Consider the following 132,069-nt stretch of genomic DNA (forward strand, 5'->3'; position numbering starts at 1 on the left):
CCCCTTTTACTAGTACAGGCGTGTTTGCATGTATTCCTGCGATCATGCAGTTAGAACAAAAGCAGACCAGCTTCCCCGACATCACCCTTTAGTCCTGGCACGTTCTTTTTCTGGTTTCCCTCGGAAGGCTCCGTGCACTGTGGGATCTCATTCCTCCTGTTCCCCATCATCTGCAACCCAGGGCTTTAAATGCTGCTCATCCCGGAAGTCACCTGGCCCTCCCTTTCCTGTGCCTGTAGGGGAGGCCCTGAGGGCCCCTCGGGCTCAGGGAAGCTTGGCCTCCGATTGGAAAGGCTGCTGGTGTGGCCCTCGCTTTCCTAGACGTGAGGGGACAGGGCGGGTCCCAGGGCAGCTTGTCTCCCCCTCGCTGGGCAGAGAAGCATGGAGTTAACACGATCTACACCAGTGGTTCCCAAACTTATTTGGGCCTACCGCCCCCTTTCCAGAAAAAATATTACTCAGCGCCCCCTGGAAATTAATTTTTTTTAAATTTTAATAGCAATTAAACAGAAAGATATATGTATTAATGTTTCTACCTTTTTCGTAAAATATAGTAAAGAAAGGTGTAAATTAGAAACATTGAAGTTTGAAATTATGAAACTATTTATTGAACTCAGAATAGAAAGGTAATACAAAAAAAGTTAAAACAAATGCACCTGTGGCCATCACCGCCCCCCCTGGATCGTTGCAGCGCCCACCAGGGGGCGGTAGTGCCCACTTCGGGGATCACTGATCTACACGAAGGAGCTGGGCATTTTGAACATACGAGAGGCAGGATCATCCCATGCTCACACAAACAGCGAGGGCGGGGATGCAGAGGGACCTTTTTCTCCCCCTGAGACCCATCTGTGGCCTCCTTCCTGTCACCTGGGGAAGAGCCTGGAGGGCAAGGGCGGGGCTGCTCCCCTCCTGAGAGCTCCGGGCTTCATTACTGTGGCTCCTTAACTCATGGAGAACCAGAGTGGCCTGGATGGGGAAGGGAACTGGGGTCCCAGGTGGTGTCCCCTGCTCTGCTGGCTCCTTCCTCCCTGGGCTCGGGCTCAGCAGGGCTCTCTGAGGGGGAGCTGGCAGAGCTTCCAAAGGTAACTCTGCCAGGAAATGATGCAACAAGACAATGCTGGTGACCTCACCTGTGCACAGGACAGTCACACCTCCCACCCTGAGTGGCCTGGTTGGAGGGCGGGGTGGCGCCATCAGAATCGGTGAGAAATGAAACTGCAGTGCGTGCGTGTGTCAACTCACTTGGATCCCACAGGGACGCGCTGCAGGCAGGGAAGCCGGGGGCTCAGGTGTCCCTGGGGGGTGTCCTGTTACAGGGATTCTCGCAAAGTGCTAGGCAAGCAGAAGGCATCCGTGTTTTTCTCTCTTAATCACCAGATCAGTTGTTTCCAGGCTCCGGTATTTTCCGATCCAGCAGAACTGTTCCCTCTGTCTCACTGGGCGAGCCAGGGCAGTAGATAATAATCCTTTGTAATGAGCACATTAATTATTTGCAGGAAGGTGGCTACTGCTGGGCTATTTTTAGAGCCCTTTCATTGTAGTTTCCTTCAGCTCTTCAAGAGGCTAAATATCCCTGCAGATATTTAGTTGATTCTATCCTAGTGCTCAGCAAGGCTTAAAAAAAAAAATGACACATAACACCAAGGACAATCTTAGGCCCAAACGTTACTCACTCGGAATGTGCCTGGCGGGGGCCCCACAGTGGGTGCTGAGCTGTGACCTTCCCTTCTGCTCACAGGGCTTGGCTGAGCCATCCATCAAGCCTGCGTTATTCTCAAGTCGGCACAGGAATGGCCAAACCCATGGCACTCAACAGGCACATCCTGCAGGACCTGAGAAGCCCGGAGCAGCGCCCCTGCCCCTCCGTGTGGCCCAGGGGTCCGGCCCCAGCAAGAGGGTCCCACAGCAGCCACCCTCAGTTGGAGCCGCTAATGCAGCCACAGCCAAGTCCCAACAAGGGGGGAAGGGGGGTGGAGGGGGGGGTGGCAACCTGTCTTCCGTGCCTTCATCTCTCTCCTCCTCAGCATGCTCTCCCGCCAGCCCCCTCCCCCAAACCCCCACCCCACCACCACCAAAGGAATCCCCACAACCTCGGCATCTACACGGCAGACACATCTGATTCCAACAGTGGGAGCTCGGGTATCAGTAGACGAGGGCAGGGCCAGCGCTCTTTATGTCGGGGAAAACATACAATTTAGGTGACTGCCTCCTTGAAGGAGCTTCTTCAGCATATAGAAAATACGAGGTTAAGTATTTTCATTCATCAGGCCGGTCTCAGCCTGGGGTGCAGGCAAAATTGCCAAACCACCTCGCTGTTGGGCAATCATTTGGGAGGCCTCAGTGAGCCACCTGGCGGGGAGGGAGGCTGCCATCTGGGTCACATTCCTCCTCCCGCCTGGCGTGGGCACTGAGTTGCAGGGGCCACACCATAGGGTGGCTCAGGGCAGGCTCTTGGCAGACGGGCTGGCCCGCAGCAGGCTGGCAGCCCTGCCTGTGACCCTGCCTGCACCACTCTGCAGCACAGCATGACTCAGGCTCCTCACGGTGAGATGTGAGGGCACCTGTTGGCTGTTCACTCTTTTTAAAATATGTATTTTTATTAATTTCAGAGTGGAAGGGAGAGAGAGAGAGAGAGAGAGAGAGAGAGAGAGAGAGAAACATCAATGATGAGAGAGAACTATTGTTCGGCTGCCTCTTGTACACCCCACACTGAGGATCGAGCCCACAACCCAGCCATGTGTCCTGACCAGGAATCGAACCATGACCTCCTGATTCATAGGTCGAAGCTCATCCACTGAGGCCTGCAGGTGGTTGTTCACTCTTAGGCTGGGATGAGCCTGGAGGGCCCTCCTTGGGGCACATGCAGGGTGGTCATCTGATCCCTCGGCCATCTCCAAGGCAGGCACTGGGGTGGGACTCATCTCTCTTACTCAGAAAAGGCTTGGGACTCAGCAAAAGTTCCACACAAGTCCCTGGAGTGAACCCTAGAGAACTTCCTTCCCCTCTGCTGTGAAAGACTTTGTGTCTCCTGGACTTGAGAACACAAAAGGCAATTCATCTTCTTAGACAGGTCTCTGCTCCAGGACAGGAGAAATGCGACCCCTTCATTTCCACCTTGTAACATGTTTGTCTTTTCAGTAGGATCTGTTTGCTTTACAAAACTCCATCCGGGTCAACGTTCCCCTGGGGTCAGGCTCTGTCTGCCACTTTCCCACTGTGTGGCCTTGGACAAGTGACTCAGCCTCTCTGAACTCAGCTTCCTCACCTTTAAATGCCATCCTCTGCGTGTAGCCATGACAACTGAGTGAGCCCATCAAGTCCAACTCTGTGTCTGTTACACACAGCCGTGACTTCTGTGCCCGACTGCCCACCTCTCGGGGTGCACCTGTGGGAACCCCCACCACAGGGACGTGCAGTGATGCTGCTGGGAAAAGGAACTTGCTGGATGGTGACTTCCGTCTCTATCCCAGGCCCTCTGCCAGGGTCAGCTGGCTTGTGGCCCAGCCTCAGGCTCGGGCTCTTGCTCTCGGCCCTTCTGATGCTGTGCTGGGGAGTCTGCGTTATGCAGATGGTAGCTTTTCTCCAAGGAACGCACCATGAACAAAGTCTCAGTAAGTCACACAAATGATCAGCAGGACCATTCCAGGCCCCCATGGAGCCTTCTGGCTCAGGGCCCGGCTCTGACCACAGGTTGCCGAAAACTATTTATTGTCTTCACTGGCTGAGCATAGAGCAGAGACCCCCAAAAGCTAGTAACCTTTGAAGCCCTAGCAAAGGTCGGGGCTGTGCACCACCCAGTTAATGTAGATAATGGTAGCTGAAGCATCCTCCCCACCTTAGTTCCTTTAATTCTTTAGATACTTGTGTAAATCCTTGTTGATTATTGTTGATTAGATATTCTTCGTATTTCTGGAAATTGTCTGCTGATGAGCTAATCCGTGTGTCATTGAAATCTCCTTACCTAAGGGCTACCCCAGATCAATAAAAGGTCGGAGCGGCCTGAGCATCAGTGGAAGTCCCTCTCCTTGAGTTGGACTTGCCCGCCTGGCCCCCCAACATTTCCAAATTTTCAATTGTCTCTTTTCTCTCTTATTTGTGTGCAGCTCCTCTTTTCAGATCCTGAACCCTAACCCACGCAGGACATGGAAGAAAACACACCTGACAACAGGTGACCTTTGACTGGGTTTCGGGCTCCTCCAGCCTACCGGAGGGCATGACAGGAAACTGACCCGAAGCACACCGAGCCTCCGGACTGTGGAAATGACTGAGCCCCTGCGATTGTAGCCAAGGAGATTGGGTCAAATGTCCACACGGGCCCACTGCTGAGGGCACGGAGCCAAATCTTAAAAGCATTTTGCTAACAGGAAATTCTCGGAATGTCTTCCCTCAGGGGCCACGGGAGGATGCAGGCCATTTGTACTTACAGGGCGTCTGTCCATCCCAGGTCATCCGTCAAAGCCCTGCCGGGGCCCAGGGCTCCGGGCCGTCCGGGCATCCGGCATAACTTGCTGGTTCAAGCTCTGACCACCACCACCCTCATCGTCACCCTCGTCATGCAAACTGCTGCAGAGCAAAGAAGCTCCTCCGCCCGGTTAGAGACGAACGGCAAACCCCCTGGACCCCTCCTTTCCTCTTCCAGAAATTTATAATAATTCATTGGAAATTCTTTTTAAATAAATTGATTGTGGTGACATTGGTCAACATGAACATGTAGGTTTCAGGTGTGGGTTTCTATGCTACAAGATGTTTATATTGCACCGCGTGCCCACCTCCCAAAGTCAAATCTTCTCCTTCACCATGTATTAGGACCCCTTCCTCCCCTCACCCGCTTCCCTCTGGCAACCACCAATTTCATTGTAAATTTAACAAAATTTTGAACAAGTATTTATGCATACATCCCAATTTTTGCTAAGTATTTTATAAATTCAGAAGAATATCTTATTCAATGGTAATGACTAATTTCGAGTATTAATAAGTATTACTTTGATTATGGATACGAAGCATGGATAACACTGGACACCTTTATAAATTTTTAAAAATGCAGCATCATCACAGCATCTCCTGGGCCGGGGTGGGGAAGACATTCAAATCCTTCCATTCTGGATGCATCAATGAGGCACCCAGAGATGGGTGACTGGGCGAAGCACCCTGCACGCAATACTTGTCCACACGAAGAGCATTTTAGAAACACTCAAAAGTGAAAATTAGAACAACGGAGCATTAACTCCTGCGGCCTGTGCTCCAGTCTCACAGCCAGTTACCGAAGAATATGCTGAAGAGGAATTTGGAAGCAGAGTTTCTGCTGTTTCCTCCCTGTCCCCCTGGAACCCACCTGGTCAGCGTGATGCCTTCTGGAATATTCCAGGAAGGTGGCTGCTTCTGGTGGGTCCTGTAGGTTGATGTGCAGATGAGTTCCTTGGGCCCCGGCGAGTTGGTTCCATCACCACCACCTCGGCCTAAGAGCCGGGATAGGGGGCAACGGCCAGCGCCCAGACGCCCTGGCACCCCCCAGCTGGTCCCAGACACCCAATGGGAGCGCATGGGAGGATTCGAAGCGCGGGTTTCTTCTGGGGGAGTCAACATCAGCCAACAACCTCTGCAGAGCAGAGCATGGAGGACCCGGCTCTGCGGAAGGAGTGGTGGGTGAGAACCAGCGTCGCCCCTGGGCTCCTTGGGTGGGAGGGATGCCGAGTGGAGGAGAGGCCAGTGTGCGAGGAACAGGCAATGTCATCACGTGAGGGGAAAATGCTGCCCTTAGAGAGCTGAGCCGACCAGGGCCCTCCACGCCCTGGGTGAATGGGACTGTGAGCCTGTGACGCCAGGCTGGGAGCAGAAGGGAGGACAGCCTGGTGTTTTTCATGGATGTATTCCTCGTGCATATTTTACTGCGCTTTTCCTGTAAGCCCAGGTCATCCCTTATTCTCTCTCTACTTGGTTCTGCACAGAAGTGATTCGATACCTGAATGTGTACATTCCTTTGTAAACATTCCAAACCGGAGGTGTTTGTTAGTTTACAGTTTGTTACAAGCCTCTCAATGAGCCAGGGGTTGGCATGCCTCAGAGACACGGGGTGAGGAAGGAGACTGGTTCCACCAGTCACCCAGGGCGGGCCCTCTCGTACCTGCCAACATGGCTAACAGCCGTGCACACGTGTGCACGTGGACTCATGCTGCAATAGGGAGACGGAGAGTCCGAGGTTTCCAGCATCCCTGGATTTTGGCAAGGGGGCCAGTGGGACTTGAATTATTCAACTGCATAGGTCTGGCTGCAGATCGAAAATAATTAGCTAACTTGCTTCAAATAAGAAGAGATTCCCAGCCTGGCCAGTGTGGCTCAATGGTTGAGCACCCACCTATGGACCAGGAGGTCACAGTTCAATTCCTGGTCGGGGCACATGCCTGGGTTGTAGGGGGCATGTAGGAGCCAGCTGATCAATGATTCTCTCTCATCATTGATGTTTCTAGCTCTCTCTCCCTCTTCCTTCCTCTCTGAAATCAATAAAAATATTTTTTAAAAGAAATTTATTAAGAAAAGGAGAGCCCATTCCCCCAACCCTTAAGGACCTGCGAGCTGAAGAGACAACTAAACTAGTGTTTAATGACCAGGTGACTTGTCAAAAGCTCATAGGATCATTTTAGTTCCACTTTCTAATATCAGACCCGCCTAGTGACGGCTGGTTCTCCCCTGCCCAGCTCACCTGGGCAACCCGATGATTTCAGCTCCCTGCCAGCTTCCTGTTCTGTTCCCCACAAGGGCTCTCAGTCCAGCTGCCTCCCAATTCCTTCCTTCTCAGAGAAGATCGGGGCTCTCAGATGTAGACTTCTTTTGCCCTCCACTGCTCTCGGCCCACAATTTCAAACTCAGTCTCATTTCCTGGCTCCCAGCCTCTAAGCGAGGGATACCCTCTCCTGTGAGGGCTCCGCCAAACCCTTCTGATGGACCCCGGGGTTACTCTCTAGCTAAGCTCACTTCCTCTCCACTTCCTTCCAACCCTGCCTCCTCTACCTGCTGCTTGGAGTGATATTTACAAAATGCAATTTTTTTTCAGTCTGTCCTTCAGATAGTGTGTTGCTTCTCCTTTTCAGTAGCTCAGTCTACTACCCATAGCTTACTTAGGTGCTCTAGTTGCAGCCCCCACCCCACCCCAACCCTCACTGCCTCCAGCCATCACACATCCCCTTGCACTCTCTGCCTCAGGGGTGCAAAGCTACATGCAGGCCTCAGGGCCTTTGCACACACACACACACACACACACACACACACACCAACCTCCCCCTTCCTAGGTGGCACTTCACTCCTCCTCTTTAATACTTGGTATCCAGGGCAGATTCATCATCATATCTGTGGTTCTCTTTGCTCTACTGTTCCAGGGATTTTGCATAATAGGTGACAATAAATGCCACTGGCCTAGGAACCAGATTTAGATCCTCATCTCTGATCTGCCAAACTGGCCAGCCTTCTTAGCAAACTCCCCCTGGGCCCGGTTCTAAGGCTTCTACTCTCTCTACTCAGCCCCGTGGCAGGAAGGGGCCCAGGAGGAACCAGTGAGGACCCGCTGCTGCAGTGGCAGAGCCAGAATCACCACTCGCTTACCCACCAGACTGGCCCATCAGCAGACCCTGGCTGGTAACAGAAGGCTGTGCTCATTCAGGTCTAGCCAAGCCAATTCAAGGTCAAATCCCCTTCATCCAGCTACAGAATACACCAGGGAGTCCTTATTGTATTACTTAGGCCCAGGAGAATCTTAGGCTAGGGTTTCGCAGCATTTCCTAATGATGGGGCTCACTGCAAGGTGAGAGGCGCACACGCTTCTTAACAAACAACACACCCACTTGAAGATGGCGAGCCTTCAGGCCCTCCTGGCTTTGGGGTGCGGAGTCACGGATTTCTAGGGACTTTCCAAGTATGTTAACAGCAGGCACCATCTTGCTGGTGGGCAGATGGTGACCCTAGAAATAACCTTTCCACACGCGAAGGCGCGCATGGGCGTGCGCACACACATGCACACGCACACATGCACACGCACACATGCACACGCACACACGCACACGCACACATGCACACGCGCGCGCGCGCGCGCGCGCACAGGGAAGGCGAGACAGCCGGCCCCAAAGTCTCCCTGGAATCCCGCTGACTAATTGGGAAATCCCGCGCCCCGCGCTGTCGCGTCGCCACGCCGGGAGCATGTCGGCGCTGGAGAGAGCCGCGCCGGGCGCGCCCAGCAGGGCCACCGCGCTGCCGCGGCCCGGGATCCGCAGGAAGTCGCGGGAAGGGGCTGGTGTTGCACGTGGCGGGGCGGGAGTCCCGGATCGCTGCAGGAGTGGTGTCCACCCGGGCCGGGGGCGCGGGGCCTTTAAGGGGGCGAGGACCGCCCGGGCGCCGGCGACCCTGGCCCCGCCCCCGAGGACCGGCCCCGCCCCCGGCCCCGCCCCCGGCCCCGCCCCCGGCCGCAGCCTCTCCGGCCACTGCTGGGCAGCGGGCGGGACGCCGGGGGCGGCGCGCGCAGGAGGAAGCGCGCTGGGCCGCGGCCCGGGATCTGCCCAGACGCCGAGTCGGGAACGCCGGCCGCCGCGTCCCCATTGCCAGGTGCGCGGGGTTGGGGGCTCAATCCCGGGCGGTGGCTGTCGCGCGCGGGCCGGCATTTCCTCCCGCTCCCCCGCCCGGCCTCCAGGCTCCCTGCTCCCGGCCCCGCGTCCCGGGCCGCGGGCCCTTTCCGCCCGCCGCCCAGATCAGCCCGCTACGCCCCTCCACGCCCCCCGGCCGGCCGCGCGCGGGCTGATGTCCTGAGCTCGCCGCCGGGGGCTCCGCGTCCCGCCCGGGCTGCCCTGGGAAGTTGGGCGAGGCGCGCCGGGTATGCGCCATCACCATGTCCCGCCTGGACGCGTGGCTCGGTGAAGTCCAGTGGCTGGTCTTGGTGTCGCTCTTCGTCGTGGCCTTGGGCACCGTGGGCCTGTACCTGGCGCAGTGGGCGCTGGCCAGGGCGCGAGCTCGGCCCCCGCGGCGGGCGGCGCAGCCGGGCGAGGACCTGCGCCCGGAGTCGGACGTGCTGCTCTCCTGGATTCTGAGGCTGAACAGCTGGAGGAGCCAGTGGCAGGCCGCCTGGGTGGCCGCCCTGAACCAGGAGGCCAGGCGGAAAGGGGTGAGTTTCTGGGAGGGCGTGGTGGTGCCGCGGGGCCGGGTGCGGCTGCCGGCGGGGTGCGGGCTGGCCGCGCAGAGCTCTTCTCTGGAGCCTCCCACAGCCCTTGGCTGATCCTGAGGGCGCCTTCCCTGTGGGAGGGGACCCTTGAAAGTTTGGAGAAAGACCCTGGAGTGCGGACCATCCTGGATGGGGAATCAAGACAAAGTGACTGGACCTTATTCGCCCCAGAGGAGGCGTGTCTGGCTGTTGGAGAGACTTGTCAGGGGGGCCCATTCCTCTTCTAGCTCATGGCAGCCCTTCCTGGGGTCCCAGGTGGATTCTGGTTCCCAGCTGGACACTTTCGGCCTTTGTACCTGATGTATGAATACCTGTGACCCAAACATACTTCCATCCAGAGAGCTGGATTTCACCAACGATGTACATCTAAGAGGTTTGCTCTCATTCCCTGACATATAAAATTCGTGACCACTGAGAGCCAGCCGCTTCCAGACATTGTACTGGGGGCTTTAGGTGCACATGTCATGTGAATGCTCACAACTCCTGGGTCTGTCATCACTTTATAGGTAGGAGCTGAGACCAGAGAGGTTAAGGAACCCACCCAAGGTCACACAGCCTGTGCTGGGCCGAGCTGGGATTGGACTCCAGCCACCTCCTGCCCCAAACAAAACGTAGGGGCTTGTGACCCAACTGCTGCCGCACACTCCGTGGTTTTGTTTCTTCCATGGTTAAGGACGTGGTGGCTTATTTTCACTTTTAAGACATCGTAGTTTAATGACAGATTCCTGGCATCTCCTATTGCTGGGCATCCCCGTAGTAGGAACTGGGGCCTGGTGGGATTGGGAGGTGCCTCCCAGCCTTGGCCCGTCCTCCTTGCTTTCAGGGTCCTGCACCTGCCTGTGCAGCTCAGTGGAGAAGCCTGGGGCCTTGCTTTGGACATAGGGAAGGCAGTGTGCCTGTTCCAGAGCCGCCTGGGCCTGGTCTTTGCACCAGGGTTTAAAAAACAAAAAGCTTTGCATATAAATGGCCGTCCATCCAACAACTTGAAAGACTGACCCTGTTCTGAACTATTGAAAACGGATTGTACCTTTTGGATAAAAAAAAAAAAAAAAAAAAAGGCTTCAAGGTCAGTTGACTGCCAGCTGTCATGGTGCCTAGAAAATGTGCCCCTGCCGTTCAGAGCTGGACGTCTCCTGGCCAGGGACACCACCCCAGTTCCTGTGGGAGCCCTAACGCCGTGTGGCCCCCCACCTGGGAGCACACCAGGTGCTGTCATTGACCCCTGATTGAGCTGGGGTCACAGGCCAGGTTCGGGGGCTGAGTGAGTCCACTTTGGCTGGTGGTGTGAGCAGGTGTGAGCCTTGTCCCTGCTCCCTTTAACATTCAGGGGAGCGCTGGGTGCGTGATCTGGCGGATCTGGAGGAGTTTCAGGCACGGAGGTGGGACCCTACCTCGGATGTGTGCATTGGGGTAGCCCTGCTTAACCCATTCTGCCTCGTTTCCTGGCATTTCTCAATTGGCTCCAGAAAATAGGATTGCCTTAGACACTGCTTCCAGATTGCTCCTGCCCCCCGGGGTGTTGCAAGTTCCTCCTGGAATGCCTGGTTGGTCAGGTAAGGCTGAGAACCTTGAAGGAACTGGAGGTTTTGAAAGAAAACCTTTCACCCAGTCCCCTGACTCTGTGGGAGCACTGTTCAGGGAGTGGAGACAGGCATCTGGCTGGTTTGCCTTCTCTCTGTTCTGTCTGCTGTTGACCATGCACTGCAGCGTCAGGACCTCCGTGTTTCCACGCTCCTGCCAGGAAGGCGCCGTGATGTACGGGGTTCGAGCTCAGAGCATGGCAGGGACCTCCCAGACAGTTTGGGTGGCTGTGGATTGCATCTGCTTGTGCTCCCTGTGCCTGAGTGTTGCTTGATTTGAATTCAATTGGAAGGTGTTGCAGGAAGATAGGATCTGGGGAACTCCCCACTACAGACTTGTCGCACACCCTCCCTGTCCTCCCCCACCCCTGTTGCAGCACTGATGACAATAAGGGTGAGCAGGCTGGTGTCTCTGGTGGCTGTCCTGACCCAGCAGCCACCCTGCAGTTCATTGCCCATTGCCCTCCCTCCGACTCGATTCCCACTAATCCCAGATTAGGGCTGACACTCCATGCCAGAGAGGCCCGGAGAGCCACAGCTAAATGGCCCCCTGCGGCCCAGCCTCTCTGCCCTGGCTGGGGAGGAGACCACTTCTCAGCCAGTCCCTGGGGGTTGGGGGCGCCCTGGAAGTCACGATCATATCCAGCGTCTTCGTGAAAGGTGGAATTCTCTATCGAATGGAGACGGTAACTCTTGAATTCTGTCTTACCCCAACTTTGCATTTTAAGACCAGAAGGAATCCCAAACTCTTCTAGCAAAGCCCCTTTCTTCTGCAGAGGGGAGACTGAGTTCCATGAGGTGGAGAGATATGCCAGGGTTCACCCAGATCCTGGTCCAGGTCCCCTGCGGGCAGGAAATTCGAAGTTGAGACCTATATGATCCTTTTCACGGAAGCCCAGCAAGAAAGGATAAAAGGGTTTGATTGCTTAATGAACCATCCCTAGCTGCGGGGCTCCTTTCTCCCAGGACCTGAGTCTGGAGCACTAACCCGTGGAGCCTCCTTTGACTCTGAGTGACCCATGGCCATGGCAGTGCAGGTCCCTCCTGTCGGACGGCCCTGTGGTTCTGACCCTTACTCTGAAACTATTTTTAAATTAGACAGGATGGTGAGTTGGAGAGACAGAGGAAACCATGGCTGCTCTGCCAGCTGGCCGGCCAGATGCCAGGTGTGTGGGGAGCACAGGTGACTTGCCTAGAGAGCTTTGAAAAAATGCACATGCCTTCCCCCTGCAGTTCGGACTTAGCAGGTTGGCAGGGTTGAGGGCACACACTGTATGTTTCACAATTTCCCCAAGCTGGCTTCTTCTCACAGTGAGAGGCTGCCAGATACACGCCAGTCCCTAGGCCAGCGGTTCTCAACCTGTGGGTCGTGACCCCTTTGGCGGTCGAACGATCCTTTCACAGGGGTCGCCTAAGACCATCCTGCATATCAGATATTTACAATACGATTCATAACAGTAGCAACGTTACAGTTATGAAGCAGCAATGAGAATAATTTTATGGTTGGGTCACAACAGGAGGAACTGTATTTAAAGGGCCAGAGGTTGAGAACCACTGCCCTAGGCCAACTATCCGTCATTCACCCCACAGCACCTCTCCACTCTGGCATCCCAGACACCCAGTTCCAATGGATCTGATCACAGTTCAGTCGTGAGAACAGACAGCCTAGAACTGCCTCAGTCACTGACTTGGAAGGAACACCTCTTATCCAAAAGCAACAGCTGCGGCTTTCCCTTTAGTTCCCCTGGTAACTGTGACATTTACACAATGGTTTGCCATGACAGTCAGTTACCCCAGCGATGGTCCACACCCCGGACACCCACCTGGGAAGCTCTGGGTTGCGCGCTCTGCCGGTGAGCTGGACGGCGCTTCCCTGCCTAGGCGGGTGCCCACACATTGTGAGTATTGGCCCCAGAGTGGGGGCCGCCTTTCGGACTTGTCCAGCCGTGGGCCACCCTGAAGCTGTTTGTTTCTCTGGTCCTTTGCCCCAGGGTTTTTTTTCAGAGGGATGTTCTAGGTGCAGATGACCAAAGTTGTGGGACAATCTGTGGTTTTCCGAAGAAAACAGGAAAGATGCTGTGTGAACCTAGAGCGTGTTCCGAGCAGCTCTCACTTGTAGATGAGCTTCAGCAATTTAAAAAGGAAACAAAGTGATAAGACTTCAGAGTTTTCCTGTTACGTAATGAGCTCCGAGTGGTGATCGCAAAAATCCAAACTCCTGGCCAGCGACAGAGGCCACGCTGTAAGAGGTCAGTTGGCAAAGATGTGAAGGCAGCGTTGGATAAGGGGCCCGAACGGGCCCCTGCCTGCACCCTCCACCCCAAACCGGCCTCCTTTCTGTTCCGTGAACATATTCCCTTTGTCTCAAATACTTACTTAACCTTTTTCTTCTTTAACTTCTATAAAGCTGTCAGAAGATCCCTATCCTCCCATTTGCCAGGTTGCTGCCCCACCCCCACCCCAGCAGCCTGTGCTTGTCCCAAATAGCATTGGCACCTGGTGCTCACCGGTGTCTCATGGAATTGTAAGCTAGTCCGGAGCCCTGTCTGCCCGGGCACAGCCCACCCGGCACCCAGCACAAGGCTGGCTCGCAGCAGTGGGTGTGGGGGGTGGGATGAAAGGCAGGGCCTGTGAGAAGCTTGTCGCTGGTGGGGAGAAACAGTGTCCGTGAGCATCACCCCATCTGGACACAGGCCTTCCCCGCTTGGGAGCCAGCCAAGCCTGGGCAACACAAGCTGTTTAATGTGCTTTGTTTTTCACTTCTGAAGAATCAACATTAAAGGAGGCTCGCGGATGACTTTGCAAATTGTCCGCATGAAACCCAGGAGTAGGCGCCAGTTCAGGTTGCTCCCTGCACTCACCCATTCTTGCAGCCTGACCAGAGCTCAGAGGAAGGAAGAGTGGGTGTCGTGTCAACTAAAATGCAGCCAAAGCTAACTTGCCTCCCATCGTGGGCTGCTGAGCTGGGAGGGGACTTCTTGAGCTGCTTGGAAGAACTGTGTTCACTGCTCAGGCTGAAAGCTCTGGGGCTGTGTGACCTGGGGCACGTCCTGGCCTCTCTGTGCCTCATTTGGAGAAGAGGGTAGGTTTGGGTTCAATCTGAAAAAAGAGAGTCCACTCTGGATGAGATGAGATCGTCGTGAGGCATTTAGTAAATAGCGTCAATAAAGGTGGGGTGCTTCTTGTAAAGTCTCTTTTAAAAAAACATGATTTTTAAAATTGCTCTTAGATTTACAGAAAAGCAGCAAAAATAATTCAGCCTAGTCGGCATGGCGTCGACCTATGAACCAGGAGGTCACGGTTCGATTCCTGGTCAGGGCATATGCCCGGCTTGCAGGCTTGATCCTCAGTGTAGGACGTGCAGGAGGCAGCCGATCGATGATTCTCTCTCATTATTGATGTTTCTATCTCTCTCTCTCCCTTCCTCTCTGAAATTAATAAAAATATTTAAAAAAATAATTCAGAGTTTCCATGTATTCCTCACTCAGCCTCACATAACCATAGCATAATGATCAGAACCAAGAAATTAACATTGGTACAATGTTACTGTAATTTATAGTAAAATGATATTAACATTGTAACAGGACAGAAAATTAACATTGGCACAATGTTACTATAACTCATGGTACAATGATGTTAACATTGTAACAGGACAAGAAATTAACATTGGCACCATGTTACTATAATTCATGGTACAATGATATTAACATTGTAAACAGAATAAAGACTTTAACATTGGCACAATGTTACTGTAATTCATGGTACAATGATATTAACGTAAACAGTATAAGACATTAACATTGGCACCATGTTACTATAACTCATGATACAATGATGTTAACATTGTAACAGGACAAGAAATTAACATTGGCACCATGTTACTATAATTCACGGTACAATGATATTACCGTTGTAAACAGTATAAGACATTAACATTGGCAATGGTCTGCAACCACTGAAGCCCTTATGTGAATTTCACAGCTTTTCCACCAGGATCCTCTCTTGTTCCAGGGTCCCATTCAGGTCCCACATGAAGTTGTTGCTTCTCCTTGGTCTCCTGCAGTCTTGAACAGTTTCGTATTCTTTCTTTGTTTTTCACAACCTTGATAAGTCTGAAGGATATTGATTATTCTTTTGCCAAAGGTCCCTCAAATCTGGTGTTTTTAGATGATTGGACTGAGGTTATACAAACTGCGGACGTGATGTTCCCCTTTCCCTATACTAAAGCACAGGGTTCGTGATGTCATTGTAACTTACTGCTGGGGACTTGGGCCTTGATCCCTTGGTAAAGGTGGTTTGTCTTCTATCTTATGGCCCCTCTTATCTCGTTCCCTCTGAGGTTAAACATCTTGTGGAGATGCTCTGAGACTGCACACATCCTGTTACCCCTCACACTTGGCTCGCGGACTCCGGCATCCATCTGTGTGACGGGTCTGCAACAGTTACTTCTGGGAGTTTGCTTAATGATGGTTTTTTTGTTTTCATCTCTCCTACATTTATTCATTGGACTTCCACCTCAAGAAAGGGCTGCCACTTCTCCTCCGTCCATATATTTAGTTGGTTATTTACATCAGGGTGGACTCACGGTTATTTGTTTTATTCTGTGCATTATAATCCAACACTGTCGCTGTTGGCTGTGTTGTTTCATTGACTGTTGTTTGGCCACGGGCAGCCCTGTTAGTAGTAGCCTTTGTGTTCTGCCATCAAGACAGAAAGATATGTGTGTGTGTATATATTTAGCACTTCCTTCCTTCATGGCTCCACAGATGTTTTTTTTCCTAGACTCATCTTGTGTTTTCCCTCTTCCGGCCCTGGATTCAGCCCCGATTCCTGCTTTTGGAGAAGTGTTTAGGAACCGAGATCCGGGGTCATTACTGCCGGGGTCTCATTGCTTCTAGACTTTTTTTAGTGGACAGAGCTAGGAAATGTATGTGTGTGCACCAACACACTCACACACATGTCTGCATTTCTCTTTCTGTCTGATTCTTCAAAACCATGACTTTATACGGATCCCTTGGCCTCCAGGTCAACAGCACAGAGTTCATTTTATCTTCCCCTTTCCGTGTTTTTAACTTCCTTCTCCAGGAGGGAGGCATCGGGTACTCGTTATCTGGAACATATTTATTTGCCTGGTCGGTTCTGGCATCCACCTAGAGTAGCTTCTGAATTGCCAACCTGTACCCCTGTGAGACACACATTTACTGCCGAGGTTATGGCATTTATCGGCGGTCAGGGCATTGTTTCCCAAAGTGTCTTAGGTTAGAGCCGTGTTTCCCCACCCTCCAGGGGTTCTGATATTCATTGGTAATGAAGGCAGTCAGGTCCATGTGCTAGTGTTGGGGTTCCATCGGGGGCGCCTCCCACATCCTGATTAAAGAGAGAGTCCGTCTTTACCCAGTGATCTGGGATACCACCCTTGTCCCCTGCTAAGTTTGCTCCTGTGTCTGGGGCTGTTTGGGACATCCTGTCCCCGTCCACTGGTGTTTGTGCAGCGGTTCACACAGCTTGAAATGTGCAGGGTCTGATGTTGGCAGGGCTAGGCCCCTCGTGACTTTCCTTTTTCAGTGTTTCCCCGGCGATTCCCAGGTGGACGTACAGTCTGGCTCTGGCCTGAGCGGGGGTAGCATCTGCACTGGGGCTGTCTGCTCACGGACAGTACGGGACGTGTGGGAGTTCGTGGTTGGGTGTCGTACACACGCCTGCCTTCCTGAAACTCGAGGATTAGGCGGTCGGAAAGGGAAAGGGAACCTGTGTCCTCGTTTTAACTTAATTCCTTTCCTTTGTGAGACCACCTTTGACATGAACTTTCCTGGTAGAATCTTTCCAGGATTTTAATCCATGAGGGGCCTGCCATAGGTAAGAGGCTATGGACGGCGCCCCCTGATGCCCAGGGCAGGAGCCTGCGTCCAGGCTGCTCACAGCCGGCCAGCAGCTGTGCTCTGCAGCCTGGGACAGAAGGTACATTGTTTCCCTTGAGCTGTCCGGCAGCTGTCACCACTCCTGCTGACGGGTGGCTTCCCTGCCTGGCACTGCGCTCTGTGCTGGAGGCTCTTCTCTCAGCCGGACGACCCCGTACTCGGACCCTTGTCATCCCCAGGCTCGTGGCTTACCCCTGGCCAGCCGGCCACACAAAAACAAGCACAGCCTGGAGGGCGTCCGCCGAGCAGCCCGAAACTGTGACTTCATCGCTCTTGGGGAGTAGGTTTCATTCTCCTCCCATGATTTTTGGGGGGTGAGATCGGTGTTGCTGAAACAGGGCGAGGTTAGAAGCATGGAATTGGAAGTGTTCTGTGCCTGTTAGCTTTCCTTTGCATCCTGGGGAATTCTTAAGAAGTAGCCCCCGATGATGACATGGCCTGCTGGTGTGGGCTGTGCCTGCCAGCAGAGCTTGGGCGTCTTTTGCAGAATTTTGTTTCCCCACCCCGATCGTGTCTTGTAGCTGGAACCAGCTCTCCACACAGAGAGTCTCTGAGGTAGATGGAAAGTGGAGGGAAGCTGTGGGGTGGAAGTTTCTCTTGCAGCCAATCAGAACTTCCTTGGCCACGATACACGTCAGGAAGCAGTTTAAGAAGAGTTTCATGCCAGATTGTGTTGTTGGCATAAGTGTTTGGCCTCTCGAGATAATTTATTTTATTTATTATTATTTTAAAATATTTATTGACTTTTTTTTTTTAGAGAGAGAGAGGAAGGAAGGGGAATAGAGAGAAGCATCAATAATGAGAGAGTATCATTGATGGGTTGCCTCCTACACACCCCACACTGGGAAGCAAGTCCACAACCCGGGCATGTACCCTGACCGGGAATCGAACCTGCGACCTTGGTTCATGGGTTGACACTCAGCCACTGAACCACACCGACTGGGCTTGAGAGAATTTATTTTAAAAAGGACAAGCCCTGGTTTGTTCTTTCATAAAACATCAGTCTTGTTGCCTTGGGGGTCATATTAATTGAATTGCACATCTCACACGGGCAGAGTTTTAATTGCAAGAACCTAAATGGACGTAGGCTGACAAGCCCCGGGGAGTTGACTGGAAGGGGGCAGAGGGTGCACAGAGCTGAAGGCTGGGTTCAGCCGGGACCCTGGGGGCAGGAGCTGGCAGCTCTGAGGTCTGCAAGGCACAGCCACCAGCCTGGCTCATTGCCAGCCAAGGAGTCCCAAATTCCAGGGAGAGGTGGCCAGCCCCAGGGGTTCCTGGCCGCCCACCCCTTGGGCGGTGGGAAAAGAGAAGGGGGCACCTTAGGTGCAATGCCAGGGACCAGGAAGAAGGAACTCTCTACAAACAGGGCTCTCACCAGAGGAAGGGAGGACACAGCCCTGGCACCCGCTGTGCATGGCCAGATGCTGTGCTAGAGCCGCAGACCCACAGGCCAGCGTGGGCCCCCACCCCCTACAGAGCCTGCGTTTCTTTGCACCGTGAGCCTGAGCATTCAGAACGCCCTTCGCCGTCTTCATCGTTAGATTTGCCCTTGTTCCTGGGAGTCTCTGCTTCCCATCCTTGTCCCATAACTGAACCTGCCCCTGAGCGGGAGCCAGCCTGAGCTGGCGCACAGGTGCATGCACAGGTGTGTGCGCTGGCGGATAATTGACCTTTGCTGCTGCCTAGAAGTCCAGGTTAACTAAAAGGCGCCCTGTTACGTTTTCTTAGATGTGCAGAGCTTTTCTAGCAGAAGCCTGACTTCCTCTAAAAAGCAGGCATCGCCGCTCTGCACGCGTCTCCTCACTGCGCTTCTCTCTTCCAGGGCCCGCTGTCCCTGTCCTTCGAGGAGGACCCGCAGCAGCCGCCCCTGGAGCTGGCGGTGCAGCAAGTCTCCAGTGCGGCCAGGTCGGCCCAGGAGAAGGTGAGCTGGGCGCGGTCCCCTGTGAAAGGGCCTCTAAGCTAAAGCTGATGAGGGTAGTTTATTCTGTCTGAGAATCATTTGAAAATGTAGACGCCTTACATGAAGAACATCTGCTCATCAGCTGGTGGATGGAGACATAAAAAGTGGTATAGCCATACAGTAGGATATTGTGCAGCCTTTGAAGGAATGAACCTCTGACATGCCACGACGCGTGAGCCTTGACGACATTATGCTCAGTGAAAGAAGCCAGACACAAAAGATCACTTATTGCAGGATTCCTTCTGTGTGAAGCGTCCAGGACAGAACAACCAGTAGAGACAGAAAGCAGACCAGTGGTCGCCAGGGCTGGGTGGGAAATGGTGGTGACGGCTGTGGGTTTCCTCTGGGGGTGATGAAAATGGAACATTTCATCGGTGATGGCAGGCATACCACGCTGGGAAGCGCACTTTAAAAACATTTAATTCTACAGTTTAAGTGGTGAATTACATGGTATGTGAACTTATATGTGTATGTGTACATATGTATATATTCTGCAATATGACATACAGATTTGAGCCATTGAGATAGTATGGAGAGTTCATTTTACAGTTGCTAACCCCCTCACAAGCTGAAGTGACTTATTAGACTCGTCAAATACCATAAATAATTTTATTGATTTTTTTAAAACGCAAAGTGACTGTAAAACATCCCGAAGAACCACATCCACTTAAAAGCGTACCACGCAGCAGCCGGGGGGAGGGACACCTTTTGTGACCCCAGGTCGATAGGCAGTGTTGCTGGCCCCGAACGCCCGCCCGCCCACCCGCGTGTACCCCCCCCCCCCCCCCCCCCCCCCCCCCCCCCGTCTCAGCTGGAGTGTTGTTCATGCATTTGTTAAGAACATTCACCGCCAGCTTTCCCTGTATGGGGCGCGGCAGCTCTGAGAGTCATCTGGGTGGACGTATGTAGCTCTGTTCACTGGCTTCAATACGGTCAGGGCTCTGGACGGCCCACAGCTTCCCCCTCCATCCTCTGCCGACGGGGCCTTAGGCGGTTCTCTCTTTGTCAAGTGCAGCAGCTGCATGAGCCTGACTGTGCGCAGGGTCCTAACCCTCAGCCAAGCATGGGACTGAGAGTTGGGTGGGGGGCGGTGGCCAAGCTGTGGGTACGCAGAGTTTTCCAGAACTGGTCCCCAAAGTGCTGTTCCAGCCGACTCTGCCCGCAGCACAGGAGAGCGCCTTCCCCTCCCCTGGCCAAGGCACTCACACAGCGGTACAATCCTGGAGCCAGTGTGGGGAGCCTCTGGAAGGTTTTGGGGTGACAGGAGGAAACCGGCGGCAACAACGCAGGATGCTGAGTCCGGCATGGCCCACAGCGCTGGGAGGGGCCGGGTGAGCAGGGGTCACAGGCGGGGTCTGAGGCGCAGACCCCTGCAGGCCTGGCCTCCCGGAGGCCCCGGTGTGGGCAATGCCTCCGGTGCACGAGCGCCCTCACTGTTACAGGCAGGTAGGGGCCGGTCCCTTTGTGGTGGGCAGTTCTGTTTGGTGTTCTCTGCCACTGTCCCAGCTGAGAGAGGAGCAGAGCGTCCGGGGCTGGCCCGCAGGTGCAGGGAGGAGCAGACCGGGAGCAGCCGTCGGGCATTGTCAAAGGTCTGGCTCTGGTGCCAGGGGAAGTCGATGGTGAAAGTACATTTGCTTTCATACAGCTGCAGAACGATGCGCGCTCGTGAGGAAGTGCACAGCCGCTCAGCAGTGCAGAAACTCCTGCTTTAAAGTCTGTGCCTCGGCTCCCTGGGCTGGGACCACTGACCGCTGTCCACAGGGGCCCTGGAGGCTGCCTACCGACCGCAGGCAGACGGAAGAGTGCGCACACGGTCCTGTTTTGTTTCACAATTATCTTCATAGTTCTTGACGATTATGTTCTTGGCCAGGCAGGGAAATGAGCCCTTGTCATTGCCTTGTGCTGCGGCTAGTGCTGCCCCCCTCGGACACGCTGGCCAGCGGTTGGGTGACAGGCGCCCGGGGCCCTGCACAGTGTGGGGAAGTGGGTCTGGTGGTGTCGTGTGTCGCAGTAATGCTTGGGAGCCCAGGTCCTGTGCACGCCCACCCGTGGGGACGCCCTGCGGGATCTGCCTGGCTCCTGGGAAGCTGCGCGTGGACTCGCCGGGTGCTTGGCTCCTGCACACGGCCTCTGCCACTCTTTGCCAGCTGGGTGCACAACAGTTCAGTTCCATTTCAGCACTGACTAGTGCCCCACAAGTCTGTGTCCACGTCAGACGCCAGTCCCAAATCAGGGCCCCCCAGACTCTGACCGATCGGCTGTAAAGTCAGGGGATCCCACTTCTCCTCAGGTCCAATCATTTGCTGGAACAGCTCACAGAACTCAGCTGTAATACAGGACGCGGCTCAGGAAGCGCCGAGGGCAGAGATGCTCGGGGCCAGGTGTGGGGAGGGGCGCAGGCTTCCATCTCTCTCTGCGTGCACCGCCCTCCCCGCACCCCCGACCCACAGCTCCCTGCGCCCCTTGTGGAGGGGCACTTATGGAGGTTCCATGGCGTGGGCAGGACTGATGACATCACTGGCCGTTGGGGATTGAATTCAACCTCCAGCCCCTCTCCCCTCCCGGAGGTTGGGAGGAGGCTGGTGGTATCAGCCCTGTCGTCCTGGTTCCGTCTTGCTGGTGACCAGCCCTCTCCTGAAGCTATGTAGGGGCCCCAGCCACCAGCACCAAAACACAGCTTGTCACTTGGGAGATTCCAGGGGTTTTAGGAGCAGGGTCCCAGGAACTGGGGTCAAAGACCAGCTGTTTGTTTACCACAGGCCGCAGCCCTGCAGAGCTTGTGGCCTTTCCCTAGGGAAGACTCCCTGCCGGGCCTGAGCTTGCCTGGCAGATGGGGCATCTTCTCACGCAGGCACACACTCCGCCTAGGCCTCCCAGGCCCGTGGAGAGGGACCCTCCCTGTGGGGCGCTGCTGGGAGCCGTCACCTGCACACGCCCTCCCCCCCCCCCCCCAGGACCCCCCCTCTGCCTCCTGCCCAGGCTGACAAGCACCAGGGACTCTTCTCTCTTCTCCCCAGCTGTGGTCACGCTCTTACCCAGAGCAGCACGCTTCCACCTACCTTCTCATTCCTCACGTCCTGGGAGAGGCTCGCTCTAGAATGCGTGACCCAGAAAAAGGCCTCCTCTATTGCGATATTGCCAGTGGCCTACGAGCCAGTGCTTCCTCCGCACGATGCGGCAACAGCCCTTCCCGGCCCAGCCCTGGGCTCCCAGGTCCCACGCGGCTCCGTGCGGGCGTGAGACCCACGAGCCCTCGGGGAGATGCCTGCACGGGGATCGGCGTCCGGGGGTTTGCGCTGTGACAGGCGCTTCGCTGAGACAGCCGTGCACTTACTTCTCTTGTGCCGGGGGCAGGCTACCTGTCTCTGAACGTAGCCGGTATTAGGAAAGCTGGCCAGTGAGCATGCGGGGAGCAACCTTTCGAGACCGGCAAGATTGTTGGCTTTCTTGGTGTGAGGCCAGGTGCCGTGTGAAAAGCATTACGTAGCTTTGATTTCCAGGCCGTTTGTAAACAAACAGAGGCTTCTAATGAATGAGCAGCTGTGGGTTAGAGTGTTAGATCCTGTCATCACCCACCCAGCATGGGGCGTGGCTGTGAGGCCGGGAGACACTGGTTGGACGGGGCTGGTTTTGGGTGTTTCCTTCTCTCCTCAGCCGCAGGTGCTGTCTGTACATAGGAACCCCTCCCTGCAGGAATGTGAGGGCGCCAGCCTGTGCACCCCCGGCACGACGCCTGCCCTGTCGTCACTCGTGATGCTGATGCTATCGGTGTGACCAGCCCTGGGCGATGGGCTCGTGCTCATTCATACTGCGCTCAACACCTCCGCCCGAGCAAGTGTCATGCCCACTGTTCAGAGGAGAAAAGCAAGGCAGAGAGAGTGAGTCACTTGGCCAAGGTCACCGAGACCTAATAAGGAGCAGAGGCTGGGTTTGAACCCCCGTCGGCCCCCAGAAATGAGCTCCGACCCCTGCACATCGCACACAGCACACCGGGACTGTTCTTTTCGCATTTTTTAGTGTTGTTTCCCTTAAGCCCTCACTCCCACTCTCACCAGAAAAGAGACAAGGAAGATAAGGAAAGGACTGAAAGGCACTAACCAGCCTTTGCTTCCATAAAGCCAGAGCGACACAGGATTGGGCCATGGCCTGGGGTTTCCCCCAGAACCGGTCCGCATTGAATGCTGGGGAACCCCACGGCCGGCACGGGGTGTGTGTCCTGTACTGTGAGCACATGGTGTTCTCACTGAGCCTTCCTGCTACACATTTACAGGCTGAAACATACTCTGCAGGCTTCTGGAGTCCTCTCTGCTCTTTCCAGGCCTCGTGGGTCCCTTGGTTTGCAAAGGTAGCCAGGTTCAACGTTGTTCATGTTTGTCTCTGTAGTTCAGGGGTGGGGGAACGTCTGGCCCGTGGGCCATAGAAGGCCCGCGAAATCATTTGGTCTGGCCCTGCGTAGGCATTAGGGGTGAGTGAATTAAACGTTTGACCAAATATAGCAGGCTGATTTTTAATAACAGTTGATAATTTCATATGGCCCTCGAGTGATGTTATAAATATCCACATGGCCCTTGGCAGGAGAAAGGTCCCCCACCTCTGCTCTAGTTGCAAAGAAGATGCTTGGTTGACCTTTTTTTGTTGTTGTTGCTGCTGCTTTGTATGACTTGAAGTTCCAGGTACCCCATTAGCCTGGCATTTATGCTAAAATGCTAAGGTTCTGAAATGTTGAACTGGGTCTTTCCAGGGGCAGGCAGAGATTACTCCTGGCAGGGCCATCTGTTTGGGTTACAGTGTTCAGAATCCTGAGCTCAGTAGCCGGATAGAGCCTGACCTCACCTGGAGAAGTCAGGGTGAGAGCACCACGGGCTGCTGAACACAGAGCTTGGGCGTGAGGGTGGGTGTGGCAGTGACCCGGCCCAGACCCAGCCGGAAAAAGACCCAAGTCCTTGCCCTTCATCTTAAAGGAAATGTCTCGCATGCGTCTCTTTATACAGAGTCGATGAAGGAGAACTTCATGTTCACGTATTTTGAAGCTGAAGAAAGTGCACAGTAAACTGTGTTATGTAGTGAGAATGCCTCCCGGAAGCATAGTGTTACGGAAAGCCTCCTTGTTCGTTGTAAAGTATCCCAACAAGAGAAGGGATGGAGACTCTGGCGGGGGGGCGGGGGGGGGGGGCAGGGTGTCAGAGCCCGGATTGTCCCAGGCACACCCCCGGAGCCTGTACCCAGCATCCCTTGGGCTTGGCTGCCCTCTTGTTTCCAGCATTTTCCGTCTCAGTCCACTGGGAGAGCTGCCTACAAAAGTCCACCTTCACCCGCATATTGTGAACGAGTGGGCAAGGGGGGTTGACTTCATAGATGTTCTGATAATGTTTGGCTCTAATGGGTTTTACTTTTAAAACTGAGTATGTTGTACCAGATCCGCCCTGTCCTCGGGAACCTCGGAGCCGAGATTGCAAAGTCGGGACGAGATCTGGTCGGGAATCAGGGTGATCACTGAAGGATCTTTCCTTCCGTGTTATCTTGGCGTCCTCTTCTCAGGATGCTACCAAGGATGATTCAAGTGAAAAATATTCAGTGACATAAACCTTTTTGGATACGGTTTTCTCTCTCGGCTGTGTTCCTAGTTCTTTTGGAGACAAAAGTAATTAAATGGTTTCCAGTTTTCCAGAGTGTTCCAGGCAAAGGAGCGGAGGCAGCTGGACCAGAGGCCCGAGTGAAAGGGAAAGTGGAGAGAGTGCAGGGGGTGTGAAGACATTAGGGGACTTTCTGGGTGGTGAGCAACAGCCCGACTTGGGAGTGGCAGGCCTGGGACTCTTTGGCCCTACTCTGAACAAAGGAACACTGTTTCCAGACAAGACCTATCTGTGTAGGTCTGTGAGTATTCAAGGGGTAAGACCTGTTTGTAGAGGTATGTGAGCAATTTAAGGAACAGGACCTATTGGTAGAGGCATGTGAGTCTTCAAGGGATAAGACCTATTTGTGTAGGTATGTGAGTATCTAAGGGACAAGTCCTGTTTGTAGAGGTACATGAGCATTTAAGGTCTTCGAGCTGGATTCTGTCCCGCAGGTCGTGATGAAATATGCTCACTTTCACATCCTGACGGAGCCTCTGTCAGCTGCCTTCTCTCTTGAACCTGGGGGTGGACCAGGAATGCCCTGACCTTCACTTGTCAGACCAGGTGCTTGTGGGACAAAAAAGAAAAAAGGTGCTACAGAAAGTAACCTCACAAGATGACCTGATTGCAAACTCCTCACTGGGCAGGTCGCGGTGGGTAGTCACACCCCTGGCATAGAGCTTCTTTCGTAAAAGGCTTACCTTTGCCCTAAGCCAGCCATGTCCATGGTTTCTGTGTACCTAGGTTAACACACCTTTGAAATGCCCCCTGTCAGGCCCCCGCTTCTAAAGCGTGACCACCCTCAAGAGAGCAACAGCCTTAACGCTCTGGTAATCCCATCCTGCCTTGCTTTTCCCACCTCCGAGGAATCCTCCTTACGTTCCTGATTCCAAAGGCATAAAAGAAGCCGCAACCCCCCTTCTAGGAAGCGTCTTCCCAGTCTGTTGAGATCTTGCTTCCAGGTATATCCTGTGTTTGGCTCACATACATTTTTATACAAATTCTCTGCAGGTTTGGATGTTTGTTTTTTACATTTTTTAATTGATTTTATAGAGAGAGGAAGGGAGGGGTTCGACTGAGAGAAACATCAAGGTAAGAGAGAAACATCAATGGGCTGCCTCCTGCACGGGCCCCCACCGGGGACCGAACCCGTAACCTGGGTATGTTCCCTGATCGGGAATTGAACCAGCGACCTTTGGGGCATGGGACGATGCCCACCCAACTGAGCCACACCTCGAGGGCTGCAGGTTTGGGTTTTTTATGTCAACATGCTCCTTGAGCTCAAGACTTGCACCTCCGGGCCCTCACCACGTGCCGGCCACCCTCCATTAAACGCTCTTGGCCGCGGGGCGGGGCGTGGGGGGGTGGGGGGGATTTGTCTGGAACACACAGCTCAGCCTCCGCTGCTTGTCTTTGAAATGGTTTATGTGATGGAGGAGTTCTTTGCTTGCTTTGGGAGAAAATACCTCGGGAAGGAAGCAGTGGGTTCGTGGCACTCCTTTCTGTGCCCTGGGCCCCGTGGAGTCCCGCTCTGGGCCCCGGTTCACTTCTGTTCTCAGAGAGCCCTCGGTCCCCGCAGGGCCCAGGAGTGTCTCCATGTCACTCTGAAGGTCCAGCATCGCTCTCAGACTGCTTCCGAGGGAACCCCAAGCACCACGGCTGTGTAACAGCTCCACGTCCTGTCCGTGGGGAACTAGCTGAGGAATCCCCACAGACATGGTGTATTTGTGGTGGGGAACCTCTGGGGTCGAGATCAGGGCCTCTACTGACGAATTTCAGAGGAAAGGTGGGGGCAGGAGGGTTAACGGGGGGACTTATAGGTTTATATGCATAGCCCATGGACAAAGACAATGGTGTGGTGAAGGCCTGGGAGGGGCGGGTGCGGGGTGGAGGGGGGTCAATGGGAAGAAAAAAAGGGGGACAGCTGCAATACTTTCAACAATAAAGATAAATAAATAAAGACCAGGGCCTCTGTCTGTTCATTGGTATATCGGTAGCTGTCAATCTTGGACATTCTGTCCCCTTAGGTGGGGTCTTGTACCAGGTGGTCCTGCTGTCTGGTATTCTAAGGGGGGGGGGGGCACCCTGGGGTGGCAAGGCCTTGCCGCTGTTCTCCTGGGTTGAGGGCATTTAATTTAATCCCCATTGTGGATAGCTCCTTAATGCACTGAAAGAAGATTACTTATTTTTAAAAGCTCCTTTCCATTTTGTTCTCATGCATTTGACAAATGGGCCATTATTATTCTCCGGGCGGCCGGGGCAGAGGCTGGCCTGGAAAGGGCGGGGCCCCAACCGGTGTCCCTCCAATCGGCCTCCTGGGAACAGTGGCAGCATTTTGTGTGGCCATCGTGACATGTGGAGGCAGGATCGGATGGTGGTTTTAATTAGTGTTTCCAGCTGAACGCTGAAGGGAGGCCAGGAAACCGCTGGTCTGTGGGGTTTGGTTTTATGTAGACTCGGAAGCCAGCAGGCTGGGAAGACCCTCAGAGGGTCTCTGTGGGGAGCCGTTCGGACCTGGAGGTGTCTCACTTTCAGTGACAGCCCTCACCTCCTTGCTGTGACTTAAGTGGTAGTTGTGGTCTTCTTACGTGCAGAAGTGTTAGCGCCTTTTAAACTCATCTGTTTCTGTTTTTGTGTGTGTGTTTATTTGGTTTTAATTGAGCGCCTGAGCTGTCTCTGCCTCAAGGAATGGGTGGGGCAGTAGGAAGCGCCTTTTAGAATCGGATCGAAGGAAACCATCTCTCCCTTGCTTGCGGCGGGCACAAATAAAGCGGTCCGTTTTCTTGGGAAAACTCCAGTTAGCTTTGCAGAGAAGATCCCAAAGAAATAACAGACATCAGCCAGTCAGTTGTCTTTTTTTTTTACGTTTCGCGGGAGCGAGGCCTGGGCTGCTGAGACAGAGGGCAGCGAACGCTCTGTGTCCTGTCATTTGTGTGTGTGAGGCCTCAGGCATCAAAATATGTTCCTCCAGCGAGGATTGTTTACAGAGCATTTATTTTTAAAACGAAAAGACGACATTTCTTATACAAACATTTTCCCGTTCCAGCCTCTTGTGAACCCGGGAGATGCCATCACGTGATGAAGATACTATAACTAATCCACATGAATTCGTCTTCTGAGAGTGACCTTACAAGGGAGGGTGAAGATAGATAGGACTGGGCAACTTTCTGCCGGTGTTGGGAATAGGCAAGATTTTCTTCTAGATCTGTGCCCTGGAGGTCTTTGTGAAACAGGCCCCAAGAAAGGAACTGTTTTGATAATCTTTCTACTTCCTAATAAACCCACCCGAGAATTAAAACATTCTCTCTTCCTTCCCAAGTGACTCCCTTCAATATGGGGTCAGCAGTTCCCTTGGGAAGGAGGGGGAGTCCATCTGTCCTGTCTCGCTCTCAGCCGCCGGATGACCCCGCTGTGGCCAGGCACCCTGGTCACCTACTAGCCTCCCTCCATCCTCCCAGGCGTGCACACCTGCCACCTGGCCTGGAAGTCATCCCACCCTGGGCTTGCCTGGCGTCCTGCCAGAAGGGTGACTGGCCCTCCTTCTAGATCTGCTTCCTCAGAGAGATTCTGGGGCAGAAACTGGATATTCCTCTATCACAGTCATCCCTCTAAAATGCTTTGTGATTTATGTCAGGAGTATGGCCTGGTTATTCCTGGTGGAATTATTTGTCTTCTTAAACGTGCTCATTTGGTAATTCTGTTTTTAAGTCTGTATAATTTCGTAACTGTTTAAAATTTCATATGTTCTTTGAATTATTCCCACATCTTTGAAAACCATGACAGGTTAACATTTATTTATATAGAAAAAATTTCTTGTGTTCTGGATATATTCTTTAAGTGTTTTACTTGTAGCATCTATAGCTTATTTTCTTTCAAAGGCTCGTTTTTTAGTGAGACGTGATGGCTAATGGCTCTCACTTGTATGGATGTGGTATTGTCTGGGGAATTTGAAATCAGCGGGTGTGGAGAAACAGAACAGAGCGATATTTAAAGAAAAACATCTTTATGTGTGGAGAGAACATAACTAGATTTGGGCAAGGAAGAGTTTAGCTCCTGAGAAATCCATCAGGAAGAAAAGATTTGAAATATTTTCTCCAGTTTTCAGACTATTACATAATAGAAAAGATGTGGATCTGGATATATTTCCAAGTTTGAAACTCTGAATTCTTGTCCTTGCTGATATCTCTCTCTCTCTCTCTCTCTCAAGTTACATTACAGTTGTCTTGTCCCTCCTCCAGGTGGTGTCTTGTCGCGTGGTGGGCAAGGCCATCCAGTTCCTGGTTAATTCGGGGCCAGCCTCGCCCGAGGACACGGGGCGCCAGGAGTACAGCGTGCGGCTCGCCCCGCTGCATTTACAGGTGAGGTTGGCTGGGCTGTGCGAGTCATGGGAAACAGTTCTCATAAGCCTGTAGGTCAGCGTGGGGAGTCACAGGGCGTGAATATCCATGTTTTTATTAGTTGTCCTTCATTTAATAATTTCCCAACAATAACCTTCCATATTGTGTCTGTAGGAAATAAAAAGTGTGTGTGATATGTAAGTTATATATGCACACTTACATATATACTTGCATGTGCTGTACATGTGTATATACACACACATATATACATATACACACATATATGTATATATATAATGAATTTAGAGGTTTCCCATCTATCAGAAATGGGAGGGATGGTATCTTCAAGGACTTGAACAGTCGGCGGTGCTGCCGACAGGTAGGATCAGGTAGATGGCAGGTGAGTGAGGCGAGTGGGTCTGTCTCAGATCAGTGTTGGACCTCCGAAGTCTACTGCAGCTTGGAAAACCGCTTAGGGCAGTGGTTCTCAACCTGTGGGTCGCGACCCCTTCACAGGGGTCGCCTAAGACCATCGGAAAACACATATATAATTACATACTGTTTTTGTGATTAATCACTATGCTTTAATTATGTTCAATTTGTAACAATGAAATTGGGGGTCACCACAACATAAGGAACTATATTAAAGGGTCACGGCATTAGGAAGGTTGAGAACCACTGGCTTAGGGGCTGGACTGGGACATTCCTCTTCTTCCTTTTGAAAAAGTCTGCTTCAAAAGACCCCCTTTAAACTAGAGGCCCAGTGCACGGATTCATGCACCGGTGGGGTCCCTCCGCCTGGCCTGCACTCTCATAATCTGGGACCCCTTGGGGGATGTCAGAGAGCTAGTTTCAGCCCGATCCCCACAGGCCAGGCCAAGGGAACCCACCAGTGCACGAATCCGTGCACCAGGCCTCTAGTATGCATATAAGATCTTTGGTTAATCTTTCCCCACCCTTCCCCCTACCCCCTTCCCTCTGAGATTCATCAGTCTGTTCCATGTTTCCATGCGGTTTCCGCTCCTGCATTGAGCGTCTGCCCCCTGGTAGTCAGTGCGCATCATAGCTACCGACTGGTCGCTTAGGTTTTTATATATATAGATGAGTATCACCATTATTTTTAAGGTAATAGACCTTATTATAATAATTATAATAGACATATATAACTGTTTTATGATTTATACATAATTATATATAACAATTATATAGAGAGACATATGTAATAATTATAATAGACTTGGTGACATGTCTGGATAGCTGAGCTGTTACATAGCTGCGTCTCTGGCATTCAGCAGAAGTTCACTGTTGTTCCTGTTAGCGGTGTATAGAAGTGATAAATTTCTGGGTCTATTTTAGGGGTCACTGCTGATTCAATCCTGTGTTTCCTCTCCTGTCCTGGTGGCTGATTGATAATTGGGGGGCGGGGGCTGAACCTAAGTCATACAGGATTCTCAACCACAAGGGAAGATGATGCTCCATAAACTTTTCATGCAAAGACATGGTTTTACGTCAGCAGGGAGAACAAGATTTTCTGGGCACTGAAATGGCTTTTTTCCTGAAATCTAGCCCCTCCTCCCCCACAATGACACCCCCCTTTTCGAGTTGGAGAGGTGAAGTGTTGGCCTCATGGACTTGTCAGATGTGACTGCCTCCTGCTCCCCCCCAGTTTTTTGGGCAACGTGCTAGAAAAGAACTTCAAAGCCTGGGACACGTTCACACGACATCTGACACACATTTCAGGACTGAGCCCAGCAAGGACCACAAACACGAATGGAGCAAATGTAGTTTCTAAGATGGGCTTTAGGTGTCATTTGAGCAGCAAGTGACACAATTGTATCTTTGATCTCTTAGCACAGTTTCAAAGCAGCCCATGGATTAGCTGCACGCAGAGGCAGCTGCTAGGGACGGTCAATTATTAATGCTCGGGCAGCAGGCCTCCCGCTCCTCCCTTATTCCTCAGATGAAAGGCGCATAAAGGACCAGCAGTTGGGCTTGCTGCTGGCCCCCACCCCGCCTGGTGGGGGTGACGCGGGGACCCACGTCAGTGAAATGAAAGTGCACTCGTTCTAGAGTTACAAGGGAGGGCATCATTTCTCCGACCCTTTTGCTCGCGTGAGGTGAGAGTCCTGAGTATTCAGAAATACGGGCTGAGGCCATCCTTTCTTTCCCGTCGGTAGGTGGTGGGGAGAAGGGTGGAGACGCGAAGAGCTGACATTTTTGTGTCTGGCTGAAAAATGAAGGCCGGTGTATTAGTTTGCTACGGCTGCAGAAACAAATGACCACCAGCTTAGCTTAAAACAGCACAAGTGTATCCTGTTACCATTCTGGGGGGCCTGACGTCCCACACAGGCTGAAATCTAGGTGATGGTGGGCTGCCTTCCTTTCTGCAAGTTCCTGGGGAGAATCTGTTTCCTGCTCACTCGGGCAGAATCCAGCTCCTATCGGTGGTAGGACTGAGGCCCGGCCCCTGCTGGCTGGCAGCCCAGGGCAGTGCCCAGCTTCTAGGGGCAGCCTCATCCCTGGGCTCCTGGCAGCACCCTCCACCCTCAAGTCACATCTCTGGGGTCCTCTCTGCTTTTCTCTTCCCTTGTTATGGTTCCTCTGGGCTCGCCACGATAACCTAGACTCACCTCCACACCTGCAGACTCTCACCCTAATCCAGTGGTCGGCAAACTGCAGCTCTCGAGCCACATGTGGCTCTTTGGCCCCTTGAGTGCGGCTCTTCCACAAAATACCGACTTCTGTGCATGGGCCACGAAGTTTCAATCGCACTGTACGTGCATGCCTGCACGTGGCATTTTGTGGAAGAGCCACACTCAAGGGGCCAAAGAGCCGCATGTGGCTCACCAGCTTTGCCGACCACTGCCCTAATCGCATCCGCAAAGTCCCGTTTGCCGTGTAAGGTCACGTATCCACAGGTGCCACGGCTTGGAGTGCAGGCATCTTTGGGGGTCATTTTTCTGCCACTGATGGGGAGGGTTGAATGGGACATTGTGGGAGACCAGGGTCCAGTTAGAGGTTCTGTGGTGGCCCAGGCAAGAGGCAGGTGACCGGAACCAGTGTGCTCTGTACACAGCCCTCAGCGGACGCGTGAGCGTGGGGCTGGCCAGGCATCCTGGTTCCTCACTTACACCGCCCTTACATCTCGGTGACACTCCCACGAGGGAAACGCAGAGCACAGAGAATTTAAAGTGGACTGCGGAGTTCCGGTGACGTCGGGCCCTCAGCCACCAGCCCCGGGGTCCCTTGCTGAGTGGCAGGTGGAGGCCCAGGACAGTGCTGGTGGGGGTGGGACAAGGTCCCTGTAGTGAAGGGGCCGGTCACAGGGAGTATGGGACCCTCTTCTCCATCTGTAAGTGCGCAGGGTGGCCCGGGAGGCTAAGCACTTACCTAAGGAAATCGGTGAACACGCACACACACACACACACACACACACACACACAGGTGTGGGTGGGGCCTCTGGTGGAGACGGCAGCTCTCCAATAACCATTGTCTTTTTCCTCCTAAAGCTGGAGCTCCGCATGAAGGAGGAGAGAGAGGACATTCCGATCCGGTGGTCCTTCCTCAGCCTGCCGGAGATGGCCATCACCATCCAGCCCCGAGCCCCGGGGGAGGTCAGTCCGTACGTCCCTATGATGCCTCCAGCGGTGTATTGGGAACGTGTGTGCCTTGTGATGGATCTGATGCCCCCTCTCACCCCGGGCTCCGGGCTGCCCCTGGAATCCCCTGGCAGCCGTCAAGAACCCGGAAGCCTGCCTGCCACCCCGTGTGGGTGTCATGGGGCGGGGGAGTCCCCGTGTGGGTGTCAGGGGGCTGGGGAGTTTTTAGGTGCGCATGCGAGTCTGCGGTTGCAAACTGTTGAAGGAATGACGTTCTATCACACCTGATGGTCAGATTCGCTCTCCTGTCTAGAAATGGCTTTACCTACAGCTCGGGCCGAGCCCAGCCGGCTCCGAGGTCATGACCTTCTTCCTCTCCACGGTTTTTGTAAAGACGCACCCCAAATCTGGAGGCAGCCTCCTCCTGCTCCCCGGGGTCTTGGCTGTTAGGAGAAGTGAATTCGGGCGTGGGAGTGGGCATGCTAGTCAGTTGGCGTCGCCGTGTCCAGTTGCTGAAACGATGATGCAAAATCATTTACACCAAAGGCTTAGGTTACTAGGGTCTTCCTTTGCGGCGGCTTTTGCAGGGTTTCCTTGTGATTTAACCCTATCTCTGACTCTTGTTCACCAGCTGACAGATGTGACTTTAATAGTTGGTCTATAAATAGTCACTGTCCCGGCCTTAATCTAGATATGGACAGTTGCTTTTTAAAAAATACTGGTAAGTGTGAATGGTAGTTCTTTCAGCTTGCATGCATCCGAAGTGTCATTTGTGCCGGCTGCTTAGTTCCAGGAGGGGCATGTGCGCAGTGTCTCCCTCGCCGCCAGCTCCGGGCCTCTTTCTCCTTCTTTCCATATGTGTGCTCCTTCCTCCCACACGACATCCTTTGTTCTGTGACCTGCTCCCCTGGCACCACTGCCAACCTCACACCTGCCGACCTCAGGGCGCCCGCCGGCCCTCGTCCCAGAGTGCATCCCACTGAGGGGGCCCGAGTTCACGGTCAACAATGACTTGATTTTTTTTTCCTCCGTGTGGTTATCATACCCATGTCATGTCTCGTGAGCTGCATTTGTGTCTGTTCGGATACAGTACTAGGGTTTGTCCCCCATCTTTGTTGATTTATTTATTTTTTAATGTGAAAAATATTAACATGATTTTAAAGCAGTGGTTCTCAACCTTCCTAATGCCGAGACCCTTTAATACAGTTCCTCATGTTGTGGTGACCCCCAACCATAAAATTATTTTCGTTGCTACTTCATAACTGTAATGTTGCTACTGTTATGAATCGTAATGTAAATATCTGATATGCAGGATGTATTTTCATTGTTACAAATTGAACATAATTAAAGCATAGTGATTAATCACAAAAACAATATGTAATTATATATGTGTTTTCCGATGGTCTTAGGCGACCCCTGTGAAAGGGTCGTTCGCCCCCCAAAGGGGTCGTGACCCACAGGTTGAGAACCGCTGTTTTAAAGTCAAAGCTACATGAAACGTTATACTCAGAAGTCTGTCCCCTCCCTCTCCCTTCTGCCACCATTCTTCTGCGCGAGGTAACACGTTTCTGTGTTTTTTATCTCTTCAGCCCTTCTTTTTGCAAAAATGATCTTATTCCTCCTTTCTTACCCAAATGGTGGGATTCTGTATGTGCTGTTTATACCCTGCCCACGCCCTGGACATTTCCCTGACCCTCACGTGCTGCTCATATCTGTGGGCAGTGTGGCTTCCCAGTGAGGCAGTTCTGTGGAGCAGCCAGCCCCCCGCCGCTGGGTCCTGCTGGGCCCCGAGGGAGGGGGTGGCATGTGGGCAGGGGGTGGCGTGCAAGGAAGGTCCCCGAGTCAGCTGCTCTGGGGGTCTAAGATGTAATGGACTCTGGCATGCGTGTACCCCAGACTCATCTTTCACCCTTGGTTTCCTCCTCTGTAAAGTGTGGAGAAATTGTGGGGGTTAAAAGGATAAAAGTAGACAGCCCTCGCCGGTTTGGCTCAGTGGATAGAGCATCGGGCCTGCGGACTGAAGGATCCTGGGTTCGATTTCGGTCAAGGGCACATGCCCAGGTTGTGGGCTCGATCCCCAGTAAGGGCGTGCAAGAGGCAGCTGATCACGGATTCTCTCTCACCTTTGATGTTTCTATCTTCTGTCCCTCTCCTTTTCTCTCTGAAATCAATAAAAATATATTTACTTAAGAAAAAAAGGTAAAAATAGACAAGAAAATGAGGTCCATCCATATAGTGGAATGTCACTCAGGCATAAACGAGAGTGAGGTTGCGATACCTGCTGGAACTGGCATGACCCTGAGCACGTCATGTTCAGTGAAAGAAACCAGACATACGAGGCCACTGCTGTGGGATTCCACGTTCCCCCCATCACCTCTCTATGCCGTGTCCAGAACAGGCAAGCCCATAGAGATGGGAAGCAGAGCAGCAGTTGGCAGGGCCTGTTGGGGGAGGGGGATGAGGGGGGACTGCCTGTGGGTGAGGGGTTTACTTCGGGGGGCGGGGATGAAAATATTTTGGAACAAGATAGAGGTGATGGTTGTCGAACACTTCGAATGCACTAAATGCCACTGAAATGCGTCCTGTGAAGCGGTTACTTTTATGTGACACAGAATCACACCGTGTGGGCTTTTCTGTGTGTGGCTCCTTCAACTCGACACGGTGTCTGTGAGGTTCATCCGTGTTGTGGTGGCTCTGTGGTGTTTGTGCTCATTGTCCCGTAGCACGCGCTGCGTGGCTGCCCCACAGTTTATGGGTCCATTTAGCCGTTGTTGGGCACTTAGGTACTTTCCAGTTTGGGGCTCTTATGAATAGGGGTGCTGTGAACATTCTAGAATGTATGGACGCAGTTCAGCTGGGTGTTAACTACTGTAGCTTTGTTCTCCTTCTAAAAGCTTGTCTGCGTTCTTCTCAGGCCTTTCCGTTTACTTGGATACTTTTTAATTTAAAAAATATATCCAATGTTGTGCAGGAAAGGAAAACCGCATATCTCTATGTTTGGGGAAAATGACTGACAGGATATACACAGGAATATTAACATTTCTATGGTGCACAATGGCTTTTTTTTTAAAAACCATTTTACCAATTTGGCTCAGGGATTGGAGCATTCGCCCGTGGACTGAAGGGTCATGGGTTTGATTCCTGGTCAAGGACATGTGCCTTGGTTGCTGAATGCAGCCCTGGTAGGGGAGCGTGTGGGAGACAATCTATGTGTCTCTCTCTTGTTGATGTTTCTTTCTCTCTCCCCCTCCTCCCTCCTTTCCACTCTCTCTGGAAATCAATAGAAAAAATACCCTCAGGTGAGGATTGAAATAAAATAAATAAAATAAAATAATAAAATAAAATGGTGACTTACTTCCGAGATCAGTAAAAAGGACCCTCTCCCAGGTCTCTCATGGGTCCTAATCTGACCTCCTGGATACAGGTTCGTCACCTGTCCTTTCGCACGCGGGCGTGGTTACGAAATGATTGGGTGACTCCCTCCTCTTTCGGCAGGACCGGGCCGTGGAGGTGGAGGCAATATGTGAAACTCTCAAGGACATTCTGAAGTACCTGGTTAGCTCCGCCTCCCCGTCGGTGGTTCTGAGCATCAGGCCCGTGGACGTGCGGGAAGTCCAGGTGAGCCTGCTCACGGTGTGGGGGCCTCGAGGCCCCGTAGGACCACGGTCCGCTGTCCGGAGCGCCTGTGTGTGTTTCCGATGTTCCTCCACCCCGCGCGGTAGAGCCCGATTGCGCCAGTGCTTGCTGGCCAGTAATGACCACGCTCTGGGGAAGCTTCCAGTTCAGGGCACGCGGTTCCAAAGCTCCAGGGGGACGAGGGGGGCGGATGGAAGAGGGCCACTCAGCATAGTCCCACCCTAACTAGGCTTGAACCCTCCGCCTTCTAGGAGCCCAAGCTTGACTTTTTACTGTCCACTCAGAGCCTGAGGTCTTGGACGGCATCCTTCGAGAATTGAGGTTCCTGGGAAAACCAGTTAGCACTGGACAGACCCACTGCCTAGCCCAGGCTGGGGGCAGCCGGGTGACCTGCAGCCTGGAGAAGGCGTCCACTGTCTCTCAGGCACCTGGCCTGGGTCAGGCATGGACCCGCACGGTGGCTCCAGTCTCCGCCCACAGTACGATTCGGGGAGCCCTCCCTGGCTGAATGCATTGCTGCTGTTAGGATTCAGAAGGCTCCCCAGCAGGGAAATGGCTCCGGCCGCTGGTACCCGACCTTCCCATCAGAGGGGAAACGGCCACAGCGCAGACCCCGGTTCAGGCTCCGCTGCCGCCTCTGTCCTCTGCCTCCCACGGTCACTGCTCCTTCTCTTCCTGCAGAATCTCCAGCGCACCTCACCTGCCCCGCAGGAGCCCTGCCCTCCCAAACCTCCAAGGGCCCATGACCTCAAGTTACTGGTGAAGAACATCCGGGCCTCGCTGCTAAACCATCCTGGTGCTTCAGGTGGGTGACGTGGTGCAGGGCTCGGGGTGTCAGTGGGCAGGTGCCTGGCCGCTGCAGAAGCCACGGTCCCACAGCACAAGCCGAGCGGAGGGGTGGCCTGGGGGTTCTCGGTGGCTCCCGCCAGGTGGGTCTGCAGTGTGATCCTGCCGTGAGCGAAGAAGATCCCCTGGAAACCGTAATAATCGAATACAACCTGGGTTTTCCATACGCGAAGGAAGGAAGGAACACAACTGTAGCTTTGCCCTTTCCCTTGAGTCTGGAAGGCACCATTTACTTTTCTTTTCCCCCCACTATTGAAGCTGAAAATGCATGCCAAGCATCCCTGACCAGTCTGCTTTCCTGGCGGGAGGGGCCACAGGGGCGGTTTATGCGCCTCAGAAGGGCTTTGGCCCAGCGGGGACCTTCGGTGCAGAGAGGCTGCTGTCTGGGTGGAGACAGGAGTCACCCCGGAAGGAATGACTTCCAGGTGGTTCTGAATTGCTGCTGACCCCAAGTGCGTAGTAGCTGGGACAGGACACGGCTCTCCCCTGCCATTCAGTTTTGCTGAGAATAGGAGTGACTTCTTTCTATGGTCGGAGGATGTTGGGGTTACTTCTCTTTGTCTGCGAGGAGTTTGTCTCAGTTCCAAGTGCAGACGGGCCACATTTCACAACCAGGACTCTGCACAGCTGGTTGTAGTGATGGCTTTGGTAAAGGCACCGCATGCTGCCCTCTGGGGCCCCAGGCTTAGCGACTAAGAGGGGACTTCTGGGCCCAGTCAGCCAGGGCTGGGGTCCCTTCGGGGTCTGAGTCTCCCCTGGGCGGTGATTGTGAAGATTGATTAGTAAGAGGCTGCGTGTGGAGCACCTGACAGCGCCAGGCACGTGGAGAAGGGCCGGTAGAGCCCAGCGATTGTTGATCACACGGTGTATTCAGACTCGATGCCGAGGGGCGAGCAGTGCCTCGGAGCAGAAACAGCTGTTGGGTAGTGGAGTCCCATTACCTGGAAAAACACCCAGAAAAGGTTTAAAGCAGTGGTTCTCCACCTTGGCTGCACCTTAGAATCACCTGGGAATCTTTTTAAAATCCTGATTTCTGGGCCTCATCCTCCGGAAATTCTGTTTCTTTGTTATGGGGTGGGGCCACAACATTAGTAACAAAGAAACAGAATTTCCGGAGGATGAGCCCAGAAATCAGGATTTTAAAAAGATTCCCAGGTGATTCTAATGTGCAGCCAAGGTTGAGAACCACTGGTTTAAAGGGAGCTGAGTCAGGTATAAACACCACACCCATGGTAAGTTGTCCCCAGATTTAGCCAAGTGGTGAGCCTTGTCCAGAAGTGGGGACCACCTCTCTGTTGTATTCAGGTTGTCCCCTACCGCGAGGCTGTGCCTGCAGCCAGAACTGAGGGGTGAGCAGGCACTTGGGGTCAGTCCGGGGCTCTGCATATGCAGTAGGAGTATAAAATCTTTAACCCCAAATGAAGTGGGGTGCTTTGAGAGTTTATAAATGACAAATGAAAGAAAGTGGGTGAGCCAAGACCTTGGGCATTTTACTTAGCCTTTCTCTGAATGCAGAAGAGTCTCAAAGCCGTTAAGAAGCAAAAGTAAAAGGCGGTGCCTGCCTTTGTGTGATTACAGGCCCCGCCAACCTCCGCTGCCAAGTTCAGCTGAACGACCCCGTTCAGAAGCTCTCCAGTGTCCTCCCGAGAAACACGACTGACCTCGCCTGGGAAGAAGAGTTCACCTTGTGCGTGCAGCGGTTCCCGCGGGCCTGGGTTTCCATGGTGACACCTACGCGAGACTGCCAACCCCTGAGATCATGTCATAGCACACAAAAGTTATTTCTCATTTTTAAAAAGCATATTAAGCATCTGAGGTAGCTTTAAGTCAGACATGAATTTCTTTTGGAAGGCAGATCTATTTATGCCCCAGCGATATCCAGTGACATTTAATACCCATTCCTAATGCTAAAAACCTTCATTAGAACAAGATTTATGGGCACTTCTTCATAAAGGTTTTTTTTTAGAGAAAATCACTGAAAGTGATAAAAACCAGAAGCAGTCCCAGTAACGTCAAGGGAAAGCGCCCACTGTGTGCTAGAAGCACTGGTTAGCGCAATTAGATAAGATAAGGGAACGATACACAAGTACCGACAAGAAAGAGGCAGAACTAATCATTCCCAGGAGATGATATCATTGCATGATATGACTGCTCAGGAAAAGCAATGAAGACCACCAGAAATAATAATGGACATAAGATAGAAATAATAATGTAAAATTAATATTTCAGGAAAGTGGCTGACTACAAAAATATAGAAATCGATCACTTTCTGATGCTTAATAGACAAGTTACAAAGAGTAATAGAAGGACATAGTCCATGTCTCATATAAAGAGCTCTTGTAAACCATTAAGGAAAAGATGACTCCCTTTTGGAAAAGTTTTCAAACTAGAAAAACAAAAGCGAGAACTATAGATAGACGGACACGTCTGAGAAGATGTTCAGCCTCAGCCATAGTGAGAGTGATGGGAAAGAGAGTGTTTCCCTCTGACAGGTGGCTGAGTACTGAGAGCGAGGGTGGCCAGTGGAGTGTAAATTGGAATCACCATTCTGGAGGTCAGCAGTTTGTAAAAATTAAAGAAAAGCTCTTCAATGCATGTACCTCTTGGCTGGCAGTTACAGTTTTTCTAAGGACGTAACCACACGGTTGTGCTGAGATGCGTGTCTGAAGGTGATTGGCCAACGGGATTATAATTATGAGAGATTAAAGCAGCCAACTCATTACTAAGTGTTGGTTATTAAGGACTTAGCTAAGTAAAATCTCATAAGGCCAAACAGTGGAACAGACACCCATTAAACATGTTGTTGCTCTGTAGTTATTGACGTGGAAAGGTGTCCATGGTATCCTCAGTGGAAAAAAAAAAAACACAGGTTACAAAGAAGCAGTGAGGTATATTATGTTCTATATTTTGTGTTTAGATAATTATATCGCTACCCTTCGGGTATGGTCACCCATGGCCACATGGGGCTCTTTGAATTTCAAGTAATTAAAATTAAATCCAGTTCCTCAGTGTGCACTGGCCACATTTCAAGTTTTCAAAAGCCATATGTGGCCACCATATTTGCAAGCACCCGTATGAAATGGTATGTCCATCATCATCAGAATGCTGGATGATTCTAGGAGACTAGGCACCAAGTATGAAGAGCAACCATTTCTGGATAGTGAGGTTGCAGATAATCTTTATATTTTTGGCTATGTGTCTTTCAGTTTTTAAAATATTGATGATGACTAGTCCTTCCTATCGTCAGAAAAAAGTACTATTTCAAACAATAAGGACTCACCGCTTTTTTTCTCTACAGTGAGTTGAATGCCAAGTCGAAGGAGTTGCACCTGCAGATTTCGGAGGATGGGCAATCCTCAGAAGGTGGGTGGCGAGCAGGTGGACGGAGGCCCTGCCCTCTGGAAGGGTCATCCAGTGCCCTGACCAGGGCTGTGGGCAGCTGGGGAGGACGGGAGACCCAGAGGAGGCCTGCCCCTCCCCAGACCATCTGGGTCTCCCCAGGGAATGTTTGGTTGAAAGTCCGTTCAGTTATTAATAAGGTACATTCTGGGAAAGAGTATATTCAAATAGTTTTTTTGGTTTTTTTTTTTTTTTTTTCTGTTTAACAAATATCCTAAGCCTTTTATTTAACAATTCTTGGTTTAGAGAAGCAGTTCTCAACCCTCTGAGCCTCAACAGACCTTAAAAAAAATTTTGTAAATTATGATGAAATACATGTTGCAGAATTTATCATCTTAACCATGTTTTAGTGCACAGCTCAGCGGCATTAAGCACATTCACACTGTTGTGCAACCATCGCCACCATCCATCTCAGAACTCTTTCATCTTGCAAAACTGAAACTCAGTCCCCATTGAACGCTGACTCCCCTCCACCTCCCCAGCCCCTGGCATCGCCATCCTGTCTGTCTCTATGGATTTCCACTGGCTTTTCCTTGGAGAATGAGCTGTAGCAGCTCAAATTGAACACATGCTTTAGATGCAGGAAAGCAACAATAAGAGGTAAAAAACAACAACACCCGTATCACCAAAGTGAATGTGGGCCTGTTAATAGTTCAGTAGTTTCAATATTGATTAGATTTTTAGAAACCATAAACATACCAAAATCGGGAGCGGGGAGGGGCTTACCTGTCTTAACCAGCTGAGCATCCAAGGTCTTTGCTTATCCGCTGACATTCCCGAGACCCAGGGAAAGCCGTCCTGCCCGTGAGCAAGAACTCGGGCGGCTGCCCTGACCTGCAGTCCTGAGATGACGGGGCTGCCCCGAGGTCAGAGCTGACCTTCCCAGAGCCGGGGGTGCCCACTTGGGGCCACTGTTTATCCCGGGGGCCCCGCTCCTCTTGGCTCCATTGGAATCCCATCCCAGTGCAGCCGGATGGGGGACTGAAATTTCAAGCTCAAGACAAACACACACAAAAACACAACAAAGAACAACCATAGAGCCTTGACTCAGACTCACATATGTCCACTTTGCCCCGTTTCCTTTGGTATTTGTGCTCACAGTTAGTCACTCTTGCTTGTGCGAGTGCTCTCTCTCTAACACACACGCACACACACGCGAGGGTAAATGTGGGGACCATCTGAGGGCAATTCTATGCATCATGGTCCCTTCACCCCTCAATTCCTTAGGGTGTGTTACAAATAGGGCTGTTCTCACACGTCCCTGGGACAGTTACCAGTTTCCTGAATGGACGGTGAACAGTTCTGGAATCCACCGCCAGGTTCTCATTCTTACCAGTTGACCCACAGCTCATCTTCCTAGCAGCTGCTTCCCACCGCAGCGCAGGTGCAGACGCTGCCCGGAAGCGTCACATCCCGTAGCCTCCTCTGTCCTTTTTGGACCCTGACATTTGTCAGATGTTTTCAAGTGAGCAGGGTGGTGATCAGGAGCCGGCCTGCTTGTAGCAGCTCACCCCGGCCGTGTTGCTGTTCTGGAAACATCCGCAGCGCTCGCTCATTGCCGTGTCCTGTCTTTCTAGCTCTGCTGGCGACGACGACCATCCCTTTAGATCTGTTCAAGAAGCAGCCTTCCGGGCCACAGAGCTTTATGCTGAGCCGCGGGCTCTCGGGGGACGGCGCCGCCCTGGGTTCAGTCACCGCGGAGGTACGTGGCCAGGTCCCCACTTCGGCTGAGGAGCATCTTCGTTTTTGTCTGTCAGAGTCTGGCCCTGGCTGGACCCTGAAACGAAGCTCATCCGAGAAGTCTCTGGGCTTGACCGGGAGCCTTCCTGCCCCTGAGCTGGCCGAGTGGTCCGCTCTGTGAAATACCCGCCGAGGCCGTTTCACGAGGGCCTGACCCGGAAAGGGCTGTCGGATTGTCTGTCCCTCAGCCTTTGTCCCCATCGTGTGTGCTGCATGGCTGGGTGGGAGCATGGGACTCACCGGCCTGTGTCAGTCCCCGGGGGGCCTGCGTTCATTCTAATACGAACATCACTCATTCTGACGCTAACTGAGCGGTCGGGGTGCAGAGGAGGTCAGCGGGCCGTGCGGGTGGTCCTGGCACTGACCCCACGACCCACCAGCGGCCTTCTCCGCAGTTCTGTTACGTGGAACCCGCAGAGGCGAGATCCTGGCACACTCCTCCGCCCGTTCCTGCGGCCAAGATAGAGAAGGACCGCACGGTGATGCCCTGCGGGACTGTGGTCACCACCGTCACCGCCGTGAAAACCAAGCCTCGCTTCGACGCCGGGAGGGCGTCCCCGCTGAGCTCGGGTGAGAGGGTGAAACGGTCTCTCTGAGTCCCAGGAAGGCAGAGTGCTTGGCCCCCGTGTGGTTATTAAGCCAATCTCACGGCACAGGGATCGTGGTGATGGGCAAGACTTCTGTGTAGCTTTTTCTTTCTTTCTTTTTTTCTTTTTTTTTTAGAAAATTATCTTCCTACTTTGTCAAATGAATGACAACCTTGTAGTCTATTCCGAAGCTAAAATTGAGACTCTGGATGAAAGAGCCAGTTAACTTAATGACTCCGTTACGGTCACGGGGGCACCACGCTCTCTGAAACATTGGGTGCAGGTGGTCCGTGTGGAGTTTCTTACGTTAAGGTTGTGAGTTAGAAGGCTTGATGGGCAGTCGTTTCAGATGCAGCGGAATTCCGCACCTGTCCCCACAGCCACGGCCTGGGAGACACTTGTATGATTATTTATTTTAATTTATACGGTGTTTCTGCTTATACTGAGGTAGTATCTTCCCAGCGCAGACTGCTTTGCATTCTGTTCTCGAATGCAAAACAGAACGTGAAACTCTCCCTCAGTGAAAGCATTTCTGAGATTTTATTTAAACCTGAGCTTCCAGCACCCCTTTTTGGTAATCCCACCCCCCAAAAAAGAGAAAAGAATAAGAGATCGTTAAGCAGTTTTGAGGTTTGGGCTTGCCTTCGCCAACGACATGAGATCGCGTTGACGTGAGGTGTGATCTCACGTCCCGGTAATGGGTGCAGGTGACGTGTGGTCACCAGCGTTTGTCCCTGCAGAGTCTCCGCTGCGGACGCCCGTCAAGGTGAGGGTGATCGAGAAGGACATCTCCGTCCAAGCCATCTCCTGCCACGGCCCTCCCGTCAGCAAAACCTTGTCTTCTTCAGACACAGGTAACGCCCTGCGGCTTCCCTCACCCCTCTGGGCTCCTCCCTCTGCCCCTCTGGGCTCCTCCCTCTGCCTTGCCCCTGATGAGCGGAGCATTCGTTTGGGGAAGTTCTTTTGAGTAACAAGTTAAGAACTGGAAAAAGAGGGAAATCGAAGTTCATCAAAGACCAGGAAGGGTGAGCACCCTGCTGCAGTTAAGGAGACGCTGTAACAAAATGAACGTAGAACCCAGCTCCGGCCTCACTTTATAAAATTCCTGAACATTCTTTTTTCTCTTGTTCAACATACGAGCTATGTGATTGTCGTGAAGTAAGTAGGACTCGCGACATAACCGTAAAGCCAACTTCAGTTTGGTCTCCAGCTGTCCCACGAACCTGTTGGGTAGGAGTCGTTTTCCCCCAGAACCCTGGCTGCCGTTTCCCGTTTTTAGGGTCACTTTCATAATGACCTTAAAGAGGTGTGTGACTGTCTCTAAATCACAGCACCACCCAAATGTGGGAGTTAAACGTTACCCCCTGGGCTCGTGGGGCCTGCGGTCGGAGGAGGGGCAGTGGGCAGCTTTCTTCGGGCTCCGCTCCCCATTCCTGAGTCTGTTTCTGATCTTGCCAAGCTCACGGGTGGGGCAAGGAGGAGCAGGTGGGCTTGGGGGTGGGGGTGGGTCTCCCTTGACGGGTGCTGTCTTAGGAGGTTCTGTACCCTCTCAGCCGGCGGGAGTCGAAAACGGTCTCTGTCCCTGTGGGAGTTTTTTCGTGATTCCCGGGACGCAGCACTGAGGGTCCCCCAGCCCCACTCCCATCCTGTCCCTTGGAGTCACTGGGAATCACGGCATCGCTCTCTCCTGAAGCCCCTCCCCAGCCCCTTCTCCTGTCCCTCCTGTCCCCTCACCATGGGGCATGGCCAGGCAGTTCTGTATGTCCTGTCACCACACCCTTTGAAATGGATCACCTGTCGCCTGCAGGCCACGGCCGAAACTGAGATGAGAAAACTTGCTTTTACATCAGGAACGGGGAACCTTTTTTCTGCCAAGGCCATTGGATATTTATGATAACATTCGTGTAATTAACTCAGCCCTACTCCTTGGCAGGGCCAGACCAAGTGATTTTGCAGGCGGCCCTCAGGCCCAGAAGTTCCCACCTGTTTTACATCCTGCTCCTGTGACTTTTTTTTAAAAAAATATATTTTATTGATTTTTTACAGAGAGGAGGGGAGAGGGATAGTTAGAAACATCGATGAGAAAGAATCATCCATCAGCTGCCTCCTGCACGCCCCCTACTGGGGATGTGCCCGCAACCAAGGTACATGCCCTTGACCGGAATCGAACCTGGGACCCTTGAGTCCACAGGCCAACGCTCTATCCGCTGAGCCAAACTGGTTAGGGCAGCTCCTGTGACATTTTGTCATTTTAATCTTCTTTTAGCAGAACAGGGACTGGGCATCCCGCTCCGCCACTGACCTGGCTGCTGACAATTTCCCCGTTTCTCAATCGAGGATTTAGAAAGTACCCATTTCAGGGCCTGGGGGACAGTTGAATGAAATACCGTGCACAGAGCCTGTGCACGGCGCCTGGTGCGTGTGGAGTGTCCCCAGATGTTGCCCGTGTGTGGCACTGACCGTGGGAAGGGGCTGCTTGTATGCCCTGGCCCCTCCGCCTGACACCAGCCTGTGGTCACCAGTCTCGCCAGAGACGGGGAGTGACCGCACTGCCCCTCAAAGGTCCAGGTCCCCGAAAGGTTAGAGGTCTTTTCAGTGGTTCTCAACCTTCTGGCCCTTTAAATACAGTTCCTCATGTGGTGACCCAACCATAAAATTATTTTCGTTGCTACTTCATAACTGTAACGTTGCTACTGTGGTGAATCGTCATGTAAATATCTGATATGCAGGATGGTCTTAGGCGACCCCTGTGAAAGGGTCGTTCGACGGCCGAAGGGGTCGTGACCCACAGGTTGAGAACCGCTGGTTCACCTGCTCTCATGTCTTCCATCACCTTGATCGCGGAGCAGCTCACACACAAATGCACTCGTGGACCCTTCAGTCAGTGTCACGCAGAGTCAGGGGCCTCTGAGGGGCACAGAGGCGTCACCGCTGCCCTCCCCCCGCAGAACTGCTGGTGTTGAATGGCTCGGATCCAGTGGCCGAGGTCGCCATCCGGCAGCTCAGCGAATCTTCGAAGCTGAAGCTGAAGTCGCCGCGCAAGAGGAGCACCATCATCATATCAGGGATCTCCAAGGTGCGCGCCCGCGTGGCTGGTGTCCGTCCCGGCCGCTGTCCCTCCCTCGCGGGAGCTGGCCGAGCTCCTGATCGATGTTTACAAACGCCAGGTTAGGCCCCTCACCCTGCACGGGGGCGGTCCTAGCATTTCATTCTCGCAGCTCGCCCTGTTGATGAAGGAAACGGGGCCGTTTCCGACCGGGGTGCTGTGGCTGGTGAGAGGTCAGTGAATCATTTGAAGAAAAGTTGTTGAAAGAGAAAGGCCGGCGTGAGGTCAGGCTCCCCTGGGGACGGCACCTCCACCCTTATCACCGCTGGATGAAGGGGAGCTCTCACTTTCCACGTTACACATTTCCAAACCACGTTAACGTTTCGCAATGAGTGTTAAGCCTTTTGCGCTCAGAGGCGTGGAGCTTGCTTTTAAACATGTTCCGATGCCCTTCTTTCTGCTGCCCTGTGACGTTTGTCCCAGCAGATGGTGGGCGCCAGGCGGGCCAGGCTGCTGGAGAGGCCAGCCCCGCCCCCGGCAAGGGGCCATGTGGCGGTCCTGACGCTTTTCTAACATTTCAGAATGGACAAAGGGAATGTGAGCAATGGAGGAGGGAGAGCTGGGAGATTCGATGGTGGGAGGGACCAAGGAGGAGGAATTGTTGAACCCTGAGGGCAAGGTGATTCTTTGAGGGCTCCCGAGGGTGGGACAGGAGGCCCTGCACTCTCAGCTCCCAGGGGAAAGGCCAGAATGGGCCGCGGGAGGTGCCAGAGGTGAGTCACCATTAAACTCAGGGCCTGGGTGGCCGGTGCCCAAGGCCCAGCAGGCACAGCTGGCTGGAGGCCTTCAGCAGCATCACCCAAGAGCAGGTCAGGCCTCTCTGGTTTCCTGCGTGCACTTACAGCAACAGCCAGCAGGCGGCGATGGCGTCTCTGGAAGCTCCCTGACCCCAGGGTGGTTTTTGTTTTGTTTTGTTTTTTTGAAGTTAGGGGTACATGTGAATGAAGTAAGGATGAGACTTTGATCATCTCCTCTAAGGCTTTATTTTAGATTATTAGGAACTCATGGATCTTAACATTTGACACAGTTATTATTTGCTCACGTTGTCTGACCGCGAGTCAGTGGGCACTTCCGCAAGCCAGCACTTGAACCAGAAAGTGCAGTTGTTCATTGTCACCGAGCAGACGCTCCTGTGCACCTGCTCCCCGATCAGAACCACAGACCAGCCCCCCGGAGCCCCATGTCCCCCCATAGTCACTTCCCACCCTCGAAAGAGACACGTTCCGGCCTCCCAGCCCAGGTTAGTGCAGCACCTACACAGGCTTTACACACGTGTAATTCTTAGGGTACACGGTGCATACCAATTCGTTTCTACGTTCAGGAAACCTAAAAATGCTATAGAAACAACGATTCAAAGACGGACTGAATCAGAGGCTCCGGGGTCACCCTATGACCTCTCCGAGACTCACAAGGACAAGCTTACTCTTCCACCTCACCCCCGGGGCTCCCACGGGCGCCTAGCCGCCCATCTGCTGGGGCAGGGATGTCACCTCCCCCGACCCCTTTCAAGTTCCCAACTCGGGCTGTGCCCCTTTGCAGTGACTGAGTTTCAGCCCCCCGATATGCTGCCAATATATATATTTGTAATATTCAGTTCTTTTTTAATTTAATTTTTTAAAATTCTCACTTAGGGCATGCTTAGAGAGAGAGAGAGAGAGAGAGAGAGAGAGAGAGAGAGGCAGGCATCGGTCGGTTGCCTTGTGTGTGCTCCCTGGCGGGGGATTAAACCCACAACCCAGGTATGTGCCCTGACTGGGAATCGAACCAGCAACCTTCCGGTGCATGGGGACGACAGCCACCAACTGAGCCACTCTGGCTCCCATGCTAAAGGAGCTGCCTCCGGGGGGCGGGCCTCTCTGACACTTTGAAATTAACCAGGCTGTTTGGACTAATTTCCGCGTGTCCTTTAACCTTCCCTCGCACTGACTTTCTCTCCCCGGACAGACCTCTCTATCTCAGGACAGTGACGCTGCCCTGATGCTGGACTATGCGGCCTCCATGGACAGCAACTGCCAGGAGGGCACCCTGTCCCAGCCGGAGGCGGCCTTGGCCTCTGCCCCGCCCGAGGAGGAGGAGGAGGCCTCAGCCCAGGCCTCGCCGGCCCCGGAGCCCCAGGACTGTGAGCTGGCCTCCTGGGACTCGGAGAAGGAGTCGCAGGCCGAGGCGTGGGACGGCCACGCCCCACTGGACCTCGAGGGGGATGAGCTGTCGGAGAGCTCCCTGAGTGTCTGGGAGCCAGGGGCCCCCAAAAAGCATAGAGGTACGTGACCTGGCACCCCTGCCACCGACCGCTGATGGCTTTGCTCCTGTGCTAGTTTCCAAGCTTCTGGTTCTCCTTGTCTGCGTTCTTTCCCTTCCCTGCAAGCCATCCCACCCTGGCGTTCCCAGCACACACGCCTGGGCAGGGGGTACAGGGCGGGGCTTCAGAGTCCCTCTGCATGATGGTGGGGTTCATGCTCGGAGGGACCCCTCTTCCGTCTGCCCCACCCCCCAGAATAGAAGGAAACCAGGCAGAGACAGGGTTCCCCTAAGTGTGGAGCTTGGCATCTCTGCTCATTGGTGCCTCTCAGACGCCCCTCCAACCAAAACCAAACCACACCTCCTGGCGGAACCTAACCCTCCCCTGGAGAGAGTAGCTTCCCAGAAAGGGAACGATCAACTTAGTGCGTGTCCGGACGAGGTGATCACTTCATTAGAATGACCCGCGCCTCCCTTAGCTCTCAGCCAGGGCTCTAATGTGGGAATTTCTCCCGGTGCCAGCACTTCGGACAAAGGATGGGAGGGGTCTTGCGGAGGGAGTGGAGTCTGGGCCTGGGGCCAGTTCCAGATGCGACTTCAGGACTCACTGAGGCTCAGCTTCCTCCTCGTAACCGGGGATGTGCCTGCCGCTCTGCCCTCCTCCCTCCAAACCCTGCCCGCCAGGCAGGAGGGAGACCCGGTGAGGAGGACGCACGGGACCTGAGCCGAGCTGGAGTGGCAGGTGTGACTGGTGTCAAGTCCTAGGCCCCCGAGTGTGTAGACGGCAGGAAATGCCAGGCAGGAGCCTGGTCGGCTGTCCGGCCTCGGCCTCTCTGTCCCGTGGCTCGTGGTGCTCAGACAGGCGGGTGTGCCGGGGACATTAGCAGTGTCGGGGGACAGTTTCCACTCTCACAGTGAGAGGGGTGCTGCTCAGCAGCCTGCCGTGCTCAGGACAACCCCAGCGGCACCCGTGGCCCCGGGTCTAGGGTGGGAACCCATGATAGGGCATCTGTGTCCATCCTCACCACCTCCCTCCCATTCGCTTCATGCCTCTCCTGTGAGCCACCCTCTAGCCGGGCCACAGACCGGAGGAGCTGAAAGTTAGGAGAAGAGAGAAAGGAGGCGGTTCCTGGTGTCTAGACCCTGTGATGAAGGTCGGCGGGCCTCCATTCGCCCGCTGCCTGGTCCTGGGTGGACTGAGTCTTATGGCTGGAGTGACTTGGGATGCTGTGGTCTGTGCACTGACCTCTGGGCTGGGTTTTGGACGAGGCAGCGCGGCTGCCGGCCCACAGGGCAGCACCCCTGCTCTGGCCTGGTCTTTGTCCAGGGCCAGGGCAGCCCCAGGGAGCTCACCTGGCCCGAGGCAGGCAGGTGGGCTGCCCCTTCCCTCCCTTCATTTCCACCCTCAGAACCCAGACCTCCCACCCCGCCGCCTGGGTCACTCCGAAAGGCCAGACTCGCTGACCCAGGTCCATTCCCGGACCCTGATCCTCCTCCCCCCTCCCCTGCTTCTCCTCCCCTTGGGTTTCCATCCCTGCTGTGTGTGGCCCTCCCGCTCCTTTCCCGTCGCCAGCCAGGTGGCTGACACCCTCCAAAAGGCACTTTTGGGGACCGAGGTGCCAGGCAGGTGTGGAGCCGCTTCCAGCTCTTGCCCTGAGCGGCCCGAAGTTGGCATTTGGGGCGGCTGTGAGGATCTGGAGCCTGGGGTCCTGCAGACGGGCTTTAAAGGGACAGGCAGGGCGGGGATTGAAAGCTGCTCCTCCGTCCCGGTGCTCGAAGCGATTGGCACTCGGCCCCTCTGAGATGGTGTCAGGCCCTCGACGTTTCCGTGATACGGGGGCCACATCCTTGCTGTTTTCCACCAAAATGTTTTGAACTGGTGATGTAGGGAACGGGCCTAAAGCTTATTGTTTTGGCTTAAGAGCCCATATCTTCCGAGGTAGCAAGGAGTTCTGTGCTAGGTTTCTGAGCGTGGCTGCGTGTGCAGAATCCTGGGGCCTGCTGTTTGCAAATGTGATGCTGCAGGCAATACAGGAAATTTACTCCCCAAAGTCGGGCTTATGTTGAGCTCACACCGTGTTGACGTGGTTGCACGGCAACGGGAATGTACTTCCCACGCCTGACCCGGGCCCTGGCAACGGCTGAGGTGGTTTTACCGCAACGAAGCACAAACGTGTGAATAAGCAAACAGGGGCTTGCCGAGTGCCCTGCCCCGTGATTCGCGTGTGTGTGTCATGTCAGCGCTTCAACACTCACTGTCTCTCATTCTCATTTTGCTCTCGCATGCTTGCTACCTCCTCTCCATCTCGTGCTCATTCCCTTTTACTAAGAGGATCGCTATGCCAACCAGAATTAATTGCCTGCACAGTAAGTTGTCTTTGTCTTATATGTACTGTAACATAGCAGGGATCCATCCCCGTCCCTTCCTTCCCCCTACCTTTCTAGTGTTACTTCCCCGGGTGCTAGCTCACTTCCCTGCTCGGTTAGTGTAGCGCCTTTGTCTTGGCCAATCTGGGGAGGGCATGTCTCTGTTACCTGTTGGGCCCAAACAACCTCGATAGACGTGCACACAGACTGGCCCCTAACTTCCTCCAGGTCTAAGGAGCAGTCACTGACGCCTGGGCAGTGTGGCTCAGTGGTTGAGCGTTGACCCAGGCACCAAGAGGTTATCAGTTCAATTCCCAGTCAGGGCACATGCCCAGGTTGCGGCCTCCATCCCCAGCAGGGAGCGTGCAGGAGGCTGCCAATGGATGTTGGTGTCTCTCTCTCTCTTTCTCTTACTCTCTCTTTGTCTCTCTCTCTCTCTCAATAAAAAAAAAAAAACATGATTTTTTTTTAAAAAGCAGCCACCAAGATACCCAGACCGTCCGTGGGTCAGCCTGAAGCCCACGCTGCTCTTTGGGCAGCAGACTGCGGTTTATAAGGTTGCTTTGGTCAGTTTTCCATCCTATTAGGGTTTAAGAGAAATTCTTCAATGAGCTATTTATGTCTGTTAAACTCTGTGGAAACACAGGCATATATTTATTCAAACTGTAACTTAAAAAAAAATGTTAAAATCCCTTCATATATTGTTTATTCTTCAGCCTTTGACTTTGCTAGAACCCTTCTTCCTGTCCCCCTTTACAGTTTTGGTTATTTGCCTCAAATGTCACATAACGCGGCTCCCAGTTTTACCCTCTGGAGTCGTTAAGGTGGTGGGTGAGTCTTGCTTCTTGCCTGTTGGGTGGAGCAGGCAGCAGGGATAAGGGAGTTAAGCTTGGAAAGCCCGCCAGCCCGGCTCCTCTCCAGACTCTGGGCCCAGAATCAGGTGCTGCGTACCAGGCTATTAGGCATCGTCGGTCAGGGTTCTCAGAGCACCAGAGCCAATAGGCTCCATACCAGGGAATGGGCTCAGTGACTCTGAGGGCTGACGGGTCTGAAATTGAAGGCGGGAGACGCAGCAGGAGCTGACGAGGGTCTGGAGGCAGAACTTCTTTTCTCCAGGAAACCTTGGGTTTTGCTCTTTAGGAATTTAGTTGATTGGGTGGAGCCCATCCACAGTACAGGGTCATCTTCAGTTCAGGCCACCGGGGTGTATGTGCCCACCACGCCCACCACATGCCTCCACAGCAACACCCAAGCCAGGTTTGATGGGATCACCCGTGCTTGGGCCAAGCTGACACAGAAAACTGACCGCACAGTAGCGCGAGCCAAGGCAGCTCCATTTAGTATTCCTCCCTGCTGAGGGGCTTGCTATGCTATAGCAACTAACCCCTTACCAGGGTGTTGTTCTAAGAGAGTCCACATGAGGGTGCTATAGCAACTAATCCCTTACTAGGTTGCTGTTCCAAGTTTGTCCACAAGATGGTACTGTCATGACTAATTCCTTATTAGGCTGCTGTTCCCAGTGTGCCCACAAGAGGACGCTACGGCGACCAATCCTTGCAAGGGTGCTGTTCCCAGAGTGTCCACAAGAGGGCGCTATGGCAACTAATCCCTTACTAGGGTACTGTTCCAAGAGTGTTCCACAGGAGGGTGCTATGGCGATTATTCCCTTACGAGAGTGCTGCACCCATAGTGTCCACAAGGTGGCGCTGTCACGACTGATCCCTTTCTAGGGTTCTGTTCCCAGAGTGTCCACTAGAGAGCTCTGTCGCAACTAATCCCTTACCAGGGTGCTGTGCCCAGAGTGTCCACAAGAGAGCGCTTTAGTGACTAAGCCTTCATAGGATGCTGTTCCAAGAGTGTCCACAAGACGGCGCTATGGCGATTAATGCCTTACTAGGGACATAATGGGTATTTTTTGTGACTCTTGGCTGTTGAAGAACTTGTGAGACCTGTCTATCAGGAAAAGAGTGAATTGCCAAGTTATCTATAAAGTTCCCTCTGTGATCTGCAGGTCTGTCTTCTTTCAAAGTCACTAACACCTCCATGAGTGGTAATGAACTTCACAGACTCGCTGGACAGGCTCCCTGACCTTGGTTAATGAGATGTTAAGCTAATTTGTGAAAGGGTAAGATTAGTGAGTTCTGTTGCCGTGTTAGCTTGCATTTGATCTTTAAGGAATACTGGCTGTTGAAATTATTTTTGCTGCTGCTAATTTTTTTTGCATTGCATATTCCACTCCCTATTACATACAGATTGGTTGAACCATACCAAATCAGGGGGTAGGGGGCTGGTTAGAGTCAATGATAGAAATCCCTGCCCTGGCGTGGATACCAGGTGATAGTCCAGCTCACTGCTTCTACTTTCATAACCCTCCTTTCAGTTCATCTTGTGTTTTGCACAAGCCAGATGCCACTCGTTTTCTCACACAAACAGTGATGCTCCTGGAGTAATGAGCTGCTTATTAGAGTCATTCGCGTCTCCTCTTTTCTTTTTCAACTTGGCCCAGTCCCTCAGGTTCCTCTCGTCCACAGCCCCGCTGACCAGCCCCTGTGCTTTGCTCTTCCAGGAGGCATTTTTAGGAGAGGTGCAAAGCTGTTCTTCCGCCGGCGGCATCAGCAGAAGGACCCCAGCCTGAGCCAGTCCCACAACGACCTGGTGTTCCTCCAGCAGCCGGAGGGGGCGCGGAGGAAGGGGGCCACGCTCTCCAGGATCCTCAACAAGAAGCTGCTGTCCAAGCACAGAAGCAAGATTGCCATCAACGGCGCCCCCAGGGACCCCGGGGTGTAGGCCCAGGTGGGCGGCCTCCTTCATAGCGATGCTGGAGATGTGGACCCGCTAACGACCCGCCAGGACGGAGTGGGATGCCAGCGAGCTGGTCTAGCTGGGGCTTTCCCGGCAGTGTTGTTTTTTTGAAGGGGAAGAAAAGTCCGAGTCTCCAGCCGGGAGATTTCCCCAGAGAGAACTGACCGAACCTGTTTACCACCCGATGCCAGAGGAGAGGGGCACTCCGCCACGCGGCTGAAGTTCAGTGTCGGAAGGAGATTTACATTATGAACTAAAGAACACACTGCAGTGGGCGTGGATGGGCCAGGTTTGGGCCTCAGTTTCACCCACTCTCTGGTCTAACGGGTATTGTTTGGGGTCCACGCCTGGACCACATCACAAGAAGCAGACGACCCTCTGTGCTGTCACTGTGAACGATGCATAGGTGTCACCTCTTCCGTTGGCTGCTCAGGATAGAACAGTGCAGTGGGCCCCGGGGCCAGAGAGGTGGGGCGCAGGCAGATTTGGGTGAATAGAGACATTACGATAGGAATGGAAACACGATGACAAATGTGGGAAGACATTTGCCTTTGCTATTAGCCATAGAACTTGAAAAATTATGCAAATACTAAATATATCCTATGCATATTATGCTGAACACTTTTCTAAGTGTACGTTGAGCCTATTTACAAGTGGGAGATATATAAATTCTTATATGGTTTTTACACTTTCTCTAGTGTCCAAAGCTCTAGCGGTGGACTTTCCCCCTGTCTGGCTCGCACGAAGCGGGGGTGCAGCACGCCTCTCCAATGCACTTAGGAGCAGTCAGTGACAGCCGAGAACGTGGTACCCACACGCACATACCTGGATTTTCTCTCGTCCGACGTTGGTTTGCCAAATATTGCCAGTAGCTGAAACAAAGTACTTTTCGGGCAAAAGAGGAAAATATTTTATGTCTCAGGTGTGAGTCTTAGGAAGGGAAGTTTAGTGAAATACGGGCCAGGCTTGCATCAGATTCCTTCCAGGAGTGCATCTGAATTCTACTGTGAACAGTCTTGGCAGACTTTGGGGGGGAGGGGCGTGTTTTTATTTCCAGTGGAACAAACGATAAGCTTGCTATACAACTTCAGTATCCGCCGTGTCTTTCAAAGCACTTCCCACGTCAGGAGCCACTTGGGTTCAGTCACAGTCGTCACGCTGCTCCGCTCCTGGAAGTGCCACTTGCGGGAAATGGTTCTTGTTAACAGGAGTCGTCGTTAGCGTGAAGGGTGCTGACGGCTTAGTAAGAGTCATTTCCCGCCAGTGAGCTTTACAAGGCTGTTACGAAAACTCAACTTCTGTCACGGGTGTGAGTTTGGGGGGACTCCTTTGTGCAGACACTTCTGTTAATCCTCAAACATCTATTTCAGGGGTCAGAGAGCTCTTGATGAGCTAAAACCTTTCTAAAACCAAAATTATAGAATCCTTTCCTTCCTTTATTTGGAGGGAGGAATTGGAAGACTGCATTAAGAATTTCACTTTAAAATGCATATTTAAAAATTCTTAGGTGTCCCAGCAATCAAGGGACTGTAAAGTGACTTCTTTTTTAACCATACTTTGTTTTTAAAGATTATATTCCAATTTTAATCATTGTAAAATAGCACCTGGCATTACGAAATCCATGAATACCAAATTCATCCCCACGGGGCAGCAATCACTACAGGCCTTTTTGGGGCAGATGATCACTTTAACGTTGTGTTTTGCTTGAAGGATTCCTGTTCTTTCTCATGGTAAGCGGACATGTAACACGCACGGATTAATTCTAAGAGGACCGATGTGTGAGAAGATAAGACACTGGTCAGAAGTTCTTAGTACAGTTCCGTGTTTGTTTAAGTTTGGAATTGAGATGGACTCGATCAGCTCCAGTGTGAAGGTATCAGAGTTTTAGACTGAGTTTTTCTCGCTCTCAAAAATCAAAACACAACCACCACGTTTTAGTGATTGCCGTTCCCAGATCGGCCCCAGGAGCACCCTGTCCACTGTTCACTGTCTTCGCCAAGGGCTCCGCTTCCTCCAACTTCCTCGTGACTTGAAACCTCTCAGGGCTCCTGGGAAGGTGCCCGGCGGGCGGGCCCCGTCTCGCCCTCGTGCGTGAAGCGAGTGAGTGGACACGGACAGAGAGCGCGCCGTCATGGAGATCCATGTTTCTTCGTGTCTGCTGGGTACATGTGAGACCTCTGTCCCTCTGAGTTTGATCCAGGAGCCCGTCCTCCAGGCGCACACACTGGTCGCCATCCTGGCCTCTCCTGACGTTTCAGAGGCAAATGTAGCGGAAACAGAAGGAGCGATGCCGTCAGGCGGCCCGCGAGGCAGGGCTGTGTCTATACTGTGAATGTTTCCTTCCCGAGCTGTGTATCCAGGTTTGTTTCTTAAAGGTGTCGGGTATTTATGTTAAAGTCCATGTCACTAAGGTGTAATACCAATTACGATTACACACCGGATGCAAAACACACTACTTTGTGAATCACCAATCCCCTTACCCTTTCCACACGCTTTAGTGGTATGAGGGCTCGCGTTTTGGTTTTGATGAAATTTTTTCAGAGTGATTCCTCATGAACACTAATCGGTCCGGTCCATCTGGACCCGGAGCACACGCTGGTTTTAACACGCTGGCTACGCTTCTGTGCTTTGGGTAAGGACGCCTCTGTGGTCTTTGTGGAGGAAGGAGATGGAGTTTGCGCCTGCTTTAATGTGGCATTAACGAAAGTATCCGTCTTGCTGTTCTGTTCAAGACCAGCTGTGAGGGAGGTTTAGACAGAGACTTCACTTAGATCCAGGCTCAAGTTGAAGTTCAAAGCCAGCCCCGGGTTCCTGGGGACGGCTGCCAGGCCAGGCGCAGCCAGCCAATCACAAATTAGAAGCCTGCCCAGATTGTGATTGTGCTTCTGGCCACATGGGGAGCTGAGTTGCAAATCTTGAGCAGGAGAGCAAGGTGAGTGCGCGCTGCTGCCGCCCGGTGCGATGCTCCCTGAGTAATAGTCTCACGCCCTGGGAACCTCACCGTACAAGCTGGTGGGCACTGGGGTCAGGACGCTTACCTCTGCCAGGTGGCAAGCAGGTCTTGGCCTTGGCGCAGACCCCGATGCCGCTGCCCAACCCGCCCAGGCTGGGTACCAAAGCGAGGGGCACAGGGCCCCGCCCGCTAAGACCTGCACAGCAAACTCAGGTCCTTCCCCTGGGTCCTTTCCCCAGCATCCCTCCTTCCCGTGTGCGGAGGAACCTGCTCAGCCCGCCAGCTTCCCGCCGTCGGGAAAGTGCCATTTATAACCGAGGCTTGTGCTTTTTGTTGCCCGATGTCACCCTGAAGTTACATTTTAACACAGGAGAAAACAAGAGGTTTTCTAGGGGAAAGGGTTGGCTTGCCCTCTGGTTGATGAATTTGCGTGACGATGATTGTATTCCTTGGTAGCACTTTAGAACCCGGGTCCAGGCCCGCGCCAGCCGTGCAGTGGGTTCATCTGGAGGAGAAGCGGCCGGGACATGGGTGCTCTTTAAAGAAATAAACGTGCACATGGAACACGGAAATCTGAGTTGTTTTTGCCGAGGTCGTGAGCTCCCGTGTTTTTCTGAGCGGCCCAGCACCCGAGTCTTGGTTTTGTCGGCGCCTCAGCAGTGACCGTGACCGCACGCGACCGGCTGGCGGGAGGGGGGAGGTGTCCTCCTCGCTGGGCTCCTGCGAACGTTCTTCTTGCACAGGTTTTAAGTCACTCAGCACCTTGTAGGTGTGGGCTAACCCACTTACTAGAAGGAAACGTTTGCAGTGAACTCTCGGGTCGTGGTGAATTGTGGGGGCCACGGGGCCTGGTCCCCCAGCAGCGAAACCTGGCGAGAAGTAGCTGTGGGACCCTTGGTGACCCCCCGAGACCTGAGGGGCGCTGTCCCCTTGGAGTGGAAGCTTTTACCCCTGCATTGGCCCTCCTGTCAGCACTGGCCCATGGGTGAGTGTGCAGCGGGGCGGGCGTGTGAGAGCAGCAGACGTCCCGCCCCGCCCGGAGGGAGGGATGGGTCTGCACCACAGGGGCCTCACCGCAGCTCCCAGGTGGGAGGAGCAGCTGGGTGTGTCCCCACAGCCCCTCAGGCTGCTCCCCGCCCAGGTCCTCAGTTTCTCTGTCCTTCAGCTGCCTTCCCCTGCTGTGCCCAAGCGAGGGAGCATTCGGAAGGAGGGCCGGGGCACTGGGGACTCCTCCAGCCCCTCGCTCCCCCTCCCCCTCGGCTGTCCTGCCCCCACCTGCCCCAGGCAGATCCACAGCTTTGTGTTTGGGGTATGAGCAGGCCTATGGGAAGCCCCAGCTGTTGAGGGCTCGGATTTCGGATTTCGGACTCAAGGTGCGAATGTGGCGATGGCCCTGGGTCTTGTTTGGGACCGAGGGTTCCGGGCTTGGGTTGAACTGCTGCTTCCTGTGTGGCCGGGCCGAGCTGACGCTCCAGGAGGAGACTGGGTGGCCTTCTGCAAGCCCACCTGTCCTAGTCACCAGCTCCCTCACCTGAGCTCCCTGTCACCGCCAGGGGGACACCGCGTCCTTGCTAATCCCGTCTACACCGCCCCGTCTGCTTCAGCTGCGGTCATTCTGGAGTGTGCACCCCTGTCTCCAGCATACACCCCTCCCTTTCCTAAAGTTTCTAATAAACTCAAGCCCTCCCTGCCTTCCCCACGAAGTGGCTTCGACCACTCTGTCAGCCCTGTATCACTCTCCTGTGCTCGCTCCCCTCCCCAGCGAGAATGTGAGTGGCCCTGTTCCCTGGCAGATGTCAGCTGACGGCAGGATGGATATCAGCCCACACAGCTTACACCCATCCTACCCCCCCCCCCCGGGGGGCCAGGTCAGGGGACAGAGCCCGACACTTGGGTGCACGTGACAAAACATGCTGTTGTGGACCTCAGTCACTCTACACGCACAAGGTGCTGTGTGGATGTGTCAAGAAGTCATTTGTTTAAAAGAAAAGGTGGATCACTCACCACAGAGGGCTGGATACCAGCTGGATGACCGAGTGCAGTGCCCTCGCTGAAGAGAAAGTGCCTGGCCAAACCTCCTCCCCTGGTGACCTAGAAACACCCACTTTACACGCGTCCCCCAGCTCACCTCGGCCTGTACCCTGACTGCCCAAAATGCACACTGCCAAGCTGTGCCCTGCAGGTGCCAGACGTTCAAAACTATTGTGTTGATGTCATCCATAAGGATAAGGTAAAGATAGATGCTCGGGTGGCTTAAATATAAGGTGCATACTTGATATTTTATACAAAAGCTAGAGAAAGACGTGAGGGCACAGTGATACTGGCTAATACTAATTGAGCACATACTATGTGTCATAATTTTTTCAAGTGTTTTACATATAATGGCTCCTGCATTCTTTGAGGTAACCCCGTGAGTTATGACCTAGCCTAGCTTTACAGATTGGAAAACGGAGGCACCGACAGGTTAAGTAACTTGCCTAAGGTCACACAGCAGATAAGTGGCAGGACCCGAACTTGAGCCCAGGCTGTCTGGCTGTAGAATCCCTGTTCAGAACCACGAGTCTCTACCACCTTGTGTTGGAGAGAACAGGATTTGTGGCCTCATATGGTTTTTCGTGAACTTTAAGTGTAGTGCTCCCCGTATGGGCGAGAATACTACAAAGTGAGATGCAATGCTTTGCACATAGTAGGATTTGAATTATCTGCTGATGACTTTATCCGTTATCTGGATGGGAAAAATTGGCCAGATTGAAAACAAACGCAAAAGAGGGTATAGAAAAGTGGCTTGGCTCAGTGGTTGGGCATTGACCTACAAACCAGGAGGTCCCGCTTCAATTCCTGGTCAGGCCACATGCCTGGGTTGAGGGTTCGAGCCCCAGTGGGGAATGTGCAGGAGGCAGCCAATGATTCTCTCTCATCATTGATGTTCCTATTTCTGTCTCTCTCTCTCTCTCTCTCCCTTCCTCTCTGAAATCAATAAAAATATATATATATATTTTAAAAAGTGGCTTAGGATAGTCCTAGCCGATTTGACTCAGTGGATAGAACACTGGCCTATGGACCAAAGGGTCCCCAGTTCAATTCCCCAGGTTTGATTCCAGTCAAGGGCACATACCTCGATTGCAGGCTCCTCCCTGGCCTGGGACCTGGTGTGGGCTTGTGTAGGAGGCAACCAGTTGATGCGTTTCTCTCACAATGATATTTCTCTGTCTTTCCCTCTCTCTTCCACTCTCTCTGAAAACCAATGGAAAAATAGCTTCAGGTGAGGATTAAAAAAGAAAAGTGCTTAGGATGCATATGTCCACAATGTCCGGTAGTGACAGTTTTATACTTAAACTAGAGGCCTGGTGCATGAAATTCGTGCACTGGGGGGGAGGGGAGGGTCCTCAGCCCAGCTTGCCCCCTCTCACAGTCCGGGAGCCCTCAGGGGATGTCCTACTGACAGCTTAGGCGTAAGCTGCAGTCTGGCCTCCCTCTGCGGGAGGTGACTGGGCTGATCAGGGGGAAGGCACCACCCCCATCACCCCGCTGCTGCAGCCACTGCCAGTCATTGCAGCCACCAAGGTGTTTTCATCAACACGGACTCGTCCCTTCACCACGAAAAAAATGACAACTTTCTTTAGGCATTTTCAAGATGTCTCTTTCATAGGATATGACATTTCTTTCTTTTTTTCTTTTATCCTCACCTGAGGATAATTTTCCCATTGATTTTTAGAGATCATGGAAGAGAGAGGGAAGACAGAAACATCAATGTGAGAGGGACACTTCGATTGGTTGCCTCCTGCATGAGCCCTGACCTGGGCCCTGGCCCGGGAGGATCCTGCAACCTAGGTACATGCCCTTGATCAGAATCGAACCTGGACCCTGCAGTCAGCAGGCCAAGCCTCTGTCCACTGAGCCAAACCGGCTAGTGCAGAATATGACATTTCTTAGCCCCTCCAGCAGCAGGCCTTCATTTTTTTCCTCCAGGAGTGAGGTGGAAAACCCTAGATCACCTTCTTGGATTCTTATTACCCAAGTTACCAAGAACACTGTGAGTGGCGTACCAGGAACTTAGCCAATGAGCGGTCAGAAAAGGTGTTTCCTCTGCAGCTCACCTGCAGAGGCGGGACTGCTGGTGCACCGCAGCTGGAGCAGGCCCCCCTGTCTGTGTCTGCTCCGGGCCTGCTCCCCGCCCCCCCCCCCCCCCCCCCCCCCCCCCCCCCCGTCTCTGTCTCCATCTCCACTCTGGGCCTCACCTGCACGCGCAGCCTCCTTCTGACTGGTCGTAACTGTTACAGCGTCCTGGCTAATTTGCATATTACCTCTTTTTATATATGTAGATTAGCAAAGAACCAGAGCTGATGGGACGTGTCAGTGGGAAAGTACATGTCTAAGGCAGGCCAGTGTCAGGGCTGGGGTATCATCCCCATCTGGGGCCACACGGTGGAGTGGTTACACCTTAATGCCAGCTGCTGGGGAAGAATACCGTGTTCTTAGGAACACCCACTGATAATAACGGAAACTTATTTATGTTTATTTAAAGCCCCCCCAACTTATTTTTAAAAATCTCAAACCTACAGAATAACCTATGCACTCTTTACCTAGATTCCCAATTCTGTCACATTTTGAGATAATCATCTTTCACCCACAATGCTTCAGAATGCATTTTCTAACAGGGCATCCCCGCCTCAGACACTCAACACAATGTTCATGCTTGGAAGTTTTTTCATTGATGCGATGCTGTGAGCCAGTACCAAGTCCATATTCAAATTTCCCCGATAACAACCTTTACAGGCGCCTTTTCTTGTTTTCTGCCTGGGGTTCAGAGTTTGCATTCGTTGTAATCAACAAAAACTTGACACTTTAAGCAACAAAATTTTTAACTCAAAAACTTTGGATGTGAGTCTGTCTTAAAAGACCCTATTTCCGGCCTTCCAGGAGGAGAATCCTGAACACACAGAATCCTTTGGAAGAGGCAGCGATGCTGGGACTGAACCACAGCCGTGCTCAGGGCAGCGCTGAGAACGGCTCGATGGGGGTTGAGCTCATCGTCTTAGTTTTTCGCTCTTGCTGTGACCTGTCAATCTTTCTGTAAGTGACCTGTTTGTGTGTGTGTCCTGGTACATATTTAGTGTGCAGAGGCCCAGAGAACAGCCACCTGGGCATTTGGGAATTGCGAGTGCCGTCACTAGGAGGCGGGGTGTGGGAGTGTGGTGGGTGCATATGAGCAGTAGTGTTGTTTGTGCCGTTAGAGGTTGGGGAGCACTTGGGCAAAGGCCTGAGGCATGAAGGGATCATGGTGGAAAACTCGGGAGTGTTCCCAGAGGGAGGCGATGGGCACAAAAGACCCCAGGAACCTGTTTGAACAGAAAGCAGCTCGGCCAGTATGAGCGGGCGTAGGTGAGAGGTACAGGTGAGACGCCCAAAGGCCCGGGAGGCTGTGTCCAGATCTACTGTCACTGCCCAGGGGAAGTTACTGCAGGGTGTCGGGAGGGCAGAGAAACGAGCCCCTCGCAGCACGACACCCCACACCTTCCTCTCCAAGGGTCCTCCTCCCACCTGGGGATGTGGGACTAACCTCATACACGTGAACCTGGCTGCCGGATAAATCCCCTCTATACCAGCTCCTTCTCCCACCAGGAAAGGAAGAGAGCTGATTTTCTAGAGTCTCTTCAAAATAATGAGAATATACTTTTAAAGTCTTTGCTAATTATAACAGATAAAAATGATCTCACTGCAATTTACTTTTCCTCTTATTACAGTAGGTGGGTGGCTTCTCATAACCTGTATTTTTTTAAAAAATATATTTTTATTGATTTCAGAGAGGAGGAGAGAGGGAGGGAGAAACATCAATGATGAGAGAACCATTGATTGGCTGCCTCAGGCACGCGCCCTCCAGGGGATCAGCCTGCAACCCCAGCACAGGTCCTGACAGGGATTCCAACCATGACCTCCTGGTTCACAGGTCAATGCTCAACCACTGAGCCACATGGACCAGGAGCATGTATTTTCCTTGCTGTGAACTGTTCATAGGCTGTGTTGTTGTTTTTTTCTATTGGGTTACTTACTGTTTTATTGATTCATAAGGACTTTACATGTAGGAGGGAAATGAGTCCTTGCTGATACCAATTTCAAATAATCCCCCCCCCCCCCCCCCTTCATCACCTCTTTTTGACATCATTAATGGGGGTTTTGGCCAGGCAGAAATGAACAAGGCAGCTTACTTCTCTGACTCGGGAAGGCCAGAACTAGGTTAACAGACCCTCTACTCCCTTCTGATTCTAATATTTTGTGTCCACACTACAATTGATGGAGGGGGCGGAGGCCACACAAGCTAACCAAGCCTGGTAGGGGAAAGGGGGCAGACACACTGGGTGCCAGGAAGTGGCCTGGTCTCACCGTGGCTCAGGGCGGGCAGCCCACTCCGCCTGGACTCAGTGCCCAGCTCTGCCTCTCGCCAGCCAGAAGCTGGGCCTCTAGTTTACGCGCTGGTTGGGAGCTGAGCAAGCGCTTAAGTTTACAGACGCGCTAGAAAGATGCCAAGAATCGCAGCAGCCCAGCGGCTAAATTCAGAAATTATGATTGGGCAGCAAACCTCAAGCCCGACTTAAAAAAATAAAAAATAAAAATTCGACCCCTTCTCCCACTGGCCCTCAAAAGAAATCAGGGCTCGCCGGAGCCACCAGAAGCATAGAGGGCTGTTCGAGCCGTCCGTGCGCCTCTCCGCGGGGGCTGCGGGGCCGAACCACGCCACGTGGGAAGGGGTAGCGCGGGGTCACCAGGCACCTGCTCCCGCTCCGGGGAAAGGGCCGTCGGAACCCGGCCTCTTCTCCCGGACGATCCGGATCCAGTAGCCAGCTCACCCCGTCTCCTTCTCCCCCGTCCATGCCTTTCGCTCCCGGTCCACACCGCCCGCCGCTCCGTCCACGCCGCCCGCTCCCGGTCCACGCGGCCCCGTCCAGACAGTTCGGGACCTCGGTCCACGCCGCCGATCCCGGGCTACGCCGCCCGCTCCCAGTCCACGCCGCCCCGTCCAGGCAGCCCACTCCCGAGCCACGCCGCCCGCGCCCTCGCCCCGCCGCGAACTACAACTCCCAGAATCCCCCGCCGCCGCCGCCCGGCTTCCGGTGCTGCGCAGTTTCCGGAGCGGATCGCAACCCGGAGTCCGGATCCGATCCCGCTCTGCACATTCCAAAGGCAGGTAAAGCCTGGGGCCCCGCGCCCGCCGGCCGCCCCCGCGCGCGCCGCCCCCGCCCGGCCCGCGCCCGCTTCACCCGCGCGCCCGCCCGCCCGCCCGCCGCCCCAGCCCCGCCCGGCCGCCGCCGCCGCCGCCGCCGCCCCGGTCCAGCCGCCATGCCGACTGTTCTTTGTTACATTCGCCGGCTGCGGGCACCGTGGGCGATCGGAGTCAAAACCCGGCTGGATTTCCCGGAGCCGCTCCGGGATCGCCCTGCGTGCGGCCCGCCGCCCGCCCCGCCGCCGGGGCGCTCCGGGCCCGCCGCCCAGCGCCCACCGTCCCTGCCAGCGCGGGCCACGGGCCTCGCTCTCCCGTGGGCGCGGCGCGGGGGGCTCCTCCGCCCCCGGCCCGCGTCCCCGCCCCCGGGGCCTGGGTCGCCGACTGCCCCCTCGTGATGTCGCTCGCTCCACGCGGGGCACAGCCCCCGGGGCGCACGGGAGGGTCCCTGGGCCTTCGCCCCGCGAGTAGAGAAGCGGGGGTCCGGGCGGCGGGGCTGCTCGCGCCCCCGAGAGCCCCCTGCGTCCTGCTTCTGTAACCCCGCGGGCGGCAGAGGGGAGGCAGGCAGAGCGGGGACAGTTGGCAGGTGCCCGCCTTCGGGGTGATGGCCGCGGGGAGGGGCACCTGGCGCAGACAGGTGGAGGGGCCGGGCCTGCAGCCTCCGATGGGGCAGGTGTGCTCAGGAGGGTCCGCGTCAGGAGTGCGAGCTCACGGACATGCAGACCCGCCTGGCCGCTCGGTTACTGTGTGTTTACCTCTATTGGCCTCTTAATGGGGTGGACGAGGCTTTCCCACGGACGCTCAGACATGGCCTGTTCCCTCCCCTCGCCCCTCGCCAGGGCAGATGGACATGGTAGAAACCATTGTGAGCGGAGACGGGCGGGCCCCTGTGGGTCAGGAAAGATGCCAGCCTGCAAAAACCACATTTACTTCAGCCCCTCCCGTAGAAGCCCGACCCCCCTGATGCATTTGGAGAACCCACCTTCGTCCCTGAAGGTGCTTTTAAGGATGAAAAGAAAATGGACAACTGGTTTTGAGATAAATCTTATAAGGCAAGGATGAGAACTCTGCCTAGAGAGTGCACGTATGTAAGATACTTGGTTTTTATAGTGAGGTGTCCCCCCCCCCCCCCCCCATTCACACACCCCACACCACATTCTGTTTCACAGCCTGGACATTCTCACAGTCTCCGCATTTTCCCGGCTCCACTCCGCTGTCTGCATTCCTTGACATCGCTGCCTGTGGCGAATGGCTAAGAAAGAGGAGAACTATAGTTTGGGCTGTGAAAGGAAAAGGCAGTAACATTTATCTGTTACCCCTTGATAGCTTGGATTCATACTTATGCAGAAACGTTGCCCACAAGGAATGTAATGATCTGTTTGGTTCTGGAAGTAAAAGGGACAGTTTGGTTTTTTGTGTTTTTTTTTTTCAGAAGACAAATTTAAAAATTAACCGCCGCAGGGGTTAGTAGCTTTTCTTGGAGTAATTGTATTTGAGAAAGAGCCCCATCCCTTAGGGCACACCTCAGGTGCCGTTCCTTCGATACCGTCTTTGCAGAAGGTCAGGAAAGGGACACTCGGCCATTTTGCAGATTTAAGGCAACTTTCAGACACGTGGCTCCAGAGGTTAAGATTGACAGCAGTGACTTAAACACTTCCTCCGCTTCCTTCTCACATGTGTGAAGTGTGGGTGGTCCCCGTCCAGTTTACCTCATCGTTCATGAGCCCATTCATTCAACAAGTATTTATGAAATGGCACCTCTGACATGCCTGGCACTACAGAGAGCGAGAGAGAGGTTCTGCTCGGTGGACCTCATGGTCTGGAGGGAGGAAGGTATCGCCAATAAACAAGACTGTGTCAGGTTGGCAGTGGTTAGAGCAGGGAGCGGGAAGGAAGGCCAGCAGGTGGAGGCGGTGGTATAGGTAGGGGTGGGTGCACTCGGGCTGTTAGGACTAGAAAGATCTGAGCAGGAGACCAGTGCTTTGAGGGGCTCAGTGGAGATCTGGGGTGAGAGTATCCCCGACAGATGAATGGCAAGTGCAAAGGCCCTGGGGTGGGAACAGCTTTGTGTGCCCAAGGATGAGAAAGACCCATGTGGGCCCTGGGGAGGAAGCACAGGGCGGCAGCACAGGCTGTCCACCAGAGTTTATCCCGAGTGCCAGGTGGACGCCGCTGGGGGCTTTGGGGAGGGAGGGACAGATGATCCTGTGGCTGACACATGGGGAATCCAGGCCCCACAAGATTCCACTAGAAATGGGGGAGAAAGAAGGAGAAATGAGGAGTGAGGACAATGTGTATTTCCAGAGCGAGGCAGGTCTTGCTGTTGGTTTGGTTTGGGAATGTGTGGTGGGTGACAGGAGGTGCGATTTACTGAGGTACATATGACGGGTGTGCAGGGGTGGGAGGTGATTAGGGGGAATCAGGGCCCTGCAGATGAGCGGCATCTTCAAACTGCCCCTCTGGGGTGGGATTAACCCTGGCCCAGGCCCCAGGTCCCTCACCTTCCTCTTCCTCTAGGAGACGGCGACCCCATCCCCAATCTTGGTGTGAGCCGAGGTCCTGGGGTGTGGAAATCTCAGGGTGTCCACAGATGTGTGGGTGTGTGGGGAGTGAGCCCACTGTGGGGTAAGACCTCGGACTTCTGGCAGATGGAAGGCGCCCTCAAGCTGCCGGAGGAAGCGGGGACCGTTGGCATTTATAGTGTCCTTGGTGAGTGCTGTGGGCCACTGCCATCATCAAGCTCTTCCATTCCCATCTTCCATTCCGTTCCAGTCTTGTCTGTGGAACGAGATTTCCTGCACTCACATTATAAACATGGAGACGGGGCAGAGGTGAACATTTGCCCATGATCTGTGAACTGGTTGTGGGGGGAAGCCCTCCCTGCCTCACTGAAGGTGACTGTTCACCGAAGCCTACGCTGTATTTCCTGTGGTGCTCGGTGTGGTCTCAATGATTGCAATGATAACTCAATCCAGAAGAAATTAGCACACCCTAATGGCCATACAAAATCAAGACTAATTAGCTTTCTATGCCTATTTGAAGTGTGATCAGTAGAGTCGTCTTGAGCAGGAATATGTACCATTGGGTTCAATGTCTGCAGTGGTGGAGACAGGAGATCACAGAGAAAGAAGTGCTGTGAGCTTCCCGATGTAAAGAGCTCGTTGGTGTGTTTCATAGTAGATGGCAGTGGGCATCACACCGCAGTGCTGGAGCCCAGGGCACATGTTTAGAAGAGTGACATACACTGTTATTTTAAGAAGTCAGTACTTATACTGGAAGTTATATTCCTTGCAGCTGTTTGAACCAAGGATGCCAGTTGAAGCTGTCAGCTTAAGTGCAGGGAATAGCATTTTGTAAAAACACTTTTGCAGAAATATTAACAAAATGTTGGGTGGTGCCAGGAACCAGGCATCAAGTGGGGTTCAGGGCCTTGGGAGGGCCAGTGCTGGGCTGGGGCCATGGGCTAAGAGATGATGGGGGTAGGTGCTGGGTGCAGAGGGAGAGAGGACAGGGGCCAGCCGGGTTACCCCCTGTAGTGGCTTTGGATGGGGGATGGGAATGAAGAGGGGCTTAGGACGGAGCTCCCAGGGCATGGAAAGAAGAAAAGGACTGGGAGGCCGCAGAAGACAGGTTCTCCAGAGGTAAGGGAGGCTGGTGGAGGGGATGTGACAAGGAGAAGTGGTTTTCCCATTGGAGAGAATGAGAGGTGAGGAAGCCACGGGAGTTCTTACCAGGATTTTTGCAATGAAAGAAAACAGAAATGGAGTTCAGGGGGCGCATGAATGGGTGCTGGCGTGAATGACCCTTTCCTTACTGAGAGGTGCCCTACGTTATTGGCTCCATTTGACTCGTCGATGTCCAGCAGGGTTTGTGTCTCCAACTTAGAGCTGCAGGCGTTGAGATATTACAAGTGTCGTCATAACACCTGATGAACTGGCCTTCTGCCCTTGATGGGGCTGGAAGCAAACCCATTAGAGGTGGAATGTCCTTAAATCATGCTTCCTGTGAGCGGACTGCCACTTCCCACTGGCTCTCTGGGGAGAAGGGACTGTATCTGCTGGACAAAGAGTATGCCTTTGAGAAGGGGTATTCCAAGTGTTTTGTAACTCTGAAGGCCTTTGGCCTGTTGTAAGTTTAAAAAAAAAGTATGCTAATTAGTTATAGTAATTTTGCCTTTATTGTGACCAAAAACATAAATATAATTTTAGCACCTTATTAGTCAAGAGGTTCACAGAGACCCTTGTTCACACCAGGCCACTTCAGATCCATTAATTGATCCTGTTCTCTGGATCCCTTATGTCCCTCTTGGGTCTGTTTTCTCCAGCACATCTGCCTCCTCTGGACTCAGTTCCCTGACACTGCTATTCTCTACGGTGCTCCCCATCCTTAGGCCGAGGGTGCAGGAGGACCTTTTCCAAGCTCCCAGGGGGCCTAGTTTTAAAATTTTGTGTCTGTCACACAAGGCGTATTATTTAATAAGAATCAGTGCTCAAACCACCCCTCTTTTTGTTAAGTGAAAAGATGACTGCCAGTTAAAGCTCTAATCAACGTAATAAAGTTAATGTTACCTCAGTTTCTATTTTTAAGATGGCAGAGTATAGACCTCTCTCTCCCCTCTTTACTCTAACCCTCTCCTTGTATAGATAAGGAAACGGAGGCCCATGGAGGGGAAATAAGGAGCTTGTCCTGGCGTGTTCTCAGCCCAGGTAAATTCAGGAACTGCTGGGCTAAACACACTCCCACAGATTTCTACTGCAGGACTTCTCAGGGCCTTTAATGTGCCATTATGTGTCAAAACTCCAGAATGGGGATTGCAGCGCGTCACAAATTTATGGTCACAAAATTCATCTCTACCCACCTACTTCCCCCACCTTGGCCCCCACAGCGCATCTTTCAGAACAATTCTGCAGCACGTTAGTGAAAATCACTCTTTTTTGTGTGTGATTTTTTCCTTTCATTTTTTTTTTTCTTTAATGCTTTTAATAGTGTCATGAGGGCATGCATCCAGGGGGAAATGTCTGTCTGGATTAAAAAAGTATCCTGAGCCTCTCGGCCAGGGCTGGCTGCTGAGCACTTGAAATGCGGCTGATCGAATTGGGATGGGCTCGAAGTATGAAATACAGCCTGGATTTTCAAGACTTAGTATGAGGAAGTTACAAATGAGTTGTAATGTGAATCACACGTTGAAATGATATTTGGGATATGTTCTGTTAAATAAAATGTTACAAAATTACATATGTGAATCCTAACGAGAATTTTGGTAGACAAGATTGTTCTAAAACTTATATGGAAGGGCAAGGAACCAGAACGGCTGAAAGCACTTTGAAAAAGCAAGGGGACCAGTCTATCCAATTAGAAGACTTCCTATAAAGTGATGGCAATTAAAACTGTACTGATTGATCTCTGCTGAGTGGTGTTGGCGCAAGGATAGACACAGAAATCAATAGGACAGAAAGGAGAACCGGAAGCAGACCCGCACAGATGTGGCCGTCTGGTTTTGGACAAAGGTGCAAAAGCAATTCAGTGGTGCTGACGCAATTGGACACCTCTAAGCATAAAAATGAACGTGGACTGTAACTGCACATCTTTTACAAAGATGAAATCAAATTGGATATTAGACTTACATGTGAAATATAAAAAGGTAAGTCTTTTCTAAGAAATATAGGAGAAAACCTTTGGGACTTAGAGCCGAGTGCAGAGGTCTTAGATGTGGCACCAAAAGCACAATCCAAAATGGAAAAACTGATAAGTTGGATTTCATCAAAATTGTGAAGAGGATGAAAAGACAAGCCCTAACCAGGGAGAATATATTTGCAAACCACGTATTCGACAAAGGATCTAGATGTATAAGGAACTTTCAAAACACAGCAACCAAAAACCCTGGCAGTCCAGCTAGATTAGAACATGGGCAAGAGACAAGAGGAGACATTTTACTGAAGAGGATTTACAGATGGTAGCACATTGAGAAGGTGTTCAATCTCATTAGCCACTAGGGAAGGAAATGCAGATTAAAACGATAGCAAGAGACCACTGTACCTCTCTGAGAATGGCCAGAATAAAAACTGTGAACCAAATGCTGGTGAGGAGGGGGAGAAACTGGATCTTAAAAACTAAACATACAGCCAGGCCAGTGTGGCTCAGTGGTTGAGCGTCGACCCATGAACCAGGGGGATATGGTTTGATTCCTGGTCAGGGCACATGCCCAGGTTGCAGGCTCAATCCCCAGTAGGGGGCGTGCAGGAGGCAGCCAATCGATGATTTTCTCTCATCATTGACGTTTCTCTCTCCCCCTCTCCCTTCTTCTCTCTGAAATCAATAAAAACACATAAAAACACAAAACTAAACATCCACTTAACGTGTGTATTATGTGGCATTGATGCGGCTCTGACTCCTGGTGACCCTATGAACGAGTGACAACCACACTATCCTATAGACTCGTGCCTGTGGCTTCTTTTATGGAATCGGTTCATCTCCTATGTAGTCTTCCTTGTTTCCTGCTGCCCTCCATTTTACCAATACCCACTTAATACGTGGCCAGAGATGCATTTGTGGGCATTTATGCCAGAGGAATGACCACTCATGCCCACAGGAAACCCTATGCACAGTTGTTTATAGAGGCTTTATTTATAGTAGACAGAAACGGGGAAATCCTGTGTCTTCAGTGGGTGAGTGGGTCGGCCGTGTCGTGGAATATTATACAACAGTAAAAAGGAAGGAACTCCTCATACACGCATCACCCTGCATGGGTCGGAAGGGCATTATGCTGAGTTAGAAAATCAAAACGGAAAGCTAGTTTCCAAAGGTCACACACTGTATGGGTCCATTTATGTGGCATTCCCAAAGGAAACATGGTCAATGGAGTCGGGCGGCAGGGAACAGGAGGTGACTAAAGGCGACACAGATCGAGGTCCTCCCAGCAGGGGACAGTGCTGAATCTTGATGGTAGTGCTGGTCGCGTGCGTCTGCACCTGTGATAAAACGACAGCATTAGGTGCACACGCGCTGTGCCAACGTCCGTTTTCCTGGTTTGAGAGATCTGTTCTCAGTGCGGTAGTTATGTAAGAATTTGTATAGTAGATACATGGTTATGTAAGATGCAAGCCTTGGGGAAAACGGAGTGAAAGGTACATGGGACCTCTCTCTGCTATTTTTGAAGCTTCCTGTGAATCTGTAATATTTCACATCTTAATAACAGCCTCAATAATCTCCCATGTGTGGCTCGCCTTGTGTTGCTCTCGGGGAGTCTGCTTTGCACCTGAAAAGGCTCTGGTGGGTCATCCAGGCCAGAGGTACGTGCCCAGGATGCAGCCCTGTTGCCCCTCCTCTGCCTCCCTGTGCCATGTAAGTGGGTGGGGCTGGCCAGGGACGGCCCAGCCAGGTTAACAAATGAAAGGATCTTCGTGTGACACTCACACAACAGCCTCCTGGGAAATGCTGTGTTTTTTGTTTGTTTTTTTACTTACTTTTAGCTACCTGTGTTTTAAAATCATGAGTTTTCATTTTCCAATGTTTCAAAGCTGATTACTTTTTCTAAAGCCCAGCCTTTGCAGATCACATTAAAAAGTAATCTTTTACCACCTCACATCCATTAGGATGGCTACTATTTTTTTAAAAATCAGAAACCAACAAGTGCTGAAGAGGAGGTGGAGAAACTGGGACTCCAGCTCCCTGTTGGTGGGATGGAAAGTGGTGAAGCCGCGTGGAAGGCAGCATGGAGGTTCCTCCAAAAATTAAACATAGAGCTGCCATGTGACCCAGCAATCCCACTTCTGAGATACACCCCAAAGCCCTGAACGCAGCTCCCACAGAGGTACGCGTGCTCTCCTGTCCCAGCAGCAGCTATTCGCAGGGGTCCTCAAACTACAGCCCGCAGGCCACATGCAAATACAAATACTGTATTTGTTCCCGTTTTGTGTTTTTACTTCAAAATAAGGTATGTGCAGTGTGCATAGGAATTTGTTCATAGTTTTTTTTAAAACTATAGTCCGGCCCTCCAACGGTCTGAGGGACAGTGAACTGGCCCCCTGTTTAAAAAGTTTGAGGACCCCTGATTCACAGTAGAGAGACCACGGCAGCAATCCACATGGCCAGCCAGAGGACAGATAAAACAGTGTGCTCCATGCAGACAATGGAGTGCGATTCAGCCTCAAAAAGGAAGGACGGTCTGGCACAGGCTGCGGCATGAGTGAACCCTGAGGACATGATGCCGAGTGAAATAAGCCAGTCCCAGAGAGACGAGCACTGCATGTACGTGAGGGACCAGGGTAGTCACATGCCTATTAAGTGGTCTTTTTAAACTGTCCTGTGCATGTTCTGCCGTCGAGTGAGCCTGGGCTTCCTTCGCCCTCCCGGGACCCTGCACAGCCCTGTCTGCTGGGGCCTGGGTGCCTGGTCTGCGCTGGGATAAAGGACAGTCCCTCAGATTCTCAGGTCACTGCTGGGTGAGCGCAGGCTTTAACTCCTCGTGCTGGTGTCCTGGAAAAACACCGTGTTTTTACAGAGAATGTGCCAAGCTCGCAATAGTCTGATGAGATTTCTGGGCTTTCCGCGCTGCCGGTGGCGGTGGGGCCTCTTGCCATCTCAGTCCTGCACGCTGGACATCGAAGCCTGGAGAGGAAGCAGCCCCCATACCGCCCACCTGAGGGCTGGGTCTGGCGCCACGGCTCCCGTGCCCGGGAGCCCAGCGTCCCTGGAGGGATGGCAGGGCCTGATGCGCTCAGGCAGCTGCTCCGCCTCTGTAGGTGCGCCGCAGGGTGGGACCTGGAGGGCCACCTTCCCGGTGTTTCTTTGTTATGGGGTGGTGGCCACAGCATTAGTAACAAAGAAATAGAATTTCCGGAGGATGAGGCCCAGAAATCAGGATTTTAAAAAGATTCCCAGATGATCCTAATGTGCAGCCAAGGTTGAGAACCACTGTTCTAGATTTTTCCCCCCATTGTTGACCGTGTAGGGTTTCCCCGGGGAGCTGAAGCATTTGCCAGCGTCTCCCCAGAAGCAGAAGATGAGGACACATTTGTTTGGCCAAATCTGGGTCCTCCCACCAGCCCCCTCTGTGTCCTCCCAGAGGCCCCGACCACCCCTTGCCCTGCAGTGGGCTGTGGGGCGGGAGGCTCACGCTGTCCTGCTGCCCCAGGTGGTGGTGGGTGTCCCGGGAGTGCCTGGCAAGAGAGGGGCGCATCTTATTAGAGCTGATACAATGTTCTCCAGGCGCAGACACTTGCCCGAAAGGCTGCCCTTTCCTGTAAGAGCATCGTTGCTCTGCAAGATTTGACTATCACAGGTTTTCTGTTTAAACTGTCCTCCAAGTATGTGTAGCAGGAAACCCTCAAATAGCATTAGCGTCCAGGGCAGTGAAGGCGAGCACAGGCCAATGCCCCCCTCTCCTCGGAGGCCACAAAGGAGAAACACTCGGCTCCAGGCCTGGCCTGCTCGGGGCAGGAGCAGCTGGGGCCTCTGAGGCCTGGGCCATGGTGGTGCCAGGAGGTGCTCTGTAAATACCGAGAGAGTGAGTTTAGCAGTTCAGATCACTTTGTACTTGAAACGAGTACACTTTCCAGATCTCACTGCTAATCTAACCAGACTTTTTAACTTCGTGGTGTACATTGTACAAATGAAGTATTTGAAACTTTTCGACCAACTCATGATTATCTGGTGGTCCAGTCACTAGCTGCCTGGGCCCAGTTGTACATGGAGGATTGTGTGCAGATGCGTGAGGCCTGGCGTGCAGAAGCGGTGGCCAGTCTGCTAGCACTCCGCCCCGTGCCTGGCCCCGTGTGCCGAGGCTGCTGTCCCGCCTCGGGGCCCTCCAGGTCCAGTGAGGGGCGAGTCACTAGATAGATAGCACACACATTGATGGTCACAGCGGTGCAAACTGGTGAAGGGAAATTGCAGGGCGCTTTCAGGAAGTGTTACAAGGGCCCTGATTTGGACCGGTGGGTCAGAAAGCACTCCCCGAAGAAGTGAGAAGAAGTGACAATTACACGAAGACCAGAAGAATGAGTAGGCGTCAGCCAGCGGCAGAGATGGGCACAGGAGGCTGGGGGTTGGGTTTGGTCCCAGGAACAGTAGGACGCCGCTAAGCTTCGGGTTGGCAAGTAACCTGATTGGGCTCATGTTCTAGTCTAGAAGAACCCCTGTGTAGTGTGGAACATGGGGGGCCAGCCAGGGTAGAGCAGGAAGAGCCACCTTCCAGGTGGGAGAAGGTGGGGCGTGGCCCAGGGAGGTAGTGGAGACTGCTGGGAAAAATACGCCCTGGCTATTTCTTTGGCATTTTAGGGCAAATGGGCAGTCCCATCTCCCTGCCTTGTCTCCGTGTTTATTCCCTCGGCCGCAGTGAGGTTCTCTTCTCTGCTGACGAAACGTATGTTCGGCAGATCTGAGTTTTCATTTGGACTTTGCATTGTCTGTGTTTCATTCTTCAAGCTCCCGGGGAGAGGGACGGCTTGTGGAATAGCTTTCAGGAAGTGCCAGGCGGCACACTTTCCCAGAAGGTGTACCAGCAGAGGGGCTCGGGCACAAGTAGGATGCAGGAAGGACGCCGGGTTGGCTTATCTGGGGATGGAGGGCGTGGGAGAGAAGGGAGTCACACTGGGTGGCATTGTTGACGCCAGGTGTATCGCACTTCCTGCTTCCCCACAACTGCACGGGGTGAGCCTTTTCATTTCCATTTCACGCGTCAGGAATCGGGCTCTGGAACTGACACGTGCAGGTCACCCTGAAATATGTGGGGGTCTGAGCCCAGCTGCCTCTGTGCAGGTCACTCTTGAGCTGTACCTCGAGGATGACTAGGGAATAGAAGTGACCGGATCTGACAGGTTTTGTGGAGAGCGGGGGCGCCCCCCCTCCACGAGGTCACGGTTGCTTTAGTCCCAGGAGAACCGAGTGCTCCCTGCGTTGCAGGCCCCGGGCGGCAGCTCTAGGCGAGGTTGCCCTGGAGGAAGTCACAGTCCAGTGAGGGAGGGAACAGAAGTGACAGTGTGAACACCGGCTTTTAAAAAATGCTGATATGTTTATTTTACAAATGGAAACACGGCTAATATAAAAAGGTGAAAGTGTGAATTCATGAAGACTTCCCCGTAGAGGCCATTCAACTCAATTGCTTTATTAAAAACAACATTATTTTGGGTGAGAACACATTTCAAGGCCCCAACCCCATCCCACCATAAAGAGCCCCCCCCCCCCCCCCCCCCCGAATTCATGTGCCTCAAAGCCCAGGCGCAAGGAGGCCTTTAGCAGGAATTGTCTTTTCAGATTGCTTTGGCAAAAAGCCCATCATTAACGACACTCTCTCTCTCGCTCCTGCCCTGACAGGTGTCGGCGATGGCTGAGGATGGCAGCGAGGAGATCATGTTCATCTGTGAGTGGCCTGTGCTCCAGTGTGGCTGATGTGGCGCCGGCTGTCCGGGCACAGCCACGTCCACATTGTGTCTTTATAAGACAGAAAGAAGAGCTGTTTCTTTTTCAGTTGAGATGACTTTACTTGCTTTAATAAACACGATTTATCACATGAGAAACCTGTTGCCGGGGTGTAGTTCTAACAGGCTCATCTTTCTCAAACTCCCAGCAAAGGGCACTTCGCAGGGGGCGGCGGATGCAGGAAAGTAATCCAAGGGCATAGAAAGTGATTTACGATGCGGTAGATTTATGGCAAACAGGTGAAATTGGTGACTTCGTTTATTGTCATTCCTCGGGAAGATATCCTTCTTCGTCACCACAGAGGGGACTCTGCCTGCTGTGAGCGGGGCCTTTTCCTTGGGGCACGTCCTGTGTTGTGTTTGTGGGGAGCACTTCGGTCACCCCCATCGGCCTTGGAGCCGAGCAGTGTCCTCCTGCTGACGCTGGCTGTTGTTCACAGGGTGTGAGGACTGCAGCCAGTACCACGACTCCGAATGTCCTGAGCTGGGCCCAGTGGTCATGGTCAAAGACTCCTTTGTGCTAAGCAGAGCCAGGTGAGTGAGCGCCTCGGACTGTTTACAGTGCTGCCTGTCTGACAGGGTTGTCTGCATGTCAGCTGCCGGGAGGGCCTGGCTGGGGGGAGGGCCTGGCTGTGGGGAGGGGGAGGGCCTGGCTGGGGGGAGGGCCTGGCTGGGGGGAGGGCCTGGCTGGGGGAGGGGGAGGGCCTGGCTGGGGGGAGGGCCTGGCTGGGGGGAGGGCCTGGCTCGGGGGAGGGGGAGGGCCTGGCTGGGGGGAGGGCCTGGCTGGGGGGAGGGGGAGGGCCTGGCTGGGGGAGGGGGAGGGCCTGGCTGGGGGGAGGGCCTGGCTGGGGGGAGGGGGAGGGCCTGGCTCGGGGGAGGGCCTGGCTGGGGGGAGGGGGAGGGCCTGGCTCAGGGGAGGGCCTGGCTGGGGGGAGGGGGAGGGCCTGGCTCGGGGGAGGGCCTGGCTGGGGGGAGGGGGAGGGCCTGGCTCGGGGGAGGGCCTGGCTGGGGGGAGGGGGAGGGCCTGGCTCGGGGGAGGGGGAGGGCCTGGCTCGGGGGAGGGCCTGGCTGGGGGGAGGGGGAGGGCCTGGCTGGGGGGAGGGCCTGGCTCGGGGGAGGGGGAGGGCCTGGCTGGGGGGAGGGCCTGGCAGCCTCTTGTCTGCACAAAGGGAGGAAACAGCGGAAGGAGGGGACTGACTTGTCGTGAGAAGGACCGTCCTCAGCTCCCAGGGGCACCTGTGATTTCCGTCCCCTGTGAACTGAGTGGCGTGCTGCCAGGAGGAGCCGAGGCGTGTGTCACGCTTCAGAGGGAATGTCTGTGTCTCGTTCATGATTCTGAGCAGCCACACTGAGACCCAGGTGGTGCCGTGGAAGAGCTGGTTGGTTGAGTTGGTTTATGGGTCGAGGAGCGACGGCCAAGTTGTAGGTCTCTTCGCACGGTTTCCCCGTGGCCCGAATGTAGGCCCGCCTCCTACCATCAGGTGCCCACTATGGGCAAGGTGGGCTGGCGTAGAGGCAGCAGTGAGTGCAGGTAGCAAGGCAGAGCCATGGCAGCTTCTGGAAAAGCACCTGCAGGTCTAGTGGCTCTGCCGTGCTGTGCCCCTGTGGGGGCTGTGCCACTGGGGTGAGCAAGGGTGAGTGACTGCCGGTTCACAGCCCAGGCGGACACCCGGCAGCTCTTTGAACTTGGATGAGGCCTTCTCTCTGCACCTCAGTTGCCTCAGCTGTAGACAAAACAGAATAGCAGTACCTGTGAGATCACTGTGCTCATTATACACGGTCTAGTGCCGCACAGGGAGGCACTGTCCCAGCCGTGGGCAAACTACGGCCCGCGGGCCGGATCTGACCCGTTTGAAATGAATAAAACTAAAAAAAAAAGACCGTACCCTTTTATGTAATGATGTTTACTTTAAATTTATATCAGTTCACACAAACACTCCATCCATGCTTTTGTTCCGGCCCTCCGGTCCAGTTTAAGAACCCATTGTGGCCCTCGAGTCAAAAAGTTTGCCCACCCTGCACTATCCTCATCTTATCAGTGCTGTTTCTAGAAGCCTCCCACCTGGTTTTCCAGCCTCTTCATTTAGTTCCTTTTCCTCGCTGTGAGTTACCTTCTCAAAACAAAGAGATAATATTTTTGCCTAAAGTAGAGATTGGATCAGTGCTCCCCCAAAACCTCCAGCGGCTGCCTGTGCCCACAAAACTCCACGGGGAGCCATCCGTCCCGCAGTGGGACCCTCCATCCTTGGGTTCCTCCGGCTCGCTGATGCTGTGGCTGGTGCTGGAGTCCCAGCCACGTGCCCTCTCCTCCAGCACCCCACCCTTGACCTTCTCCTGGTTTAGTTAAAGAGCCCGCACCCTCCATGAAACCGGTGGTTCAGCCCAGCTGGAAGCCTTCTCTGGCCTTTGGAACTCGTGGCTCTTTCTTTCTCGTGGCACTTTCCACGTGGCCCTTCGTCCCGAAGCTGCCGTAGTCCTCTCTCCCTGGACTCTGCTTCGCTGGTGAGAGCCGCCTGCGCCATCCCTGTTGGCCCGTCACACCCCACACCCGGAGCCCCTGTTGTTGGCTCTGTCTCTGGTGGACGGGGATTGTAACTGTCCTTTAGTAAAGTGGCCCTCCTTCGTGTGCCCTGGGTGGTCCTGGGAGCCAGCTTTTCATCTCATAACCGTCTGTGTCCTGGTGTGAGTGGCTGCCCCAGCCGATGACGCTCAGGGACTTGGTTTATTTTGGTTGTTTTTTTAAAATATATTTTTATTGATTTCAGAGAGGAAGAGAGAGGGAAAGAGATAGAAACATCAATGATGAGAGAGAATCATTGATCGGCTGCCTCCTGCACGCCCCACACTGGGGATTGAACCCGCAACCTGGGCATATGCCCTGATCGGGAATCGAACTGTGACCTCCTGGTTCACAGGTCAATGCTCAACCACTGAGCCACACTGGCCGGGACAAGGACTTATTTTGTTCCATGTCTAGGTCATCCCTTCCTTCCAACTTGGAGATCAGACGACTGGAAGATGGAGCCGAAGGCGTGTTTGCTGTAACGCAGCTCGTCAAGCGAACGCAGTTCGGTCCCTTTGAGTCGAGGAGAGTCGCCAAGTGGGAGAAGGAGTCTGCGTTCCCGCTGAAGGTAAAGGCTGTGCCCACGGTGCTGGGAGCCCGTGCTGTATGACCGTCCTCCGTGCCAGGGGGCAGCATAGCCACCGAGTGCAGTGGCTCACAGATGTCCGGGAAACGTTCTGCGTAATTTCCAACAAAAGGCTGCTTCCTATAATTTTCAGCTTCACAAACACGAGAGAGAGTGCATTTAAAGTGTCTGCAGGAGGTGCCCCAAACGCCGCCGCTTCTGTTCCAACCCGGGTGGACGTTGCAGGCTGCAGGAGGTGACAGTTCTGCCACTGGTCGCAGTGGCGTGTCGGACTGTTACCGTCACACTGTGCAGAGCGCATGTACTTGCCAAGCTCTTTCTGAAGAAGGTGGGCAGCGAAGAGACACTGGCACAAAGCCTGGCAGCTCTCAAAAGCCCGTCAGACGAGGATAGGACAGCTTTTGTGTGAAAGTGAGAAAACAAAATGGAAGGAGCGGGGAGGGCTTAGCCACGGAGAGTAAGACCCGTGGGAGCTCCAGGAGGCCGGGGCCCGCGTGCTGTTCATGGCTCTGTCCCTGGGCCCCGCATGGCCACGCCCCCAGCGAGCCTGTGAACGAGACAGTGGAGGAGCAGGGAGCTGGGGCAGCATTACGCACAGAAAGGACTTTCCTCGGGGACCCTGAGCAGAGATCCACGTTTAGGGCCAGAGATGAATAGATCACCTCCGGTTTGGGGCTTGGAAGATGGAACTTATCAGGCAGATTTCAGCACAACGGGGAAAGGAAAGGCACTGATGTTCACAAGGGAAGAGAGAAAGGAGAGAAAGCGAGGCTGTTGGCTGCCATCCTCCAGGGGACCCGGGCCACACGATACACAGTCTCCGAGGGCCAAGCCCCTTTGAACAAGTCCTTGGTGCCCGTCTTGGTTTCTGTCAGTGACTCGATTCTGAAGGTCTGTCTCTGGCATGAGCTGTTCTCAGTATAGGCTCAGCATTGGCACCTGTGTGCCTGGAGCGCTTTATGCCACCGGAGGGAGGGCGGGGCCCACTGGGAGCGCACTCCACACCCGGCGGGGTCATTGGGTACCTGGTGGCCCTTCGGCCCTCCCCTCTAGTGTCCGAGGGCTTCGTCCTCAGAGGGGCCTCCAGCCCCTACAGGAAGCGCCCAGGAGAGGGGAGAGACCCCTCCTCCAGGGAGGAGGTCACAAGGCATCAGGAAATAGGGGACAAGAGCCCTGTACTGTGTGGTTACTTTGAACTTCAGAATATTTAAGTTTCTCCGCCTGCTCCCTGCCTGCCTTTAACCCACAAGGAACAGTGCTGGTTTGCAGCTGAGGGCGCACCCAGTAAAGACTGAGGGACTTGGCCAATGTCACTGAGCACCCTGTGATAGAGCCAGGAGAGCTCACGTGTCCCGGTGCCCATCGGACCACGAGTACAACCTAACATCCGATTCCAAGCTGGGACACGTGTGGGCCTCAAGTGTCCCAGTGACACCTGGACCAGGTGTAGAATTCAGGTGTCCCAGTTCCCAACTGAGCTATGCTTAGAACTCAGGTGACTCGATGGCACCTGGACCAGGTGTAGAGCTCAGTATCCCAGTGACACCTGGACCATGAGTAAAACCCCAGCATCCCAGTTCCTAACTGGGCCGTGGGTAGAACTCAGGTGTCCCAATGTCACCTGACCCAGGTGTAGAGCGCAGGTGTTCCAGTTCCCACCTGGGCCAGGAGTAGAGCTCAGGCATTCTAATTCCCAACGAGGTCATATTTAGAACTCAGCTGTCCCGATGATGCCTGGACAAGGGGTAGAGCTCAGACGCCTCAATGACGTGTGTGCTAGGAGTAGAACCCAGCTGTTCTGATGACACCTGAACAAGGAATAGAACTCAGATGTCCTGATGCCACCGAGACCAAGAGAAGAACTCAGATGTTGTTGCCCACTCCAGGAGTAGGCCTCGAGTAGACCTCAGATGTCCCGCTTCCCTGCTCGGTCATGCAGAGACCTCAGGCCTCCTGGTCACTCTTGGCCTAGGAGTACACCTCAGGTTTCCCTGTGCCACCTGGGCCACTAACAGGACTACCCAGGAACCCACCTAGACCACAGCTCAAAATCAGGTGTTCCAGTTTCCAGCTGGGCCGTGCATAGAACTCAAGTGTCCCAGTGGCGCCTGGACCAGGTGTGGAGCTCTGGTGTTCCAGTCCCCACCTGGGCCAGGCGTAGAACTTGGCTCTCCCTATGACAACTGGATCTTTCACTATGTCTACTGCTGTCTGTTGCCTGTGACCTGCCTGACCTGTATAAGACACTCCTAGCTACTGTAAACCCCTACACAGGACCAGTACAGAGCTTCATGTGTCCTCCACAGTAGAACTGTCTAGACCCGTGGTCGGCAAACTGCGGCTCGAGAGCCACATGCGGCTCTTTGGCCCCTTGAGTGTGGCTCTTCCACAAAATACCGATGCCACGAAGTTTCAATTGGACTGTACGTGCGCGCCCGCACGTGGTATTTTGTGGGATTTTGTGGAAGAGCCACACTCAAGGGGCCAAAGAGCCGCATGTGGCTCGCGAGCCGCAGTTTGCCGACCAGGGGTCTAGACTGCTTAGCCCCCTACCCCCCCTGCATCCCCCCCACACGCTGACACACAGACTGGTGGGTAACAGGATCCTCCTTGGCCCCTGGCGGGCGTGCTCCCCTCAGGTGTTCCAGAAGGATGGGCACCCCGTGTGCTTTGACACCTCCAACGAGGATGACTGCAACTGGATGATGCTGGTGCGGCCGGCGGTGGAGCCCGAGCACCAGAACCTGACGGCCTACCAGCACGACAACGACGTGTACTTCACCACCTCGAGGGACATCCCCCCGGGCACCGAGCTGCGCGTGTGGTACGCGGCCTTTTACGCCAAGAAGATGGACAAGCCCATGCTGAAGCAGGCCTGCTCCAGTGTCCACGGTAAGTGGGAGCCTCGCCGTGGGGACCGAGGGCCTCTTGGCTGCACACAGGAACCCGACGTTAGTGAGGAATTGTGCTGGTGAGCTGGCTGTGTGTGGGGAGAACAAAGGGGGTGGTCTTGACCCCACTTGGCCGGGTCTGTTGTTCTGCTTGTTACATATCCCAGCTGATAGACAGTTAGAGCCCACACCCGAGCCAGACGTCTGCTGGTGGGAACTTGTGTCTCTTATCTCTGCTGCAGTAAGTCCTTCGCGCTCTCCACACAGTGCCTCCTCCTCGTCCTCTGAGGTTGCTCATTGTCCCTGGTTTGGGCAGAGGAAACCGAAGAGAGAGGGTGAGGAGCCTGCCCTGTCCCAGCGCAGGAGATGGAGGAATCTGCTCCCGAGTGGGGCTGTCACCTTGCAGCTCCTCCAGAATCGGGGTGTGTGCACACATGTATGTGTGCGCAAAGAAATACCCCGTGACAGTCATACATGTGATTGGCTCAAACCCGATGTTTCTATTGGAAAAGCAAATCAAAGTGCGTACTTGACAAACCGGGGTCCAGGAAAAATAAATAAGTAAAAGTTGAGTGACTAAATAAATAAATAAATAAAATGCTGTCTTCAACTTAAAAAATCTTTCCTGTCTTGGTGACACGGGTCCTTTCCACGGCCCCGAGACCCCGTGACACGGCTGACACTGGGCACTGTTAACCCGTCCAAGATCACCGAGCTCTTTCTGACCTGGTTTCCTTGTGCCTGATTCCTTGTGGCACAGGCAGCTGACGCCGTGTGTGCCTGGGAGCAGCCCAGACGGCACGTCAGCATTTGGGTTGTTAGAGGCTGACCTTGTCATTTGTGTCCTGGATGATGGCGCACCCCTCACGACTTTCAAGGTCAAGCTCAAAGCAGAGCCTGGTGCCACTTATCGGCGTTACAGTTGTCCTGTGTCTTTTTACCTGCTGGAGAGTCTTTCTTTCATCTGGAGCTGATTTTGGAGACAATACATTTTAATGAAATTAGTCCTAATGATTCTCAGGAATACAAGGTGGCTGGTTCCTCCTCTACGCTTCTGAGAATGGGGGGCACTTAATAATTATGTCAGGCCCTCACCAGTTCGTCTCAGTGGATAGAGCGTTAGCCTGCAGACTGAAAGGTCCCAGGTTTGATTCCAGTCTAGGGCATGTACCTTGGTTGCAGGCACATCCCCAGTAGGAGGTGTGCAGGAGGCAGCTGATCGATGTTTCTCTCTCATTGATGTTTCTAACTCTCTATCCCTCTCCCTTCCTCTCTGTAAAAAAAAAAATCAATAAAATATATTTTTTAAAAAATAATTATGTCAGGACAACCAGCATAAACTGGAAGGCAGGCTCACCCCAAGCAAGGCTCTGAGTTGGGAAAAGAAGTAAGCAACTTAGGTACTCTAAAATTTTAGAAACACTTTTTATGGTTTTCTGTTTTGTGACAAATGGCAAGCAAGTATTTCTGGAAATGCATTGAAAGTTATTGCCTACTCTTACCTATTTGGTTAGTTGAATTCTTTATTTCTTTTCCTCCTGAGAGCACTACCTGTTGAATGTTCATGTAGCCCTGGCAGCGCTGGTGACTCTCCCCTCTGTGTGCCAGGCCGTCGGTAAACGAGTGACATAGCAGCTGCCCAGGCCCCTGCGCTGCCTCTGCCTCCTTTTCCCCGATACCGAATGCACGAGCAGTCTCAACTCTGGGTGATGCAGTTAAGGGCTCAGGAGCTGCTGTGCGAGTGGCCCATGAGTGTCAACACAGGCTGTATAGTGTCAAGAGTGGACGTGGTGGTGAGGGCTCATGGCCCCGGTCCAGCCCTGATGCAGCCAGGCAGGGTTAGAGAAACCAGGCCGGGCCAGAAGATCAGGGGATCAGGGCCCCAACATTTAGGTCCCACGAGAGCACCCGTAATTTTTTTAAAGGAGCTGCAGTTCCCCTCCTCAGAGCAGGGCTTCCCTCTGTCCTCCACGGAGCCTAGTCATCTTCTCCCTCCTTAGCCCCTGTGGTTCTGCAAGGAAGGACTGGAGGCACTGCCTGGACACAGCCACCTGCCCCGGGGGGCTGTTTAAATCCAAATTCAAATGAAATGGATGTAAGACTTCAGTTCCTCTGGGACACGAGCACGCGTGGCCGTTGTCCGGGACAGCAGGGTACAGAGTATTTCTATCGCTGCACCCAGTGGTGGACAGCGCTGGGCCGAGGCAGCGGCCACACCAGGCTCAGCGCACACTGCCTGGCTGTTTTGGGTCCCTTGTTGTGTGAGCCGATGAGAGATTGAGGAGTTTGTTGTCTGTAGGATGCGTGTTTTTTTCTTGAGGTTGTGTGAAGGATGGGCCTGGTCCACTAGGCCGGCTTCTTGGAGGAAGACACGTTTCTGTGACTGGAGACAAACCCTGCATCAGGCGGCGGTGGCTCTCGGAGCGCCGTGTCCTCATGTGTGAAACGAGGACATTCCGAGAACAGAATGGAGCCTGGACCATCGAAAGTGGTCCGTGAGCGATCGCTGTTGTCAGCGTCACCTGTAGGACAGGTGCATTCTGCTGGGCTGGGCTTCGTGGACAGATGAACTGCTGTGGGTCACCCTGTCTCTCTTTTGAAGCTGCAGGCACCCCGGAAAGCAGCACCCCAGTGGAATCAGAGCCGAGCCAGTGGGTGTGTAAAGTGTGTTCCGCCACCTTCCTGGAGCTGCAGCTCCTGAATGGTAAGGCGGGGGGGGGGGGGGGGGGGGGGGGGGGGGGGCGGGGGCGCTCGGGGGGCGGGGGGCAGGTTGTTGAGTCAGAGCTTTGAAAGCCCTCTGTTGAAGTCACTGTGATGTGGGTTCTCTTGCACACCATCCCTTTTGGACAGCAAAACGCATGGCCATGGGAGGCTCCCTGGCTTCAGTGAGCCGTTGGGCTCTGAAGCCTGTCTCCCAGACCTGCGTGCCTTCGGAACAAGCCCCGCCCAGTGCCCCCCACCCAGTGCCTCCGCCTCCCCCCCCCCCCCCCCGCCCCTGACCCAGTGCCTCCCCCAGCCCCGCCCAGTGCCTCCCCCAGCCCAGTGCCTCCCCCAGCCCAGTGCCTCCCCCAGCCCAGTGCCTCCCCCAGCTCGTGCTTTTACACTTTGGCTTGAAGCCCCTCTGCGTATCTGGCATCGCGAGGTCTTCTCGCTCTTAAGCTCAGCATGTAGTATAGTTGCGGGGAGAAGTCTGTATTTTATCTAGTCTTTCCAAGTGTTTGCAGCCAGTGCACTCGTTGTTACCTTGTTCTGCTGTGCGGCTGAACTGCCAAACCCTTCCTATGACGTGTCACACAGCGTGGTGTTCGCTGTGTAATTTTCTTTTTCTCACTCGTTCCTGAGGGCACGCACCCAGCACAGTGTCCCTCCAATGGGACAAATGAAGGCGTAATGGCCACTTTACACACAGCACCTGAGTCGGCCCAGTGGAGCTTTACAACAGGAAGAATCAGCCCTGGGCCCCAGTGAGCACCCAGGTGCCTTCTGTCATCAGCGTGCGTTAGTCCCGTCCTCCCATCCGTCCTCCCTCCTCCTTCCTGCTGCCCTGCGGGCCAGCTGGTCTGTGCCGGACTCACCTTCATTGGGACTGTGGCCACTCTCGTCCAGCTTTCTTGTCCTGGGAGGCCTCTGAGGGCTTCTTCAGTTGAAAATAAAGCACAGTTTTTGTTCTTTTGCTTTATGCAGTGTTTTTAAAGACAGTTTATCACAAATTGAATATTTCTCTTTTCGTCTTAGAGGTTACATTTTTAAGTAATCATGTTATGTATTTATTGTGGAAAAATTAGAAAATAGCAAATAAGCTTACAGACAAAAATCACAATTGCCTGACTGTTACCATCGAGCGAGAACACGTGGGTATGGCCCTCCACAGTCCTCTTCGCACGTACCTGTGGCGCAGGCTTTTATCTGTACAGAACTGCCCTGCTTTTATCACCTGACTGACTTGAAATAGTCGTCTGTTTGGTGCGTGGGAATGCTTTCTTTTCAAACGCAGTGGGAATACAGTTTACCTCTGCAGAGGGCGCACTATTAGCAAATAAAATTGAAAACAGAAACAAGCAGTGGGTGAGGGAGCGGACACTGACCAGCTCCCTCGCGCCCCTGGGCACCTGCCTCCCTCTCCTGCAGAGCATCTGTTGGGTCACTTGGAACAAACCAAAAGCCTCCCCCCAGCTGGCCAGCAGGAAGGGGCTCCAGAGAAGGAACCTGACGGGTCTCAGGGGGAGCCTCCTGCAGTCCCCAAGAGCATCAGTGCCGCCAAAGAGCAGAAGAAAAAGCCTCGAAGGGGGAGAAAACCCAAAGCCTCGAAACCAGAACAGAAACCAGAACAGCCCTTGGTCATCATTGAAGACAAGGAGCCCGCAGGTGAGGGCTGGCCCTGGGGGCGGAGCCCGCAGGTGAGAGCTGGCCCTGGGGGCGGAGCCAGCAGGTGAGGGCTGGCCCTGGGGGCGGAGCTAGCAGGTGAGGGCTGGCCCTGGGGGCGGAGCCAGAGGTGAGGGCTGGCCCTGGGGGCGGAGCCAGAGGTGAGGGCTGGCCCTGGGGGCGGAGCCAGCAGGTGAGGGCTGGCCCTGGGGGCGGAGCCAGCAGGTGAGGGCTGGCCCTGGGGCGGAGCTAGCAGGTGAGGGCTGGCCCTGGGGGCGGAGCCAGAGGTGAGGGCTGGCCCTGGGGGCGGAGCCAGCAGGTGAGGGCTGGCCCTGGGGGCGGAGCCAGCAGGTGAGGGCTGGCCCTGGGGGCGGAGCCAGCAGGTGAGGGCTGGCCCTGGGGCGGAGCTCGCAGGGTGTGCTCTGTGGACCCGACAGGGCCTGAGGGGTTAGACTTCCTGCACAGTCCCTTCCCTAAACAGGCCAGGCCAGTGAAGGGGCAGGAGCCTCTTCAGTGATGGGTTCACTAGTGGTTAGTTGCATTAGGAAGGCATGTGGGAAGCAAGTGGGAGGACCAGTGCTAATTTTTGTGTGTGACCTTCCCGTGTTTCATTTGTGCAGAGGTTTGGACCTGGGTCCCTGTTACTGTGGTTATGTCGTATTTGACTCTTGTGCTTGCCGTTATCTGCTTTTGAACATACTCACGGTGGCTTGTCTAATAACAAAATTAATATTTCTAAGTCTCTGTCACCATAATTTAATACATTTTAAGATCCCAATATATATGAAAATGTTTTGGTTTGGGTTGGTATGCTGAGGGATTGAAATAGTGCTAGGACTGCCGTGGTTTTAAAAAAGCATCACAATTTATAACCTAGTTTTGAGTTATGAATATCATTTTGATTTTCTATATACACAGATAAATATGTAGATTCTAAAATATTGCTAGTTTTCCTTTCTCTGTTTGTTAACCCTGTACACCTGGCCCGGCTGTGTCCCCCGGGCGTGCCGTCTTGGCTGGCTGTGTTCCGCCCCTGCCCAGCTGTGACGCGGCTGTCCCATTCTTTCTGCCCAGAGCAAGTGGCCGAGATCATCACCGAGGTGCCACCGGACGAGCCCGTGCCTGCGGCGCCGGACGAGCACATCATGGAGCTGGTCTTGGGGAAGCTGGCCACCACTACCACCACCACCAGCGAGGCCACTTCAGTGCCAAAGTGAGTCCTGCCACAGCGCTCGGGGCAGGCAGTGAGGGGGCAGCGAATTCGTGGGGCGGGGGGGGGGGGGGCTGATGAGTGGGGGTTTGCTTCTCATGGTGGAAGCGGTTGAGTGTGTTTCTGAACAAGCAGCAGGAACACTCTGGACCCAGGAGCTTAATGGGGCGTCCACTGTGAAAACAGTTTGAAAAATATTTTTATTGTGGTAAAATAGACCTAACATGAAATTTACTATCATCATAATTTTTAAGAGTACAGGTCAGTGGTTTTAAATACATTCACATACATTCACCATCATCCATCTCCATAATTTCTTTATCTTCCTTGAACTGAAACTCCATATTATTAAATAATTATTCCTTACCCCCTCCCCCAGCCCCGTCTGTGAATCTGAACAGCCTAGGTGCCCGTGTAAGTGGGATCACACAGGATTGGTCCTTCTGTGATGGGCTTGCTCCACTCGGCATGATGCTCTCCAGGCCCATCGAAGTGCAGCCTCGGTCAGAATGTCCTCCCTCTTCGGGCTGAGTGACAGTCGCTGTGGTGTGGGCCACACTGGCTTGTCCATTCCTGCTTCCGTGGCACTTGGGCTGCCTCCCCTCTTCCTGTTATGCATATTGCTGCTGTGATAAAGCAGTTTTGTATTGGAATTTCTATAAATTGCTTTCCTTACTTTGTGTTTTCCTTTTTCTTTCAGTGAACAAGGAAAATGTATTTTGTTGTCATTCTTGGGAAATTATTGTCCTGAAGCTGAATAAGCTGGTGGCAATTTTTTTCTCCACTGGCTCTTTTTGGGGTTCCCCTTTCTGTTGTCAAAGTGCACCTGGTCCTTCGTAGGCTGGGAACCTGTGGAAATACTGAAACCAAAGGCATGTCAGAAATGCTGTTACCTGTTTATTTATTTACAGTCTATCTGAGTACCTGGAGAGTTTCCATGGAAACAGTCAGAAACACACAAGTAGATGAGATTTTAAAAATCCGGTTCAGGGAGAATATAAAGCCGTAGAGGCCTGACCCCGTGAGGAGAGCTCAGGGACCTGGCTGCTCTAGTTGAAGCGCACATTGCGTGTGACGCTTCCTGGTGGCCTGAGGTAAACGCAGTGAGACATGTGGCTGGTCCGCTCACGGTGCCTCTCCTCTGGGTGCCCCTGGCCCTGGGTGATGCCGAGCTTGGCCCCTTTCTCCCATAGAGCAGGGACGATTCGGAAAGACCCTTTCCGAGATGACTGTAACCTTGAACTCAGTCTCCCACCTGTCTTCCCGTTCCCTGTCCACCTGGCAGGTTCCCGCATCATCAGAGCGGCAGCATCACCCTCAAGAGGAGTCTGATTCTCTCCACCCGGCACGGCATCCGGCGGAAGCTGGTCCGGCAGCTGGGGGAGCACCGGCGGGTGTACCAGTGCGGCACCTGCAGCAAGGTCTTCCAGAACAGCAGCAACCTGAGCCGGCACGTGCGCTCGCACGGTGAGTCCCAGCCTCTCTGTGGGCGGCGTGGCCCAGGGGCTGCCCGCCCCGCGTGGAGGGCCAGGGCGCGCATGTCTCTGGCCGTGCTGCAGTCATGGACCGGCTTGTTCTTGTTGGCACCGTAGGTGACAAGCTGTTCAAGTGTGAGGAGTGTGCGAAGCTGTTCAGCCGCAAGGAGAGCCTAAAGCAGCATGTTTCCTACAAGCACAGCAGGAACGAGGTGTGTGCAGCCACTGTTCTCCTCCCAGCTACGGGAGAAGCAGGCCACGGACCAGACAGTCCGATGGGGAGAGAAGTTAGAGTCAGGGGAGAGGAGAGAACCACAGCGGCCGAGCCCGGCGGCTCTGGACACATCCAGGTGGCCTGGCCTGGCGGGAGCAAGTGGCCCTTGGGGCTGTGCAGGTGCCTGAGTATGGGGTGCTCTTTCTAGGGCAATGGGGCGGGAAGAGTGAACATTCTTCATGTTCCTAAGCTGAGTAGGAGAGTAGTACAGAAACGTCGTAAACCACACACACGGAAGTTGCTAGAATGTTTCCTCAGGGAGCTCGTTCTGCTTGAGCCTCCCCTGGGCTCCTCCTCTCACTGACGCGCTGCCCTCTGCCCAGGTGGACAGCGAGTACAGGTACCGGTGTGGCACCTGTGAGAAGACCTTCCGCATCGAGAGCGCGCTGGAATTTCACAACTGCAGGACAGGTGAGCGGGCCCGGCCAGCGTCGAGTCCCAGGGGACGGGGTGGGAGCTGGGGAACATCAGAGTGGGTAAAGGTAGGGTTAACAAATAACCCCACCACGCATTTTGCTTCTGAGCAGTCATTAGCTGGTCTAGAGACAGACGGAGACAGCCCGGGTCTAAAGGAACTTATGTTCCCACTTCCTGTTACTCATGCCCCCCATTTGAGTTCCCACACATGCCATCCTCGCTGAGTGTGGCGGGCAGCAGTGTCGGGTTTGCGCTAGGACCATGTGAGAAGGAGAGGTGGGTGGGTGGTGCCTGCAGGGGTGTCTCTCACTTGTCGGAAGGGGCTTCCGGAACCATTAGCCTCCCTTCTACATGGAGCTGCCAGTGTCCAGACCAGCCGTGGGCAAACTATGGCCCTCGGGCCGGATCCGGCCCGTTTGAAATGAATAAAACTAAAAAAAAAAGACCGTACCCTTTTATGTAACGATGTTTCCTTTGAATTTATATTAGTTCACACAAACACTCCATCCAAGCTTTTGTTCCGGCCCTCCGGTCCAGTTTAAGAACCCATTGTGGCCCTCGAGTCAAAAAGTTTGCCCACCCCTGGTCCAGACCATGTGGTTCTGAGTCCACTTCTGTCCACCAATCTCCAAAAGTGACAGGAACCTCATTTCCTCATGCTGCCACGAGCCCGTGCCGAGGGGGCCTCCCTGGGTCTGGGCAAGCATGCTGGGCACCGTGTGTGGGCAAGCTGGCAGCTGGCAAGCACTCGTGCTACAGACATCCTCGTGGGCAGCAGGAGGCAGTGGCTTAGGAGTCCAGCCCCTGGAGAAAGCCCCGCCCTGTCCCCACTGCTCCTCCTGTGCACCGGGGTGACTTGCCTTCTCCCTCTCTCCAGGAACCCTAGCTCACCCGGGAGAGGGGGGGACCAGTGGCAGTCGGCTTAGCGACCTACCAGGTTAGCCTTTGATACCGACCCTTTCCTGTTGGCCCTCTGTGTGCGTCACTGTATCTGTGCGGGTTCTTGGTCAGGTGGGTCTCCGGGGAGCCTTAACCAGCTTAGCTAAGTCTCCACGGTCCCTCCCTCTGCAGCCAGCGCCTGCCCAGAAGCGCCCGTGGTAACCCTTGCTTGGCTCATGTGTTTGTTTGTTTGTCGTGTTGGAGGGTCCTGTCTGGAACCTGGCATGTCTCGCCCATGGCACTTGCTCCCATGGCAGGACTGTTCTGAGTGGCAGACGAGTCCTGTTTCACCTGAGCTCCAGCTGCTCCACAGCATCTGAGTCTGTGGCTTTAAGTGGCCTTGGCAGCTTTTGGACAAACTTCCTGTGTGCTGCACACCTGCATCATGAGCCCTGCACCCAGGTGCTCCCCAGATCTGGGGCGGGTCCCCCAGCAGTCTCCATGCTGCACCAGCTGCAGCCGGCCTTAGCCTGGGCTGTTCTGAGTCGGAAGATGCCCGTGTGGCCACTGGCAGATCTGCGTGCCTGCAGGAATGGGGCGCGCTGTCAGGGTGTCAGGAGCATGAGTGGCACCTGTGCAGTGTTTGGTGCGTGACTCAGGGCCCAGGAAGAGGAGGTGTCCTCTGTAGCTGTCTCTGTGGACACAGGTGAAGCAGAAAGTAACAGAAGTCAGAGCCCCAGGTGCTACTAGTGGGTCAAAGTTCTGACAAAGCAGACCTTTCCTTCGTCATGTGGAAGTAACAGCAGCAGCTGAAATGCACCTTCTCTTTTCCCAAGATGCTCTTTCAAAGGGTAGAAGTTTTGGATGGAAAATAAAGGATAAGCCTGGATATGAGCTCATTTGCAAAATGCAGTATTTGCATACTATTATGTTTTTTTATTTATTCACAAAAGAAAATGTGTGTCTTCCATAAACCATTAAGCCAAGAATTTGTCCAATGTGAGGGAGAAGCTTTGAAACCTATAGTCTGCTGGGTTTTTCTCATGCTTCCACTCAGCAGGGCTGGCCCCGGGTGTGACAGGTGTTGGTGTAACTCTTCTGAGTGGTCCCTGAACTGCCCTTGACCATCAGACTGCGCTAGTGAATAGCAAAGGCTCCCATGCAGGTTGGCTCTCCTAGAAATCTGCTGTCTTATCTCTGGTTGACCCTGCACCCACACCCTCACCAGAACCCAACTGGTAGGCATCTGTTCTTAGTGGCTGCATTTTATTAAAACACTAGAGGCCTGGTGCATAAATCGTGCACTGGTGGGGTCCCTCAGCCTGGCTGGTGATCGGGGCCGCAGGAGGTTGGCTGGCCAGGGGGAGGGACTGCGGGAGGTTGGCCGGCTGTGGGAGCGCACTGACCACCAGGGGGCAGCTCCTGCATTGAGCATCTGCCCCCCTGGTGGTCAGTGTGCATCATAGCAACCGGTCGACCTGTTGTTTGGTCATTGAAATAGGCTTTTATATATATGGGTAAATGTAGACCTCAAGGGCACCAGGGTTATTGGTGGAAGAAAGTTATTGTTGGAGCCAGATGCCCATCTGCATTCCTAAACTGGTGTTTGGATGCCACACAGGAAACGCACCCTGAGTGAGGGACGTCCCGAAAGCCCTGCCCGCTCCTTCTACCTGAGTAGGGCAGCCACCCTGAGTGAGGGACGTCCCAACAGCCCTGCTCACTCCCTCTACCTGAGCAGAGGCCACAAATGGGTCAGGAATAGTTACAGGTGATTTCTCACCATATGCTGGAGGGACTTCCTGAGAGAGAAAGCTAAAGCCATGGGCACACTATACCTTCCACACTAGGGGGGTACCTGCCCATGAGGGCAGCTCACCTATGCTATTAGCACCTGCCCAGGAGGGAAGCTCACTTGGGTGGTTTTGCAGGCCTGGAGTGGGTGGGGGTCTCTGTGATCTGATGGGACAGCCCAATAACGGTGTGGCCTCCACAAAGCAGATGCAGATGCCCTTGGTCTGGTGGTCCCATCCCTAAGAAGCCATGCTCAGGGGATTCAGCAGAAGCCCCTGGCGACACAAGCCCAGCGTCCGCGCCCCGACCGCGCGGCGGGAGGGGAGGGGCCTCGGGCCGGAGGCCGGGGTGAGGGACGCTGGCATCGTTGCAGGCTGGGCTGAGGGACCCCCGCCCCCATGCACGAATTTCGTGCACTGAGCCTCTAGTAAAGAATAATGCAGTACATTGTGGTAAAGGAACCAGGTGGACTATTACATAGCCCCTGAAATAAGCATAGTAAGCACACATACTGCATACATGTAAGTGTGTGTACAGGGGATCATGTAGATGCACCTGGGCTGCACATTGGGGTCACCTAACCCCCCGCCTGGACATTTTGGTTGTCACACTGGCTGTGTGTGTGTGTGTGTGTGTGTGTGTGGTGATGCTGCAGGACATTCACAGCACCAGGTCGGCCCCCACAGAGGACAATGTGGCCCACGTGTTGCCAGGACTCAGTCTGAGACCCTGGGTGTGTGGGGGGCAGGGGGTACTTAAACGCACCACGGGCTCCGTGTACAGCACAGTGAGAACCATCAGATTCATGGTAGGAAACAGCAGGGCTGTGTGCAGCCTCAGGGATCTGTGTGTTTGGCAAACGTTTGCTGACTCCAGGAGCAGGTCAGCGGGCTGGAGCCCAGGCCCAGAAACAAGGATGACACGGTGTGTCCTGAGGCCTCCCTCTGAAGGGGGATGCCCCTGTGACCCACTCTGTCATGCCCACCTGCAGGGGGACCCGGCGTGGGCTGGTGCTCCAGGAGGGCTGTGGGCAGTGAGGGCTGCCTTCAGGGCTTGTGTGGAGGACAGACCCCTGGATGGGGGTGGGGTGAGGGGCAGAGCACAGAACAACACAGAGAGGGTCGGGGCCTGTGCTGGGCATGAGGCCCTGGGATCCCTGAGCCAAGGGGAGAGTCCAGGTGGTCCAGGAAAGACAGACAGCTGGAGGGGTGCTAGCGCCATGCAGGTGCCCCATGCCTGCTGCCTGTGCTCACCCAGGGCAGGCCTTCAGGGGATGTCCTGGCGCCTGGAGGGAGAGCGCAGTGGCACAGAGGGAGCAGGTGGGGACTGTCCAGTTCCCGGTGGAGCACTGTGGTTCCTTGGGCGGAATCGTTGAATGCCGTGGGGGAGAGGAGGTGGCGGAGGATGCGGGCTGGGCTGGTGGTGAGAGGAGGCGAGCTAAATCTTAGGAACCAGCCCTCCAGCCTGTGCTTGGACAGTGGCACAGGTGACCCGGCTTCCTGGCCTTGTGGGCCTCACGCATCTCCACCCTTCACCTGCGCCCCTTGCCATTCCCACCGCCTCACCATGGAGCCTGCATCCGATGCCATTGACCTAAAAGCTGCTGTGTCTGCTTGCTTTCTGGACAGATGACAAGACGTTCCAATGTGAGATGTGTTTCAGATTCTTCTCCACCAACAGCAACCTCTCCAAGCACAAGAAGAAGCACGGGGACAAGAAGTTTGCTTGTGAAGTCTGCAACAAGATGTTCTACCGCAAGGACGTCATGCTGGACCACCAGCGGAGGCACCTGGAGGGTGAGTGCCCTGCGCAGGGCAGGCGCCTGAGGGACGGGGGAGGAGTGGGCCGTGTTGTCACAAGCCCTGCCACCACCCAATGGAGTCATCAAGCTGTGGGGATTCAGCCCAGGCAAAGGGAGGAATCTGTAGTGTCAGGTGGGAACTACAGGGACAGTTGGGAATGTCCTAAGTATTCACGAGGGAGAGTGATGGAAACCAGGCTCTCTGTAGGATTGAATGCTATGCAGTCATTAAAAGCTTTTCAAAGAGTTTTTGAGTATTATGGCAAAATGCTCCACATGATAGAGAGTAGGAAGGAAACTGTGAAACTGACGCGGTGAGCTCTCCGCCATGTGCGTGGAGCCTGTCCCAGGCGGAGGCGTTGGGGAGCCCCTGACTGGTTTTCCCTGGCTCCTCCTCTGTGTGCCCCAAGAGGCCCCCGATGCCTGAAAGCCACAAGGATTTTGTTATCAGCTGACCTTGCACCCTGGCCCTAATTCAACTGGTTTAATTTGAAGGATGAGTATTAGCCTCTTTTTCATAAAAAGCCTGCCTGCTTAGAGCCGTCTCCGAGAAGCCTGCCTTTTCCCTGAGCCTTTCCATCGGGCACAGACACCTCTAGGTCGTTCGTTATAATCTTCCACGCTGTAAAGTGGGAAACACTCACTGCCCTCGTATTTCCAAATGTTTCAGATGCAAGAACCCTGTCACCGAACCCGTGGGTGCTGCAGTCTCCTCTCCCCTGGGAGCCTGTAGGAGCAGCGGTTAGCGCTGATGCTCACATCACAGCCCAGGGACGCCCCACTCACTCTTATGTCTCCACACTGTGGGCAGCCGTCTCCCGTCCTCTGAAATGACACTGGGCTGCAGCAGAACTGACTAATATCACGTATTTACCCTCTCGCTTGGGCGGTGGGCCTTTCAGGCGTCAGGCGAGTGAAGAGAGAAGACCTGGAGACCAGCGGGGAAAGCCTGGTCCGCTACAAGAAGGAGCCTTCGGGATGCCCCGTGTGTGGCAAGGTAACGCCGGGCTGCCCCGCAGTCTAACGCACAGCTCACCACTTCCCGCGGTGACGAGTCGGAGCTCTGCCCACTGCAGGTCTGGGGGAAGGTCCGGGGGACATGGACACTCGGGGTGTCCTAAGCTGCAGTGTCCACTCACTCGTGGCCTTGTCATTGTGATCTTTTGCTGTCGAGCCGGGTCTGAGGGAGCTGAGGGATGAGTGTTTGCTCTTTTAAAGCCTTTTTCCTTGTTGGCCACCATCTCCACCTGCGTGCTCACGCTCTCACTCTCTCCTCAGCGTCTCTGTGACGTGTCCTTTGGCAGAGATGGGAGCCGCTCACCGGGGAAGTGGGAGGTCCTGGGGGCTTAATTCTGTCTGCTGGTGCTGGTCTCCCCTGTGGCATTTCTGAGTGACAGCACCCACAACCGCGTGGCCACGGAGGTTCCTGGCATGTTCCCTGAGTGAGCAAAGTGTGACGTCACCCTTATGAGCAGATCCGTTCAGGGTGTGTCAGGCGACTCCTTAGCTTGATCCTAAATGTCCAGCAGTGCACTGCCCACCAGAGCCCCCGGTGCTGTCAGCCCGTGCGGGAGCCACGGAAGTGGGGTGTTCTTCGTGAATGAGCTCCAGGCCTTGGCCCTCCTCCCACGACGAGAATGTGCAGAGGCCCACTGTGTGCCCAGGGCTAGAGAACGTGTCCTTCTCGGTTGCAGAGCACTTACTGCGGGGGCCTTAGGGGTGGCTCCCCAGGGGGCTCCTTGCCCCTATAAGCTAGGGTTGTCGGGGACAGAACCACCAGCCTGGGCTTGGGTAGTTGCTGGGTCTCAGCCACACAGTCCTGTGAGCAGCTGCCAGGCCAGGACAGTGGGGAGCGATGGCCGCAGGGACAGCCAGTGGCAGCAGTGCCAGCATTGTTGCCTTTGCAAGAGGAAACGGAAACTGTTTATGGTTACGGTTTACGCGAAACCGGTGTTGTGAGTGGCGCCTCCACGTCCGCCTCTTCGCCCGCAGGTATTCTCCTGCAGGAGCAACATGAACAAGCACCTGCTGACCCACGGCGACAAGAAGTACACCTGCGAGATCTGCGGCCGCAAGTTCTTCCGTGTGGACGTGCTCAGGGACCACATCCACGTCCACTTCAAGGTGCCCGCCGCGCCGCGCTGTCCCGGTAGCTCACTCGGGGCATGGGGGCCTCGGGCCAGCGTTCTGACCACTGGTCCGCTTGGCCACCCGCCTCTTGTCAGATGCGGCCTCATGACCGTTTGCTGGTCTCAGTCAGCCCCACTGCAGGGCTCCCAGTCCGGTGCCTCCCGCGGGTGGATGGGTGCTGGGGTTTGCTCCCCTTCTCCCTGCCTCGAGGAAAGTGAGGAGTTGGCCGGAGCTGGGGAGGCAGCGAGGACTCGGGGCCATCGGGGCAGAGGAAGTGCAGATGCAGGGAAAACAAAGGGATGGCAGGTGCTGAGGCCCCGATGAAGCTGCGCTCACCCTTGTCACCTGCCTGCCTGCAGCTCAGTGACGGGCAATTCCCAGCTCCAGTGCAGGTTGGGATTTCTCTGGGCAGATGCTGGAGAAAGTGGGGGTGAGGCACGAGTGTGGGAGGCTCCCGGTGCAGGTGCAGAGCCATGTGGGCCAAGCTGGGGAGGAAGGAAGGGCCCCAGGAGGGCGAAGCGCCTCGGGGAGAAGGGCTCGGACCTCCTGGGACCCAGCCATGTCCCAGCCGGGACCTGTGGGTACCAGTTCTGCCACCCCTCTGAGCCTCCACGTTTCTCTCTGTAAAACGGGGCCCCGAGCCCTGCCATGGACAGTGGGTTTCCATGAGCATTAAATTAGACCCGATAGGTGACGGGCCCGCGGGTCTGAGTGCCCATGCCTGTGGTCTGTAAGCAGGTGCTAGTCCTCCTCGGGCAGTTCTTCTCTGAAATAAGGGTGCCCCTCTTTGCTGACGGAAACTAGGGTTCAGTCTGAGTCGATGTGAGAGTCCACAGTAGAAGAAACGGAACGGCGGCCCTTGTTGAAACCTCGTGCTTCAGCCAAGGGCGCGGAGGGAGGGAGAGCGAGCTCTCCAAAGGAGCCCATCCTCTCTGGGTTCCAAGTTTGCTCACTGATGACACGTGGCCCTCAGTGCCATGCGACCGGCAGCCTCTGCCTGAGGATGGGCAGTGGCAGGGAAAGGGGCAGCGCCCTCTGCGGCCGCTGGAAGGAGCTGCTAGACAGCGTGGCGAGCCCTCTTCCCTCCCAGTGGTGGCTGCTGGCTCCTGCCACGCTGCTCCCTCAGCTCCAGGCTCGCCCCCCGGGCTGCTCATGCCCAGTGTTTCTGCCTGCGAGTGACTGCTGGAGTGATCCTTGCAGACTTTTGCAGAAAAGTAAATGGAACTTCAGAAACTTCGGGGCGAGCCCGGTCACATCCACAGGAGGAGGCCTTAGAGACCACTGACCCCACCCCACTGACAGAAGCCACCGTCGAGGCCGGGACGTTAGGTGTTCCCAGGTTCAGGCAGCACCAGGCTCACACCAGGCCCGCGGGAGGGAGTCTGCTGCTCCCTGCCCACCCCTCGGGGTTGGTGCTGCGCATCACAGAATGATCTGAGTGTGAGCAGGGCCTGGTGGGTTTACCGTCAGGGGAGTGGGGTGTGCGGGTGACCCAAGGGAGAGTGTCTGCAGGGGGCCCACACGGGACGCAGCAGGTGGGAGCTCCTAGGACGTCCTGCCCCGCAGAGGCGCTGCCTCTCCACGTGGGTGAGCCCCCTGCTGCCGTGGATAAGTAGCCGGTTAACGCTTTGCCACGCGCGTTAGAAGTCGGGCTCTGGCTTTTGCAGGACATCGCGCTGATGGATGACCACCAAAGGGAAGAGTTCATTGGCAAGATCGGGATCTCCTCAGAGGAGAACGACGACAATTCTGACGAGAGCGCAGACTCGGAGCCTCACAAGTACAGCTGCAAGAGGTGCCAGGTAACCTGCCGCTCAGGAATGTCGGGGAAGGAGGCTCGGAACAGGCTGCGGACCCGACGGGCCCGGGCTCGGTGAGCTGAGTCCCAGGTGGTGGCCCACTTGCAGACAAACTGTCCTGCTGGCTGCCCCAGGTCACTTGGGTTCTCGGGGAGGATGCCTGGTCTCACTACTGTCACACGATCCTTGTGGAACCAGTCTCCCGACTGGCCTGTGTACGGCTGTGTGGCTCACCCGGTGGGATCTGGCTCCCTGGAGGTCGGCCGCATGAGGGGCCTCCCTCCCCGCCTCGGACCAGTGGCTCTTCACCACAGCCTGCCCCATGCGTGGAAGGGGGGCGTGCTCAGAGGGGGTGGTTCTGTCCTCAAAGAGCCCGGGCTCAGCAGCGTGCTGTGTGAAGGCGGTCCCTACACTGGGTCCCCTGCCTAGGAAAGCACAGTTCACTCCTGTCGAGTGCAGGTGCCATGTTCTCTGCGAGCACCAGCCCATGTGCCCATCCTGACACCTGCCGTGAGCCTGTCAGGACCCTTGGGTGTGAGTGAGGTCAGGAAGGTCAGGGGGTGGAGAGGAGGCAGTCAGGCCTGAAGAGGAGTCCGGAGGCCCGGGAGGAGCTGGGGTCCACTCCTCACATCCTCCGCTGCACAGTTTTGCCGGCGTTGCCCCTGCCCGAGGAGTGCCCTCCTCACCTGCCAGGGTGACGGGCTCTCACCAGCGTCCCTGCCTCGTGGTGCGCGGCAGTGCGTGCTGAGCTGCAGCGCCGCACTGGGCGAATGGTGAGCATGTACCTGTCCGCAGCTCACCTTCGGCCGTGGGAAGGAGTACCTGAAGCACATCATGGAGGTGCACAAGGAGAAGGGCTACGGCTGCAGCACCTGCAACCGGCGCTTCGCCCTGAAGGCCACCTACCACGCCCACATGGTCATCCACCGCGAGAACCTGCCGGACCCCAACGTGCAGAAGTGAGGCTCCCGGGGCTGCGGGCTCAGCGCTGGGTGGTGCCTGAGGGAGGTGCCCGAGGGAGGTGCAGAGAAGCGATGCTTGAAGGGGCAAGTCCCTCTGCTCTGCGACCCCACTGGGTCCTCCACCTGTCCTCCACTGGTCCTGCCTCGGCCCCATCCCCTGCCAGGACTCAGCATGAACAGCGCATTACAGGCCTGGGGAGCCACCGGGAGCCCTTTCCCCAGTGATCAGGGTCCCTGAAGGCCAGCTCCCGTCAGGCTGCAGCCGGAACCAGTGCTCTGAGCCTGAGTGGGGGTGGATGGTTGTGGCTGCACTGGCTGCAGTGGCCAGTTCGGTCGCCAGAACAGAGTGCACAGGCCGGAGGTCCGAGATCAAGGTGCCTCCCTCCGACTGTGAGAGCATCTGCCCCAGGCCCCTCTCCTTGGCGTACAGACGGCCTCATCTCCCCGTGTCCGCACATGGTCGTCCCGCTACCCAGGCCTCTGTGCCCACACTTCCCCTTTCATAAGGACACCAGTCACACTGGCTCAGGGCCCATCCAGAGACCTCGTTCCAACTTGGTCACTTGTTAAGCCCTGATCTCCAATACAGTCACGTTCTGGGGAACTGAGGGTCAGGGCTTAAGCGTGGATTTGAATTGGGGGCACATTAAGTTCACGACAGCCTACAGTCCTTGTCTTCTGCCATCTCCATTATGCCTTTTGGTCTCATCTCTTGTTCTCACGGTGCCTAGGAAAGGTGTGCCCGCTGCAGGGTCCCCCCATGTGGGGCCGCCCTGAGGCTTCTGTCTGGTTGCAGGTACATCCACCCCTGCGAGATCTGCGGCCGGATCTTCAACAGCATCGGGAACCTGGAGCGGCATAAACTCATCCACACGGGTAGGTGTTCCTGTCGGGCACAGGGCCCCGGGCTGAAGGGGGTGGACCGCCTTGTCTGTGGGCTTCGTGCGCAGAGCAGTCACACATCGTCTCCCTCGGTGCATTCCTCGGTCCCGCTTCTCATGTCCTGGCCACGGTGTCCGCTCCCAGCACGTCGCTGCCTCATCACCTGCTCCAGGTCCTCGGAGCCTCCTGCCAACGAGCCTAGAGGACGGCCCTGAGGCGGTGGAGGGAGGGGTGGCCCGTGCTTCCGGCTGCGGGGAGGCTGCCTTCCTCCCAGTTACTGCCTTGCCGCCTTAACCACACCTGCGGGTCTTCCAGGAGTGACATGGGGGTGCATTGTTGGTAGGTGTGAAGAGCCATGCCTGCGAGCAGTGTGGGAAGTCCTTCGCCAGGAAGGACATGCTGAAGGAGCACATGCGTGTGCACGACAACATCCGGGAGTACCTGTGCGCCGAGTGCGGGAAAGGTACGGTCCCGGGCGCGCCCACGTGGCGCTGGAACCGGCCTTCAGGGGTGCAGCTGCTCCCTGTTGGTGGGAGAGCCTTTCAGAGCAGAGCCCGCCTTCCCGTCCCTCTTTCCGCTGTCCCTGACACCTGTGCCTGCCCAAGGGTTGGGGTGTGGGCACTGGAGGGGGGTCGGGCACAGGCGCTGGGGGGATCCAGGGCACAGGGGTGGTTAGGGGATCCTGAGCATGGGGAGACGGGTCCAGGGCACGGTCACTGTAGGGGGGTCCAGGGTGCGGCCCGGTGGCGCAGGGGGGTGGCGGGCGCCCACCTGCCTCTGTCCGCAGGCATGAAGACTAAGCACGCGCTGCGCCACCACATGAAGCTGCACAAGGGCATCAAGGAGTACGAGTGCAAGGAGTGCCACCGCAAGTTCGCGCAGAAGGTCAACATGCTCAAGCACTACAAGCGGCACATCGGTGAGTCCTGGCCGGTGCCGGCGTGCGGGCAACCGTTGGGCCTCGTGCGAAACGGCCGGAAGAGCGCCTCACGGGCTGCTTCTCACTGTCCTTGGCTCCCAGCGGGCCGGGTCCGAGCGAGCTCTGCCCTGGGAGGTGCGGGGAAGCAGCGGGCATCTGGGAAGCGTCCCGTCCGTCCCCTAGGCGCCCTGGTTTGTGTCACTGCGCATGCGCACAGGAGTCCAGGCACTGCCAGACTCACCCGCGTGAGTTTGGTGACACTTGCCAGTTCTGCACGGCCCTCGCCCTGCTCAGCCGTTCCCCGTGGGAATGTGTGCCTAGGAAGGGAGCAGGCAGGGTCCCAGAGGTTGTACAGCTGACCTCAGATCCTGGGACGTCTTAAGTGTCTGTCGGCAGGGCAATGGCTAAGTCGTGCAGCCATTAAAAAGAACGCAGCTGTCAGAAGCGATGAGATTCACGGTAGTTGACATAGAGTTTACGGAGGAAAAGCAGCCTCTGCAACATCACATGTGAGCCCGTTTGTAAACAGGGACCTGTGTGTGGGTGGACGTGGGTGTGTGAGGGGGCGCTCAGGTGGACACCAGAACAGAAGGGAGCTGGCCCCTGGTGATGGGATTTGTCTGAGCCGGACATTGCTGGCAGGAGCCTCTCTACCGTGTTCCCTGTCCTCCCTACGATGGCCTTGGGTCCTGCCACTGCCTGGCCCAGCTTCCCTGTGTGCCTCAGCTGTCCGTCCAGGCCACCATGCAGGTCGGCTTGGGTCCCCGCGCACTGGGCTTGCACAGAGTGCGCTGCCCTTGTCTTCCTGGGAAGCGCGCCCCTTACCTGCCTCACCTTCTCCGGGAAGCTTTCTTGCTCCGCCAGGACTGGGTCCCAACCCGCCTCTAGTGCTGCAAACTGTACCATTCCACAATACTGCTCTGCTGTACCAGCCTCCGCGCTCCCCCTGCTGCAGCACCCACTGCCCCTTCGGCCCCTCCTCCAGCCACGATGAGCCCAGGCCCTGTGCCTCCTGGGGGCTTTGTATGTACTCGCAGCACCCAGTTGGTGGGCCCTTCGCTCACTTGTCTTGTTCCATTTTGGAGGAACCTTTGTTTAAGAGGCTTTCTCGCGTCCACATTCTTGCCCAGGTCACAGGCAAGCAGGATGATCGCCCCCAACTGATGGCCTGTGGGGGCACATGGGTAACCGCCTGTTTCATAAGCATGGCGTCTGCCTTCCCTTGTCATGAGCTAATGCAGAATAAAGCTCATTGAGTTGGATTCTGCTCATTGGGAATGACTGGCAATCCCGTGGGCCCCGGGCTGAAACTGACCCTCCATCCTTCCTGAAGCACCTTGCAAAGCCACCTGCAGAGGGCAGAGTTTCCAAGCCTCAGCTCAGTGCCTGTCTCCTGGCAACCTACCTTCCTGCAGCCTCTCCAAGTACCCACTGTGTCAGGGACAGGACTCCCGCTGCGTGTGGCTGAAGCACTGTGGACCATCTGAAGCTAAGTGTGCCTTTTTCTGCAGGGATTAAAGATTTCATGTGTGAATTGTGTGGAAAGACTTTTAGTGAGAGAAACACCATGGAGACCCACAAGCTCATCCACACAGGTAAGCGGGGTGTGGCCTGGAGGAGCGGGGTGGCTGTGTGACCCTGCATTGCAGACTGTTTTAGGGTATCGAGTGCCGTCCTGCCTCAGTGGTGGGCCGTTGCCTCCTAAAAATCAGTCCAGTACAACTTTCAAATATCTATTCTTAAGTTTTCAATCATTGGAGCAATGATGTGGCTCCACACTCAGCGAGGGAAGAGGCCACTGTCCTGCTCACCTCAGGCTGTGCTTGTCCCTTTGGCCTGACCAAGGGACGGTACCAGCAGCACAAGAGGGTGAGGCGCCCTCCTGCCTACCCTGCAGGCTGTGGGACAACCTCACCGATCACCTGTGCTTGTCTTTTCCTCTGTGTGTGTGTGTGTGTGTGTGTGTGCGCATGTAGTGGGCAAGCAGTGGACCTGCTCCGTGTGTGACAAGAAGTACGTCACCGAGTACATGCTGCAGAAGCACGTGCAGCTCACGCATGACAAGGTCGAGGCACAGAGCTGCCAGCTGTGCGGGACCAAGGTGTCCACCAGGGCCTCCATGAGCAGACACATGCGACGCAAGCACCCGGAGGTGAGCATCCTCCTCCCTTCTCCCACCCCCACCCCCGCTGGCCTGGTTCCTCTGCCCTCCGCCTGGTGCGAGCTTCTTTTGATCCGAGACCCCACCACCCTGGCTCAGGGGTCTGTCTCCCTTTGCAGACCCGGAATTCCTCGAGGCCGGGCCTGAGTCTTAGGTTCCCTCCGCACTGCAGCACCTGCATGTGGGAGGGAGGCACTGAATGAACAGAGAGAAGAGTCTTGCTTGTTATTTGCTAAGGTTATAGGTTAATTTTCACTGGAATTACAGCAAGATGAAAGTACAAGCCTGCCCCTTGCCCCACTCTTTCCTTTGAGTGGCTAAGAAAATGTGCAGAGCGGGGCGTGTCCGGGTGGTGTTGGGGGCGATCAGGGTGGCATTGAGGACCCAGAGGGAGAACTTGTAGAAGCAAGAAGACTTGGCTCATCTGGAAGCCTGTTCCAGAGGAAGGCCCAGGGCTCTAATACCTCACTGCGCTTCAAAAAGAAGCAAACTGGAAAGCAAAACCGGGAGGAAATGCAGGCAGCCAGCTCTCAGATCACCACAGGGAAAGGCTCTAAGCAGAAGAGCAACGAAAGATGTCATGAGCAAAAACCTCAGATTTGACTATGTAAGCAACGTAACACTTAGAAGTGACGTAGTTAATGAGCGAGCAAGCTGGCGTGTGCGTGTGAGATGTTACCTTTGTTCACAGACACCGACTTTACTATCAGAGACGATGAGCATTCAGTGTGCACGTGAGAGGAAGTTCGGGAGAGGACTTGCCTCTGGTTAAAGCACAGGAAAAAGCGATCCCCTTCACCGAATCCCAGACACGCAGGCGCTAACGTGCAGGTGCCCCCTCCATCCACGAGTGAGCCAGGAGGTTTCAGATTCAGAGTGAGCGTGCGGGCGGGCGGCGAGGCTGTGCTGTGGAAGGCAGCGGGGCGGTGTCTCCAGTGCTTTATGAATGATTCTTCGGACGCCTCCATGTCAATCCAGGGGAATGGGTTAAATTAGTGATGGTTTAGCAATGTGCTTGGCTCTATAAACAGAGTTCTAAATAAGATTGTAAAGAAGCAGGACGCGCTGTGTGAGCACTACAGCATACGTCCAGCGCGCCGTACCTGTGTCTGCAATACTCGCCTTTATCGTGTGAAGGAGAGGAAGGCAGGAAGCAGTCCACAGCGGTTTTCTCTTGGGGGTGAGGTTATGGTCATTCGGTGTCCTCGGCAGCCTGGGGCCTCCCGAGTGCCGGGTCACCAGCAGTTTGGATGGGGAACACTCACAGACAGGCTTTTTCAGTTTCCCCTGATCGTGTCTAATGTTTCTACAGCGAATTCCCAGTTAGTAGCTCGCCTTCCTTACACCTTTTTGGAGTGTGCATTCGCTCTCTGCATGCGTGTTCCATTGTCTCACATCTGACTTGATTTGCTTAAGTAACCACAGTCCAGGGGCAGCCGGCAGCTGGTGGAAGGGACGTGTGGGCCCCGGGAGGGAGAGAGCACGGCATGGGGGCTGCAGTCAGGCCAGGCAGTGTGGCTCACGGAGAGAAGGTGGGGGCGGAGGTACCCACCTTGGGGCAGGTTAAAAAGTAGTGTTTAAGGTACAAATGTCTCGTTCTTGGTAATTCCTATGGGACATTGATATGAAATAACACGATTCACTGAAATGTCACTTGCTGAAAGCACGTTAGTAGACGAAAAAGGGAGGAAAGACGGTGTCCCCCTCGGCCTGGGTGGGTGGACGTGAAGTGATGCCCAGACAGGGCCAGGGCCACCCTCCATGTCCAAGTTCATTGCAGACACTGGAGGTGAGGGCACATGGCGTGAGGGCAGGACAGGGTGGGTGGGATTCTGGAAGCAGGCTTCCAGGTCAGTGCTGATGGACACATAGACGATGCCCATGACGGAGGAAGGAGAGTCACCCCGGCTCACTGCCCCGGCTCTCCTGCAGGTCCTGGCCGTGAGGATCGACGACCTGGACCACCTCCCAGAGACCACCACCATTGACGCCTCCTCCATCGGCATTGTGCAGGTGAGCACAGAGCGGCCCTGCTGAGGAGGGGGAGTATGGGGACTTCCAGGTACGCAGACACCCTCGGGTGGGGCCTCCAGAACCCAGGCAGGAGTCGGGAGCACTCTGGGAAGCCCCGTGGTCCATGCTTTGTGTCTCACCTTCGTTTCACGCTCCATCTTTTTGGTCAGTCATCTCTCCAAGAGCCTTTTAGCTTCTGTAAGTTTCTAGAACTTTAAGGAATCACTGATGTGACGTGGAGGCTGGTAGGTTTGAAATCTGCAGGGTAGAGGGCAGACTGGAGACCCAGGGCAGGGTTGATGTTGCAACTCGAGTCTGAAGGCCAATGGAGGCAGAATTCCTTTTTCCTTCAGGGCCCTCAGCCTTTTCTCCCAGGGCCTTCACCTGATTGGATGCGGCCCCCACAACATAGAGGGCAGACTGCTTTACTCAGTGTCCACTGACTTGAATGTTCATGTCATCTAAAGTGCATCTGGACTGTGTTTGACCCAACAATTGGCCCCTTACCCCAGCCAAGTTGGTACTTAAAATTAACCATCACAGGTAGTTTCCAGGAAAGCTTAGCATAATTAGGTTACATACGAAAATTCACTTTAAATGTATTAGATGAACCTACTTTTTAAAGGCGTTTTTAGATAATACCTTCATAACAATTTATTATAAAGAGAGCATGTCACACTCTGAGCTATTTTAAAGTCCTATTTCTACCCCTTTTTTTCTGAAATGGTGTTTTGAGCACAGTGCTCAGGTGCCGTTTGGACTGAGTGAGCGTGAGAACGCCTTAGTGCCCCTGAGGCCCACGCCCACCCTGTGAGGGCAGTGCCACCGTGACCAGGCCGGCAGGTTTCCCCTGGGTCTGTCTGCCACTGGAGCGGACCAAGTCTCATGGGATCGCCCCAGAGGCACAGGAGGGTAGAGGGCCGGAGTGGAGTTCCTGGCTGGACAGCCTGCCCAGGGGCCTCAGTGACCGGCCGCGGTGCCCCAGCTCCCAGAGAAGCATGTGGGGCACCATCTGGGTCGCCGTGATGGCTGGGCCTGTTCGCTGTCCCCTGAGGAGATGACCGTCTTGTTCCTGTGGTCAAACCTGTTTTGATCCAGGACATGGGGATGAGAACCTGATGTGAAAACATTTACAGCCTCAGGCCAAGCTCATCAGGACTGAAACAGTGGCTTAAAAATTCTGTTTTTTATGTTTTTGTTTATATTTCACCCCAAAATGTAGCTTTTAAAAATATGACTTGTATGTAATTTCCTCCACTTAACAAAAAGCCCTGAAACTTGCCTCGATCTTTAGAAATAAAGTGATCAGACTGTGGCCACTGTGTTTCCTGCGGCAGCTGAAGGCCCGAGAGCCTCAGCGCTGACCCTGGATGTGTCCCCGGCCCACGCTGGCCATCTGGGCTCACGACCCATTGACCTGCAAGTTGCTGAAACTTCTTTCCCTGCAGCCTGAGCTGAGTCTGGAGCAGGAAGATTTGGCAGAAGGGAAGCCCGTGAAAGCCGCCAGGAGAAGTCACAAGAGGAAGCAGAAGCCGGAGGAGGAGGCAGGGGCACCGGTGCCGGAGGACGCAGCCTTCAGCGAGTACTCGGAGAAGGAGCCCACGTTCACGGGCGCCGTGGGCGACGAGACCGACTCTGCCGTGCAGAGCATCCAGCAGGTGCTGCTTCCTGTGCCGGAGCTGGGGCCCAGTCACCGTGCGGGGGGCAGCTGCCCTGGGCGCCGGGGCAGGGGGAGAGAGAGATTGAGGCGGGTGGGGGCCCACATGTACCCGCTCCCCTCCCTGTCTGTCACGCCTGTGGTGCCGTTTTTCACCTAAGCTCTCCCCCAAAGCGTTTCCCAGTGCAGACCTAGAAATCACACTTGTCCTTGTGAATAGCAGCAGGACACTCTGGATGGTAGGAGAGCCGGCTCCCCTGGTTGGGCATCGGGGGTGTCTAAGAGTGTCTCTTCGTTGTGGAAATGCCCAGTGCACCTGCCGCCCACTCAGGGAGAGTGGACCCTGCAAACCGAAGGAGCCGTCCAAGCGGGTTGGAGGCCGCAGGTGGCCAGCCAATCTGCCTGAAATAGAAACTTCCCGTTTGCTCATCCTCCCCCCTTTGGCTTGAGGCCCCCAAATCTCTCATCAGTGTATCTGGTGCTGCGCGGACACGTTTCCTTGGCCTTCCGTCCCCCTGCACAGGAAGAAAGCTGCTGTCTTACCTGTTAGCTGTTGCTCCCGCATACTTGTTCGCGCCCTTTTGGCTTTCTAGTTGGGCTTTTCACTGCCCTCCAACAAGGCCCTTTAGAGGGCGAATATACAGTGATCTGTCTTTCTCATTATTACTCTTCTCCATTATTTTCTAGCCCGTGGAATCATTTGCTTCTCAGTTCGACCTAATGGCCTCTATGCTGTGTCTGTATTTTTTTTTCTCCTTTTCACCAGAGCTATTTTTCAGAACAAAATTAACTTGATTTAATCATTTACCCAAAGATGCTTTGCTCTCTCCTTTGGGCCTGTGCTTATTCCAGCGTGATGACCCGCCTGTCACCATGCGGAGAGGGAACCTGTGTTCTCCCCGTTCAGGGACTCACTGTTTTATGTCGGCTCTTCCAGGTGGTGGTGACGCTGGGGGACCCGAACGTGACCACTCCATCGAGCTCGGTTGGCTTGACCAACATCACCGTGACGCCCATCACCACAACAGCCGGGACTCAGTTTACCAACCTCCAGCCGGTGGCCGTTGGGCACCTAACCACCCCAGAACGTCAGCTGCAGCTGGACAACTCAATCCTGACCGTGACCTTTGACACTGTCAGTGGCTCCGCCATGTTACACAACCGCCAGAATGACATCCAGCTGCACCCCCAGCCGGAAACCTCGAACCCGCAGTCCGTGGCCCACTTCATCAACCTGACCACGCTGGTCAACTCCATCACGCCCCTGGGAAACCAGCTCAGTGACCAGCACCCGCTCACGTGGCGGGCGGTGCCCCAAACTGACGTGCTGCCGGCCCCGCAGCCGCAGGCCGCCCCTCCGCCGGCGGCGCAGCCCCAGGTGCAGGCCGAGCAGCAGCAGCAGATGTACAGCTACTGAGGCGCCTGGCGGAGGACTTGCAAGGGAACCTCAGATGGGCTTCCTTGTGTGTTGTTGAGATTTGTTTGCTGGATACCAAACAGAAAAAAGAATCATCCATTGCAATGTAAGTAAGGTTGATTAGCTTTTGCAGACTTGTCTCCAGATCCCCCAGCAACCATCATGGTTCACCAGCTTGGCTACAGCAGGTGGCTGTAGACCCAGGCAGGTTGCAGGCGCTGCCTTTGCCGGGCAGCTGTTTGGGCTGTGGCCACGCCTCCAGCCTTCCCCAGCAAAAGCGGGTCTGGTGGACACTGCTCCAGAAAGCCACACTTCAAGAGAAGCAGGACCCCAGGAGGCGAGTGCTATGTTAACGGGAGCATAAGGGGTTTGTTTTATTTTTCCTCTGGAACTCAGTTACTGTATCAAAATGTGGACAGTCCACGTGTGGCAACAAGCTGCAGTGACATGCAGCTCTCTCCTTGCTCCTGGATACTTTTTGCAGGTGAGCAAGTAGAAGTTCAAGTAACACTGAGTCTCCACTTTGAAATCTGAGTTGATCCGAATTTGTTTCACAACTTTGGGCTGAAACCATGTATGAGAAGATGGCTGTGAGAGCACAGGGCCTCCGCTGGCTTCAGGTTCATCCCGGGCCAGGGGTCATGAGGTCGCTGACTCAGGCATAAAGGCCTCTTCGTAATTTAATTGATTTTTAGGGTCTTTTTTTTTTTTTACTTTATTTCAAGCATGTATTATGTATTCAAGACTCCATTGTGGCCATGTTTTTTTGTTTTTTATTTTAACATGCAAAAGTCATTTGCACTGTAGGACGGTTGGTCCATGTCCAGTCTATACAGGTGCCCCGATGCAAAGAGGCACACAGTTGTGGGCAACAAGGAAGCCTCGTGCTCCCGTGCTGGTGGCACCTTTGGGAATGACTTCCCTGCCACCACATGTATTTATCACGACGGAGGCTCAGCCAAAACCCCCTGAACTGAAGAACAGGGAAGAAATTCATGTGTTTTCTTCTGTTTAAACGTTAATTCCAAAGGTTGATGTGGTTCAAGATCAGTTTTCTATACAAATGTGGGATAGGCTTGGAAAGCATAGGTTTTTGTAAGACACAGTGATACTGCTGTTTCCTGCCAGGCAGTAAGGAAAGCAGAGGTTAGTTCAGCAGTAGAGCCACTAATGCGCCCATGAGCGTGCTGAGTAGCGACCAGATCTGCTTCCCGGGACACGCCCTTCATCCGCACACCCATCCCAGGTGGTGGGCGAGGCTGAGGCCCACCAGCAGCCCGCCCTCCTGCCTCAGCCAGAGAAACAGAACCAAGTTTGATTTTTACTCTCCTAATATTTTTAATGCTGTCCACAATGAAATGATAAATTTGCCTTATCTGTCCTTGCTCACTCTGCCCCAGACCCTGTATGATTTGGGAGATCCTCTTGAAGAAAGACTGAATAGGAGTCGGCAGGAGCTAAATGATTTTGCCGGTGAGGCTGAGGACGATGTGCTACGCAAAATGAATTTTCTCAGCACTTGGCTTTGTTCCGCATGGCGAGATTCTGAGGACAGGGCTAGAGTTTGTTTTGTGCAATACACGCCTTCACGAACTGAGGGGACTCCTCACCCAGCGGCCGTGGAAGGGCCTGTAGAGTCCCCCTCCTCCACACAGCTCGTGCATACACTCCCAGCTCTCGCCTCGGGTGGTTGAAGTAACTGTGGGAGATTGTTTGACTTTTTAATTTATGATAGTTATTTTTATGTTATTTATGTATATAATTACCTGCTTTTTACATAATAGTTTCATCAAAGGAATTTGGGTGAGGGGTGATAGATTTTCTAAAATATTGTCTTCATTCTCCAAATGTAAGGGGTCCAGGTACCCATAGAATTGCCCAGAATGCCAGGGTTCCTAAGATATTTTTTAAGTATCACCAACACACTGACAATTTCTTTTTGCATTTGCAGAATATAAAGGGCAAATGACCAAGTAAAGAAAACAAAACAGACATGATCAAACATCAGCTAGCGTTTCCCTTTTACTCCTCTTCCTTGTGAAGCCAAGGCCTTTTAAATCACAGTTTTATTTTTTTAAAGAAGTTGTGTTTGTGCCTAGAGTAAGAATGCACCGGATGTTCTTGAAGAGCCTAACGTAGCTTGTGTGGCCTGGTGTCCTACCACTGTTCATTTAAATAACGGACGAATAATAACACTTCTTGTTATAATAAGTGAGAACTCCACATAAAAGTGAGGTGGAGTCCTGAGTTTCCCGTGGTTGGATTTGGTCTTCATAGGGTTGCTGCCTGAGGCAGAATGGGTTCAGGTGTCTTACGACAGTTGCTCTCTGAGTGCATGTGGAAGAAGCTGGGGAACTAGAACCCCAAGTTCTGCTCAGCCCGAGTCATTGACTGTAGATTGTTCTGCGCCTGTATCACTGTTCACTGGCAGGAATGTTTCATTTTTTAACTGATCCCAGTTGCACAGCTGTAGCCACAAAAGCAAATTAGCTCCAGCCTTTGTGGCCACCAGGCTCTGTGAATCCATCTCGGTTGTTCTAAATTAATAAATCATGAGAATTTATTTGGGGGCCTCTGGAGTTGTAATATTGTGTCATTCTGGGCCACAAGATGGCGCGAACCTTGGGGAGTTGGACTCCAATTCTGACTCCTGAGTTCTGAGCCCGGCGGCAGGAAGGGACTGAGCCTCTGGATCGGCTGTCCCCTGGGACCTGTTCTCTGCAGGCGCCACCTCTGGGTCCCACCAGAAACTGCTTTGGAGAATCCGGGCGTGGGAGGCAGAGTCACGGACTGCACACATGTTTCCCGAGCTACACGTGTGTTTCCCCAGCTACACGTGTGTTTCCCCAGCTACCGTGTCCAAAGGTGTAAGGCTCCTGCTTCCCACCTGGAGGCGCTGTCGGGACGTTGCCATTGGTTTTAAAGTTTATTAAGACTGTTTGGAGAAGTTAGTGTATTTTATGTCCCATCAGTTTGTTTAATGAAAAATAAAAGGTGCTGTGACCTGTGTTTTTCAATCGCTGGCCCTCTCTCAAATCCCTGTTCCAAGTAGTGGACGCATCCTATCTAATAAAGAGGGAATATGCAAATTGACCGTTACTCCGCCACAAAGGTGGCAGTGCCCACAGCGGAGGCAGGGGTTTCCGTAACACAAGATGGCCGCATGCACAGTGGAGGCCGAGTTCCCATAACGAGCCTTAATGAGCAATCAGCAGGGACCTGAGGCTGCAGCCCTCCTCCTCCCATGGGGCTTGACAGGGGACCTCAAGGTGTGCCCCCCTGCCCCAGTGCTGGGCCAGGGGAACTCAGGCTGCTCCCCTCACCCTGGGATGGGGGACCTCAGGCCACACCCCCTGCCCAGCAGGGCTTGATGGGGGACCTGAGGCTGTGCCCCCCTCCTGGCGGGGTTTGACGAGGGACCTCAGGCTGTGTCCCCCACCTGGCAGGCTTGACAGGGGACCTCAAGGTGCATGCCCCGGCCCAGGCTGGGGTACCTCAAGCCACCCCCCTCCCCCGGTGCTGGGCCAGGGGACCAGAGGACCCAGCGGGGCTTGACAAGGGTGGGACCAGCCGGGTCTGGATCTAGCCCAATGTGGGGGTGCCGGCCAGGTCTGGGTCTCACGTGATTTTGAGGCGCACGTGGGTGGGCGGGGACTTGACTTCGGATCCCATGGTGCGCCCAGACTCTGACGGGAGGAAGATTTTCATATACATTTTACTAATTTTCTTTCATCTCTGACACTTCTATTATAGAGAAAGGGCAAATAGCAATATTAAAATATTTCCTCTAATGAATCCCCTTTTAATGTGCACGAATTTCATGCACAAGGCCACTAGTTTGATATATTTGGAGAACAGTTGTTTTCCTGCTGCTGAAGACAGTTTGATTTCTCTGCAGCCTGGAACCTGTAGAACGTTTGGATTACTTGAAATGTTCTGTGAGGTCTCAGAGGCTTTCCTAGGGGTTAAAAAAGGTCAACAAAGAAGGTGCAGGTAGCATTTCTTGCAAAGCTTAGATTAGCAAACAGACACAAAAAAGATGAGGAGCTAGAGAGGGGGAAACTTCAGGCATTTTTTGGGGGGGCTGCTGGTCTGGAACAATCCCTCATCCGTCAAATATTAAATTATATATCCTGCTCTGGCTGGTGTGATTCAGTGGTTAGAGTGTCAACCTGCACATCACACATCAATCTTTCTCTCTCTTTTTCTCCCCCCTCCCTCCCTCTCTTCCATTCTCTCTGAAAATCCATGGAGAGAATATCCTTGGAGCAGGATTAACAATTGTATATTGCGATTGGAGGGATGGTCATTGTAAAGTTATGCACTACCTGACATGTCATCCAGTCTTCTAAGGATTTGAACTCTGAAATGTCCTACACACTTGAGTCATATGTTTGATAGATAGGGTAGCAGTTCATTCGGCCAGTGAAGGGTTCATTCTTTTAACAGTCAGCAAAGTCTGAGCACCTTCTTGTTTGCACCAGGCCTGCCGGTCCTGCTCACGGTCGACCCTTCAGAGCATCCCTGGGCAGTGGCGGTGGCAGGTGCTGTTCGTCACTCTCGGTTCGTCCATACCCTGTGTTTCTTGGTGAAGTCAGATTACCACGGGGTGCTTGGCTCCACTAACAGCCGTGGGACATACTCACCTGCAAACAGTCCTTTCACTGCATTAAGAACGGATGCCTGGACCAGCCATCATGGCTCAGTGGTTGAGCGTCAACCTATGAACCAGGAGGTCACGGTTCGATTTCTGATCAGGCCACATGCCTGGGTGGCAGGCTCGATCGCCACTGTGGGGCATGCAGGAGGCAGATGATCAATGATTCTCTCTCATCATTGATGTTTCTATCTCTCCCTCTCAATAAAAAAAACAACAACACAACAACAAACAGATGCTGGCAGAAAGGGGGAGATGGCTGGACCACTGGCTGCCTCCTCCTCAGATTTTGTTGTTTTTTTTAAAATATATTTTATTGATTTTTTACAGAGAGGAAGGGAGAGGGATAGAGAGTTAGAAACATCGATGAGAGAGAAACATCGATCAGCTGCCTCTTGCACAACCCCTACTGGGGATGTGCCCGCAACCAAGGTACATGCCCTTGATTGGAATCGAACCTGGGACCCTTGAGTCCGCAGGCTGATGCTCTATCCACTGAGCCAAACCAGTCAGGGCTCCTCCTCAGTTTTTATGTCTTGCTTGAGTGCATCAGCATCCAGGGGTCCTTGCTCTCAGTGGCAGGGCCAGATGATCATACTTGGGTGGTGATGCAGTCAGCGCAGTTACCAGACATGGCCCTGAGCTGCCTGGACAGAGCTGGCTGGACCAGCCCTCCCACCTGCGCCCTGCTCCCTACAGAGCTGAGGCTCCCCCTCCCGGGCCCCACCGTCCCAGGTGCAGGCGCTGGCACTCCACACCCACGCCGCCTCGGAGCCGCACAGCCCGCTCTCTCTCCCCATTGACAGGTCTGCTTCCCACCGTTGCTCCAGAAAAAAGGGTGAGACCCCCAGGGGCCGGTGCCCCATCCAATGGGGCCTGGACCCGCCTGTGCCTTCACAGAGAGCCTGGCCCAGCACACTTCCCCAGGGAGAGGGAGGGTGGAGGACCTGGGATTTCGCTGGACTCGGCCTGTTCCACGCAGGGGACCCAGCTCCTCAGGAATGCCGGTGCGTCGTCCCCTGCGTGACAGCTGGAGCGTGGCCTGAGCCAGAGTTTCACCCACAAAGGTAGGGCCTCTGGGAGGTGGTCAGGCCATGAGGGCGGCCCTCAGGAACGGGTCATTGTTCTCTGAAAGAGACCCCAGAGAGCCCCCAGCCCTCCCCCCATGAGGGGACAGCGGGAAGGCACGTCTGTGAACCAGGAGTGGGCCCTCGCCAGACACCAAATCTGCCAGCACCTTGATCTTGGACTTCCAGCCTCCAGAGCCGTGAGAGGTACATTTCTGGGGTTTTTATATGCTGCCCAGTCGGTGGTATTGTTACAGCAGCCGAGGGACAGTGTGTGTGTGTGTGTGTGTGTGTGTGTGTGTGTGTGTGTAATGCTATACAAGTTCATCACTTATGGTTTGTGTATCATCACTGTCAGTATACTATGTTGTTTTTTTAGGATTGGCTTTTTAAAAAAATATATGTTTTCATTGATTTCAGAAAGGAAGGGAGAGGGGGAAAGAGAGAGAGAAACATCAATGATGAGAGGAAATAATTGACCGGCTGCCTCCTGCACGCCCCATCCTGGGGATGGAGAAGATTGGCTGTTTCTTACTGTGCATCACACCCTTGAGAGCTACCCGCCTGGTTTGTTCCCTTTTGTTGCTGAGTCTGTTGTGTGGATGCACAGTTTGTTTAGCCCGTCCCCCACTGGAGGACTTTTTGAGTTGTTTCCAGTTTGGGCCTCTGAAGATAAAAGGTGCTGTGAACACTGGTGTGCTAATAGTTTTGTGTGCATACGTTTGCATTTCTGTCGGATGATGCCCAGGAGTGCGATGGCCAGACTGTAAGGTGGGTGGGTAGACTCACCAGGGGAATGCTTGTGGGGCTGCCTGCGAGCCGGCGCCGAGTCATTTCAAGTGTGGCTGTGTTAGCCGGGGAACTAGTGTTCTAGGTGCAGAGGTGGTAAGAACCACGTGTGCTGTATCCTAAGAGCAAAACCTAAAATCTGAGATGGTGGTTTTGGGACATGAGAAGAAGAGTTTGCTCAGCCCAGATGCCTCGTGGAAAGGAAAGACTCTGCCCTTTTACTTGAGCCTGTGTGAAGGTGTTTCCCCTAAGTGCTACGGAAAACACACTCCCTTGACTGCCAAAGCTTTGAAACATTAAAAAACACCGGAATTTATTATATCCAGTTGGAATTATCACGTGAAATTTCTAAGTCTTCACAGACTTTTGGAAACCCGGACTTCCATGTGGATCGCCCCCACACATCCTCGTCTTTCCTACACAGCTCTCCAGGACCTCCCTGTACCGGCCTGTGAGAGACTCCTGATGGAGGAAATAAAAGAACAGCGGGCCCAGCCGGTGTGCCTCAGGGGATGGACATTGACCCATGTACCAGGAGGTTGCCAGTTCGATTCCCAGTCAGGCACATGCCTGGGTTTCAGGCTCGATCCCCAGTGGGGAAGTGGGCAGGAGGTGGCCATTCCGTGATGTTTCTCTCTCATTGATGTTTCTCAGCGGTGTTTCTATCTCTCTCTTCCTCTCACTGTCTCTCTCTAAAATCAATACAAACATATTTTTTAAAAAGAACAGTGGAAATTTCCTAAAAATACCATAGTGGAAAAAATTACCTGTGCCTCGTGTTCTTAGAATCATGGTGTCCCTAGCAAAGATCTTGTTTATTGCCCTCGGTTATCTTTCTGGTCGGTTGGAGAGTGATTTTTCCAGTTCTTTAGAATGTGAGAGCTAAAGTGTGTGTGGCTAGATTTTCAGCTCTTAGACACATCTCAAAAGCAGCAAAAAATAAGTAACTGAAACAAATTGTACTTCAGTGAACAGCACGCCAGGTTAGAATCAGAAGAACAATAGCTCTGGCAGAGCCTGTACCTGCATTAGCTCTGAGATGGCGTCACTCATTGTGGGATGAGGGGGTTCCCGACACCCCCAGCGCGATAAGACCATCACAAAGCTTGATCTTCATGAATCAGCCATGTCCTGTGTGTGGAGTCGGGTCTCTTTTCTTGTGTTGAAAACAGTGTGAGAACTTTTAGAGAAACTGGGGATTTTTATTTTTATTTTTTTAACTAGAGGCCTATACTTTTTTCTTTTTCACTTAAAAGGCAACAACAAAAACAGTCAATGACTTTACGGGCTCCTAACTGACTGTGTCATCTGTGGCTCTGTAGGGAGCCCTGGCTATAATTACCCCCCACCCCACACCTGCCTTCAAGTGGGGTCAGAGCCGGAATGATTTAACCCATTATTCACCAGCCACAGTCAGACTTCTGACTCTGCGGAGCTTGCGGCACCTCGAGGCCGCAGGGCAAATGGCTGTGAGAACGTCCACTTGGGCTCCAGTGACTCAGCTGAGTGAGGCGTCCTTTTCTTCAGCTTGGGACCATCTCCAGCTTCATAGCCTTCGGCTGTGACTTGGTGCCTTCACTCCAAACCAAGACCAGAGACATCGTGTGCCTTCCCCAGACCTGATTGATTTTATTACTAGTGCAGCGGGTGAAAGAGATTTTCCACCATCACACGGTCATCAAAGGGTGCCCGTCCAGGAACACCGTCACGGAAGATGATGGAGGATATTCCTTCCTGTTCTGCACGTGCTACAAAATAAATAAATACAAAGATGAAGAAGAAAGGATGATAGCCTTCTGTCTAACAACCGTTCACTTTGTAAACCCACGAGCTAAGTCCTGGGCCAGCCCTGGTCCTTCAGCACCTTCTCCAGATGCTTCCTCCTCTGTGTCAACCTTCGAGGGCCCCACAAATGGGCTGCAGACCCCGAGGTGCGGTGTCGCTGTGCACATTCTAGCGAAGGGTCCGTGTGTGACTGAAGTCCCGTGACTTAGAAACTAAATCACCTCACCTCGCATTGTGACTTGGGTACGGAGAGATTTTCTAGAATGTGTTGACTGTTGTACTGTCTTCGGGGATAAAGTTCCCAGAACGTCACTGGGATGATGGCCTTTTAAAACTCCTTGTTTTCCCGGGATGGATAAAACTATGATATGTCTGAATCCCTTTCCTGTGACCTGAGGAAGGAACACATGAGTCTGATCATGCGGCGGCCTGTGTCTATCACAGGAATAAAGGGTGGCTCCTGGGACAATGCACGATGCCCCCCCGCCCCCCTGCCCCCAAAGGACATTGCCCGAAACAGAGCCCTCACACGCTTCCGAACAGCAAGCACAGCGAAGGGGAGGCGCCTGCTGCTCCCTGCGGGCTCTGTTCTTAATGCACATCAACACCATGCTTGTCTGTGTGCGGTCCACTCCATCTCTTGTTCTTGTACAAAAACAGGGCAACTCTGTGGTTTCATTTTCTATCTCAGCATATAATAAACTTTGAACTTAATTTCTTTAATGATCAGTTTTTCAGAGGAATGTAAAATTTTAACCTATCGGCTTCCAAAAGCATCAAGTCTGAGTGATTCTACAACTTTAAGTACTGAGCTGATCTTGGACCTACCACATGCTGCACATTTTTCTTAGTCTTTTAAGGTTCTTTTATTTTTATTATTGTTATTTTTTGTTAATCCTCACCTGAGGACATTTTTTCCATTGCTTTTCAGAGAGAGGGTAGAAGGGAAGGAGGAAAGGGGGAGAGAGTGAGTGAGAGAGAGAGAGAGAGAAACATTGATGTGAGACGCATTGATTGGTTGCCTCCCACATGGGCCCGTCAGGGGCGGGTTGTGAACCCACAACCCAGGTATGTGCCTTTGACCAGGAATCAAACCCTTTGGTGCACCAGCAGACACTCTAACCATTGAGCAGCACCAGCCAGGGCTTTTCTGGTTCTTCTGGTTCATAGGTTGATGCTCAACCACTGAGCCACAACGGCTGGGCTTTTCTGGTTCTTTAGAAGAGCATGTGCCAGCAGTGACAAATTCCGTCATTACCGTCCCATCATCACTAGACGGTAAGTGACACCTTCGGGATCCCACAGCGCGAATCACAATCTTCCATGTGTGCTTTCCATGTCTCTTCCTGTTGAGCTGCTGTGAATACAGGGCTCCAGGAGACAGACTGTAAATACTGCTACGTTAATCATCCGTCTTCCACGTTGGGGCGGCCTTGCAAACAGCAACATCGCCTCTATCCCACGGCCCAGCTGAAGGAGCCTTTTATAATCTGCAAGGACGCGCCCTCAGGGTCGGGCCAGGGACACACCCTCGGGACAAGGCTGCGGCTTGCCCTTCTTGCCCAGGAATGCTTTCCAAAAATATAAGTTTTTGATCTTGTGAAACAATAGGTTCCAGAAGGCAGTAAGTCGATTGCTTTTTTTTTTTCTCTTGTAACGAATGAAATATTTTTGCATTATCATTTTTTCTGTGGTCGGATTCAATTAGGACATTAAAAGCCTGAAGTTTTGAAGGTTTTTGAATCATTGTCGATGCTATAAACCGGGCCTTCCTTTGGAATCTGAAGTTAGGTGATGACTCTGTGCATGGTTATTGGACGTACGACTGTTCCAGACAGGTTGGCAGATAATTACTCAATCTTTGCAGTTTAGTCTTTAATAATTTCTATTAGGGTTGAGTTGAATTGACAAGACTGTGACACCAACATCCTCATGTCATTATGCAATGAAGTCTCATACTAAGGACTTTAACGCTGACGTCAAGTGGGCTCGGAGTCCGGGCAGATGCCCTCGCCTGCTGCGTGCATAGCTCGCTGTCCTCCCAGCTGCCACTGTGACAACACGTTCTGCAAGGTGCTAGAAGGGCTTTTTCAAATTATTCTATTTTGATGTACAAAGCAAAGAGTTGAGCACAGATGGGAGGAATTTGATAATTTAATAATTATTCTATTCTATTCTTTTAAGGTTTAGAATGTGCATTACTTATTGTAGGATAGGGGAAATGGAAGTTCAGAAGTTGAAGGTTTTAGAAAGGTTTAGAATTTTTTAAAGAGAATGGCGTATTTTTTTATGGTTATTGTTTTGCATTTGTTTAAAGAAATAGATTTTTTTCTTTACCAATCTACTGTGTGTACTTTTGGATAACCACCCAATGAATAGCTTCATCCTAGATTAAAAATTCCTTGGCACCTTTATGCTATGGAAGTTCTTTTTCTGGATATAGGGATGAGGAAAGGCATTTACCAAAAAAATCTAAGATGCCTTTATAGGCATTTGTCTTTCATATCTTATAGCTTTGGGTGATTATGGGTCACAAACTTCTTTTGTATTGACAAATTTGGGGCAGTCTCAGATTATGTAAGGAATCAGGGTGACATTGGGCTCTCAGGGTACAGTAGCAAGAAAAGAATTTAGCACTATTCTGAAGCATCAACTTAGAAACCTTCCTAATTTTATACTGATGTGGGAGGCTTGTGGCCCTTTCTCATCCTATATAATCAAGAGGTAATATGCAAATTAACCCTCACACCCTCACAAGATGGCTGCCTATGACCAGGCCAGCAGGGGGGTTAGTGAGAGATGACCAAACGACTGAACAAGCAGGCTGCGTGGGGCAACCAGGCTGGCGGGGGGGCCATGAGGGGCAACCAGGCCAGCAGGGGGGGGGGGGCAATTGGGGCAACCAGGCCAGCAGGGGGAGCAGTTGGGGGCAACCAGGCCGGCAGCGGGGGGGGCAGTTGGAGGTGACCAGGCCGGCAGGGGGGGCAGTTGGGCAGTTGGGGGCAACCAGGCCGGCAGGGGGAGCAGTTGGGGGCAACCAGGCCGGCAGGGGTGACAGTTAGGGGCGATCAGGCCAGCACGCAGAGGCAGTGAGGGGCAATCAGGCTGGCGGCGGGGGGGGCAGTTAGGGGTGACCAGGCAGGCAGGCAGGTGAGCGATTAGGAGCCAGCGGTCCAGGATTGTGAGAGGGATCCCAGATTAGAGAGGGTGCAGGCTGGGCTGAGGGCCCCCCGCCCCCGTGCATGAATTTTGTGCACCGGGCCTCTAGTAAACTATAAGCTGCTTGGTTCCAAATATCTCTATTGCATCAGAAAGAATCAGAATGTCCTTGATTTCTCCATTTCTAAATGGGAAGAATGCAGGTGTGGCACATTTTAAGATCAGGCAGGACATGGCTTGACTCTCATGACCTATAATAAAATCCACCCAATTCTGCTTTCCAAGTGGAGGCCTGTGCATAGGAAGCTTCTTCCATAGAAAACATCAGTAAATAAGAAAATATTTTCTTCTATGCAGCCCTATCTCATATGCATAATCTCACACATTCTCTCTCCCCTCCCCGCCCTCTCTCACACACACACACACACACACACACACACACAATCTCACACACCCCTCAACTTCAAGATTTTCAGTTAGCAATTTCAGAATAGTTTTTTATCTTTAATATTCATTTAATTTGTCTTTGCAAATAAATGTTTAACATTAGTACTTAGAGTATAGGCAGGCATATCTTCTGAAATATACTTGCTGATTATTATTGCAATTTTGTATTTAAATTGCAGGGTTTATTTATTTATTTACTTTCTTAATTGCAGTTTTTATTGCAATTTTATTTTATTTAAATTCCTCCCATCTGTGCTCAACTCTTTGCTTTGTACATGGGCTTCATTGTTATTTACTTTTATCTCTTATAGATTTCCAGGGAATATATGAATTCTATTAAGAATCTTTCATTAAACCATACTTACCTATGAGTTTATGTTTAATTGTAGGGCATGTACTATCAGTATTGCAGCAAATACTTTGCCAGTAAGAGTTTGCTTTGGAGCCGGGCCAGAAAGCATGCCAAGTTAGTTCCTTGTACTTTTCCTATAAGCACAGATCACGTAGGGAGATTTTAGACTTAAAAATATGTCATTTTATAACTATGTAGTAGTCTACTCTGAAAAGAGCAAGAATAAGTCAAAATTTATAATTTGGTTAATTAACGTCTACGTAGCCAAGGAAAGAAAAACAGATGAATCCCTAGAAAAGTTGAAGAATTCATCTTTTTTTAAAAAAATTAACTCTTCATATTCTGAACTTCCTTGTAATGAGGTGTTTTGTTTTGTTTTTATGTTGTTTTCATTCGTTGGCACATGGCCTGTGATTTGATGCTGGACAGTTTAGCATAAAAAATGGAAGGTTTTCATAACAATCACAATTTCTCTCTCTTCCTACCTCTGACCTTGTGCCCAGCCATGGTGTGGGGGGCACTCCATTCTCCCATACATTAGAGTTGCCAGGGAGAGCCCTGCCGGCTGGGACTGCCCATCCTGGCAGGCCGTCCCTCATCAGTGCTGGGTAGGGCATAGGAAGCCAGCTCCGCAGGGCCACACACTCACCCCTGACCCTGTCCTGGAAGCCCAGGCCCCTTTGGGCTGTAGGCTAAAATATTTCACACTTTTAGTAAGTAATACTACTACAAATGTTACAGTGTCTGCTTGCAGAGGCTTTTGATTTGTTTTGCAAATCAAAGAGTTAAAATCCTGAATAAAAACAACATATTGTTTTAATGTTTCCAATGATTTCTTTTGTTAGCCACAGAGCTGCCCGGTGTGGCCGGGGTCCGTGTAAATGTCCCCCCTCGGAGGTGCACGGCCTTCCCTCCGTCATGGTTTCTGTGATAACAGGTAAGAGACACAGATGAGGAGACGGACAGAGATCCTGGAGGCGGGCTTTAGCCAGGGGACATTGGCAGTAGCCCTGCAAAACACGCGTGTGCCAGGTGTTGAGCACTTAACTACAACATGAGTCTTTTACTGACTCGAAGAAAAGCACACGGGTAGTTTTTATGTAATAGATCCAGAAGAACCTCCAGGCAGGCGGACAGAATTCCCTGGCCCCACAGGCAGGCGTGTCTCCTTGAACTCTGCACCTGGAGCAGCGGGGCTGGGGGACTGCACCCACGTGCCCGGCTCCTCAGGGCTGCCCTGTCAATATTGACCCGGTTCGGTGCGCTCGCTCCTTCTCACGCACGCACCTCTGCCTGTTCTGCACGCTGTGGAACTGTACGCAGGTACCAGCTAGTTGCAGAAAAAATTATTTCCACTGAAAGTGAAAGTCTTTACATAGAAGCATAGAACAGACTGGGGAATCTCCGCGGGAAGGCGGGGGAGGGCGGGTGTGTGGGAAGAGATCAAACAAAGACCTTGTATGCATATATGCATAACCCATGGACACAGACAAGGGGGTGGTAAAGGCCTGGGGTGGGGGATGGGGGGCAGGGAGGGAAGGGGGGTGGGCTAGAAGTGGTCAACGGGGGCAAAAAGGGGAAAATATGTAACGCTTTCAACAATAATGATTTCATTTTTTAAAAAGTGAAAGTCTTTAAAAATTGATCTAAAGATGTGGAGAAAGGGAAGCTTTTTAAAAAGTCATTCAATGTTTAATTCATTTAAATGTTAATGTTAGTTTACTCAATTTAAATGTTAACTTTAAATTATTAGTTTATAACAATTTATCAATATTGGTTTGTAAATTATAACAAAGTACCACACTAATAATGTTAATAATAGGGAAAACTGTGGCGGGGCTGAAAGGCCTGGGAGAGGAGGGGTCTATGGAAGTTCTGTCCCTTCTGTGTAATTTTTCTGTAAGCCTAAAACAGCTCTAAAAAATGAAGTCTTTAATTTTGTTAAAGAGAATCATAGGTATATTTATATATTATTTATATGTAATATGTATATATGTATATGAATATATATAAAATATATACTATATATAATTAAATATGAATATATGTTTATATAAAATAATTATCTTTAAACAAAGTTAATATATGTATGTGTATTTGTGTATGTATATATGTGTATTATATATGTATGTATATATTTATGTATGTGTATATTTGTATATGTGTGTACTTATGTATGTGTGCATAGTGTGTATTCATGTATACATGTATGTGTGTGTTTGTATGCATGTGTATATATGTATACATAGGTGTTCATGTGTGTCTGTATAGAGATATACAGCAAGCACTGGGGGGAGATTGAAATGGTTAGGCTTCCTTAGAGAGCTGTTTGTCAGTATCTTGTAAAGTTAACATACCTCTTCCCCACAGTTTAGCCTTTCTGCTCCTAGAGTGCCTTATGGCAGATGCACCCACCGGGGTGAGGGGTGAGGGTGTGAGAAGATGGGGTGCATTGCCGCCTTCCCTCCCTGTTTTCTTTCTTACAATTTCCGCTTTCATCGCCATGATACACGTGCGGTGTGAACGAAGGGTGTGCGGCACAGCTGGTGGACCCGCTCTGGGGGCATTGGTGCCGCTGAGTGGGGAGCCTCTGCTTCACGCACATGCGCACACAATGTAAAGACAAGCACGCCAGCCTTAGGAGGAGGGCGATCTGAGGATAAAGTTTCATAGAGATGAATTCATTTTTTCCTTATTCTACAGTCATACCTTTGATGTTTTCCTGCTTCCCACTAGATCGGTCTTATATTTGAGCCATATTCTTTAATAATAAATATTGACTTTACCTTCAACACATGAAAAACGAGTGTTTAAATAATGGATCGTTTGTTTAAGCTTTAAATGACAGATGCAATGAGTAGTCACAAAGCGGAGATGTGTTTGAAAATAATGTAAAGATTGCATTAATTAAAGTCGCTTTCCTGAGTTCCTCCAGCTTGGGAACGGTGTGCTCCACAAGCGAGCACAGGGAGGTCACCGGCCCACCTGCTGGCACGCGGCAGGTGACTTCCCGCACGCACCTTCCAGAGCTCCGATGGGGAGTCAGACTAAGGCTCTTGCTATAACACGAAAACCCTGGCTTCTGCAGAACCTATTTTATTAGTTCCATGCATAACTTCGACCCACTGCTCCATCTCCATAACTTTAAAATGACATGTGACTATGGAAAAGTGAATATGTTTTACTGACCTTGGAAATTAATAGTAAAAAAACACCAAGAAATCATGATAATCTCACTGTTGCTTATGGAGGGAAGTAACTGATCAGTTGGGGAGGTGGTCGGCATTTTAAGAAACTGTTAAGTAAACTTTGAATAATATGTCTCATCTTTTGTTCTTAGAATGGCCTAGACTTTGGCTGCATTAAACAATACATGCCATTTTGCTAGAAATGGGGCTGTTGTGTTTACAGAAAATCGGTTGGCAGGAGGTACAGAGGAGGAAGAGAGAGCCGCCCCCCCCATATGTACTTAGATGACGATAAGAGTGGCCCATTTACAGCGAGCGTGTCTGCGTTATGCGTTTTTATTAATTTTGCTGGTTATTCTGTGCCGATAGTTCCCTTTCAAGTGCAGAGCTCCTCACACCAAAGCTCTCCACTCCCCAGAACACAGGTAATGACAGGCCCTGAAAATCACACTTACACTGCAGTCCCAAATAATGGCATCCACAGCGTGGTCCCTGGAAAAGCTCGAAGGCAGTGGTTCTCAACCTTCTGGCCCTTTAAATACAGTTCCTCATGTTGTGACCCAACCATAAAATTATTTTTGTTGCTACTTCAGAACTGTAATGTTGCTACTGTTATGAATTGTAATGTAAATATCTGATATGCAGGATGGTCTTAGGCGACCCCTGAGAAAGGGTCGTTTGACCGCCAAAGGGGTCGCGACCCACAGGTTGAGAACCGCTGCTCTAAGCATCCTTTCATTTTTGTAGTTCTTTTTGTCCTCAGTGTGTTTCCCACGAGGGGTGACTTTCAAATGCCCACTCTTTAAAGCCACTTGGAATAGCTCTGGTTGGCCAGGCCGCCCACTGGATACACATTTGGTTCTTTGTCTTATTTTACTTCTGGTATTTAGGGACGGCTTTTTAAAAGTCAACTCGTTTTACAAGTAAGCAGACTATTTGCATGGTTCCAGTCTATACAGCAAAGGTGTGTTTCTATTCCAGGTCCTTCTACTCTCTATCCCCACAGGTACCCTTCAAAATACTTATGGCTGCCCTAGCTGGTTTGGCTCAGTGGATAGAGCGTTGGACTGCGGACTGGAAGGTCTGGGGTTCGATTCCAGTCAAGGGCATGTGCTCGGGTTACGGGCTCAATCCCCAGTAGGGGGCATGTAGGAGGCAGCTGATCAATGATACTCTCTCATCATTGATACTTCTGTCTCTCCCTTTCCCTTCCTCTCTGAAATCAATAAAAATATATTTTTAAAAAAGAAAACAAGCATCTGAAAAAAAAACCCCACCAAAAATACTTATGGCTTAGTCTCTGAATGCTTACTTTTCAAATAGAAGCAGCCCAGATAGATAGATAGATAGATAGACAGATGGATATAAATACACAGATAGATAGTATATAGATGATAGACAGAAAGACAGACACAGAAAGCTGGCTGCCTTCCCAGTTCTCATCTGCCTTGGATAAACAATAATGTGCACTTGATCTCTCCTCCACCTTACTCTGCTCACAGGGACCTCTGTGATCGATGCAGAGATTGTGCTCTTGTTCATGGCTGCATAGTATTCCTTCATGTTGGTGAACAGTGATAACTCACTCAGTGCCCCATCAATGGGGATTTGGGTTGCTTCCAATCTTCTGCTTTTACAAGTTTGTATAACATTTTAACAGAAACAGGGTTCCTTATGTACCTGCCTATAACTTGCTCTTTTGTGAATATAATTTGATGTTATTATATTTGTCCACTTTGGTAGGAAAATACAGCAGATGGGATTAATGGCAGGTTAGATGTTTCCAGTGCCTCACTGAGAGCCACAGAAAGTAGCCCAGACTGAAGGAAGAAGACAGAGCAGACACGCACGCAGGACACGTGCAGGCACCGCTCTGAGGACACAGGACCTTATCCCCACAGCTCGGTGAAGCAGAACTTCCTCCTTCAACAGAGGGGAAACTGAGGCAAGAGAGCCCAGGGGTGCCCCGGGCAGCCCTGGCTGCTGCACCCTGCTGTCTGCTCCCATCAGGCTGAGGCCCGGGGCTTTCGCTGAGGCCTGGACTGAGAGACGCAGGAGGGCAGGGCCATCGGTGACGAGGGCTGTGCCTGGCACAGAGCAGGTGCGCCACAAATATCTATCAAGTAACCGCGTGGTGGGGGCTCGGCTGGCTCACTTGTCCCGATTCCCCAGTGGCCACGGCTGCAGTTTCCACACTCAGCCCACAGATGGCAGGTGGCCACCCCGTGGGCCGCTCCCTTGAGAATCTGGCAAAGCCACCAGGGTGTGTGTGAGAAGTACCCAACGAGAATTCCTTTCCAAATAGACATCTTGGGAAGAAAAGTCTTGGCTGGCGATGTGAGATCTGGAGCGGTGATAAGAGGGACCCCGCTGGCAGAGCAACAGGCAGGCAAGATGCCCAGCCCTGAGATGGGGGTGGGGGCCCTGTGGTGGGACGGAGAGGGGAGGAAGGGGGGCCAGCCTTGTCTGGTGGGGTGGGAAGAGGAAGCAGTGAAAGCTGAGCCCTCCACACGCACCCCACCGACCTTCACACGCCTTGTTTTAAGATCATTTTAATTCAGCCCGTTCAGCTGCAGAGAGAGAAAGCCTCATTTCTCTACTTGTTGTTGTCAGAGGACCTGTCCAGACAGGGCAGGGCTCCTGCCCTAACTATGCATTCACTGACCTTGAATAGCAGCCTCAGCCTTCATTGTAGTGGCTCAGAAATGGCTTTTTAAAAAGAAAACAAAATGGAGTATAAACTACAGGACAGCCTGCAAAAAGGCAAGCCTACCAGTTTTGCCAATAAAACTGGCTGCTTTAGAACAGGGTTAAGGTGAAGCAGGGAGCCATTAAGGCCCTGAATGAGTCAGGGCTCTCCAGAGAAACGGAACCAATAGGATGTGCGTGTGCTTATTTGTTTGTTTATTTTTTTTAAATATTTTATTGATTTTTTACAGAGAGGAAGGGAGAGGGATAGAGAGTTAGAAACATCGATTAGCTGCCTCCTGCACACCCCCTACTAGGGATGTGCCCGCAACCAAGGTACATGCCCTTGACCGGAATCAAACCCGGGACCCTTCAGTCGACAGGCCGACGCTCTATCCACTGAGCCAAACCAGTCAGGGCTATTTGTTTGTTTATTGTAAGGCATTCACTCATGTGGTTTTGGAGGCTGACAAGTCAAACCAGAGACCCCGAGGCCAGCGTGTCAGTGGGAAGGCCATCAGGCGGGAGGTGACACATGAAGTTAACCAACACAGACCCCACATGAGCACATGGGTCAGCTGCAGGCAGCAGGCCAGTGGGCCGAGCGGACACTGAGAAAGCCGGTCTCCTGCTTTTGGATAAAATAAGGGTCCCCGTCACCGTGACAGTGATTGGTCCAGGTGGGTATACTAGCTTCCCGGGGCTGCGCAGCCAAGTGCCACTAACTGGGTGGCTTAAACCAACAAGACTGTAATGTCCCACGACTCTAGAGGCCGGAAGTGTGAGATCCAGGTGTGGGCAGGGCCGTGCTCCCTCTGGAGGCTCCAGGGGAGAGCCCTGCCTGCCTCTCCCGGCTTCTGGCCGCTGCCGTCAGTCCTGGCGTTCCGTGTTTTCTAGCTGCGTCACTCCAGAGCACGGGGATGGGGGTCTGCCATCATCACCACTCACCTCCGGGTCAGGGAGGGTAGCCAGCTGTTCCCAGTGGGCACTTCAAGTGGTCAGATCTTCCCCGGATGTTCTGTAAAAATAAACCAGGCCTTAGATAGTTTGGGTCAGTGGACAGAGCATCGGCCTCTAGTCTATAACAATAAAAGCATAATATGCTAATTAGACCAAACGACCTTCTGGACGAAGCCGGGGCTGCGAGGGAAGCCAGGGTCCCGGGTGCCAGAGGGAAGCTGGTGCCAGTGGCTAGGGGAAGGAAGGCCTACTCTTGCACGAATTTCGTGCATCGGGCCTCTAGTATGGTAATACTATGCTTAACTTTTTGAGGAACTGCCGACTGTTTTCCCATAAACACTTTTTAAGTGGTTTAATCCTAACTAACTCAATAAAGGAAACTGTTGGGCATTCCTTTGGGCCTAGGGACGCTGTGGGAAGATTACTGACATACCAAGGGTGCCCTGTGTGGGAGGGGGCGTTTGGAAACCGCTTAGGGATCACTTGCTGTACCACCCAGGCACCACGGGGCGCTCTGGAGGCAACACAAGCAGGCCTCTCCCTGGAGTAACCGAACCAGCAGTGCTTTAAGGTGTCAGCAGAGAGGGGGTGGCATGGAGGTAGAGTGGATCGGTGCTGCTTTAGACAAGTCACCTGGGAAGCCCAGGTGAGGCAGTGACATTGAACAGAAAGAGGGAAAGACGGGTGGGACCTGCAGAGGAGTAGGGCCAGTGTCCCAGGAGGAAGAGCCACCCGTGCAGAGGGTCTGAGAAGGAGTATGCGTGGGTTTGAAAGAACTAAAAGGCCAGTGTGACTGGAACAGGGAAGGGGGTGGGGGTGGTCAGTGACGAAGCTGGACAGGTGGGTGGGTGGGGTCATACAAGCGCCTCAGCCCCCATGGGGCCCAGAGTGGAGGAGCCAGGTATTAATCAACAGCCCCCCAATGAACATGATGATACAACAAGCACATACTCCTCTGCCTGTAACAGAGGAATTTGACTGAGTCTGAGACTTCAGGGGGAGACAGAGAGATGGGCTGAGTGGGAGCCGATCATCAGCTAAACTTTCCAGACAGACAGGACAGCTTGTGCAAAGGCCCTGGGGAGCCTGAGTCAGAGGACCTGGGGGAAGCAGGGTGGGGAGGGGCGGCCCAGAAACCTAGAGCAACAGAGACTAGGGCCGTGGTCGGCAAACGGCAGCTCACGAGCCACATGTGGCGCTTTGGCCCCTTCAGTGTGGCTCTTCCACAAAATACCACATGTGGGCACGCACATACAGTGTGATTGAAACTTCGTGGCCCATGCGCAGAAGTCGGTATTTTGTGGAAGAGCCACACTCAAGGGGGCAAAGACTCGCATGCGGCTCGCGAGCCGCGGTTTGCCGACCACTGGACTAGGGGATGAAGATAGAGAGACAGGCCCATTTCATCCTGAATGCAGTCAGATCTGTGTTTGACCCAGGCTGGAAATGACTGTGACTTAGGCCAGGGCAGGCATGTGAGATGGAGTCCAGAGAGAGATTCCAAGGAGGAAGAGCTAGTGTCTTGGTGACCGGACTGGTGACATTTCTGCCAGGGAAGGGTACAAACTGAGGCCAACGTGCCAAATGTCTAAATTGTTGAAAGTTCTAAATCAAGCTAACAAAACCCTATATAATGAAAGCGTAGTGTGCAAATTGTCCCCTCGTCTGGGAGGTCGTCTGGACGTTCGACCAGGGGGTGAAGCCAGCCGGGGGAAGGGAAGGAGGCCCCGGCCGGCAGCCAGCAGCTGTTAGGGATCCTACCAGTGCATGAATTTCATGCACTGAGCCTCTAGTGTTAAATAAAACGCATTCTGTCCTCCTGTTTTGACAAACACAACCTCACAGCAACTTGAGAGCCAGATTCCAACTGGAATTCTCTGACTCCAGGTCCACTGATGGGCATCCCAGCTCCATGTGGCAGCTCCACCCATGTCCCCTGCAAACGGCTTCCTCTGGCCACACCTTGGGCCTTGGGGTACTCACCCCAGCAGTGGGGGTCACTGGATGATGAACTGATGGAGGGGTTGGAAGTTGGGCTGGGAATCCCAAGGTCACAGGTTCCTAGAGCTCGATCCAGGACAGTGAGCCCCTCTGGGCGCTGTGTGGGTGGGTAGGACTAGACTGGAGCCCTGTGGAGAGTGGCCAGGGCAGGCCCGCCTCTTGTCCAGGTCTGGGTGGGGCTGTTGGCTGTAGACTGGATCTCATGGGATGGAGTGTTTATGAGGTACTGCAGATGCTTTGGGGTTCCTGGCCTTCAGAATAGAAGATGGCTTATGCACAAAGATGGGGGGTCTCTGGAAAGAACTAGTTTGGGGGGTAAAAAGTATAGGCTCTTCTCAGACATGCTAAGGGGCTGTTGAGACATCCATGTTGAATTTTGGGGTCTGGTGCTCGGAGGAGAGATCAGGCCGGGAGATATAAATGTGGATTCTTTGTTGAGTAGATGGAAACTGAGGCAGTGGCCTGGACAAGATCACCCAGGGGCAGAGAGGAAAGCAGCATGAGGGAGCAGGGGCCCTGGATTAAACACTCACAGACCAGGGCATGCAGATAGGGGCAGAGGACCTGTAGAGCTAATGTTCCTGTACAGCGATATCGTAAACGTAACTCAACAAGCTCTGCTCAATGCCATGCTGCATGAGACCCGAGCTTCCAGACGGGTGTCTCCAGGGCAGGGAGCAAATGATCTTACAGGAGACACCCAGGGAGGGCAGACAGGGGACCACTGGGGCCCGAGAAGTGTCTCTGAAAAGGGAGGTTTGTGTTAAATATTTGCTTGAGAAAAGCAGAAGGTGGAGCCAGTCCTTCCAACCCCCCGCACCCCCACCCCACATCCTTGCTCCCCCAATACCAGGGGTGTTTCTGGAAATCCCTGCCAGGGACCAGGGTTCTGGTGCCCTGTTCTCCCAAGTCACTTTTTTCAGAATTAATGAGTGCAGACTCGCAGCACTGAACAAGGCATGTCCTCTGAGCAAATAACATTCAAATCACGCAGGAATTTCTCAAAAGCAGCCTAGCGAGTTGCAGCAGGAGCAGTCCTTCGAGGAGAGGGCTGGACCTGGAGGAGGGGAGGGCAGGAAGGGGAGAGGCCTGGTGATGGGCGTGGCCTGAGGAGGGGGCGGGGCGCAAGCAGGCCGGCCTCCACCGCGCAGTCCGGGCTGATCCAGCGGGAGGACCTGGAGGCACCGGCGTTATTACAGGCCCCGGGAGTCAGTAGGTCCTGGACTGGTTGCAGGACCTACGTGACCATCCGCCCAGAGGGCTGTGTGGGGGGACGCGCTGCTCCGGGAAGCTTGAAGAGGACAGACGGGTTTCCACTTCACCAGCAGCACACCCACCACAAGTGACAGATAACCCGCACCATTATCCCCGGGTGCACGCAAAGCGCGCTGCCTCCTCGGAGCCCACGCCATCCTGAGCAGGGACCCCAGGTCCCCCATTTCAGGGGACCCCCCCCCCCCCAGGAGGGTCCTCGCTCCTGCCTTCTCCGTGGCCTGCGGGGTCGGTCCGGTCCCGACGCGGGGCGTAGAGGCTGCGTGGAAAAGGGGCCATCCGCTCGCAGCCGGCGCGCCCGGAGGCTCGGACAACACAGCGCCTATGGCGATGAGCTGTCCCAGGGCGCGAGGCCGGAGGAAGCGGATTGAGAAGTTTTTAGGGAAAATGCCCGCAGAAGCCCAGGGGCTGGCATTTCCCCCTGCCGGGCCTCCCCTCCTCGCCCGCGCACCCCGCGGGGTAGCTGTCTCTCCTCTGAGCGTCTGGCCCCAACCCACCTGGCCTCGAGCCCCTTTGATGTCCCCGTCTGTCCAACTACCTTGCACCGTCCACCCTGCACTTGTCAGCCGTGGTCGCATTCATCCATCCTCACGATGGCCACCTCCCTCATCCGAGATTCAAAACTGGCACTATTATTCACCTAATGTTTTTCTTTAACTGGGTCAACTTTTGTTTTTACCTAAAATGTATTAAAAGTGAAATTATGCTTTGATTAAAGGTTTCCATTAACACTAGTGAGCTCAATTATTTCAGAGAATATGAATGTTTACAAAATTATGTATAAGTTTCTTTGTTTATTAAGAAAATTGCTACAGCCTAGCTGGTTTGGCTCAGTGGATAGAGTGTCGGCCTGTGGACTGAAGGGTCCCAGGTTCCATTCCGGTCAAGGGCATGTACCTTGGTTACGGGCACATCCCGAGTAGAGGGTGTGCAGGAGGCAGCAGATGGATGTTTCTAACTCTATCCGTCTCCCTTCCTCTCTGTAAAAAAAATCAATAAAATATATTTTTAAAAAAAGAAAATTCCTACAGCTTATTAAGATGGAAAATTCAATTTAACATTCAGTTTGTTTTATTTAGTATTCTGATAAGATTTATTGTATTTTAAAGCTAACATTGAAAGCTTTAAATTGTAATTTGTATGTGCATAATCTCATACATAAACTGCTGTTAAGGTTTTTTTTTAAAAACGTTACAAATAGTAAAACATCTTCACTTCAAAAATGACAGATCTTTATATTTTGTGTCTTTTAAATTTTTCAACAAAGTTATTTGCTGTGTTCATTTTAAATCTTTTCACCTAGTTTGTCACTGCTGCTTGCTATGCTTTTATTATGTTAAATATTTGCACAACAAAATAAGACTAAATCTTTTCTTCTCTTTTGACACTTTAATCTCATAAATTAACGTAACACCAAGTGTTCTCTGTCAACAATGCGCAGACATCTTCTATCTCTCCCTTGGGGTTTCTTAGATGGCCATGGAGTAACCATGAAAATTTAACCCCTGGAATTATAAAATAAATAATGCTAAAATAGTCATTAACATATTACCACTGGAAGTTACTTTTATACTTGGAAAATACACCTTACCTGCAATGACCAGTGACCATTAGCATAAATAACAATGACTCTGCTATAATCCCAGAGGGTTTAGAACTCTGCTTGTCTTCACAGTCCCTGCAAGGACTTCCTTTTCCTCTGAGAGATTAGAAAACTGACCTTCACAGTGAGCTGAGTGGTCCCGGTGAGGAACATGGCCAAGTCTGGGGGATGGGCCTGGCCAGTCCACCCAGCCCTGACCGTGATCTTTGTCCGGTGACCGTTGTCCCCTCTCCGATTGCAGGTGGGGGCTGGCTCTGGAGGCCTCGGGATGTATATCTGGTTCCCTGGCCTCGGAGCCCAATGCTGAGCCTACAACACATAATTCATAAATAGTTGTCAAGTGAAGCAGGCAGACGGTTAAATAAATGGAATTGGTGTGTCTTCTTACGAGGCTGGTGTGCACTGTTAGTCACCTATGCTTCTGAGACTGTAGAGTCTACAGGGAGTCTAGGGAAAAGTGCCCCGAGCTGAATCCAGGAAACAGCTCAAATGACTCATTTTCTAGTCAATTCATTTCCCCCCACCGAAATAATGACGTTTATTGTCAAGCTTTTTTTATATATCCAAAATCCCGATGATTTTTTAAATGTTGGTTTAAATGTTGGTCCCATGTGCTACAAACAAGCTTGAAGTAACCATTGGGTGCCACAGTCTCAAGGAGATCCATTTTGATGCCCTGATTATGCGGAAAAGGATGTGGCAGCCTGTTCTTCCTGAAAGGCCTGGGAACAAGCCCTGCCCTGTTCCCACCAATGAGTACTCTCCAAAGGGAAGCCCCGTGGGGGTGGGGAGGTCCGGCTGTGTACAGAGCAGAAATGGGGCTCCATTATTGGCTGTGAAATAAGATGATCATGTGCCCCGTGGAAGGTAGGGCTACGATCAACTTCTGCTTTTCAGGTGACTAACGCAAAAATACAGTTAATATCATTAAAATGCTCCCTCTTTTACCGCCCCATCCTGCCCGCATTATTCATCTGTGTTGGCTAAGAATAAGCCTTTGCTCACCGTACAGTCCTACAGGAATGAGTGGTTTTCAGCTGTGAAAGTTTGCAATCACACTTCTCGACCTCTGACCCAGATATCTTTTCAACAGTGGGGTATATTCAGGCTGAAGTTCCCCCCACCCCCCACCACCAAAGGTGGAAAAACATCTTTCCTTTCCAAGCGATTTGTTGTACGTAAAAAAAGACACCGTTTTCTAGGAAAGGATGGGGAACTCCTGCTGTCTTTGGAACATTAGATTTGCTGATGGGGTAATTTAAAAAAATAAAGTTACTTCCAAAGTAAAAACTTTGGCATAAAAAAAAAGCAACACATGATTTCCCACGAATTCTGCTGAGTAGAAAAAGCCAATTCCCCAAGATCCCACACTAGATGACTTCTGTGTGCAAACGCAACAT

At 53.2% G+C, this 132,069-nt stretch overlaps 2 protein-coding genes across 5 annotated transcripts; both read left to right on the forward strand.

Annotated features, from left to right (window-relative positions):
* Positions 1–8,545: 8,545 nt before the first annotated feature.
* Positions 8,546–56,451, forward strand: C2CD2 (C2 calcium dependent domain containing 2). Of its 3 annotated transcripts, none has more exons than XM_070407155.1 (14): positions 8,546–9,139; positions 18,517–18,615; positions 28,508–28,627; positions 32,116–32,220; positions 35,701–35,823; positions 36,523–36,646; positions 38,266–38,374; positions 39,986–40,050; positions 41,664–41,788; positions 42,222–42,396; positions 43,121–43,267; positions 45,362–45,489; positions 47,464–47,779; positions 52,691–56,451. In XM_070407155.1, exons 1-14 carry the CDS (start codon positions 8,867–8,869, stop codon positions 52,909–52,911), a joined length of 2,130 nt encoding a protein of 709 aa, XP_070263256.1. In that variant the 5' UTR covers positions 8,546–8,866; the 3' UTR covers positions 52,912–56,451. The 3 variants fall into 3 exon arrangements, with proteins under 3 accessions (XP_070263256.1, XP_070263257.1, XP_070263258.1); XM_070407156.1 differs by having other exon boundaries at positions 43,154–43,267; XM_070407157.1 differs by lacking the exon at positions 18,517–18,615.
* A 6,559-nt stretch (positions 56,452–63,010) lies between these two features.
* Positions 63,011–109,689, forward strand: PRDM15 (PR/SET domain 15). 2 transcript variants are annotated; one of them, XM_070407159.1, is made up of 25 exons: positions 63,011–63,058; positions 74,406–74,451; positions 74,950–75,043; positions 77,487–77,640; positions 80,298–80,550; positions 83,152–83,253; positions 84,678–84,914; positions 85,986–86,124; positions 87,407–87,588; positions 87,714–87,808; positions 88,194–88,281; positions 89,165–89,224; positions 92,589–92,756; positions 93,664–93,758; positions 94,754–94,885; positions 96,559–96,693; positions 97,486–97,649; positions 98,449–98,528; positions 98,878–98,997; positions 99,322–99,453; positions 100,965–101,048; positions 101,430–101,605; positions 103,547–103,627; positions 105,076–105,285; positions 106,222–109,689. In XM_070407159.1, the coding sequence occupies exons 2-25, from the start codon at positions 74,415–74,417 to the stop codon at positions 106,699–106,701; spliced, it is 3,498 nt and encodes a 1,165-aa protein (XP_070263260.1). In that variant the 5' UTR covers positions 63,011–63,058; positions 74,406–74,414; the 3' UTR covers positions 106,702–109,689. The 2 variants fall into 2 exon arrangements, with proteins under 2 accessions (XP_070263260.1, XP_070263259.1); XM_070407158.1 differs by lacking the exon at positions 89,165–89,224.
* Positions 109,690–132,069: the final 22,380 nt, after the last annotated feature.

This window comes from Myotis yumanensis, unplaced genomic scaffold (assembly GCF_028538775.1).
Source record: "Myotis yumanensis isolate MYYU_CA2020_CCGP unplaced genomic scaffold, mMyoYum1.0.hap1 SCAF_2, whole genome shotgun sequence".
Lineage (NCBI taxonomy): Eukaryota > Metazoa > Chordata > Mammalia > Chiroptera > Vespertilionidae > Myotis > Myotis yumanensis.

Excerpts from the sequence above, each read along its gene's own strand:
- C2CD2 (XM_070407155.1), top strand. The coding sequence starts at position 8,867 with ATGTCCCGCCTGGACGCGTGGCTCGGTGAAGTCCAGTGGCTGGTCTTG. Across the intron at positions 35,824-36,522 it reads TGGACGTGCGGGAAGTCCAG|AATCTCCAGCGCACCTCACC; the intron begins GTGAGCCTGCTC and ends CTCTTCCTGCAG. Across the intron at positions 36,647-38,265 it reads AAACCATCCTGGTGCTTCAG|GCCCCGCCAACCTCCGCTGC; the intron begins GTGGGTGACGTG and ends GTGTGATTACAG.
- PRDM15 (XM_070407159.1), top strand. The coding sequence starts at position 74,415 with ATGGCTGAGGATGGCAGCGAGGAGATCATGTTCATCT. Across the intron at positions 75,044-77,486 it reads TTTGTGCTAAGCAGAGCCAG|GTCATCCCTTCCTTCCAACT; the intron begins GTGAGTGAGCGC and ends TTCCATGTCTAG. Across the intron at positions 101,049-101,429 it reads CCACAAGCTCATCCACACAG|TGGGCAAGCAGTGGACCTGC; the intron begins GTAAGCGGGGTG and ends GTGCGCATGTAG.